The sequence below is a fragment of the Vidua chalybeata genome, chromosome 6, assembly GCF_026979565.1.
Source record: "Vidua chalybeata isolate OUT-0048 chromosome 6, bVidCha1 merged haplotype, whole genome shotgun sequence".
NCBI classification, from domain to species: domain Eukaryota; kingdom Metazoa; phylum Chordata; class Aves; order Passeriformes; family Viduidae; genus Vidua; species Vidua chalybeata.
In genome coordinates, this window is record NC_071535.1 from 1,766,856 (window position 1) to 1,889,687 (window position 122,832).

General features: G+C 48.7%; 5 protein-coding genes across 7 annotated transcripts; 2 read left to right on the forward strand and 3 right to left on the reverse strand.

Moving 5' to 3' along the window:
* Positions 1–71,635: 71,635 nt before the first annotated feature.
* RPS29 (ribosomal protein S29) lies at positions 71,636–72,221 on the reverse strand. The gene is made up of 3 exons (XM_053945617.1): positions 72,078–72,221; positions 71,835–71,934; positions 71,636–71,755 (listed from the first exon to the last, which is right to left on the reverse strand). Exons 1-3 carry the CDS (start codon positions 72,137–72,139, stop codon positions 71,747–71,749), a joined length of 171 nt encoding a protein of 56 aa, XP_053801592.1. The 5' UTR covers positions 72,140–72,221; the 3' UTR covers positions 71,636–71,746.
* A 3,508-nt stretch (positions 72,222–75,729) lies between these two features.
* On the forward strand, positions 75,730–85,148 carry LRR1 (leucine rich repeat protein 1). Of its 2 annotated transcripts, none has more exons than XM_053946335.1 (4): positions 75,730–76,010; positions 76,093–76,191; positions 79,488–80,215; positions 84,274–85,148. In XM_053946335.1, exons 3-4 carry the CDS (start codon positions 79,620–79,622, stop codon positions 84,524–84,526), a joined length of 849 nt encoding a protein of 282 aa, XP_053802310.1. In that variant the 5' UTR covers positions 75,730–76,010; positions 76,093–76,191; positions 79,488–79,619; the 3' UTR covers positions 84,527–85,148. The 2 variants fall into 2 exon arrangements, with proteins under 2 accessions (XP_053802310.1, XP_053802309.1); XM_053946334.1 differs by having other exon boundaries at positions 75,770–76,017.
* Positions 85,149–86,276: 1,128 nt separating this feature from the next.
* Positions 86,277–88,126, forward strand: MGAT2 (alpha-1,6-mannosyl-glycoprotein 2-beta-N-acetylglucosaminyltransferase). Its single transcript, XM_053946820.1, has one exon. It carries the CDS (start codon positions 86,328–86,330, stop codon positions 87,654–87,656), a length of 1,329 nt encoding a protein of 442 aa, XP_053802795.1. The 5' UTR covers positions 86,277–86,327; the 3' UTR covers positions 87,657–88,126.
* A 1,222-nt stretch (positions 88,127–89,348) lies between these two features.
* On the reverse strand, positions 89,349–103,536 carry DNAAF2 (dynein axonemal assembly factor 2). Its single transcript, XM_053946817.1, has 3 exons — positions 101,335–103,536; positions 92,262–92,408; positions 89,349–90,121 (listed from the first exon to the last, which is right to left on the reverse strand). Exons 1-3 carry the CDS (start codon positions 103,396–103,398, stop codon positions 89,633–89,635), a joined length of 2,700 nt encoding a protein of 899 aa, XP_053802792.1. The 5' UTR covers positions 103,399–103,536; the 3' UTR covers positions 89,349–89,632.
* A 1,226-nt stretch (positions 103,537–104,762) lies between these two features.
* On the reverse strand, positions 104,763–120,195 carry POLE2 (DNA polymerase epsilon 2, accessory subunit). 2 transcript variants are annotated; one of them, XM_053946819.1, is made up of 19 exons: positions 120,077–120,195; positions 117,850–117,950; positions 116,890–116,965; positions 115,369–115,446; positions 114,600–114,693; positions 114,181–114,255; positions 113,830–113,913; positions 113,277–113,333; positions 112,848–112,896; positions 111,860–111,932; positions 111,259–111,431; positions 109,614–109,703; positions 109,374–109,428; positions 108,985–109,041; positions 108,810–108,887; positions 108,342–108,450; positions 105,834–106,010; positions 105,670–105,737; positions 104,763–104,924 (listed from the first exon to the last, which is right to left on the reverse strand). In XM_053946819.1, the coding sequence occupies exons 1-19, from the start codon at positions 120,142–120,144 to the stop codon at positions 104,906–104,908; spliced, it is 1,581 nt and encodes a 526-aa protein (XP_053802794.1). In that variant the 5' UTR covers positions 120,145–120,195; the 3' UTR covers positions 104,763–104,905. The 2 variants fall into 2 exon arrangements, with proteins under 2 accessions (XP_053802794.1, XP_053802793.1); XM_053946818.1 differs by having other exon boundaries at positions 108,985–109,044; positions 120,077–120,193.
* Positions 120,196–122,832: the final 2,637 nt, after the last annotated feature.

The window sequence follows — 122,832 nt, forward strand, 5'->3', positions numbered from 1 at the left end:
GGCAGTGGGAGCACAGAGCCACAATTTATTGCCCACTCTGCTTCTCCCACAGCTCAGCCCTGCCTGGCCAGCACCAGCTCAGCCCTGGATCGACAAATCCAAAATTATCAATCAACGCCATCGAGAGACCCACACTTGATTCATTTCCACCACATCAGCTGCGTTTTGTTACCCTTCGAGGCTTGAAACCCAAGTTTTCACAGGATTCCAGGCTGATTTCCACACTAAATCCATCTCATCCCACGGGCGGGGACTCCTTCCACCATCCCAGGTTGCTCAGAGCTCCATCTAAGCTGGTTACAGAAAAAAATCCCAAATTACCACCTTAAAAATGAGGAATCAGAAGATGGGCCCTGATTCTTTTGAAGTGACAGATTTCAAACACACGCTCAAGCTACCAGACATGTGACAAATGGATCAGTGACAGGAGACAGAGCATAAATTCAGTATTTTTTCACCGATAAATTGTTGCTCTTCTATTTCTGTCAAGTCTTAGTTTTCCATTTTAATTCCCTGTGACAAAGCAGCCAAATTTCAACATTCCCTTCCCCCTCCAAAACCCTGCCCACAAAGCTGAACCTCTGCTCTCTGCACAGCTCCAATAAAAATCAGAAATTATTATTAATCCTCCTGTATAAAACTGATGGAAAACTTTATGACCACAACCAGGCCTTGGTTTGGAATGAAACCCCCACACCAAAGATGGAAAATCCAGATTTTATTTTATTTGGAGTCTTGATGGGTTAAATCGGGATACAAAGGTGACGCAGGGTGAGAAAGCAACACAATTATCCACCTTTAAACCCAAAATCCCAAATTATCCCATCCTCTCCCCAAAACACCCTCAAAGCCACAGTGCTGGGGATGTTTTGCTGAGCCTGAGAGCCCCTCAGCTCATGAAATATTCAGTTTACACTGAGGAAACAGGGCCTCCCTGCAGCAAAGAGCAGCCAGAGCCAGCCCAGAACGCTCTCAAACACATCTCTGCTAAGAGAAAGGATGAGTGCCAGCACTGAAGAGCACTCGTGGAGAGCCTGCTGGGAGCAGAGGAGGATGGCAGGGATAATAGAGCAGCCCTGCTGCTGGGGAGCTGCTCAGTTACCACGGCTTTGATGTGGGAGGAAAACAAAGAAATGGGGGGCGCGGGGGGAAAGCAAAAAAAAAAATAAAAAAAAAGGAAAGCACTTTGTATCTCTGCTGGGCTAGTGAAGCCTTCACCAAGCAAGCAGCGTGTGAGAGGATAAAACACTGGAAGGTTGTGATCATGCGGGAAATAAAGGCTGGCACAAAAATCCAGCGTGGAGTGGCAGGAGAGGAGGGGAAGCAGCTCCAGCTGAGCTCCAGAGAGGATTTAGGGAGCTGTGACTCCGGCCAGGAGAGATCTCCTGGTGGAACCCTGGGTGCTGAGAATTTCAGACTTGCTGTGCTCACAGACTCTGACCCCCAAGAGAACGCTGAGGCTGTAGAAAAAGCTTCCAAAATTGAATGATAAAACTAAGATTATAGCTGTGTAGTTTGAATAGAAGGGTGTGATATCACGTGGTGCAAAACTTAGAATTTAAAGTTTTAGAATACAATAGTAGATATAAAGCAAGATAGAAGTTTTAAGGCAGAAGCTGGTCCTTCTTCTTCACCTTCTTCTTCATGGGTTTGGGTGGTTTTGTGTAATTAAGTTTAAAAGTCTACATTACGAGCCACAGGCAGTTAGTTATTAAGTTTAAAATAAAAATAATTTAAGCGTCATCTCTTAGACAGTTTATCTTTAAAAGGCCTTATAGAAAAAGAAAGACAACTCCAATTTTAATTTGTTAAAGTACTGTAGAACTCACAGTTTGTGAAACTGTAATATAGATAAGAACCCAAACAAAAAATACCCTCTGACACCTTTAATCCCAGCCCTAGCAAAAAAAAAAAAAAAAAAAGGCTCCACAATCTCCAAAGCCAAGGGATTTTCTAATCTCACTCTTGGGGACTCAGATCTTCTCCAGCCCAGCAAGGAAGGAAATGGTGAGAGCAGGGAGGGCATTTCTGCCTCCAGACTTATCCCACAGGATGGGCTCCAAATCCCACCTCGGGAAAAGCCGCTCCCCCCTTTCCCAGGTGAACCCACCCAGACGGGCACCTGCAGCCAAACTGTGCAGAGCACCCCTGGAAAAGGGTTGGAATCCAGGCAAATCCCTCAGGCTGCACCCGGCCCATCCCCACGCTGCCTTAGGGTGCTGCTGCCCAAGCCCTGCCCCGGCACACGGAAGCTTTGCCAGCTCTTCTCCAAACAAATCCCTTTTCCCTGCAGAAAAACTCGCTTCGTGGAGGTTCCTAGAAATTTTCCTCCACGTCCTTTCATTATCCATGGAATGGTTTGGGATAGAAGAGAACTTAAATCCCACCCCATTCCACCACCTCCCACTATCCCAGGCTGCTCCAACCTGGCCTTGGACACTTCCAGGGATCCAGGGGCAGCCACAGCTGCTCTGGGAATTCTATCCCAGGGCCTCCCCCAGTGGAAGGTGTCCCTGCAATGGCAGGGAGTGGAGTGGGATGGGATTTAAGGGATGGCTCCCCTGGATTTTGGAGCGCTGCTGGGACAGCAAGCGGCTGAAGCATTTGTATTTTAAGGATTGGGCTGAATTGATGATATCTTAAACTCATAAGGGCAGATTTTAAACTAAACCAGCGGTCTCAGCTTCCTGCACAGCCAACAGCATGAGAGACACACGAGAAAAGACAATTCCTGATGGAGAATCCCAAAACTATCACTGCAGTTGGCTTGGAATGTGACTGAATTAGCAGAATTTTGTGCTGCTGACTCCTCTGTGCTGCAGCCTCCCTTTGTCTCTCTTCTGCTCCCTTTTAATCAAGGACACAAAGGAAGGGAGATCAAATCAGCCTCTTGAATGCTGGGGATGGGAGGCTGGAAACAAACAGGCCCCAAACAATTCCAAACAAAAGGAACCAGGGTCCCCACACAGCAAAGACCCTTCAGAGTGGTCACAGAGACGGGGATGGTGTTGTAGGGTAGAAGCAAAAACCCAATTCAAGGAAAAGCTGAGCAAAGAAAAATAATCCAGGGATTTTGTATTCAACAGGAAGTGCATCACCACCATGGCCTTACCAGGAAGGTGCTGAATAAAATCCTGGGAATTAGAGAATCCCAGAATGGTTTGGGTTGGAAGGGACCTTAAATCCCATCCCATTCCACTCCTCTGTCATGGAACACCTCCCACTGTCCCAGGCTGCTCCAAGTCCCTTAGGCACTGCCAGGGATCCAGGGGCAGCCACAGCTGCTCTGGGAATTCCATCCTAGCCAGGAATTCCTTCCCAATATCCCATCTAAACCTCTCCTCTTTTGGTTTAAAACCATTCTCCTCCTCCTCTCACAAGGAAAAGTCACTCTCCCTCTCTTTTACAAGCCCCCTTTAAACTCTGAAAGGCCACAAAGAGGGACCTTCCCAGAGCCACTGCCTCTCCAGGCTGATGGGAAAATTCCAACAGGGAAAAAGTATTTGGAGAGACTGAAAATCTCCATTAAATTAATTACAGACATCAAAAATCTCCTCTGAGAGCTGCTGCTTTTCCAGACACAGTCTGAGGAGGAAAGCGACCCAGAAACCATCTCCAGGTGTGCTGAGGATGGTGCTGAGCCAGAGGTGGCTCATCCCGTTTTTCCTGTGTTCTCTTGGGATTCAGAAATTAATCATTGACTGCAGCAGCACCAAATGATCCCTTCTCATGGTGACTGCTCCTGGAAGGTCCCTAAAATCCCACCCATATTCCCAGGAAGTCCTGGTGGGGTTTAGCCTTGGAGTCTTGCACATCCTCGGGAAAAGCGGGCACGGTTTGTTTGTCTCTTCGAATCCCAACCCACCTCGAGACAATCTTTGTATTCAAAGCTTTGCTCCCAGCTGGATTTTTTTTTCCCCAATTCTATTATTTGGATCAAGGCAGTCTGTGCTTCTTTAATGTTCCCCCCTCACGCTCGGCTGCTGGCTCCATTAGTTACACCAAGACAAAAATACAACTGCGTGCAGCAGCAGAAATCATTTGATACACTCAAATCCTCGCCCATAAATAAGCTCCCCACACCCAGGTGGGTTTGCTCTGAAGATTTTATCAGGCTCCCTTTGTGGATGTTGGTGAAAGTCAGGAATTGCAGGGCTTGGAGGAGCAAGTTCATTGGTTTTTTTTCCAAAAAAAAAAGCCCCGTGTGTATATCTCTGTGGGGGACTGTGTGAAGCAACAATTTCTTTGGCTGACTAAAATTCCAGTCGGAGTTGACAAAGCTTTGCCTGCTTGTGTGTTTAAACCCACAGCAACCCTGACATTTCATAAGGATTTTGCTCCAGGCATTGGATAATTTCCATTACGATTTCAATATTTAGAGAAACCGAGGCCCCAGAGGTTTCCCTGCTCGGTTACATTGCTCAGAGCACCTCGGAGAAAGTTGATGGGCTGGTACCATCTTTCTTCCTGGGCCAAGCTGGAGCTTGATCTAGCTGCTAAGAAAAATGGTTTTGGAAATGCAACAGCAGTGAAAGGAAAGCCGTGGAAAACCTCCATTGGATAAACTGGGAAGCACGGGGATAAAGGATGAGGAAAAGGCCGAGGTCCTTCTTTGCCTCAGTCTTTAACTGCAAAGTCACTCATTTCCCAGGTAATTGAGCTGGAAAACAGGGATGGGGAGCAGAAGGGAGCCCCTAATCCAAGGGGCAGTGTTCCCGGAGCTGCTGCAGCACTTGGATACACAGAAATTTATGGGAGTGACGGGATCCCCAAAAGGGGTGAGGGAGCTGCTCATGGAGCCACTCTCCATCATCTTCCTGCTGGGAAGGTCCCAGGTGACTGCAGGATCCCAAATGGGACAAGAAGGGCTGGAAGGAGGATTCAGGCGACTCCAGGCCGGTCAACCTGAGCTCCGTGCCATGGAGCAGATCATCCTGGATGCCAGGAAAACCAGGGATCAGTCCCAGCCAGTCTGGGCTGGTCAAAGGCAGGGTCTGCCTGACCATCCTGATCTCCTTCCATGGCAGCAGGACCTGCTCGGTGGATGAGGGAAAAGCTCTGCATGTGACCACCTGGACTTCAAAAAGGATTCCCCACTTGTGGTGGGACTCTTTTTCCCTATAAGACATGAAGGTATGGGGAGATTAAAATGCTCAAATTGTAGCTATTTCCCCAAGCAGCTGCTATTTGTAGAAAGAGCCACGAGAGAACTGCTTTCTTGTAGAGAAGTTTCCATAAATTAACAAGATGGACTTCTCTCCCTAAGTAAACTGAAGAAAGACTGCTCTAGAGGTGGTGAACTGACTGAAATTTTAGGTTTTATTTCTTTACATTGTCAATAGGAAAGAAAAGGTTGTAGAAGAAGTGTCCTAAAGGTTTTGTTCTGATTCTTATTACTCTTTCCTTTAGTTACTGTTAATAAATTTTTCTTTACACCCTTTTAATGTATTGAGCCTACTTTGCCTTTCTCCTAATCCTATCTCACAACAGGAAATAAGTAAATACATTCTAGTGAGTGCACTGGTGATAAGCCAACACTAAACCCACCACACTCATTAGTACATGAACCAGAAAATCTCAAATTAGCAAACCAAAACCACTACACCACTGTTTCCCACAGAATCCTCGGGGAGAAACTGCCTGCTCCTGCCTTGGATGTGTGGAGAAAATACTGGGAAGTGCTGGGGATGGAGTTAAACCCAGCTTGGTCCCTCCCAAGGCTCAGTCCTGGGGCCAGTCCTGTTTTAAGACCGTTACTGATGGTCTGGGCGAGGGGATGGATGCACCCCCAGTTTGATGAACTCCACCTTTAATGTGCCTGGGGAGGAGCTCCCAGCAGCTTTTTTGGGATCCAGAAACTCCTCAAGGCTCAGCTTCCTCCCAGACCTGCCCAGCACCAGCTGCAAGGAGCTCTTTGTCCCAGGGGGTGTCCCTGGCACAGCCTCACTGCCTGCACCAATAAACAGCTCCACAGGGATTTTTCCATGGAAATCTTTGCCACCGGAGCATCTTCTCCTTCCTGCTGTAAAACCACTGAGCTACTGACCTGGACACAACACAAATATTGCACTGAAGGGAATAGGACTGGTTTTATATGGATTTACTCCTCATGGGATCAGCCCCTGGATCCCTTCCAGCTCAGGATATCCCATAATTCAGTGTAGAATAAACAGATTTACCTACAAGTTTTTTCCACCCATGATGGGCTGTTCTCTCTCTGGGGTTGTGTCATTTATTCCCATGGATGTGAAGACAATGAAAGATGGAGCAGCAGGATTAAATAAATATTTAGTGAACAACACTGCTTTTGTAAAGGGAAAGAAGAAAAACAGAGCCAGCCCAACCTTCTGGAACACATCAGTTTTATCTGCCGTGATAAGAGCCACAGGAACCTGCTGAGCATTCAGGCTTTTGGTGACTTATTGTGCTCTGAAAGGTCTGGAAATGGCATTAAACCAACCAGCAGAATAAAAACCGCCCTGGAATAATGGATCAAGGAGTTGTTGTGCAGTTTCCTGTTGGAGGAAAGTCAAACGAGCAGTGGGCAGTTCAGGGACACGCCTGGATCTCAAGAACATCCAAAAAAAAAAAAAAACAAAGGACGTTTTTCACCTGTCATTGATGAAAAGCAAAGACTGGAACAAAACAAGGCTCTAAATAGAAGCTCCAGATGGATCCTGCCTGACAGCATGGAAGAATTTTTATATTCTACCTCATAAATACCAGAAATTTGGATGTTTTCACTCCGGACACCCTCCTGGGCACTCCTTCTCTCCCAGGTCACCTCCCCGGGACAAGTGGCTCCCAGCCTCATCCAGCCTGGCCTTGGACACTTCCAGGGATCCAGGCACAGCCACAGCTGCTCTGGGAAAGCTGTTCCAACACCCCACCACCCTCACAGCCAGAAATTCCCTCCCAGTATCCCACCTGACCCTGCCCTCCGGCAGTCTGAAGCCATTCCCTGTGTCCTGGCACTCCAGGCTCTTGGAAATAGTTTCTCTCCTTGTTCCTTTCAGCTCCTTCAGCTCCTGGAAGGTCACAGTGAGCTCACCCCAAAGCTTCTCTTGAAGGATCCCAATTTTCCCAGCCTTTCCTCACAGCAGAGCTGCTCCAACCCTCGAATCATTGGCTCCCTCTGGAAGAATAAAATCAACAGAAGAAGCATGAAATTGCTCACTGGGAGCCACCCACCCTCTCCTGATCCCAAATCCACGGAGACGCTCCATGGAATCAGCACAACCCAACCCCAGCTCCTGAGGCAGCATCACCCTCAAAAAACCCTGGGCACAAAGTGGCTGTGAATTCAATTTGAAACTCCTCTGGGGGTTTTGGGATTCTGGAAGTGCTTCCAGAAATACGATCCCAAGCTGGAATGAGGCCCAGACGATTTCTGTGGCAGCCACCTTGGCGTGGGGACTCCTGCCTGCCTGAGCCCGAGCACAGATGAGCAGGAACAAAAAAGGTGGGTGCAAAAATCCTGGAATAGGGTGCTGGGTATCAGCAGGAATTAGCACCCAAAAAAAGGCAATAAAGGTTAAAAATGGGGAGCAGCACAGGAAGGCTGGGCCTGTCCACAACATGGGAGAGGCGTCTGTAGGATTGAGGCTGCCGGACGTGCCCAGGGCTCTCACACCAGTAATCCAATTTCCCCAGCACTGGAAGAGGTTTTTATGGAATTCCGTCATCGCTGATTTCCTGCCAATAGCCCCGAGAGATGATCCAAAGGTTTTGCCAACAAAGTGACTTTGAGCATCCCTTGCAGTCGCAGTTCCTGGGAACGAGCCTGGTGTGGAGGTGACCTGGGCTCGGTGTGACTCTTGGGTGTCCTGGGCAAACACAAACCAGGTTCAGCGAGGCACCAGCACCTCCATCCCGGGAAAATATTTCCTTTCTCTTTTCCCAGGAAAATATTTCCTTTCAGTGCCTTTCTCCTGCCTCTTTTAATGTTGGGAACATCCAAGGGTACAGATCCTACAAGTGATGCTATTTATGGAATCCTGGAATGGTTTGGGTTGAAGGGACCTCAAAGTCATCCCGTTCCAAATCTTCTGCCAAGGAATTCCTTCCACAGGACCAGGAGACACCTTCCACCCCACCACACAAGAAAAAGGAAATATCCGTATTCAACAATGAAAAAACAAAGGCAAAGGCTTCTCCACGGGAAAGATCCCAAAAAAGTGGATGTTTGCTGTTCCCTGGGAAGGATTCCTTGGAGCAGATGGGGATGGTGATGTGGTCACACCATGAAGGGACAACCCTGTGGGAATAGGCCACACAATGAGAATTCCCACTTTGGTGGGAAAAACGTGGGAATGCATTTCCTGCATCCCTCAGCTCCAGTTTCAAATCAGGAGGTCACATCTTCCTCAGTGCTCCCAAAATATTTCCAGCAGAACCAGTTCAGCTCAGCTCCTGGGAAGAGGAGACCAAGGCCACACCACCTGTGCTGCTTTTCCATCAGGATTTTAAATCTGAGGAGCAAAAGTGGGGACATTTTCCAGCTGTCACTGTATCCCATTCCCACAGGCACTCAGTGCTTCCACGCTGGGGTAGCTCTGAGCAGGGCCAGGTGGATTTTTCCTTCTCCCCAGTCCTCAGGCTGTCCCAGAATCCCAGGAATTCTCATTAACCCTCAGTGTTGGAACTATTTGGGTGATAAGACTTCCCCAAACCTTATCAGGAATTTGCACAACCAAGGTGAGGATGGTGCTGTCTGAGCTCCTGGTGCCTCACCAAGGTGGGGATGAGAAACTCCATCGTTCCCTACAACCTTGGAAAACGACTTTCCAGAAAAATCCAGGAGACTGAGAGGTGGCTAAAGCCAAGCAGCTCACGAGCCTTTGGACAGAAACTCTGCGTGAGGCACTTGGAGCCCTCCTGGACCTCGGCATCTCCCTGGGAATGGGACATCCCTGGGAGTGGGACAACCTGGGAAAGGGACATCCCTGGGAATAGGACATTCCTGGGAATAGGACATTCCTGGGAGTGAGACAACCTTGGAGTGAGATCCCTGGGAATGGGACATCCCTGGGAGTGGGGCAACCTGGGAATGGGACATTCCTGGGAGTGGGACATCCCTGGGAGTGGGACAACCTGGGAATGGGACATTCCTGAGAGTGGGATATCCCTGGGAGTGAGATCCCTGGGAGTGGGACATCCCTGGGAATGGGACATCTCTGGCAGTGGGACATCTCTGGAAGTGGGACATCTCTGGGAGTGGGACATCCCTGAGAGTGGGACATCCCCGGGAGTGAGATCCCTGGGAATGGGACACCCCTGGGAGTGAGACAACCTGGGAATGGGACATCCCTGGGAATGGGACATCCCTGGGAAGGGGACATTCCTGGGAATGGGACATCCCTGGGAGTGGAAAATCCCTGAGAGTGGGACATCCCTGGGAGTGGGACACCCCTCAGAATGTGACACCCTTCGGAGCTCACCAACCCACAAATTCGTGATTTGGGAGATTTCAGAGAGCCATGCACAAAAGCTGAGATGGGACCTGGGCTGAAACCTCCAGCTGAGAGATTCAAAAGCTCCCGAGGAGGGAATTTTCACCTTTCCGTGACCTCCTTTGTGTCCGTGTGGGAATTGTTCTCAACACCTTCAGCAAGTGCAGCAGGAGCAGTGCCAGGGCTGCAGCTCAGTCACTGCTGTGCTCACGAAAAGCTTCAGTACAATTTACTACAAGTGTTAAATTACTCGATGATTAAGTGCTGCTAAATCCTTCAGGCATAAAGCCATCGATCAAATCTTAGGCTGAGTTTGGTAAGGAGAAGCTCAGCAGGAGGGTCTCCCTTGCCCTTTGCACTCTTCTCCTTTTGTACCCTCAGTCTCTGTGCAAATCAGATTAAATTGATTTTGATCTGATTTTCCTTTGTATGTTTATGTAGCAAAAGAGTGAACCTTGAAATTGAGCTTCGTTAAATTTAAATTACATCTGATTTTGCTGGTGCCTTCGAGGTTTCTTTAAGTGTTAAAGCCACTCCTGAGTGACCCAGCTTCACCACCACAAACGGCACCGCTGCAATTCACACCTGGAAACCTCCACTCGGACAAGGAGGGGGTTGGAGATGAAGATTCCTTGGATAACAGGACCCTTGGATGGGTCGGTGTGAGGCAGAGCTGGGTGGTGTTTGCAGCTCCAGCCGGGCACATAATGCAGTGGAGTGGCACAACCCACTGGCAGCAGCAGGTAACAGGTGCATCCCTTCCTTATCCATGGGATTTCTCTGGAATGCTGCAAACAGGAGGCTGCAGAGAGCCCCGGGAGAATTCCCCCGGGGAATTCGGGTGCTGCCTGCCAGAGATGCCACAGGCAGCACGGGCTGAGCCAGATCTTGGCTGCAGAAACCCCTTCTGACCTCAGCCCGGGGAACTGGGAATTATGAACAGCGGGGATCTGTTCCCCGGTGCCTGAGCGTGCCAAAATTCCCCCAGGAAACAGCCTGGAGGTTCTAAATAAGTCATCAGTCTTAATTAGCATTGCAGATGAAGCTGGGCAGATCTGGTTTCAGGGAGAGCTGGAGGGGCACGAGGGGCTCCGTGGGAGAAGCTCAACCCTTGGGATGGGATGGGATGGGATGGGATGGGATGGGATGGGATGGGATGGGATGGGATGGGATGGGATGAAGGGACTCACCTGAGGGGTACTAGGTGTCTGCTGCTGCTGCAAAAGGATCAGGATCCTCCTCTTGGAACTGAATAAAAATCAAGTTTGAGCCCATAAAATCACCAGGAAGTGTTTGCAGAGGTTTTCTCGCGGTTCTCTCTTTGTGGTGTGTTTTTAAATTAAAGATTTTGGGCTGATTTGGGCAGAAGGGAAGGTGGGATGCGAGCAGGAGGAGCTGCAGCTCTGACCCTGCACAGATCCAACAGCAGAGCACCAAGGCACCTGCCCCAAACCTTAAATTTGATTAAACCCACATCAAATCCAGGGCACCTCATGGGAAGCATCCATGGCAGGGGTGGAATTCCCTAGGGAGGGTGGGTGGCTCCCAGTGAGCAATTTCATGCTCCTTCTGTTGAATTTATTCTTCCAGAGGGAGCCAATGATTCGAGGGTTGGAGCAGCTCTGCTGTGAGGAAAGGCTGGGAAAATTGGGATCCTTCAAGAGAAGCTTTGGGGTGAGCTCACTGTGACCTTCCAGGAGCTGAAGGAGCTGAAAGGAACAAGGAGAGAAACTATTTCCAAGAGCCTGGAGTGCCAGGACACAGGGAATGGCTTCAGACTGCCAGAGAGCAGGGTCAGGTGGGATATTGGGAGGGAATTTCTGGCTGTGAGGGTGGTGGGGTGTTGGAACAGCTTTCCCAGAGCAGCTGTGGCTGTGCCTGGATCCCTGGAAGTGTCCAAGGCCAGGCTGGATGAGGCTGGGAGCCAGTTGTCCCGGGGAGGTGACCTGGGAGAGAAGGAGTGCCCAGGAGGGTGTCCGGAGTGAAAACATCCACATTTCTGGTATTTATGAGGTAGAATATGAAAATCCCTGAGATTCTGCTGGGTTTAAATCTAGGGTGGGAGGCTCCAGGTTTGGGATTCAGTGGAGCAGCTCTGGGTGGTGTCCCCATCCCAGGACATCTGTGAGGGTGTTCCAGCTCTGCCCAGCAGCCCTGGCACAGCCTGCACCAATCCCAGCTTCAGCAGAGGGGATGTGGCGGGATCTGCCCTGAGCAGGAAGGCAGCAAAGCCCAAAGCTCATTAAAGAAAAGCTTAATTGGCATCATCTGCTTTGCACCGGGCTTTGATGGTTTCCAGAAGCTCAAGGGTGGGATCCCATGGAAAGAGGGAGGGTGCCAGTGAAAGGTGTCTGCTCAACACTGATCCTCTCGCAGCTTCTGACAGCAGATTCTGGGATGGAATAGTTGTGATCCTGTGCCCGGAAAGCAAAAAAAAAAAAAAAAGGATTGATCCATAGGGTGAGTGCGGAAAATATTTCAAGTGACCTGGGATAGTGGGAGGTGTCCCTGCCCTGCAGAGGCTGGAACTGGTTGAGCTTTAAAGGGCCCTTCCCACCCAAACCATCCCAGCACCCAGCAGGGTCCCATTCCCAAGGCATTCTTTTACATGAAATTATGGAATCCCAGAATCCCAGAAGGGTTTGGGATGGAAAGAATAATAAATCCCATCCCATTCCAGCCCCTGCTTTGGGCAGGGACACCTCCCACTGTCCCAGGCTGTCCAACCTGGTCTTGGGCACTGCCAGGGATCCAGGGGCAGCCACAGCTGCTCTGGCAATTCCAGCCCAGACAGGAATTCCCAATTCCCAATCTCCCATCCATCCCTGCCCTCTGGCACTGGGAGCCATTCCCTGGCTCCTGTCCCTCCATCCCTTGTCCCCAGTCCCTCTCCAGCTCTCCTGGAGCCCCTCCAGGCCCTGCCAGGGGCTCTGAGGTCACCTCAGAACCTTCTCTTCTCAGGCTGAAGGTGCCTCCACCCCCAGGCTGCAGCTCTGCCAAAGCTTTGTAGGGTGTTTGTTCCCTTTCCACACAGTCCAACAAAACATTCCTTAATTCCCCATTTCCAATGCAGATCGAGCAGCTCCCGATTTCCCTGCTCTGATGTGTTAATTTCTAAAAACCAGACAAATATCTATTTAATTTCAACTCCAGGCTTGGTGGAGAAGTTCTCCAGGAGAACTGAGGAAGGAAGCAGAACACGCCAGGAAGCTTCTGAGGGCCCAAAGGTTGTTTGTTTATCTTTGAACCTCGTGCCAAAATAATAAACCACAATTATCCCCATTTTTCGCATGCAATTTCCAGCCCTGTAAACCCTTTATGTTCGAACACATCAAACTCCTGCTCCCTGCCAATCCCGCCTGTTGCTAAGGAACAAGCAGGCAAAAAAAAAAAAAAAAAAAAAAAAAAAAAAAAAAAACAGAGCTGGGGGGACTTGAAAGTGCTCATTAAAAGGCTTTGTGCATCCCTATCAGGGAAATGCTAATTCGGGAAGGTTGATTGATACCCCCGAGTTATTGAGTTCCAGCCACCAGGAAGCAGCTCTGGCTCACCTTCAGTCGTTGTTGTTAACATCCCCCCCAAAAAATAAAGAAGTTTCTTATTTAAGCAACTGAAACCATTTCAATCCTAAAAAGCACGGGGATTTTTCATGTTCTGCACACCTCGGTTCTGCCCAGCGCCCACGAGGCTCAGGGAATTATTTAAATATGCTTTAAATTCTCGCAGCCACCCGGGGCTGCAGGGCTTTACTTAAATATTTCCAGGCGTGCATTCCTAGGACACCCTTTGGAGCATCCTGCCCAGCTGGTGGGTGCTGAAATCTGCTGATCCCAACAGGAACTTTGTGCCAAGCCCAGGGCTCCCTCCTCCAGGGCTCCCGGTCCCAAAATCTCTATAAAATCAACATCAAAATCCCAGTAAAATCAACGTCAAATCCCTGGAAAATCAACATCAAATTCCCAGTAAAATCAACATCAAATCCTTGTAAAATCAGCACCAAAATCCAGGTAAAATCAACATCAAAATCCCTGGAAAATCAACATCACATCCCTGGAAATACAGCATCAAAGTCCCAGGAAAACCAACATCAAAATCCCTATAAAAGCAACATCAAATCCCTGGAAAATCAACATCAAATCCCTGGAAAATCAACATCAAAATCCCTATAAAATTGACATTAAAATCCTTATAAAATCAACATCAAAATTCCTGTAAAATCAACATCAAAATCCCAGTGAAATCAGCATCATTCAGCCATTATCAATTTTTATTTCAATGCACATCAGTGTCACATTCCAAGGAATAATATTTTGGCCTCTTTGTTAACGCTCTTCCTCCTCTCTTTCAAGCCTGGATCGCAGACTGGGATTGCATTAAATGTAGGGTAAAAATATCCATTAATTGAGGAAAAAATATTTTAAATTAATCACTTTGCACATCAGAGCAGAGAGGTGCAGGGTCATGCTCTCCATGCGCACCTAAGTAAAAGAGAATTTACCCCAACTGCTCATGTAAAGGACAACTTAATTTAATTTAATTTAATTTAATTTCAGTAGCACTCTAAAATGAAGGCGCTACACCAAGTTTCCATGCCCAAATACTCGAGGATTTCTGAGATTTCCTGTCCTTTTCTGCCTCCTTTTGGAACAGGGAGCGACTCTGGCCTTGCCCACTCCCCCCAAAAGTGACAGCAGCAAATCACAGCCAGCCCGAGCCCAATCAGTCATCCCCTCATTAATTAGCAAAGCTAAATTAGGAAGGGAACACTTTGTGGTTTAATCAAAGCTACAACACGGCGATTAATGCGCTGAAAGGTTGGGAAGGGTTGACCCAGATATTAATTCCCAACGGGGCAGGAAGCAAAATTAAACATGGGAGGAGTGGCAGGGCACTTCCCAAAGAGCTCAGGGACATTTTTACACCAATGATGGAAAGGATTTCCCAGCCACGGAGCCAAACATCCCATATTTCACAACCAGGCCCCGACTTTGTCTGCTCTGGGGTTTAAATGAAGCCGTAATTTGACCCAGCTCTCGCTGAAAGCGAAGGATTACAGAGCCATTTATCCAGGTTTTCCCGGGAAGTTCAGTCCATCCAGCAAACCTCAGGCGTCCCTGTGTCCCCTCTGTGGTGGCACAAGCCCTGAACTGTCCCCTAGAGACTGGCACCAGCCACAGCAGCTTTGTCAAGGACATATCCCTGCTTAAGGAGCAGCAAATCAATGACCAAGCCACGTTTCTGCCCTTCCAAGAGGAGTCTCCACTCCGGTTTCCATCCTGGCAGCGCTGTCCAAGGTCCTGGCAGCGCTGTCCAAGGTCCTGGCAGCGCTGTCCAAGGTCCAAACGAAACTGTCCCAGGAGCCCAGTGTCACCTGCAGCACCTGCAGTTCCTGGATGAGTTTAAAGAGGGGGTTGGTTTCTAATGGGGCTTCCTAACAAGGTTTTCATTTCTGTTTGGGATTTTGGGGAAGGGGAAATGAGTTAGGAAATGTTCACGTTGGAAGCGGTCCCTAGATCAGCCCAGATTGCCTTATCTCAGCCTCTTCTAGGGGATATTCCATCATCACAGAATTGCAGAATGGTTTGGAAGGGAATTTAAATCCCATCCCATTCCAGCCTCTGCCATGGCAGGGACACCTCCCACTGTCCCAGTGTCCAACCCCAGTGTCCAACCTGGCCCCAGTGTCCAACCTGGCCTTGGGCACTGCCAGGGATCCAGGGGCAGCCACAGCTGCTCTGGCAATTCCAGCCCAGCCAGGAATTCCCAATTCCCAATCTCCCATCCATCCCTGCCCTCTGGCACTGGGAGCCATTCCCTGTGTCCTGTCCCTCCATCCCTTGTCCCCAGTCCCTCTGCAGCTCTCCTGGATCCCCTTCAGGCCCTGCAAGGGGCTCTGAGCTCTCCCTGGAGCCTTCTCCTCTCCAGGGGAACATTCCCAGCTCTCCCAGCCTGGCTCCATTATTTTGCATCCAGCCAGTGAAGGAAATTTCCAATTCCAACTGGAGCCTGGGAAACCCAACCAGGTGATCCCAAGCTGCAGCCCACCCCACCCAAAATCCCGTGGCAGCGCCCAGGGCAGCACCAAGGGGACAGGGAGGAGCCCAGACAGAGCCTGTTTAAACCGCCGAGGTTTATTAATATTCCTGTTTGTCCTGGATTTTTCCATCCGCAGTCCACAGGAAAGGATTAATATTTACCTTGGTGTAAAGCTGTTTATCCAGCTCTTAACGCCCTGCAAGAGCTCGGCTGAGAGCTCTGCTCCGTGCACATCGATCCAGGCTGTTCTCCACGCACCTGGGGACAGCACTTGGAGAGGGACAGCCCAAAAAATGCTCATCAGAAGCAAATGTGAGCATGCCAGTGCCACCGAGCAAATCCCTCGTTAGCAACAAGCACGGAATTTGGGTTTATTGGAGGTAATTAAACACCAGCAGCAGTTGTGCAGCTCAGGGACACAAAAATCCAGGTAATTAAAGGGTTTGTGGATAAGGAAAAATCAGGGCAAGCAAATGCAGGCAGAGATTAGAACAATTTCCAGATTCCTTAAGTTTCTCAGTGACCCACTTAGGCACAGCTCAGACTTGGGAATTTCCCAGGATGTTTGGGTGTAGGAAGAGAAAAAGGGAGAACTGGGAAGCTCCATTCGGGATTTTTCCACCAAAATTTTGGAATCACTCCTTTTGCAACAGAAGAGTTCAAAAATAACAGATCTGGGGAACTTTCTGGGTTCCCAGGACATAGATACAGCAAGAAACCCACCAGAGATCCTGCACACAACAGAAATTGCCCCAGGGGTGGGAATTTCTTCCCTGGGAACTCAAATATTCCCAAATCATTAATGAGCCAGCACACATCCCCTCGTGATTTTAAAGCTCCCTTAAGGATCCATTTACCATTTTCCTTTCTACAGTGATCCCTGTGATTAATCATTCCCACTTTTTAACCACTGCCAGGTTCAATTTATCCAAGCTCAGCTCCCACCTCCTGGAATGTGCCGTGTCCCTCCTGTCTAAATGAAGGAGTGACATCGTTAGACACCAGGTGACATTAAAATGCCATCAAGGGAACAACCTCACTGATTAAGCCATTGAGTGCAGTGCATTTCTTTTCCAAACTGGGAAAATTTGCGGTTCAGGCTAAGAAAAATAGAGGGACTCATCCAAATTTCCACGGAAAACATTAATAAAATCACATTTAATAACCAATGGCCATCAAGCAACTGCCTCAGAAATGCTGGAGCCCAGTTAATTGTGAGTCCCTCGATGCATCAGCTTAAAAAAATTCATATAAACATAAAATGGGAGCATTTTAAGGAGATTAACGTATTTATTAACCACTTTAACTTCCAGAAAATAAATGTCCTGTCCATTCCCTAGATGCAGCGAGCCCAAATCAAATCCAGAGATTAAAACTGGCTCATGCACAGGGTGCCCAATGGAACGAACCCTCCCAAAACTGAGCAAGCTCAGCTCTCATCGTTATCAGGCATTTTTCTCTCTGGTAAATCCAGAGAGAAATCCAGGCCCAAATCTAAATTCCCTTTGCACTTCCCTCCCTCTGTGAGCTCACTGTGAACGCAGGGATTAAAAATCCCGTTTCAGAAAGAAACACAACAACCAAAAAACCAAAGAGTTTCACCAAAAGGAGATGGGAAAGGATTAAATATCCTGACCCTAAAACTTGCCTTGTAACGCTGTGGGGCAGAGTGATGGGACTGATCCTTGCTCACCCCAGCAACCTCACAAAAATCCTCCCAAATTCCCTATAAACGCAGCTCATGGAGCCTTCCCAGTGTTTTGGGAGCAGCCAGAATTTGCCTGGATTCATGGCACAGGAGAATTCTTTCTCTTGCATGATTGTTTCACTTCAAAACCAAACCCTCTCTAACAGAGCCCATGAAAAAAAAAATGGAAATGGGGATTGGAAATCCAGCAACTGGAAAAGGATGAGACACGTGGGGATTAAGTTATTTTACAACCCTGGAATAAAAGATGGAGAAGGGGCTCAGCTCTTCCTCAAGCCTCCCTGACACTCTTTGAGGAGCAGAAATTCCAGCAGTGACCACCAGCAGCTGTCCATGGGGTGTTTTATCCCCAGTTAAATTGTAAATTAATATTTTTCCCCTTTTACAAAAGGGCAGCCTGCCACAGTCAGCCTTGCTCTGACTATAAAGAAGGCTCAGGAATTCATTCTCTCCCAGTCCAATATAAATTTCACTTTGCCTACTTGAATAGTTAAGTCTCTCTATAGTAAAACTCCAGGAATTTATGGTTTATTTTAAAAGGCCGTGGAGGAGAAGGTGAGGATCCAGAGCTTTATTGAGCTGGCTGCAGCTTTATTTCCCAGCTATTAAGGAGTCATTCATTACCCCCTGCATTATTCTAACACATGGATTTTTCACTAACCTGGCTGCAAAGTCACTCTGCTGCCCAAATTTCAAGAGGAATTCAAGAAAAGAATCCTCCTGCAACCATCCCGAGCAAGGCCTCAGGATTGTGGATAAACTTCTCATCCATGGAAATGTCCAAGGCCAGGGTGGACGGGGCTTGGAATAACTTGGAATAGTGGAAGATGTCCCTGCCCATGGCAGGGAATGGAATGAGAGGATTCCTAAAGTTCCTTCCAACCCAAACCACTCTGTGATTCTCTGATGTTATAACCCTGAAATTCTCCAGAGAATTCCTAAAAACCCATTTCCCAGGGGATGTGGGCACTGGCAGAAGCCGCCCTGGCCTTGCTGGAGAACTGGACGCTCACTGGGCACTCTTATCCTTGGAAAATCCATAGAAAATTAAATGTATTCAGGAGGAAATGGTCTCCAGGCTGCATTAGCAGCTTCCCAAAGTTTCCAGCTCCTCCTCGGAGCAGCAGGATCCGCAGAGGACACGCGGAACGGCGGCGGCTGCTCGGCAGTCGCGAGTGGTTTTCATCGCCGGCGCCATTTATCAGTGTCAGCTTCTTCATCCTCCTGGCAGAAAAATTTCCAGTTCATTAATGGGAATCTGACAGAGTGCAGTGGGGAATGCGCTCTGCTTGTAGGAACAGCACCCACCCCCAGCAGCACCGGCTCTCCGGGGAAAACATTCCCTTTGCTCATAAATTCGGGAACGGACAGAATTCAGAGAGGACAAAAAAAGCAACAGATTTGGAAGGGTGGGAATCACTCTGATTTCTCAGGTTTTCATCTGCAGCATGAATGTTTTTCTCAGTTTTTTGGGTTAAGTGAAAGTTTTGTCCGCTTTTCATCCCAAATCCTCTCAGGTTTATTTTCAAAGGGATCTGTCAGAAATCCCCCCAGCTCTCACTAAAAGCTTCTCTCCAAAAAGAAAGAGCTTTTTATTCCAAAGCTTTTCTCACCATGTCTCAGCAGCCAGGCCACAAGTGCTGCTCTTAGAGGGGCTCCTATAAATCAGGTTTCCCCATGCCTGGAAGTGTCCAGGGTTGGATGGGGTTTGGAGCACCCTGGGATAGTGGAAGGTGTCCCTGCCCATGGCGTGGGGGTGGAATGGGATGGGATTTAAAGTCCCAACCAACCCAAACCATCCTGGAATTCCGTGATTCTATGAAATCCCAGCCTTTACTAATTCAAAACACTCCCAAGCTTTTTTAAACTCTCTCTCAGGAATAAAGGACCACAAAGCCAAAAAAAACATCATTCCAGAGGCCACAGTTCCTGACAGGACACAGAGGGGATGAGCCATGGGACTCCCCACTAACAGCTAAAAATAGAAACCCCAAATCAGAGCCCAGCCATAATTATATAATTAAGGCTATAAAGGGACACTGTGTGGAACCTTAATTACTGCACCATGAGTCAGCCTGGATTTAATCTGAGTTTAAGTGGCTGGAAATTGATAAATCTCATCGTGAACATGCCAGGTGCGTGCCCAACCCTAGGCAGCCCTGAGCTTATGGTTTGGTTCAGCAGGGGGAAAAAAAAGTCAATCATATTTTGTAAGGTGAGTGTTCATCCCATTAAATTTAGTAATAAAGCAAGGACTCAGTAATACTCTCACAGGCTGCTTTCAGGTTGAGCAGTTAATGGATTGTTGGATATTTTTTATGGACAGAGCAGGATCTGCCAGAGCCGTCCAAGATGAATGATTAGAGTCAGTTAAACCCCAAAAAACCCTCAGTAAAACCTCAAAACCCACAAGCCTTTAGGTTAATATGCAATCATCATCATAAAAAACATTGTTTCAGCTGAACCAGCTGTAAATTCCCAATATTTAAAGGCACCCATCATGTTGGGCAATGATTTTCTCATTTGCACATCTCCACCTTAAACTCCCGTGCTGAGCCCCAAATCCTGCAGACACCAGGAGCAAAACCCTCCCTGCCCAGCTGAACTAATGCATTTGTCTCCTGAAATTCGCCATGGAAATAGAACACTGAAGGAAGAGGGAGAGACAGGAAAATTACAGGTTCCCTATGACACTTCCCACAACAGCTCCCTAATCCACCGTGCCGTCCTTTCAGCCCGAGCGCCGCCGAGTCCATTTAGCCAGGATGGGAGCATTAAATCCTTCATTTTCCAGGGAAGCGGCGATAGCATCGAAATCTGGTGTTTGAACAGAACTTTTAAATTATGTACTTGAACTGCTCGATTTGTTTAATCAAGGTCACTGAGTGCCCAGAACTCCGGGCTGGAGCGTTGACGAGGAGGAATTACCGTCAGCGGTGTCCCAAAGCCAGCAGCTGCAGGAAAGTCACGCTTCTCCAAGAGCCTGAAGTGACACTTTAATTACTTGGGCAAATTTGAGCTGCTCAGAGTGTGTGGCTGGTGCTACTCCACGAATTTTGGTGCTGCTACTCCACGAATTTTGTCACTACTGCTCCACGCAGCACGGCTCATCGGCACTCGGCTCCAGCAGCAGGATTTATCCCACAGTCACGGATCCCAGAACCACACAAAGCCACCTTCTCCAGGTCCAGCAGGCTCCAAAGGAAATCTACAACAATTATTATCCCATTTCGACCTGATTTAATCCCGTAATTTCACATCCCGGGTGATCAGAACCACATAGCTCATGCGTGATGCGCTTGCACTTTGTTCCCATTGAATCCCAGATTTTTGGGGTTGGAAGGGACCTTACAGCTCTCAATCCCAAATCCCTGCTGTGGGCAGGGAGCCCTTCTACTAGACCAGGCTCAGAACTCCAAATCCTCTTCCTAGAAACCCTTTTTGGGCAGAAATCTTTGAAGAATATAGCAGAAAATAATACCAATTTTTAAGAGAGAAAGGAAATGGATTCTCCGGAGCTGAATTCAGCTTTGCTCCCAAGCACCCAGGAAAAGCTTTGTTAAGGAATAAACCATGGAAAGCACTTGTGCCTTTGGCATTTCATCCATCACTCATGGGAGAGCAGGGAATCTTTTCCCTGGAAAACCCAGCCCTGAGCTTCCCTCAGAATGGATAAGGAACATTCCCCTCTTAAAAGGTTTCATCTCCAGGCAGGGGTAACGGGGTGACCACAAGTCACAGGTCCAACACGCTGCTCCTGGGGAAACAGAAATGGATTTTTGGACCATTTGGGACTATTAAAAGCCAAAAATAAGAAGGTTAAATAAGTTTAAAAAGAAAAATAATGCGAATTACCTCAGTGTCTGGTCCTTAACAGAGCTGCTGTCATGGTGTTTATTTGCTTTCACGCTTTTAGGGGAAAATCAGGTAAATTAGAGACATGAAGAGGAGGCGACTGGAGAGGCTGAACAGCAGGAAAATTTCTCCCTATGATCCCAAGTTTGATCCCAAGCATTCCAAAACACAGCCCTTGAGTTCTCCCTTCAGCTGACAGGTGGATCTGAAGGTTTAACAGGCAGTGCTCACTGCACACACAGATTCCAGGACACAGGGCAGATATTCCTTGAAGGACATCTTGAAGCAAAAATCAGGAGCAAAAATCCGGCCTGGAATTAACAGAGGCCAGTGTGGATGTCAGATGTGGAGACATGGCTCGGTCACCAAGCAAGGTCACCAAATTTAATTGGTGCACCAGAAGATGTGGCCTCGAAGGAATTTAGGGACCAGCAGCTCTTCTGCTCCAGGTCAATGGATCCTCTTCCACAGGGACATCTTCCCTGGAGGCCGCTGCTTCCAGGCCTTTCCAGGTCACCTCTGCTGTGAGACAGCACCACGGCTGCACCCAGAGCTGGAGCTTGAGGGCAACAAGGACCCCCAATTTTGGTGAGGACTCGTGTCCAGAACTTCAGATCAAGGGGCTTTGGGTGCTGGAATTCTGATGGAGGATAATGGTGGAGTCCCACATCTCCCTCACAAAATCATTGAGGCTGGAAAAGGCTTTTGGGATCATCGAGTCCAAGCTGTGTCTGATTCTCACCTTGTCCCCAGCCCAGAGCTCTGAGTGCCACATCCAGGAATTCCTTGGGCACCTCCAGGGATGGGAACTCTTCACTTCTCTCTGACCTCCCCACACTGATGTGAAGCTTCCCAGTTTTTCCCTCTGTGCCCAAAGCAATACATTTCCAGGGAAAAGGCAGCTGCCGTCCCTTCTGCCAAGTGGAGAAAAATGATCCCATTCCAGCTGCATTAGAGACCAGGACCTCGGAATCATCCTGTAACAGAGGGGCCATTAGCTGAAACAATATAGGTAACAGGGGGTTTATCACATCCCAAACACGGCTCCAAGAGCTCATGAAAGGATTGTAAAGGCAAAATTATTCCATTAATTTAAAACTACGGCTGCCTGACTCTCTCCATAAAGAATCCATGGATCCAGTGCCTGGGGCAAATCAATAATGCTGGGATTTGCCTGCTAACAGAGAAAAAAACTGATATGAAAGTATTAAAATATAAAGATACCCTGGGGGCACTCTCATAGGGGAATTAAGTGCTAAAGACTCTTCCATCCCTGTTTCTGATCTTCTGTCCCTGCCCATCAGCCAGGAGAGGGGTGGAACCATCCCAGAAAACGCCTGGGATCGTTCATGTGGAGCAAGGAATGAGTTCTCAGTCCTGGAAGTGCTCGGACACAGAACATTACCCAAGACTGATGGACAACCATTCCCTGTCCTGAAGGTGTTGATGGCCCCATCTGTCACCTCAGCCTCGTGGACTTCCCTTCTCCGAGCCGACACATCCATAATGGCCCCGTTCCGCTGGAAAAGCCAACCAAGGAATGAGATTTACAGGGATGTTTTCCAGCCGGCAGCACACAGAGCCGCGGCTCAGTCACGGCCAGGGCTGAGGAGCTGCTTCCTCTCCCACCTCCTCTGCCCTGCCCACGCCACCAAAATCCACAAAATCCAAGGGGAATAACGGGAAATGTCTGTGAAATCCCTTTGCGGTCAGCAGGGAATTGTGTAGCCAGGTTTATCCACTCATTCCCACAGTGCAGTTGGGATTTGGGCATCATTAAGGACTTTAATGAGGAATTTGATACATATTTCATTTATTAGAATTTGGAGTCCCGCTGCACTGAGTCATCACTGCAGCAAGCTGCAATTCCCAACAATTCCTGGAGCACCTTTGGAAGGAGCAGCAGAGGTTCATGGCTGATCCAAACCAAGAAACCCAAAAAATTAAAAGTTTTTCCTTAGACACAAGTAGCAGTGAAGGACTGCAGGAGAATTGTGGGATCTGTATCATGAAAAATTTTCTGGAAGCAGAACATCAACCAAGATCAGTCCATGATTTTTTCTGGGACAGGAAAATGAGTCAGGAAAGATCTTTTCCTTCTGTGTTTTTTCCCTGTGTTCTGCACCACACTCTGTATTTTATGTCCAACAATTTCATCAATCCAGCTCAGGAGATTCCTTTCTCTAGAATTACAGGAATTTAGCTCCTGTGGCTGGGTTTTCCCTCCAAATCCTCGAGTTTAGCTGTTTAAGCCAAGGAGTTGTTTATTACTATTATTATTATTATTATTATTATTATTATTATTATTATTATTATTAAACTGCAAAACTTTGGTTAGTGCAAAGTTGGATAATCCCAAGGGAGAAGATGAATTATTAGAGTTAGTTAAACCCCACAACTCGTAGCTGGAAGGGGCCCAAATCCCACAGGTCCCACCCACCCCAAGGCATGGACAAATTTCCAGGATGTATCCCAGCAAACCCACAAGGAGAAGCCTGAGGGAAAAGCTGAGTCTGAGGGCAAACATCAGGCTCGGAGAGAGGAGGAGATTATTTGATTCATCCCTAAATCCTCTCTCATATCCAGAGAGAAAACACCGTCCTGCCAAATTCCAGCAGCTCCCCCGTGCAAAGGCTTTTTCCCACTGGTTTGGGATTGAGCTGTTCATACGTTAAAAATCATCTTTAAATGTAGCACTGGGATCCATTTCCAGGAATATTCCTCAGGAATGAGAGCAGGACCCACAGGCAGCCATTGCAAACACCCAACTTCTGCTTTTCCCTTTTTCCAACCCTGCATCCTCCAGCTGGGACAGAGGAGAGGGCATGAGGATCAGCAATTTGATCCTTGATGTTGTTTTCCTCAGAAGTCTGGGAAACTTTTGTCCAAAAGTTTCCTTAAAAAGCTGTGGAGATCGCCCAGATCAATCTCTCCTGGTGCTGAACCTCGCTGAAACTACCAAGTAACTCCAGAGTTACTCCACCACCCCACAACCAGTTCCACCCTATTTCTTACTCTACCTCTGTGAAAAACAGCAATTAAGACCTGATGGAAATTCCAAATATTCTCACACTTCAGTCTGGATATCACAACCCCATGCCTGACATCTCCAGAATAAGATAAAGAAGGAAAATCTGCCCTGCTGCCCTCCCCAGCCTCATTTTCTTTCAGCATAAATAGGACCTGTTCTCATTTAAAATGGCTTTGGACCTAAAATGTCCATTCTCTCTCCATGTGCCGCAGCCAAAAGCCTCAAACCCACAATTTCCATTCTGATTACATTATCCCCCTTCCTGATTCCCACAGATGGAAAATACCCTGGATTTGCAATTTACCAACTGTCTGCCTGTCTCTGGGAGAAGCCACCAAACCTCCTTGGCAGGGAATGGGGAGGTCACACCTGAGAGCCCTTGAAGCTGAGCCCACAAAAGGAGGAAAACTGCAGAACGGAAGGATTGGATTTGGGAATTCCATCCCTCGAGTGCTGCAGTCCTGTGCAGGTGTCCTGGCTAAGCAGAGCTGAGAAATCAAGGAAAAGAGGCTCAGATGCTTCTGAAGCTGCAGTGAAGAATTCCTTGTCCTGCTGAGCACAGGGGACACTTTGCTAAAAACGAGGGTGTTGGATGTGCTGTCCCAGTCCCAACATTCCTGACCACAGCCAGGAGAGCAGGAAGAAAAGGAAGAGGAGCCCAGGGGAGGTGAGGATTTGTCCTTCCCCCACTTTTCCCTCCACTCTTCCCATGCAGATTTCCCCCTCCTCTCCCTTTTCCCTCTGCCACGGTCCCACAGCACGGAGAACTAATTTAGTGCCACAACAGAAAATGTTATTTATTCATTTCCACTACATCTGTGCTTCTCTTTTATTGAGTTCCTTATTTTTAGTGCTCTCCTGTTTCTCCTCCAGGGCAGGTAGATAATTGTTCTCTATCTCTCTATAATTGCAGCAAATTCTCATTAATCAATACAACACCAGCCAGGAATTTCCTGATGAAATCCTGCTTTAGTTGACACCTGAGCTCCTGAACAACTACAAGACAAACCTAATTATCTCCTTGGCTAAGTGAAACCACACACTTTGTAAATGAAAAGCTCTTTTTCAGCTGAGTCCATTTAAAGGATGGAAACTGGGATGAAAGGCCCAGACAGAGCCCTTTAGACCAGGCTTGATGCTTTTACAGGAAGCAAAGCCTGGCTTAGGAATTTAACATTTTCAAGCTAAAAATTTGCCTGGTTAGGGAGTGTAGGATGAGAAATTTTGTAATTAAGGGTTGCTTGAGCATATTGGCAATTTGCTGGAGTCTTAAATTACTTTCATCCACATGGAAGAGTTGTGTGTGTGAAACTGGAGCTTCTCTGATTCCTTGATCTATTTTGCAGCCCAAAAGCAGAAATTTCCATGTGTGGGAGTTCATGAAAGGAATCTGTAACAATCAGGAACTGTGGTAATCAAGGAATGCTTTAAGCTGGAAGGAAAAATCTTCTCGCTCCACCCTGTGGTCAGGCACAACTTCCACTATCCCAGGTTGGTCCAAGCCCATCCAATATGGCCTTGGACACTTCCAGGAATGGAACATCCACAACTTCTCTGGGTATCCTGTTCCAGTGTCCCACCACCCTCCGAGCCAGGAATTCCTTCCCAATATCCCATCTAACCCTGCTCCCTTTCAGTCTGAAGCCATTCCCCCTTTTCCTGCCACTCCATGCTCTGCAAAGCGTGACGGATAAATCCTGGCACAGATTTGAAAGCATCCTCTGTTGCCCTGATTTTTAAAAGTGTTAAGTTTTCTTTTATAGTTCTTTTGAAAGTTTTTAAGTTCTCATAAAACTTCTTCAGCCTTCTGATCAGTTTACATATTTCTAATGTTGTTCTCACGTGCTGTTCATGTAAACAATGATTGTTTTGCACTCTTCTTTGTGAGAAGAGAGAATTGATGGACTGTTGGTTTGACCAGTGTGGCTGGAGAGGTGGTAATTCCATCCTCCAGTCCACGGTCAGCTCTGGAATTCTATAAATATCAAATGCTCGAATAAAACGCTCTCTTTTTTAACCTTTGAACTTACCAAGCGTTTGTGTACTTACTTCGTGTCCAATAGCGACAATCCTCCCTTTTTATTGCAGGACAGGGGCAGATCAATCCCTCTCTGGAGCACAGTTTCCCACAGATTTTTAAGGATTTCAATAAAAATTGTACCAGCACAGTGTAAGGATCCTTCCCATCCACAGGAGAATCCACACCCGCTGCAGGAGCTCTCCAAGGTACCACGGAGGGCTGAGGACAGGAGCTGCCTGAGGGTCCCACATCCTTCTCCGTGCTCTCAGGAAATGACACAGCACCAACTGGGAAAACACTCCCATAAAAATCAGAGCAGGGCCCCCTCCCCACCCCAGAGCTCTCTCGCTCCACTCCATAAAGAGAAAAGTGCAGAACAGATCAGGACAAAGCAGCAGCTGTCAGCTGTTCCCGAGGCACCGCGATGACAAAAACACTGTTTCGTGTTTTGCAGGAGGGTTTTCCACAACAGAGACGCTGGCTCAGAGCTTTAAAACCTCATCGCGTTACAAGAATTTGTGATCCTGATGCACTCCAGGAGACAGAGGAATAAATAAAACTCTCCAGAGCTTTTCCATGTTAAATCTCTCTCGCTCCTCTCTTACACAGCTATGGAACATCAGAGAGGGAGCATCCTCACACACAGAAAAGGAACTGCACGACCCATTCCTGCTCTTCCTCGTTTTGTTGTGCACCAATATCCTGGGTGGGCAAGAGGGAAGCCCTCACCTGTGGGATATGAACAAACAAACCCTGGTCCTGCCAGAGACAAAAAAATTCCAGGCTCTGGTGCTGGAAAAACAGCCCCAAGGAGGCCGGGTCAGGTTGGGAAGGCAGCTGGAGGACTGAGGTCACAGCAGTTCCTGTGCCAACCACAACTCTTCCAGAAGCTTCAGCTGGGGCCCAGAGAAGCCACAATTCCCACCAAACCCACCCCAGAGGGAGAAGATCCCAACTTGGAAGCAAGGGAAGACCCTCAGTTCCCACAAAGCAGGCGAGGCCAGAAGGGGACAGCGATGGCAGAAGAAATGGAGATACCTGCACAAGGAAACACCTACAAATCAGAGTCCATGAGCAGGTGGGACCCAAAAAAAAAAACATTCCTGAAGACCAGACCCAGATCATTCCAAAGGGAACTCACAGGGAGGTCAGCTTGGGGTCAGCACCCTAGTTCTCACCACAGAATCCTGGAAGGGTTTGTGTTGGAAGGGACTAAAGTTTGTTTTATTCCACTTCCCTGCTGCATTCTGAGATAAGGCACCATTGCAGCTGCTTCCCAGCCCAGTGTCTGCTCTTCCAAGAGCTGATCTTCCACCAGAAACTCTCCAGCAATCACCTGGAATTTGTCTTCTGTGCTCCCCTAATGATTATACTGCAAATCAAGCAGGGATGAAGGAGATGAAAGAGGCCCAAGAAAAAACAAACAAACAAACAAACAAACAAAAAAAAAAAAAAAAAAAAAACCAAAAAAAAAAAAAAAAAAAAAAAAGAAAAAAAAGAAAGAACAATTCTAGGCTCCAGAAAAAACATCCCGGTCATCACAATTCCCATTTTACCTGGATTTGGATGGGATAAGCTGACCTGAGGTCACCAAGAGCCCAGGTGTGTCCTTTCTTTGTGGTCCTGCAGGGCAAAGGAGCATCCTGGCTGCACCCATGGATGGAGCCCAATTCAGCCTCTTCTCCTCAGCTGCATCCAGGATTATCTGTGGCAAGAGGCAAAACAGCAAAATAAGGGAAGTGACACAATTAAGGCTAATTAACTGAGTGGGAAATCCCTTCCCAGCCAATTAGTGCTGAGAGGCAAGGCCTGCACAGTAACGAGGCTGTATTTAGCTGTTCTCAGCTCATCCCACTTCCAGAAACAAGAAGGCAGAGATTGTTTTTCTATTAAAAATAATTGGATAACAAGGGTTGTACCAGCCATGGGGAGCTGAGAGGGGAATTGGACTCACATTCCTCTGGACAACCCCAAAAATGCTTTTTCCACAGGACAAGGACAGAATAGGATTTTCACCCTCCTGACCTGTCCTGTAAAGCTGGAAAAAGCTGGGCAGCCTGGTGGCAAAACATTCCCATCAATCACATCCCTAAAACCTGTGCAAACTCATGTTTAGGGAAAGATTCCCGAACCACAGACATTCCTTCAGACCTTCTGATGGGAGTTCCATCCAACCTGTGAATTTTTGGGCATCTCATCACCACCAACAGCTCAGTGGGATCATCACTTAAAGCCCAAAGTGCTGGCTCAGAATTGCTTGACATTGGTGCCTTCACCACGTTCCTCATCACAGCAGAACGAGCGAGTGCCGGTGTCAAAATATCCGAGTGTCCTGCTGGATAATTCACTCCCAGGGAGAGCTGTGGAATCCATCACAGAAATTACCTCCAAAGGACACTTTCCCCTGAGCAGGGGTGGATAAAGCGGCTGGAAAGAGGGAACAAAGTGTCAGCATCTCACTTGGGGAGGTGAAAGCAGAGCTGACAGCGCTGTGATTTATGGAGAGCGAGGCCTATTTGGGGAGAGAGCTGGAGCTGTGCCAGCAGGGCTGAAATCCTGGGATTCAGCTCTGCTCCTCGGCCAATTGCAATATTTTATAAGTGGAAGAGATAGGCAGTGACCTTCCCCTTCAGAGGCTAAAATTGTTTCTGGGTTGAGGCTTTTAAAAAACAAAAAGGCCGAGATTTGTCCATTTGTTTGGATATAAAGCACCCAAGATCTTATCTCCGGCCTCATAATTCACTGGGAGGAAATTCAGGTGGGAAGATTGAAGAGCACCGAGCTTGCATTCCCAAATACTCACTTCAGAGCCCAGGGTTCACCTTGACCTGGAATATTCACCCAGGATGACGGGAGATTAAACACCAGGCTGCTCCAAACGTGCATCCCCCTTGGATGAGCCTGTTGAATAAAGATATGTTGAATAGTCCCACCTCAGTGATGTATTCCTGAAAATTATTCTTATTATTATCATTATTATTCAGGTTCCAAATTCACTGAGATCTCCTCCAAGCTGTGGCTCTGCCATCAACCTGGAGCTGGTGAGAGCCCAAAAGAGAAATCAGACTTTTCTGGGGTAATCCTGGGGACAAGACTCCCGTGAAGGCATTAAGGTTGTCATTACCTCATGGTTTTGTGCCAGCTTATTGTATTAACCAGATTTTTTCCTTTGGTTTATTGCCAGCTGTGGAATAACCTGGAATAAACCAGTCTTGGACATGGCTGAGGTGAAGCAAAGCACATCAAGCTGTGATTTCGGTCCAATGTGCCCAGGGGAGAACCTCAGGGTGAGGAAGTCACAAATCCCACCCCAGGTTTCTTCCATTCCATTCCATTCCATTCCATTCCATTCCATTCCATTCCATTCTTCCAGATGGAATTCTACCATGGCTGAGCTGGTTCGGGACACGAGGAATGTCTCAGTTCCATGGATTTCACTGGAGGAAACACCTGAGCACCCATGGTTGGGCTCCATCTGCACTGGACTTTGGAAGCTGGAACAAAAACATGATCCTGGCTGGCTCAAGGACGCTTCCCTGCAGGGTTTTCCTGGTAGGAAGGAAGAAAAGGGTTTTTAAGCAGCCTCCTTAGGGGTGGGACTCAAATATCCCATCACTGGATCCTTATGTCTGGCTGCTGTTGGAGAATTCCCAGAATGGATTTTAAATGGATTTAAAAGTGGCTGGGGCAGTGGCAGCTTCAGTCCCAACATCCTCCTGTCCTGGGCGAGCTGCCTGTGGAACATCAGGGTGGAAGAGGTGCAGAGCTTGTTCTGGCTCTGCACAGGAAATTCCTCGTGGATCAGGAGCTCTCAGGGTGGAAGGCAGGATATCGGTGCCGGAGGATGTTTTGTGGGGGAGAAAGAGAGGGATTCACATTCCAATCTCAGGAGTAAAGGCAGGGTCAAAACTGGGTTCTGTGGAACCACAGAAACCAAGGAATCAGCGAATCATGGAATATCCTGGGTGGGAAGGGACTCACCAAGATCATCCAGTCCGACTCCTGACCCAACGTTCCTGGAGCTCTGGCAGCCTCGGGGCCGTGCCCATTCCCTGGGAAGTTGTTCCACTGCCCAGCACCTCCTGGGGGAAGAACTTTCCCTGATATCCAACCAAACCCTCCCCTGGCACAGGATATTCCTGATGAGATGGTGAGGGTGGGGCTCTTCCCTAAATGTGGGATCGAGGAATTTGGGCCATCAGGCAGGAGATGCCTTGAGGCAGATTCCCACGGTGGCCTATCCATGGGGAATTCCTGGGATGCGCTCCAACGTGACAGAGAATCCTCTTAATCCTCTCCACACCCCACCACTCCCCCTTGAGCCCTCGCCCTGGAGGAGGAGGGAAGATCTGTCACCTGAATATTTACAAACCAGGTAGGAAAAAGTATCAGGTTCCGGTCCCTTCATCACTTTGGTGGTGACAAGAGTTAATGGTCCCTGAAGCTTTCCCAGCAAATGTTCCTTGTCGGGCCATTTTCTGCACATCTCCGTGATGGATGGGGAGGAGAAGTCACTTTATGACAAGCCCTGCTCAATTATTTAATAAGGCAGATTCTAATAACTTCAGGAAGTCCCCAGGAGAAATGGAAGAATAAATACACTTTTCCTTTCATTCTCTCAAGAGCTGGAGAGGAAAAATGGATTTGTGGCCTCTTTGTCTGCCTGTCAGCTTTGTTTTGGGGACTTTGCTGCGGTTTTAACTCCCCATTTCTGGCTTTAGGGACAGAGAGTGGAAACAGTAAATGAAAATTAGGGATTTTTTTTTTCTTTCTATTAAAATAGTCAAGAAAAGTTGCTGTTGTAGCCAACAGGAGTAGGCTCAGAAAGTGTGAGGGACTCTTCCTTTCTTTTGGTCTTTCTCTCTTCAAATTATAACTTTTTTGGGGATGATGGTCAGTGCTGAGGGCCTGGGAGTCCCTGAGCACCACAGGACCTGGCAGGCAAAAGCCCTTGTGCTTGTTCCACTATGCAGAACTCCAGAACTGGATTAGGTCTGGAACATTCCAGAGTCTTTTCCCATGAAACCACCAAGTCAAGGGATTTCGGAGGGACCCGGGGGGTTGATTTTTCAGGAGCTGTGCAGCCTTCCACACTGCACCAAAAATTCCCGCTGGTTATGGGAGAAGAAAGGCACCTCTGGGAGTCCCACAGGCCTTTATGCAGCTGCTTAACAGGAGAGCTGTGCATCTGGAATAAAATCCTGGAAAAAAATCCTGGAATGGTTTGGGTTGGAAGGGGCTTAAATCCCATCCCATTCCACCCTGCCGTGGGCAGGGACACCTTCCACTGTCCCCTTGGACACTTCCAGGGATCCAGGGGCAGCCACAGCTTCTCTGGGAATTCTACTCCAGGGCCTCCCCACCGTCACAGGGAAGAATTCCTTCCTGAAATCCCATTTCAACCAAATCTCTGCCACTTTGAAGCCATTCCCCCTTGTCCCATCACTCCCTGCCCTTGTAAATCCCCCAGGAGTGTGGGTCAGCCTTGGGCCAGGGCAATTACAGCAATCAAGAAATCCCATTTGGCTCCCCTTTTTCCTTCCCTTCCCTTCCCACCCCCTTCCCTCTGGAGCAGCATCCCACTGCCAGCAGCAGCCCCCCCCCAGTTCTGCATTGCAAACACACCCCCAGGAAGTGGAGTGAGATTGATGCTGGGCTCAGTCCAACAGCTCCAGAACATCCCTCTCCATCTCCTGGAGGAAACTTGGCACGCCGGGAGCCGGGACCATAAATCTGAGCAGAGCACAAAGTCGCTCGCATTAAGCCAAGGACACCTTCGGCTGCTCCTGCTCCCTGTCCAAGAGCCATTTGCTGCCCAGCCTTCCCCTGCCTGTTCAAAAAAGCAGGAGCTGGGAACGCTAAATGGTTAATCCAGACAGTCTGGGGAAGATCTGTCTCCGCAAATGTTGCACCATCTGCTGCTCTGGGGAAGCTGGAGGAGTGGGTGCTGTATTTTCATAACAATCCGCCCTTCTCCTCTCATTGATTAATAACACAGGGCTGCTTTGTCTTTGTTCTTTTGTGGGTTGTTTTTTTTTTTTTTTTTTTTTTTAATATTTGTATGAAGGCTTTTCAACGTGAAATCCAGTAATTATCTGAAGAGCTGAGTCAATAGGTTTGTTCAGGCAGAGAAATTACCCATTAAACCGAACAGGGAAAAACCCAATGAAAAAAACATCTCTGCACCAGGCCCAAGATGACCAAAATCCTCTTTCTTTTCCCTCTCCAGTCCAATTTTCCCCCACCAGATGCCTTTAAAAGTGAGAAGGATCCCACCACTGAGGAGCTGCTGTGGAAAACAGGCTGAACCATCAGCTCATATCCACCCAAAGTCCTGGAGAGTGGAATTCCACCACCCCAAAGCCCGCAGTGAGCACCAAGCCAACAGGAAACACCGTGAGCCTGCTCCAGGAGGGACAGAAGAGACTTTGCTCCTTCTCACTCCCCCTTTTCCACTCCACAAAATTCCCAGAGCAGCTGCTGCAAAGCCGTGGGGCGTGAAGGGAGCTGGGAACCCCAACCTTGGAGCCTTCTCCTGCAGCTGCCTTCCCATGAAAGCGATGTTTGGGAATGCCAGGCACGGAAAAGCTGCAGAGGGAACGAAGCTCAGATCCCAAAGCAGGAGATGTGGGTGCTCCACCTACTTCCAGTAGTGTCCAGACAACAATGGAATGAAAAATCCTGGATTTGCTTAAATACATTAAAAATAGAAGGGAAAAAAAATGGTTATTCCTGATATTAGCTGAACTGAGAGTGCATCTAAGTAATGTCAACCTGCAGATGCCAACTCCAGCTGCCCTTTAGCTGGCATGGAATGGTTTGGGCTGGAAAAGAGCTTAAATTTCATCCCCTTCCACTGTCCCAGGCTGCTCCAATCCCATCCAGCCTGGCCTTGGACACTGCCAGGGATCCAGGGGCAGCCACAGCTTCTCTGGGAATTCCATCCCAGTCTCTCCTCACCCTCCCAGCCAGGAATTCCATCCCAGTCTTTAATCTAGAGCCACCCTCTTTCAGTGCACAGCCATTCCCTCTTGTGCTATTGACAAATGGCTGTGGGAGAGACAGAGATTGACAGAGGGAACCACAGACACGCCAGTGGCAAAGGTTAAATCCAGCTTTAATTACCATCCCAAGGCCCAGCTCAAAGGAGCTTTTTAGTTCCAGAGCATGAACAGCTCATGAAGAAGGGAAAAAGAGCAGCTGGAAGATGATTTAAGCAGTGCAGTTTATAGTGGTTACAATTAATAGGCAATTTCTTATAAAAGTTCTCTAGAAAATGTCTTTTTTTTTTTCCCTTGCAGGCAGCGTTATTTCACCAAATGGTTCCCGTTTCCTGCTGGAAAAGCAGCTGGAAACGCTTCCCAACTTTTTCAGCACTTGTAGAAGCTGAATTTCACTGGAAGCAGAGTTATTTCCACAGGGAACAAGGGACAGGAAAAGAGGGAACAGCCTCAGGCTGTGCCAGGGGATGCTCAGGTTGGACATCAGCAGGAATTTCCCCATGGAAAGGGTGCTCAGGCCTTGGAAGGGGCTGTCCAGAGAAGTGTCCCCATCCCTGGAAGTGTCCAAGGAATGTGGCACGTGGTGCTCTGGGCTGGGGACGAGGTGGGGATCAGGCACAGCCTGGACTCGCTGCTCCCAAAGGCCTTTTCCAGCCTCGGTGCTCCCATGCTCAGCCCAACCCAAACCATATTTCCCCCCTTTGGATTCAAAGCAGAGGGAGGAATTCCTGACAGAGCAGCAGATCCAGCAGCAGATTTGATCAATAATTTCATTTCCCATAAAATCCCAGAATCACTGGGCTGGAAGAGACCTTCAAGATCATCGAGTCCAACCCAGCTCCAGCCCCTCAACTCAACCCTGGCAGCCAGTGCCACATCCAGGCTTTGTTAAACACACCCAGGGATGGTGACTGCACCACCTCCCCGGGCAGAACATTCCAGAGCTTTATCACTCTTTCCGTGAAAACTTTTTCCTTATATCCAACTTAAATTTCTTTTGGCACAGCTTAAGTCCTCTAAAATACCCTCCCACCTTCCCCAACCACTTCCAGCTTTCCCTCTTTCCCCCAGAGCTTCCTTTCCCTCTTCCCTCCATCCTGCCAAACGTTCCGAGCCCAAAGCGAGCACTAAAAACCCAAATCCAGCAGCGCCGCTCCCCAAATCCTTCAAACCCAAACCCAAACCCCGGCAGTTGGTGCCCAAACGCTTCGGTGGCTTTGCCATTTCCCCAGGAGCTGTCACTGGGGTTTAACTTTGCCATCAGGTAATTAAAGCTGGGCTCTGATTAAAGCCCGGCTCCATCCGCGCCGACGGAGACGGATGTTGGATGCAGTTGGAATTTGACAGCCGAGTGGGATGAGCAAGTGCATCAGGGTGCTAACGATGTTACTTTGCAAATGCTGTTTATTTGCTGTCAGCTCCAAAGCAGGCAGTAAATAACACATTAGAGAATTAAAAAAAAAAAACTAGGGAAAAAAGAAAAAAATTCCAGAAATAACATTATGTTAAAATGGAACCATCAATTATCCCCCCTTTCTTCAGCTTTTTCTCTCTTTCTTTTCCCGTTTTTATTTTATCTTGAAGCATTCACGCAGGGGGGTTTTTTCTTGATTCATTAATTGCCTTTTCTCTGACTCCTCTGTTCTGCCTCAGTGCCCATAAATCAATGTAAAAAAGATAAAATGCTGCTATTATGAAATGAGTGTAAAAAGGTATTGAAATAAATCTCCTTTTGGACACATTTTCTCCCATCTCAGCTGCAAAAACATCTGCTCAAGATGAGATTCAGACCAATTTTTCTATCCCAAAGTGGCCCTGGCCTGTCCCTTGTTCCAAAACCCCCAGAGAGCAGCATCCCATAAATAATTTTCTCCTGGCAGTTTTGAAGGAGCCTGCACCACCCATTTTTTCCAAAATCCCATATTTGATGGATGGTGGTGGCCACAGCTCATGCAGCTGAGCCAGCCCTAAATATTCCCACCAAAAATTTCCTTATTTCAAATCATTTTCCGAGAAAAATGTTTGCTGTTGGAAAGTTTTGTGGGAATTTGGGGGCTTCCACTCAAATTTTCTCTGCCTGAAAAAAGAATTGGTGTTGGACAATGAGCGTTTCCACCCAAGTCTGAATGTTTTCCAAACCCCATCTAATATCAGGAATATTTTATTTAGGCAAAAGCTCTTCAATAACTTCGATGTGCCCAATTCTGAAATTATGTGGTTTGTCCTACAATTTTTTAAGAATTAAATGTATTTCCTAAGGGAAAAAAAAAATTGAATTTTATATAAAGTTGTCTGGTCCTCCTAAAGCAAAGGGGTCTTCATGGATTTAGAATTATTAGGCAATGCAGCTTTAATTGCTTTTTATTTGTTTCAGAAAGGAAATGTTTGGAGCAAAACTTCTTGGAATTGAGTTCTCTGTTCACCATCCAAGTGTGAATTAAATTCCAGCTGATCCCATTCCATTAACCCACCTGAGCTCTGTCCCGTGAGGAATTCTCACTCAGGATTCCTCTCCTGGCTGCAGGAGAGGGCAGAGAGGGACAAATTCCTGCTTTCAGGGCAGAACAAAATCCCAGCTTTGATTAAAAGGTTAAAATATTGTTCTCCTTGCTAAGACCTCCCAGGATTTTCCCTTTTTTTAGCCCTCTGGATGCTGCTGGGATTTGGGGGGATTTTCCCAGCTCTGGCAGCTTCTCCATCCCGGTGTTCCCATCCTGAAGGGAGAGAAAAAAATTGTTTTTAAAAATATTCCTCACTGCAAAGTGTCAGGAGGCACCACCATGGTGGGAAAATGCCAGTCCCAGTGGGATTTTCCCTGGAATTGCAGGGCACAGCTCCCCTGTCCTCTGACTGTCGAGGAGAAAAGGTCAAAGATGTGGAATATTCATCCCAAACCGAATTTGTTTGTAGAGAAAACACATCCCAGGATGTTTCCGACATCACCTGGCAGCTTCTCCGGGATAAAATGATCCCGAGGGAATTTCCTTGCTGTTAATAATGGGGGGAAAAGAGGTCAAAAGGGAAACCCAGCTGCAAATTACCCAGGAGACCACAAAATAAACTTTCCTCGAGTCCCTGTTCCTACAAAAACATCATTGCTGGTGATTTTGGGGGAATCCTGGAGGAGTTAAAGTCCAAGTCTTTGACCTTGTGGGGTAGGAGATGGGAATAGTTCGGCTGCATCAGAATAAATTCTTCCCTCTCATCTCAAGGGTTTTTTTCCTGCTTAGCTAAGGGTCAGTTCCTATTTTAACTTGGATTTTCATTCCAGAAACAGAACTGAGGGGAGTTATGGGCCGGTTCCCATCCCAAAACTCAGGAGTTCCATGCAACAGGCACAAGGCTCAATCCCAAAAAGTCCAAAATCGTTTTCTTGAACCTCTGTTTTTTTAGGAAAAAAGCTGTTTCTTGTGAAATTGTCAACTTTCAGGAATACTCCTTACAACAGCCTTTGGAAACCTCATTTTCCTTCATTTTAACAGCATTTCCAAGTGATGGAGGAATTTATTTTGAAATTAATTTTTGATCCGTAAATGTATCTCAAATTAAGACTCTGCAGTCAACCACAGCTGCTCCTAAAATATCCCTGTATGGATTTATAGGATCAGGGAATCTCCTGAGCTGGAAGGGACCCACAGGGAACATCAAATCCAACTCCTGGCCCTACACAGGACATCCCAACCATCCCACCCTGTGTCATTCCCAACAGGAAATATTTCCATACAAAATAAGGAAGATATTCCAGAAGATAAGTGACTGGTGGGAATTCATCACCCCATTTTTGATTTTATTTTTCCTTTTCTTCTTCCTTTTTTTGGGTTTTGGTTTGGGTTTATTTTGGGGCGGGGGGGGGGAAATGGGGCCTGGGTTTTTAGGTTTTGGGTTTGGGTTTTGTTTGGGTTTTTTTTTTTTTTTGTTTGGTTTTTTTTGTGGGTTTTTTTTTGTTTGTTTGTTTTGTTTTTGTTTTTTTTTTTGTTTTGGTTTGGGTTTTTTTGTTGTTCTTTTGGGGTTTTTTTTTTTGGTGGTTTTTTTGCTTTTTTTTTTCCTGGTGGTTTTTTTGGTTGGTTGGTTGGGTTTTTTTGAATCTCTGACAGCCAAACTTTAGGAAAATTTTAGGAAATCCCCAGCCCAACCCCCCAGGATGGGATCCACCCCATCACCTCTCCATCCTCTTTCTGCCAAGTTGCTGTGACATTCTGCTCATCTTTTCAATGAAATTATGAAAACAGCAATAAAGGCATTGAGGGATCTTTTTTTTTTTTTTTTTTTTTGCCTTCATAGCCATTTCACCTCCCTGAATCCTTAACCAAGTGCAATTCTTCATTCATCAAATTCAGCAGGTGATGCAAAATCTCTGACACGGGTATAATTCCTTATTTTTTCTTGGTGAATTATTTAAAAAAAAAATCTTTGAAGTGTTTGCGGATGCTTTTCTTTTAAATAAGAAAATCCCAACTTTCCTAAGGAAAAATCTCTTTCATGAACTGCTGATCGCTGTGGGCTTTTTATGGACTTGTGCTGATAAAAGGGAGATTCACCCATGATAACAGAGAACTCAAAGTCACATCTCACGTCCCACCTGTTTGGATTTCACCTCCAAAGAGCCCCCAGCCACCTGGGAATGCTCCTTCCCACAATCCTTTAAAAATCCTGGTGAGAATTCCCCATCCTGGGACAAAAATCGGTGCGAGTTCTGCAAACGCTTTGTGTCCCCTGTAGACCATTAATTTCTGTATTTTTAACTTAAAAAGCATCCCCATCATTTGGAGCTCGTTCAGTTCATTAAAATCTCATTTTTCCTTCAAAACTGCCCAAACTTCTCGCAGAGGAGACCTGGATCCTCCTGCCTCCTTCCCATCCCTGAACAGAACTGCAGCAAGGCTGCAAAACCTGATCCTATTCAAGTTGTAAAGCAGTAATTCAGCTTTTTTTTTTTTTTTTTTCCTTGCCTGAGTTGCAGCTAAAAATATGGAAGCAATTGAGAATATTTTCAAATATTCGGAGCAGGGGTTTGAAAACAATATTCATAGATCATCCCTGTGTTCTGCCATGCAGCTCCGTGAGCACTGCCTGGGGAATAGTCCTGATCTATCGGATTTTTGATCAGGAGCTTTTCTGTGTAACAACAGCTGCTTGCATTTATTCATCAAAAGAATCAAAAAAGAGCTCAGGAAGAGTTGATATTTTCTCCCTGGTGACTCCGGACTCCCAAGAACTCCATTGAAATTCCTTTATCTGCGGGCGATAACACCACACATCTTCCACTGCCCCTCTCACCTGCCTGCTCCGGGAGGTGATTAACTCTATGATCACTATAAAAATGTTTTATTTAAGAGATAATTGTAGGCACTGGTATCTCCCATTTCCAAATCTCTTGCTTTATTATCCTTGCTCAAGAAGGTCTTAATATTTAAGTGATTTACTGCTCACTTTGAATGCCAGCCCGGCCATTAGGAGGCACATTTCACCAGGCAATGCCTAATTTTATAGGACATTATTTCTTTATAAACAGAGCCATTACTCTGCAGCATTAATTAAATCTCTTTGCCCATTATGAACTCCATTTGGAAGACAACAACATCACCAACTGCCTGCCCTGATGGATGAGTCTGCAATCCCATTTTTGGCTCCTGCCAAAGCACTTCCCAAGGAGTGGAGCCACCAGGAATGGGGAACATTTGTGCCATGGAGAGCGGTGATTTGTGGGGAGAAAGGAGCTCATGAATAAAACATTTGCACTTCAGCGACCCAGTTTAGCTAAACTGTTTTGCATCAATAACCCAGTCCTAAAAGGCTCTGTTTATTACTGCCAGCCTCCGAGGCTTTGGGAAATGGAATTACATCAGCCCCATTTATAACATTTAATGTTGGGAGCAGACCGCAGCTGTTACATCACTGGAGAGGGGCCTCGCCCACAAACTTCTCCTGGACAGCTGAGATTTGGGGGGTTTTCATGTTTCCACCACAAAGGACATTCAAAAAAAAAAACACAAGAATATTCCAGACACCATTCCTGAATTCCTTCCAGAAGCCTTCAGGGTCCAGCACTCACAATTGAGGCAGATGAGCCCAAAATGCCCTCAGGAAGCAGAGTTTGTGCTCTCCTCAGCATTTCTACACAAGAGACAGAGGGGCCTTGCCCACAAACTTCTCCCGAAGAGAAGTGGCAGCAGAGATTTGGGGTTTTTTTCATGTTTCCACCATAAAGGACATTCAGAACAAACAGAGCCCAAAATGCCCTCAGGAAGCAGATTTCTACACAAGACAGAGAGGCCTTGCCCACAAACTTCTCCTGGACACAAGCATGCAGAGATCTGGGGGATTTTCATGTTTCCACCATAAAGGACATTCAGAAAAAACCCAGAATATTCCAGCCACCATCCCTGAATTCCTTCCAGAAGCCCTCAGGGCACAGCACTCAAAATTCAGGCAGATGAGCCCAAAATGCCCTCAGGAAGCAGAGTTTGTGCTCTCCTCAGGATTTCTACACAATAAAGATCCATTCAGCCTTCCCAGCTCCACCATCACAGAATCCCACAGTGGTTTGGGTTGGGAAACACCTTCAAGCCAATCCCATTCCACCCCTGCCATGGCCAGGGATAATTTTTAATTTTCCCCTATCCCATGTTGCTCCAAGCCCCGTTCAGCCTGGCCTTGGACATTTCCAGGGATCCAGGAGCAGCCACAGCTCCTCTGGGCCTTTGGCACAACCAACCTGTCAAAAGCTGCTTCTTTCTTGCAGTGTGGGAACCCATCCCACAATTTCTGCGCAAGGATCCACCAGTTTCACCCCCAGTATCCAACATCTACAGACTCCCAAGGCTGGAGGAAATCCCAGTCCCTGTCCCAAGCAGTGGAGCTCTGGAGCATCACTCCCTCTTCTGATTTTCACCCCAGGAGTCAGGCTTACAAGACCACCTGCAAAGGGATCAACCCCCAGTTCCCATAACTGATTTTTCTGATTATTTTACTATTTCCATATCTTTTTCCTTAGGTGTGCACAGCCTAATGTCTGATGATGTCTCAGCTCCTCCCTGTATTGCTCCAGAGGCCACGGCAGCAATTCCACAATTTCAGCATTTAGGACATCATGATCTGATGTGTCTTAACCTCCCCATTAAAAAGTTTATGAGGTAAATACTGGTAGATATTAACCAGCAGATGTACCCAGCAATATTCCCTGTATTTAGGGTAGGAAATAACCCTGTTTTCTCAGGTACCAATGTATGGATCTGACTGGAAAATGATTTAATGGTGCCCATTCCAAATGGAAAAGCCAAAAAGCTGCTGAAGGAGAAAAGGCTGTCCCAGCTGGAGGACTGTCCTGGGTTGGAAATGTGGGTGTGTGTTCTGTCACATCTGTCAGAGCTGGGGCAGTTCTCTGCTGCTCTCTGGGCAGTTTTCTTTGTCTCTCCCACAGCCAATCCTCCCTCCAGGAGATCTCTGCTGTTCATGGCCACTGAGTGTCCCTACATGGCTGAGAAAATTCCATCATCCCATGGGGAGAGGCTGTGCCCAGGGGAGGAGCCAAGCATTCCTACCTGGATCCAATCTGAGCCTTTGGGACACCACAGCAGCCTTTGCCCCACTGCATTCCCAGAGGAGCAGCTTTCTGCCCCACTGCATTCCCAGAGGAGCAGCTTTCTGCCCCACTGCATTCCCAGAGGAGCAGCTTTCTGCCCCACTGCATTCCCAGAGGAGCAGCTTTCTGCCCCACTGCATTCCCAGAGGAGCAGCTTTCTGCCCCACTGCATTCCCAGAGGGAGCCCAGGCCCATCTCCAGCAGCCCTGGAGCTCCAGAGGAAAACTCCAGCCTTGTCCAGGATCCTGCTCCAGCAGAAGCACAGCTGGCACTGCAGGAGGGCTGAGCCCCCATGGAATGGCACTGCTGCCACCAGCCTGACCCACAGCCTGCCAGGGCCTGCTCTGACTCTGGCAGGGTTTGTTTTGTATTGCTGCATTGTTTATTTTATTTTTATTTTCTTCCCTAGTAAAGAACTGTTATTCCTGCTCCCATATCTTTGCCTGAGAGCCCCTTAATTTCAAAATTATAATAATTCAGAGGGAGGGGGTTTGCATTTTCTATTTCAGGGGAGGCTCCTGCCTTCCTCAGCAGACACCTGGCTGTTCAAATGGAGACAAGAGCTCTTGGCTGAGCTGCACCAGGGGACTCATCTTGGGGGTTGGATTTATGGAGCACAAACCACGCCAGGAACAGCAGCACGTGTGCCAGACTGGATTTCCATTCGTTGGGAATCCCACAGGCACACAGGGCACCCTCATCCCATGTTCCCAGTTATCCAAGCTGTGCCACACCTCAGTGACACCCGGAGCTCCACAGAGCCCTGGAATAAACACAAAATGGATTAAAACACAAAGGAAGGAGGGCTGGGAGCTGATGTGGCTTCCCAGCTCCCTGCAGGCACCAGGAGAAAGGAGCTGCTGCAGGAAGATGTGCTGGATGCAGAATTTAAAGGAGGAAGCTGAACTTTTCCCTCACTCAGACACAGAAGAGCCATCCCAGCAGCTTCCTCTCCATCCTGATCTCCTCAGCTCCAGGTGCAGGATCCTGGCTGAAGGGGATCCATGCCCAAACCCTCTGAGCACTGCAATGTCCCCAGACCCAGCGGAGCACATTTGGATTCAGCAGGAGAGCTCCTAGAGCACTGCAGGAAGGGAGAGCTCAGGAGGGAGGTGGAAGCTCGGAATAGACATAATTCCATGGGGACATCCATCTTCTGGAGAAGAGAGCAGAGCCAGGCTGCTGCAGAGGCAGGTGGAGCTGCTCCACTGCTCCCTGAGCCTCCCACTCTCCCCACAACTGTTCACACCCACACCAACCACTCCAAATCCCACCAGCATCCCAAATCCCCCTGCAACCCCCTTAGACATAAAAAATACCCCATCAAAACAGCCAGGGCCAGCTTGGATGGGGCTTGGAGCACCCTGGGATGATGGGAGGTGTCCCTGTCCATGGCAGGGGGTGGGATGAGATTGGCTTTAAGGTCTCTTCCAGCCCAAACCAGTCTGAGATTCCATTAACTTAAGTGGAATTAAACAACACTCCCCATTGGGTTGTGGTTTTTTTGAGCTCCCTGCTTACGATGCAAAAAAGCCTTCAAACCCAAAATTGCAGTCCTGTTTCATCAGTTACATAATTACTCTGCTAGCACTAATTAGCAGCTGACTGTAAACATAACTTTTATCCCAGAAGACATTCCCTGTTCGGAGCGCGGCTGAAAATGCAAGTCAGGCCCCGCTCCGGTGCTCCTTCCAATGTGCTTAATAATCCTCAGCACTCGTCTCCCCGTGTTCAGGAGGATTTATAGTGGTAAGGCAAGAGAAAAGCCGAGCAATGTTCCATTGGAAATTAGGAGGAAAAGCAAATGCTGAGGGAAAATATGCTCGGATGGGCAAAAAAAAAAGCGTACCTGGGCCAAAGAGTGACAAATTGCTCCTTTTTAGGAGACCTTTTTAGCAGAGGGAGGCACTGAAGAAATGCCATGTTCTACTCAGCAGAAAAACCAGAGATGGATGCAATTAAATCCCTGAAGGTCTGAGGGAAATGCAGCTGGGAATGGGAGCAAAGAGAGGGATCTGCCTGCAGATAATTAAATGTTCATTTTGGTGCCAGCAGGATCGGAGGCCAGACCTTGAAAAGTGGCAGCTGGTGGGAATGAAGCGAGGTGGGGATGGGGACAGCCTTCCCTAAAAAAAAACAACTCACTCCCAAAAGTCCCTTTCCCTCATTTTCCACGAGGTCCCACATGGAACACAGGATGGGGCAGGAACCTGCAGGAATCTCCCACCACGGAAAAGTGAGGTGGGAACGGCACTGCCAGAGATCCCACAAAAGCCCTGTGGCTTCCCATCTCCAGCCAACACCCCAAGAAGGGCTGAATTCCCAGGAATCACTGTGGATGTGAGGGATAACGTGGAGGAGTCATTTCATCCTGGGAAAAATGTTCCAGGTACCTCATGAAGTCTCAGCAGCGACCAGGCTCGGGGTAATTCCTGCAAACTAAAAAAAGGAGCATCCTTCTAATCAACCATTTCAATCCCAGGTGCACGACCCCAAAATTCCCTGCTGGAATATTCCCTGCCGAGCTCAACATCACTGCAAAGGGTTGATATTATTTGCTACACCAAAAAAAAAAAAAGGCAATTATCCCTTAGCTTAGCATCACCCTCCAGGGAAAAAGGACCCAGAGTGCTGGGAGCTGGGTGATGGCATTGCCTGAAGATCCTGAATTAACCATTCCCAGAGGTCAAACTGAGCAAATTACTTCAGAATCCTTGAAAAAATATGAAGTTAAACCTGCCCACAAACCTTCTGGCTCCAAAGCACGGAAAACAATGTTCAACTTCACCCAAAACGGAGAGGTTTCTTCCTCGTGCAAAATAAAAAGTTTAGGAATAGATCTAATAGCATTGATTTAAGGAAAGAACAATTTAATCAAATTCTGCTGGATTCAGCACAAATTTCCAGGAGAGGCTCCCCAGCCCCTCCCAAGGCACATCTCGGTCCCCTGGATAACAACTCCAGAAGTCAAGCAGTTTTTAAGAACTGCAGTAACTTCCCAGCTTCTCCCAGAGAATCCTTGTCCTGGATTTCACCTCCAAAGTTCATTTCTAGACTGAATTTCATGGGGGTTTAAGCTAATGCCAGTAGAAATTAAGATATTAATGAGAGAGGATTGCCACTGCCAAAGGGGCATTTTCACTGGATTCAGGAAAGCCAGAGGGAAAATCCTTCCTCTACCTGAGTCCAACTTTTGATCCAAAGTGGACTGGAAGGAAATTCCCTGAGGATTAGTCATTAAAAATCACTTTTCTTCCAAAAATGGAGTGCTGGGCACATGGGACCTCCATCCTGCCCTGCTGGAAAGATGAGGTCAAGGAGCTGAACGTGCTGGGACTTTGGATGGGGAGTTCTGAAACCCCAGAAATTCCCAGGGATCCTCACCAGGCTGCTCTGCGGGGAGCTGCGAACCTGGATTTGCAATTTATCCCAGAAATTCCACCCAAAACACCTTCCCACAGCGCTGGGCACGGGGAGCGGATCCTGCACCGGGATTTTCCGTTCCCTGAGCTCCAAGGACAGCGGGAGATGCTTTGAATATCAAAGGGGGTTGGGAGAGGCTGGGATGCTCCAGCCGGAGCACGGGGCTGTTCTCACCCAAATGACGCTGCCGGTGATTAATGAACCAACTCAGCCTCCTCTCCAAGGTACGTGACCACAAGGCAGAGGTCACAAATGAAACATCCTGAAATCCCGGGAAAAAGCGGATTTCTTTCCCCCTCAATGATTCAAGATGTAAAATTCTGCCCGGCAAAGGCGAGCCCGGAGCCAGGTTCTGCTTGGACTAATTATTTGCATCTTCCCCGCTTTGCAAGCCTACAGAGAGAAGCCAGCTCGCCATTTCTCCATCCCGGGGTTTATTTTATTAATGAAAGCACCAGCAGAAGAATGACAAGTCGATTTTAATGATCCCATGCCCTTAATTTCTGCGGTGCACCGCGGATCCGCGGAGCAGCAAACGAACCTTGTGTGTGTGCAGCTTGTACCTACAGGCAGGAGCACTAACGAGCTTGATTTGCTGATCTGCAGATTTGGGAGTTATTTAAATTACTCCACAGCTCTAATTTGTTTCAAGAAAAAAATAAAAACTTAAGGATTTTCCCACCGGTGTTTTTAGCCGACCCCTCACTCCCCTGCAGAAGCAACGGGAGAGGGAATTTAGGAGCAGAAAACGCTGCCAGCAGGGAGCTGGGGGATGAAGATTTCAAATTTCAGGGAAGAATTAATCCCTGGAGCACCTGCACCCAGTCAAAAGCTGGAAAACACAGACCCAGCTGAGCTTCACCATCTGCCAAGGAGAATGCAGCTCCTCCTTCCAAAGCTGCCTCTCCCAGCTCATCCACAGCTTCATATTCCCAATCTTGTTCTCCTCCATCAAATCTCTAAATTTGGATATTTGGAGTGGGCAGCTCCTTCAAACACACAGCTTGAGGTGGAAATCTCAACTTTTTCCCCTCATCATGCATTTATCCTTTCCATTGTGTGGGGGATGTGGGGGGACCCAGAGCCCTGCAGAGCTCTGACAGAATCACAGGAAAAGAAAAATAGGATAAAAAGGATAAAAAGCTCCAGCTTCCCAAACAGGCAGATTCTGTGAGGAGAAAAGTGGTGCCACTTGCAGCAGGAAAACAAAAAAAAACCCAAAAAAAAAAATTTAAAATGCCAACACTGAAGAGAATGCTAACAAATGGGAAGATATTTCCCTTAAACTGTGGTTATATTTTTCTTCTGCTGTGTTTTGTGTTACTCCTTCCTCCAGATTTATTCCCTCCCTCCAAAAAAAGGCCAGAAGTTTTTTATCAAGCAGAAGATGTTTCTCACATCCAAAGCTTTCCTTAGAAAACTTTGCTTTTCAGCCAATGTGAACTAAAAACAGCCAAGGGAGCTCATTTCCCAAGACAACTTCATGTGCTCAGCATGAAGGTCCCAGAGCTCCTCCGTCAGAGTTCTCCTTGGAAAATTCAGTGTTCCAGGCCAAACAGAGGCTGCTCCACCCATCCCAGAAGCACGATCCCACCAGGAGCTCTCCAGGCCGCTGGAGACCCCACAGGATCCAGCATCTTCCACCTTCTCCACCTCCATCCCAATGCTTCTCCCTCCAGCTGAACCCCACAATTTCCCCCTCATCCTCCTCCTTCTCCTCCTGCTGCCGGGTGATCTCCCCAGGGAAGGACAAATCCCTGCCTCAGTCCAGGTGTGGGAACCCAGCACATCCCTCTGGCTGCCCTGGCTGTCTGAGACCCTGGCAGGGGCTCACAGACCTTGGCACCAAGTCAAAACCACCTGTGGCTTCCATTTTAGCCCATGGAAAAAAGCTGCTAACTCTGTGTGAGGAATTACAGCCACAAGGGTTTGAGCAGTGTGGTAGCTGAATTAACACAGGGTGGAAAAGTGGAATTTTGGGGTTTTTAGAATGGGGTTCAGGGGTACAAGATGGAGGGATTTGGGCGTGTCCTGACCTTCTTCTCCTTCTCCTTGCCCTCCATGTCTTGCTGTGCTGGTGACACTTTTCTGTTGGTTTCAGGCACAGACACACTGTCCAACACCAATGACAGACATTGGCACGTTATTGTAACCACAGCACACGGAGTTTTTGGTATAAAATGTGAACACTGCCCTGAGGGCAGACAGAATGCCATGGCCGAGCTGCTGGACAGAGCTCAGCAGGGCAGAGAGAGAATGTTCTAGAGAAGGGAAAATGAACAACCTTGAGAAGCTGATCCTGCGCGTTCAGACTCCTTCTGAAACGAGGGAAGCGAGGACTTTTACACTCTTGGGGTCATCCCAGCACCCAGACCCCGAGATCCAGGTAGGAATTGCAGTGCCTGCTCTGTATCCCCCAGGGGCTGTCACCTCCAAACCATCACTCCCAGCCAGCTCCCACCCAGGGACCCCTGTCCCTTCTTCCTCAACCTCCTCCTGCCTTCAGCCTTGCTCTGAATTCCAGGATCTGTTTCTTTTTCCCAAACATCTCCTGCTGTTTTTTTCCAGAGTCATTGCAGAAGAAGCTGCACCTGCTGCAGAGCCAAGGTTACATTCACACACCAAGAAAAAGTTGCGTTTTGGGCATTCCCAGAAATACCAACCCTGATCCGTGGTCACCAGGGAGGGAAGAAGGGCAGGGATGAGCCTGACCAACACTGAAGGTTTTGGGAAGTGCCTCACGGGAGATGCTGCAGGGCCAAGGTTTGATTCCCAATTCCTTCATTTGGCTGAAATCCAGACAAACCAGAGGGATAAATCCCACTAAAATGTACTTGAACTGGTCTTTGCCCCAGGGGCTACACCCAAAAACAGGCCGTGGGTCACGGGTTTTCACACTTTTATAAGTTTGGTCTATTTGCATTTTGGGGGTTAATCTTCCAATTACAGCTTCAGGTAATGAAGTTACTCCAGGTTTGCAGCCCCCAACTCACTTTTGTTCACATCTCTGGGGGCCTGAGGCAGTGAGGTGTCCTTGACTGCCAGGCCTGGAGAGGAATTGTGCCTGCCCCAAAATGGGGAAGCAGCAGCTCACACTGCGTGTGGAGTTTGGAGTTACACACCAAAGAACTGCAGGATCACAAACGTATGAAAAATATAAAAGCCAAACTCCTAAGGCATCACAGGGAACGGGGTGGAGCTGTGCCAGGGGAGGGTTAGGCTGGATTTTAGGAGCAGGTTCCCCTGGGAAAAGGATCACCACACGCAGAGCACCCGCAGGCTTTAGGCCTGGCCCAAACCACCAGCACATCCTTTGCTCCCGTTTTAAGCCAAGCTCAGCGCTGTCGCCGCTGGGGAAAGGCGAGAAGGCATTTGATTAAATAAATGATGCAATTCCAATTATCCACATTAAACATGACTGCCCTGTGCAGGGAGCAGCAGCAGCGTGTTCCAGGGAAGCTGCTCTGTCAGGCTGGCTGAGCGAGCCAGGCACTGCCAGCATTCCCACGGGGAATGGCAGATGGAGAGAGCTGGAGTGTCCGTCCCCATTAATCCAGCCTGGGCTTTGATCCCCACCTTGCTGCCAGCAACTGGGAGCCCTGTGAGAGAAGGCACGGAGCAGATTGTGTGAGCCTCACACGAGGAATGGCACTGGAACACGGATGGCGAGCGTGGAAAAGCTCCTGGCAGCACTTCCCTCGCTGCTCCGGAGCTGTGACACGCCAGAGGTGGCACTTGGGCAGGGAGGAATGAAAGGGAGAGCAGCTGCAGACACGCTGGCTGTGCTTTGCCCCAAGCAGCAGCTCAGGTGTGAGCAAGAGAAGGTTTTCAGGTGCGTTCAGCTTTGCAGGGAGGCGTGAAATGGACACAGAGCACAAAGTGCTGTGAATTAATGCCTCAGCGTCCTGCAGGGTGAGAAGGGATGGGGAAAAGCTTTCACTGTGCCTTTATGTCGTTCTTTTGTTAGGTTTGTGCTGTTGAGGAGGGAGCCCCAGAGTGGGTTGGGTTGGAGGGACCTTAAAGCTCATCCAGTGCCACCCCTGCCATGGGCAGGGACACCTCCCACTGTCCCAGGCTGCTCCAAACCCATCCAGCCTGGCCTTGGGCACTGCCAGGGATCCAGGGGCAGCCACAGCTGCTCTGGCAATTCCAGCCCAGACAGGAATTCCCAATTCCCAATCTCCCATCCATCCTTGCCCTCTGGCACTGGGAGCCATTTCCTGGGTCCTGTCCCTCCATCCCTTGTCCAAAATCCCTCTCCAGCTCCTCTGCTCGCCCAGCAGTCAAACTGGGTTAAATCTCTGACAAAATTTTGGGCTGCTGCTCTCAGCCCCAGATCAGCCTTTCCCCTGACAGAGCCGCCCCACACTCTGCAGAGGAGTGCTCCAGGGTCAGCTGCCAGCTGCACACTCAGAGCATTCCCATTCCTCCTCAGGAGAAAAGCAGCTGCAAAGATCCTCCTAAATTTGCTTTGAAAAGCATTTGTCAGGTTCCACATTCAGCCAAATCGATGAATCAGATTCCAGCAGAGAAACAGAGTGATGAAGGCAGGCTGATCCTGGCATTTTCCTCCTTGGTGCTCCTTGAGGAGAAGGATTTTTCTTCACAATTTTGTTTGCTTCAGCTTCTTCCTCCATGAGGTGGTGACAGCCCCAGCCAGGGGTGACCCAGGACTTGGGACCATGAGGATTCTTCGAAATCTCCCTTGAACATAAAAATACCTTTCCCAAATAGCACAACTGTGTCCAAAATGACCCCAACACCGTGAGGGAGGAGGATGCCCCAGGGGCATCAATCAGGGACTGCAGTGAGAGAAGGAAAACACCGTCAGGAGTTTCCTGGAGTCAGTGGAGAAGGCTCAGAGGCCCGAATGGACTCGCTCAGCTTTTGCTGCTTTAATGATTTCCTCGTTCTTTTCTTCTACTGGTGATTTCTTCCTCCGGTGGGATTGTTCCTCTTCCTCGATCCAATAATGCCAATATTCCTGAGACTGAGGTCTAATAAATAAGGAAATCCCAGAGTTTGCATCCTACAGTGTGGGATACCCATAGTGCAGCCCGGAACTGCCCAAGGCCAAGCTGGATGGGGCTTGGAGCTACCAGGGACAGTGGAAGGTCTTCAAGGTTCCTTCCAACCCAAACCATTCCATGATTCCCCAACCCTGTGAGTGCCCAGCAGCCTCCAGTGGCTCATTTCTTAGCAATGAATAGCAATAAAATGCCAGCAGCTTCCATTGTCCTGTTTGTTCAGGGCTTTGAGCTCCATCTGCGTCACCGACTGCGGGGTCAGCACGTTGTGTTTGGGGGAAGGGAAATGAGCAGCCTGTCTGGAATTCTTCCCTTTGTCACTTCAGTCTCATCGAGGGCACCTCCTTGCAGATGGAAACGCAGACTGGCAGGAACTGCGAGCTGCCACCGCTACCTTCTGTTCCCTCCCGCTTTGCCAGGACGGATTCTGTCCCCAGACAGGCTGGAATTCATGCCAGTGGCAGACAGTCCCATTGGATTAGGCCTCCCCAGGTTCATTCCAGCAATTTGCAGGAAGATTTGCAGTTTGTTTCCCCGGTGCTCTGGGTCTGTCAGATCCATATAAACCAGCTGGCAGCAGGATGCTGGATTGTTATTTATGTTTTTAATGGGGATATGGGATATTAAGGCTCAGTTTAAACAAGTGCTTTGACAAAAAGATCATCACATTTTCTGCAGGAGATTCCATGGCCCAAATGAGGGGCAGGGGATGAGAACACTCTGCAAAGAAAAGTTCCGTTGAACTCGACTCATCCCAATTTCAGCCCAGAATTCCAAATCCCAGTAATTACCGCTGCCTATTTCCCCATCCTCCAGCACATTGTACAAATGGAAAAATAAATTTCCATCTCCCAGCTCCAAGTGTCCTCACTAATGGCCAAGAAGGAAAATAATGATCACGGCAAGGCAGCAAAACCAAAATTTGGGCAGCACTTCAACGTCGAGGGCAAACAAGGGGAGAATCCAAAACGAGTGGAGAACCCAACTCCATCTTCCAGCCACTGGGCTGAGGGACTCAAGCCCAAAAAAAAAGGGGACAGTAGACAGGGAAGTGTAGCTGGTTGCCATGGAGACAGCAAGATATGAAAGCAGGAGCTGATGGAACCTTTACAGTTATTTAAATGCTTGTTATAACATTATGCAAAAGAGCAGAGGAAAGACAGCGGCGGAGTTAACGTGCTGGGAAGGAAAACAAGAGTTGTGGGATGAGCACGGTAACAATTTAGGAGTCAGAAATAAGGTTTGGTTAAATGGAGCCATTTGGAATAATGAGGTAATTGTGCCCTCGTAAATTAATGGGGAAATTCGTTATGAGGAGCAGAGGAAGGAGGGAGCGGTCACTGAGCCGCAGGGTTGGGGTGAAATCATTTCTTACCAAGAGTCCTCCTCCAGCACCTCATCTTCATCCCCTCAGCCCCAGTTGTCCTCAGGATCCAGGGAAATGGCTCAGGGATGAGACCTGGTCCATCCCAGGGTCTCACCGTGGTCCTTTGGCTTTGCATCATTTCACCATTTCCACCTCCGCTTTTCCTTCCTGCAGCAGCTCTGCTTGGGATGACTTGGGATGAACTGGGTCATACAGAAAGGCCAGGCAGGGATTTGGGGCCTCTGAAACTCAAATTTGGTGCAAGAACTGGAGATTATCTCCCTTGGACAAAAAGGAAGCCAGGAGAGCAATTCAGCACCCACAGCCCCGCCACGTCACCCTGTGCCAAAATGCCCTCAACAAGTGCTCGGCTCCCACCTCTTCTGTAGGGCCTGAAGGATTTGTTATCCTTCTTCCTGTGAGGTAAAAAATGAAAAAGAAAAGGAGAGAGCCTCTTCTTACCCTGCAATTTCCCCAGTCCTGGGGCAGGGCTGCCTGCTCCAGCCAGACCAACGGGAGTCAAGTGGAGTAAATCCCATTCCAGCCACACTCAGGCTTTTGGGCTCAGCTCCTTCCTGGAGCCGTTTGTCAAGTGCTTTTCATCTGAAACATGACTCAGGGATTCAATTACTTTATAAAGTCAATATTTTAGGTCACAGCTTATGCATCAACAAAGACATCTCATGGGATTAGAGCTGAGCGTGGTGGAGCTCTAAGTAATGTTGCCTGCGCTGCTCCAGCTGGAAAAGTCGATAAGATCAGTTTGTTTCCCCCACATTTCACTCTCAGAGGCTGCAAAAATGATTGTTCACTTCTGTAAATTTAAACCAGCGAGAAGGAGAAAATGTTTCTGGCTTCATTATTTCCAGAGAGGTAAAACGGGATTGCTCCGGCAGCTCCTCTCCGTGCGCTTGGCAAAGGCAGCCAAGAGGGGGATGAAAAACAACTCTTTATGCTCAAAAACAATGTTAGCAAGAGACAAATATCAGGATAAGCTGGCCCCAAACACAGCCAGGCTGGAAAATGAGGAAAAAGTCCAGAGGAGCTTTGAAAGGAAGAATAGGAGAGACAGAGGTGTCTGCTGGGTTTTTTGGAATAGCAGAGAGCTGGAGCTTCCCAGCCTCTGCTCCAGTATTCCTCTAAACAGGGCAAATCTAATTATTCAGGGTTTTAATTAAAAGCTTCAGGAGAAAAACAAAAGGTTCCTCTCTCATTTGAGAAGAGGGTTCCTCCTTTCTTATGATGAAGCTTAGCTCAATGCTAAATTAAATATTTCAAACTCTATTTTTCCTCCTGAAATCATCCAAACACTAAATTTAGAGTCTTTCTTTAACAGGGTATCTATTGATCTTTGCCAAGGCCACAGCACTTCCTAAATCTCTGCTGAAGTCAGAAAAGCATCAAGGGGAAAAAAAAAAAAGGATTAAAAGTTTATACAACTAAGATCTCTTTTCCAGAAAAATTTCCAAGGCCAGAAGTGTTTTCAGCAAAGAGCCCCTGCAGAAGCTTCCTGGCCCTGCTGGGGCACAGCAGAGCCCCCAGGGATCTCGAGATGGTCCAGGAGCAAATTCCTTGATCCAAATCCTGGGATGGATTGCCAGGATGCAACAGCAGGACTCACCCATGGCTGTGCAGCAACATTAAAAAGGCTGCAAAACATTTGAAACTAAGTCAGAGGCTCAAACCTCTGCCAAAACCCCCAGGAAGGAGCTCCACGAGCAAACCGAGCCCCAGGAGCTGCTTCCACCCCACAGGAACCAGACCCGATCCCACAGGACTGAGCCCAGGCAGCTGCTTCATCCCAGCAAAGGGAATCGGAGTCCTTGAGGTTGGAAAAACCCTCCAGGACTGAGTCCAACCGTTCCCCAAGGCCACCCCTGCCCCATGTCCCCAAGGGCCACATCCACACAGAGTTCAAATCCCTGCAGGGATGGGGACTCTGATGCCCTAAGCAGGCTGCCCTGGAGCAGAGGCTGGATGGAGTCACAGAATAAAGCAGGGATTTATTCAAAGGATCTCCTCCATGGATCCACCTTGGGCAGCACCAGAGCCCAGCCAGGGCTGCAGCCAAGAGGAACCAAAATGGTCCCAAAATGCACGAGCGCTCCCGGGGGCTCTCACTGGGATCAGCTCTGCTCCATTTGCACCTTGCAGTTCATTGTCCCATTCCAGCTTTAGCCCAGGCACTCCCATCCTGCTTGTTTTTCTCTCTCCAGCCCACGCTGTTTGTGCTCCTGGGCCTGAGCTTTGGATCATTTGTCCTTGGTGCCCAGCTGGAGCAGGAATTGTTTTGTCTCCCTGCTCTGTGCAGAGAGCTCACCATCCCATAATATGGAGCCCAGACCCACACACTAAAGCAGCTCAGAATGTGAAAAATAGGCAAGCCAAAACCTGAGGCATCAACTCCACCACTGCCCTGGGCAACTTTTCCATTAAGAAATGTTCCCATTATCCAATCCAAACCTCCCCTGGCCCAGCCCGAGGCCGTTCCCTCTCCTCCTGTCCCTGTTCCCTGGAGCAGAGCCCGACCCCCCCGGCTGTCCCCTCCTGGCAGGAGCTGTGCAGAGCCACAAGGTCCCCCTGAGCCTCCTTTGCTCCAGGCTCAGCCCCATCCCAGTCTCCCCGTCTCTAGCTGTGCCAAGGGAAATTCAGGTTGGATATCAGGATAAAGTTTTTTACAGAAAGGGTGATAAAGTTCTGGAATGTTCTGCCCGGGGAGGTGGTGCAGTCACCATCCCTGGGTGTGTTTAACAAAGCCTGGATGTGGAACTGGGTGCCAGGGTTGGGTTGTGCTGTTTGGGGCTGGGTTGGACTCAACGATCTTGAAGGTCTCTTCAACCTTGTGATCCTGTGAATTCTGTGAATTCCTGCCCCTTCCCAAACCTTACCGATCCAGCTTTTCTGGATTTTGGCTACCAACCGCCCCTCCTGTCCTGCCTTGGACGTCAGTGAGGAAGAAGAAGAGCGATGAAGGCGCCCTTCAACAAGAACCCGCGGAGCGTGATTAATTTGGGCTCATTAGGAAGGGAAAGCAAGCCTGGCCATTTAGCAGCGCATCAGGATAAGGCACCGCGGGCATTTAATGGGATTTAATGGGATTAGAGCAGCTGCGGGAAGGGCTAAACCCCCCCCCCGGAGCTGGGAATTGCTGTGCAAATCCATAGCACTCACCCAAAACTGCCCCAAACAGCCCAAAATCAGCCCCCGCAAGAAGAGCTGAAAACCCTGAGCCCTTGCAGGGAGGGTTTGGGGCGATTTTAGCAGCTCGTTATCACCAAACGCTCAGGGAAGGCTGCTCAATTAGCAGAAGTTGGGAAAATTGGGATTTCCCACCCCTGCCCCCGCTCTGACACTCTTTACCCATTGATAAGGAGTGATAAAGCTGCGAGAGCTTCCCAGGCATCTTCTGGCAAATGAGCCATAAAATAGGATAGTTTCAGGATTATCCTGAAATGGGAGAAACCTTCCAATTATGCCCGAAGAAAAATTAGTATATCCTAATGCTAATTACAGCATCCGTGGCTTGGATTTGTTTGATGAGGAGCTCACTCGAGTAAAATAAATACCGGCTTTGAAGAGACGGGGAGTGGGAAAAGAGAAGGAAAATGAGAAATGGAAGATGTGGAGTGACCGAAAATCCAGGTGTGAGCACACAGCTGCATCCACCCATCCCACACTTCCAGCTGGGATCAACTGATGCCCTGAGAAGGCTGCCCTGGAGCAGAGGCTGGATGGAGTCACAGAATAAAGCAGGGATTTATTCAAAGGATCTCCTCCATGGATCCACCTTGGGCAGCACCAGAGCCCAGCCAGGGCTGCAGCCAAGAGGAACCAAAATGGTCCCAAAATGCACGAGCGCTTTTCTATGTTTCACATTCTGTGCTGCTTCAGTGTGTGGGTCTGGGCTCCATATTATGGGATGCTGAGCTCTCTGCACAGAGCAGGGAGACAAAACAATTCCTGCTCCAGCTGGGCACCAAGGACAAATGATCCAAAGCTCAGGCCCAGGAGCACAAACAGCGTGGGCTGGAGAGAGAAAAACAAGCAGGATGGGAGTGCCTGGGCTAAAGCTGGAATGGGACAATGAAGTGCAAGGTGCAAATGGAGCAGAGCTGATCCCAGTGAGAGCCCCCGGGAGCGCTCGTGCATTTTGGGACCATTTTGGTTCCTCTTGGCTGCAGCCCTGGCTGGGCTCTGGTGCTGCCCAAGGTGGATCCATGCAGGAGATCCTTTGAATAAATCCCTGCTTTATTCTGTGACTCCATCCAGGGCACCCTTCTCAAGGCATCATCGGTATTTAATAGCAGCTTTAATTCTCATTAAACAAAGGAAATATGTAATAATTCAACTGGTTTTTATAAAATGCCCAGTTCTGGTTTTAGTAACTGTTCAGGAGGAAACCCTGCAGCACATCCCAGACCCAGAACAGAGCCACGCTTGGAATACCTGCATGAACACAGATTAATTAATCATTAATTCATCCCAGAATGTATTCCTGAGACCATTTCCTCCCAGAAAAATCTGGGACAGGTTTGGGAGCCACTTCTGCAATATTTACACGAATTAACCTCAGGCCCTGAAGGGATCTCTGTGTCCAATAATGAAGCAAAATAAATCCCACACCAATGGTTTGGGTTGGAAGAGACCTTAAAACCCATCTCATTCCAATGGGCAGGGACACCTTCCATTATCCCAGGTGCCCAGGCACGAGGCAATTATCCCAAAACCACATTTGGGATATGGGAACAACCTTCAGGCAGCATCTGGGTTAAGAAAACAAAAGGCTCAGCCCCAGAGCCACAGTAAAAAAAACCCTTTATTCCTCCAAGAACATTTCCATCCATGCCCATTTCCAGGAGAACATCCCATCCCCATCTCCAGTGGTGCCTCTTGGAGCAAATTCCATGAACATTTTTTTCCTCCTGGCTGTCAGAACACCCCCCCCCCCCAACCAAAAAAAAAAAAAATTTAAAAATCCCCTTCTGCCAAAGGTTCTGTTTCACCTGACAGCCCTGCCCACAATCGGAGCTGTCCAAACCCAGAAGTGCAAATGGAACCAGCAAGGAACGGTTCCAAAACGGGAAAGGATGAATATTCATTGGAATATTTTGGTTGCATCCCATCTATCTTTGTAACAGACATTTTGCTCCAGCTCTGGCTGGGGCTCTGACGAGTGACAGCAAGAAGAAGCTTAATTAGCATAAAGGGTAATAATTAAGGATGCAAATGCAGTAGATGTCACTCAGCAATTTAACCAGGAGTGGGCAAAGCACCACCAGATCCCTGGCTCAAGGAAAACAACCCCAGGACAAGGATTTGAGGAGGAAAAAAGCAGGGAATGAATGGAGTTTTTTAAACAAGAGGAAAAAAAAACCCAATCCTAGAATTCAAGGAGGTTCAGGACATTGTAAAAACAGGGAATGGGCTGGAATTTATGGGATCTTGCAGCAAAAGAGAGGAAAGAGGGAAAGCAGGAGGAAATAATTTATTAGGAAGGCGTTTTGTGCCATAAAAAAGGGACATCCACAATACATCCATAGGTAAATCCATAGGTAAATCCACAGGGGTAGCCACAAATCCCACACCAGCCTCAAACACTGCCAACATCCCTGAGCTCACTGGGATCGTCCCAACGGGCAGAACAAGGAGCTCAATTCTGCTAAAAAGGGCTCTGAGTTTTCCAGAATATTGGAATGGAAAAATAGTTTGGGTTGGGAGGGACTTTAAAAGGGTTTATTCCAACCCTACAGCCAGGGATAGGGAAAACTCCCACCGGGATGAGGGCATTTTCCATCTCTCCTCTTGATCATTGATGTGGGGACAAACTTAACCTATAAAAACCTCTTAAAATATTAATGACATTGAATTAGGATCACAGGAAACCAGGCTGGAGCTTGATCCCAAGGATCAGTGACCATCCCCAGATTATTTGCTGAAGAAAAAATTCCAAGCCTAAAATAAATAAACAGGTGCAGCATCTGCCAAACCTGGGGAACCACTTTGAAAATCAACCAAAATGTTCCAGTTTCTCTTAAACACCTGCAAAGCCTGGAACTAAAGAGCAGCACCTTTTAAATCCACCCAGCCCTGAAGCCTTGTCCTATAAAAGCGCTTCCCACACCATAAAAGGGCTCCTGTAGGATTTTTGGAAGCCTTTTCCACCCTATTTATCACACCAAAAGTGGCTTTTTGAGAGCACAGATCACTGATTTTGAATGTGGATTGGATTTTATGGCTCGGCTCCCAGGTTAGCACTCAGTGGTGAGCGTTGCAGTGGGACTTCTAAGCACCATTAATTCAGGAGTTCATCATAATCCCATAATATGGAATTAGCAGCATCCAGCTTTTATCCAAGGGCTGCTAAAATATGGATCAGGCAAAGATCTGTGCCTGTGCCCCAGAGCAAAACCCCAAACAGCTTCAGTGGGGTGACCTTGTTTGGGAGTGAGCTGAGAAAGAGGAAGAAAAGTTGGTGGAACAGAGGTGGGAAACGGATTTTTGGTGTTTTCCAGAATTGCTTCTGCGGAGTAAAAAATCAGCTTGGAAAATCATGGGAAATCATGGAATTCCAGGCTGGGTTGGAAGGGACCTTAAAGCTCAGCCAGTTCCACCTTCTACTTCCCAGGCTGCTCCAAGCCCTGTCCAGCCTGGCCTGGGACATTTCCAGGGATCCAGGGGCAGCCACAGCTGCTCTGGGAATTCTATTCCAGGGTCTCCCCACCCTCACAGGGAGGAATTTTTCCCAGTATCCCATCTAAACCTGCTCTCTGTCAGTTTGAATCCATTCCTCCTTGTCCTGTCCCTCCATCCCTATAAATCCTCTCTCTCCATCTTTCCTGGAGCTCCTTCAGGCCATTCCAAAGCTTCACTCCAGGTGAAGATTCCCAACTTTTCCAGCCTTTCCTCCCAGCAGAGCTGCTCCATCCCTCAGATCCTGCTGCTCCAGCAGCTCCACATCCTCCCTGTGCTGGAAGCAGGAAAAGCCAAGGAAAAACCTGGATTCTCCACAGGAAACCTTTCCATGGGAAGCTCCAGCCCCTCACTCATCCCTGGGAAATGCAGGTGCAGCTCCAAACCACACGGATCCAGCAGCAGGGAGGGCTCAGCATCTCCCGGAAAAGTTGGTTCAACTCAGAAAAATCCTCTGCAGCCTTTCCTGGGATCCGTTCTGGAACTTCATCCAGCTGGGAGAAAACCCCCTCCAGTCCGGGTTATTCCCTCAATGCCATTCCAAGAGGGAATCCTCCGGGAATGAAACACTGGCAGGACACGGGATCTTCCAAAAGGCGGGGAATCGCATCCCGTGGCGCTGGGAAGCGTTAACAAACAGCTCCATCTGCTGATTCCTGCCCCCCAAATCCCAACCGCGGCACCCAGAGCGGGTCAGCGTCCCCAGGTGCCGAACCCAGCCGGGGTTTCATCCCTCACAATCCCACGGGATGGGGGAGAACATCGGGAGGGGGAAAAGTGGGAGGTGAAGGCACTTTAATAGGGAAAGGAAAAGCCAAACAATGTTGGAGCCCTGGGTGCTGAGAATGTCAGACTTTCTGTGCTGACAGAGTCTGACCCCCAAGAGAGCTCTGCATTGACCTGAGGCCGTGGAGAAGGTTCCAAAATGGAATGGCAGAACTGGGATTGTGGGGGTGGAGTTTGAACAGAAGTGTGTGATGTCACAGGGTGGGAAACTCAGAGTTTAAGGGTTTAGAATGCAGGAATAGATACAAAGCAAGATGGAGGTTTTAGGGTGGAGGCTGCTCCTTCTTCTCCTCCTTCTCCATGGGTTTGGGTGGTTTTGTGTAATTGGATAAAAAAGTCCTCATTGCAGGCCATGTTGGTGATTGGGTTAAAAGTGAAAATAATTGAGGTGTCATTTCTGAATTGGACAGTTTATCCTTAAAAGGCCTTGTAGAGAGAGAGATGGGGCTCCATTTTTAGTTTGTTGGAGTGAAGTGCTGCAGAACTCAGGGTTTGTGAGACTGTGACAGAGATAAGAACCAACAAACATCTGAGTCCCAACAAGAAATATCATCTCACACATTTAGTCCCGACCCTGGCAAACAGAAGATAAAAACTCAACACAGCGCTGCCCACGTGTGAGGACATCTGTCACCCCCCTGTCATTCCCCCTTTCCCACAAACCAAAATCCCCACACCAGCTTTGGGGAGAAAAGTGACTTTATCCCAGCCCAAGCCACACTTTCTCCACCCTTCACTCCACATTATTTATGCCAAGCCCTATCCAAGACATCCTGATTTATTCCCACCACCCTTCCCGTCCTCGGCTGTAGCATCCTCTCACTCTGTGGATCATCCCAATAAGATGTTTTAAATTCTGGGAACAGAACAAGCATTTCATGAGTAAATTCACATCCGGGGGAGAAGGGGCATTTAAATATTGGATTTTAAAAGAGAGAAATAAAGGAAGAAACTCTTTTTCTGCTGCGGTGGGTGAATTAAATCCCTCCAAACGCTGCCAAAGCATCAAAACCAGCCCTGAACAATCCCAACAATTCCCCACCTGTCTGCTGAGCTGGAACTTTTCAGGGCAGAGCTATTTCCCAGCAAATTGTTGGATATTCCTACTCCAGCAGCAGCAAGAGGGAGTTTGGATGAAATGGCTGCAATCCAAGGAAACGCTGAAATACGGAGAGAACAGCAGCCGGTCCTACAAGAAGGGAAATCAGGATTTAAACCCTTCCCGTGGCAGAACTGTGGGCTGGGTTCATCCAGATATTCCTGCTGTTCTCTGGAGCAGCTGGAGAGGGATGGATAAACCTCACAGGCAGGAAAAGCTGGGATTTTACACACAGGAGAGCAGGAAATGGGGTTTGGAGCCACCTGGGACAGTGGGAGGTGACCCTGTCCAGGTGGGATTTAAGGTCCCTTCCAAGCCAAACCATTCCATGGTTTTGAGGGAATGAAGCATCCCAGGCTCTGTGGAGAGCACAACCTGCAGTGATGCAAAATCCCTGAGTGGGATTTGATCCTGGCCATTTATCCCCAAAAATTCCTGAGGACAAGGAATCCCAAGGAATCCCCCAGTACTGAGGTGGGAGAGCACCAGGTCCCTGCTGGAGGTGTCCATTCCCAAAGGGTGGGAACCAGAAAAACAGAAACTTCCACAAACACTGAAGGGTTTGATCTGTAGCCTTGGAAGAAGCTTGGATTGATGTAAAAATACAATAGACAAACATTAAGCAGAAAAATCATAAAATTATGATAGAGTTTCTGTAGTTATAAGTAAGAATATGCTTTAAATAAATGAGAAACTAAAAAAAGATAGTGAAGGGTTCATGATGTAGGGGTGTGGTTGTTATAGAGCAGCTGAGTTTAGAAATTATAACAAAAGCAAATGTGTGCAAGGGAGACAAAAAACATTGGGAAAAAAAGTATCCACAGTACAGCAGAAGTAAATAAAAGTGATAAGTTAGAAAAAGAAAATAAATTCTGTAACATCTGTTAGTTTAGAAAGTTACATATTACCTTGTAATTACTCTTAAAGTATAACCAAATCCTCCTCTAAAATCTCATGACCTCTGAGAATAATGTTTATCTAAGTAATAAATCGTTCTTAACTTTAAAATAATCCCATCCCTTCATTACTAACAAGGCCAGTAGCACCAAGGAATCCTTGGGAAGGAGCATTCCCCATTTCCTGCTGCCATTTCCATGGCTGAGCTCAGCTTGGAGCTGCAAAACCTTAAAAAAGTCTGGGATTTTCCCCTTTCCTGGCAGCCTTGGAGGTTCTGGGAAGTTTTCCTGCCGGAGAAGGGCTTTGCTCACCTGTTGGAATTTGAACTGTAGGGAATTCTGAGAACTTTGGGGTTGTAAGCTTAAGCTTAGAATTAAACACAAGATTTAATTTCAGACTTTAGGAAAGGCTCCTAAACTGAGGTGTTAGAAGCTAGAATGTGGATTTAAAGTAGAGACACGTTAAATTTAGAGTTTAAGACATAGGAAAAAAATAGAAGTAGTTATAAAGGTAAATAAGAAGTTTGTTAGTTTAGTACTTTAGGTTTGTGTGTCATAACATGATTAGTCAAGAAAACTTACACTGTAGCATGAGTCTATAAGACAAAATACTTAAAGATTGAGTTAAAAATATAAATATTTTTGTTAGTAGTGTTTCATTAATTAATAAATGTTTAAAAGGCCTTGTAACTAGAAATCTTGTGACTTTTTAAAGGATGCTGTGAAGATGTGGGCTGAATTCCCTTTTTTTGTTTACGTAAATATAAGAAAAATAAACTGTATTATGAAAACCAATTTAGAAGTTTTGCCTTTGAAATTCCTCACACTCGCCCTTCACCCTTGGCTGCACAGGAATGTCCTTTAAAGGTCTCTGTCCCCTGCTCAGCCAGCTGTCCCCTCCTGTGCAGAGCCACAAGGTCCCCCCCGAGCCTCCTTTCCTCCAGGCTGAGCCCCTTTCCCAGCTCCCTCAGCCTCTCCCCACGTTTTCCATATGGAAAATATGGATTCCATAAGGAAAGAAGTGGAGATTTGTATAAAAACCTCCTGGAATTCTGGCACCGTGCCGAGTGCAGGCCATGGGAGGTGGGTTTGGCCTCGCTGCTCTGTGCGTGCCCCTCCCAGGGACACCCAGAGATGTCCTGACAACCCAGCTGGGGCTCCACTCACAGCTTGGACTCGATGATCCTGGAGTCTTTTCCACCAAAAACTGTTCTGTGACCTCACCCAGGTGGGTTATTCCTGCTCCCTGCTCAGCCTTTGTGGGGAGTTCTCCCTCAGAACGACAATTCCTGCAGGAATGAGGAATGAGGTGAGGCAGCACAGCTCAGTCCAGGCTGAAAAGCCAGACTTGTGTCCCAACCCATCATTTTTTCATGGTTTTTTACAGAAAAGGTGATAAAGCTCTGGAATGTTCTGCCCGGGGAGGTGGTGCAGTCACCATCCCTGGGTGTGTTTAACAAAGCCTGGGTGTGGCACTGGCTGCCAGGGTTGAGTTGAGGGGCTGGGGCTGGGTTGGACTCGATGATCTCAAAGGTCTCTTCCAGCCCAGTGATCCTGTGAATTCTGTGAATTTTCCAGAGCTGCAGTTCCCAATCCAAGCCCAGCTGACCTTTGGCAGGGCAGGATTGCAGCTGCAGCTCCAGAAATGTCACTGCTGCTCCTCGCGCCGTGCTCCCATCCATTGTAAACGCAGGCGAACCCAGTGGGAAGAAATGCTGATGTCTGCCTCCAGCTCAGGAGGCTGGATGATTTCTTTATTATAACTATGCTATAACACATTCATATACTATTTAAAGGAGATACTAAAACTACAAACCTGCTTTTTTTACTTACTATATTTAACTCACTCACAACTTGTGATATTCTCTTGAGAGTGCAGCCACAGGTGGGTTGGATTGGCCACCAGGCTCAAACAATCCTCACCAGAATCCAACCCAGCAATCACCCCAGGGAAACAATTCTCCAAACACATTCCACATGGGAAAAACAAGGAGCAGAAATAGAAATTGTTTTCTCTTTCTTCTCTCTGTGCTCCTCTATGAAAAATCCTGAGAGAGAGAGAAATGTGCTGCCACACCCATCCATCACTCCCACAGATCCTGGGGGCCACGGGAGCACAGCCCCTCCAAGTGATCCCAGTTATTCCTCATTATTCCCCTTGTTCTGCTTCCCCACCCAGCCCCTCACTCCAGGCTGTCCTTTCCCTGTCCCTGCTTTAGGCCTGGAATTAATTAGGCAGGACCCAGCCCAGTGGCTCGGAGAGCGGCTTAGAGCAGCTTTAATTTTGATTAATATCTCCTCCCGCCTTTAAAACCATCTAGGCACGACTCCCTGCCCAGCCAGGCTTGTTAAAATCATAAATCAATCCATTCCCCTCCCTCCAGACGCTCCAAGACCTTTCCAGTTGCAGCCATCCAGCTCCTGCTGCCACGGACTTTTATTTACTGGGTTTGCTCTGCCTCTGCAGAAAGGAAAATCCACTCATCAAAGACCAGAAAAAAGCCTGGAATTTGGATTTATTTTAAAGGAATTCAAGTTACCTGGTGAGGGCAGGACACTTTGGACAGCTTTATCCAGGCTAGGAGCAAAAAAAAGTCACCCCAGGATTCGTTTCCTGAGATTTTGCCCATCCTTGGAATGTGCCTGGGAGGAAAAACACACAGCTGGACATGTGCTCATCTATTTATCTGGTACAAGTTCCTTCAGTTTTAATCACCAGCCAGTTCAAGTCCTCAAAATCCCATTTCAGAGCCCCAAACCAGCCCCTTTTATCCCTTCCTGATGCTCAGAGCCCTTCCCATCCCAACCCCAGCCCATCCACTCAGCCCTGGGGGAGAAAAACCCCCAGGAAATTACTGTTCTTTTGATATTTTTGGTCTTTTATTCCCTTTTCTGGCACTCAAGGAACAGATTTGGGGTTTGGACCTCACAGTAGAAGCCAGGCTGGGGTTTGGGGAAAGGGGGAATCCCAGTTTGGCCACACTGCAGGAGCTCTGTGGGGTTTTGGGACCTGCAGTGCCCCCAAAAGGAGAGGGGGACACCCTTTTAGGGCAGAAATCCCCACGTGGGAGAGTCCCACCATCTCTCTGAAGTCTGTTTGGAAAGCTGGCACTGGCAGGGATGAGCTAAACCCGCTGCTCTGTAATCAGAGATTCAAGGGCTGGTTGTCAGTTCTTCACTCCTCACCCCAAAACCTGAGTTTCCAGCCAAACTTTGATCAGTTCTCAGACAGAAAATGGATTTTTTGGTGTGTTTTGTGTGGATATTCACACTCTGAGCAGGCCCTTAGGGAAGGGAGGCATCACTCCATCCTTTTCACCACCCTTCCCACTACTTTTGTCCCAGTATTTTTGGGACAACCCATCTGCAAACAAAACTGATCCCTTAAAATGCTTTTCCCCCTCAGCTGCAAAGAGGTAAATTGGAAATTTATAAATGTTCAATTCCAAAGGCACACCAGGGCTGGTGTGGGGACAGCAGGGAATGTGGCCAAGCTCTGGGACAGAATGGAATCAGGGAATTCCAGGCTGGCTGGGGCTGGAAGGGATTTTAAATCCCTTTAAATCCCATTTCACCCCAGCCCTGCCATGGCAGGGACACTTCCCCTATCCCAAACTGGCCTTGGACACTTTTGGGGATGAGGAACAGCAGTGCCATCCCCTCCCCATTCCAACCACTCAAATCCAACCCAAACAACCCCAAAAATCCAGAAATCTCCCACACCCACCCCAAATCCACCACGAGCTCTGTGAGTGATGCACAGCCAGCCCTGCTAAGATTTCCCTGAGAACACCCAGACTTGTGGGCCCCACTTGATCCCACAAATCTTTTTGAGCCCAAATTCCAGCAGGGGAGAACGGAGCTGGGCGTGGGTTTTGTGCCAAGCCCGGGAATCACAGCAGTTTTTCAGCTCCTGGGAGCACTCTGGTGCTCCAGACACGGAGCCATAAACTCAGGACAGAATTCCAGAGGGATTCCTGCTCTCCCAAGCCACAGAGAATTTCTTTTCTGGGGTTTGGATGGTGTTTACCAGCCCCAAAGCTGTGATGAATGGTGCCTGCACACACTCTCTAAAATATTCTCCGTGTTCTCAGAGCTCAAAAAAAAAAAAAAAAACAGTTAAATCAAGTAAAAAAAAAAGAAAAACATCTCCCCTCACCAAAACAAAACAAAAAAAAAAAAAAAGCCAACAAAAAAAAAAAAAAAAAACATACACATAAAAAAAAAGACAAAAAAAGAAAAAAAAATAAAAGAAAAAAAGTAGTCCCGGGCAAAGCTAAGCCCCAGGCAGGGCTGGCTCTGGGGTTTTGCCTGCTTTTCCCATTTTTTCATGCGAGTGAAGGAGAAGCAAAATGCAATTAAGCCATCAGAAGGCTCTGCAGGCGTGGGAGGATGCCAGGTGCTTGGTTAGGGAGGGATTTCTGCAGCACAGGTGAGATCCCAGCTGAAATCCTCCCGTTTTCCAATGAAATCCCAGCTCTGCAGAGCCACCACAGGAGGAGGATGGAGAGGAGCAAGGAGATGGTGCTGGATAAGCAAAACCCCCTCTGCAAAGCAGGAAGCTTTAAGCAGAAGCAGGATTCCAGCTTTTATGGGATGAAATCCAAGAAATCCCAGGTTTTGGCATGGATTTCCCCTCACAGAGCTCACCTACAAACCCCTTGTGCTGAGGGAAGCATCCCACCAGTGGGTCTGGAGCTGGGTTGATTCACCAGCACAAGCAGGAGCTGCCAGAAGAGCAACAAGGGCCCCTCATTCCCAGAATTTTTAATTTTAAGAGGATGAGAAGCCTCTTCCAATCTCATGCCGGAAGAAAATGACACATATCCCAAATTCCCACTTTATAATTCGATTTATTCCTTTAGCACAGTCCTTTGCTAAACTTTCCCCATCCCAGTGCTGGAAAAATCCAGAGGGAGCAGCTCAGCAGGGCTGTGGGATGAAGCTGGAGCTGCTCCGAGGGAGAGGAGGGGCAGCTTCAGCCTCTCCAGAGATGCCAGATCCCAACAGGAGGGGACAGCCGGGAGAATCCGGGCTCTGCTCCCAGGGAACAGGGACAGGAGCAGAGGGAACTGTGGCAACACATTCTTCTCTCTCTCAGGGGTTTTTCATAGAGGAGCACAGAGAGAAGAAAGAGAAAACAATTTCTATTCCTGCTCCTTGGTTTTTCCCATGTGGAATGTGCTTGGAGAATTGTTTCCCTGGGGTGATTGCTGGGTTGGATTCTGGTGAGGATTGTTTGGGGCTGGTGGCCAATCCAACCCAACCCAACCCAACCCAATCCAATCCAACCAATCCAATCCAATCCAATCCACCTGTGGCTGCACTCTCAGAGAGGGCCACGAGTTGGGAGTTAGATATGGCAGTTAGAAAAGCGGGCTTGTAGTTTTAGTATCTCCTTTAAATAGTAAATTAATGTATTATAGTGATTTATTAAAGAAATATGGATATTGATCTAGTACCAATATCCAGCTGTGACAGACAAAAACTCTCTAACAGTTTTAAAGTTAGAAAGTGTATGTTTATTGCGACGCTGGGCAGCGTGCGGGACAGCTCCCAAATACACACCCCGCCTTTCCAATGATTACAGAGTCCTTTTATCCACACCAGAATTGAATACCCAAAATACAAATACATATTCATAATTTTGGTACATCCCATTCCTCGCTTCCTATGCTAATCATTCCCAAAGCTATTGAGCATGCGTAGTTTGTTCCTTGAAATGGGTCGGTGGTCCCTTTCATGGGGAGGGGTCCCAAAATGAGGAAGTAAATGAAGTCTTCCTCATTCTGACCTTTCTACCTTTTCAATGCAAATATGACAAATGAACCTTGGTAGAACTCCCATTCCCTGTCTTCAATTGGTTTCAGAACAGAGGAGGCCCACAATTGTCTCATGTTCCTAAAAGCTGTTTGTCAGTTTCTATATTCCTCGTTATAAACCCAGCTAATTAAACATTGTGTTGACAATCAATTATTAGTTAACTACTAACTCTTAACTTCATCAAGGCCTACTCATTCATTTACTTTAATTAACTCTAGTAAGGCTTATCACTAAGTAAAATCTTAGCTCCTCTAAAATCTCTAAATCTCTTAAAGTTTATGTTTCAATAGCCTAGTTATAATAAAGAAATCATTCAGCCTTCTGAACTGGAGTCAGACATCAGCATTTCTTCCCACCAACTTCTCCTGCATTTACAATAGGGAACGGCCTCAGGCTGGCCCAGGGGAGGCTCAGGGTGGATTTTGGGAACATTTATCCCTGGAAAGGTTTGTCCAGCCCTGACACAGCTGCCCAGGGCAGGGGGGAGTCCCCAGCTGAGGCAGAGTCCAACCATGCCCAGCAGTGCCAAGGCCATCCCTGCTCCGTGTCCCCAAGTGCCACATCCACAGGGACTTAAATCCCTCCAGGAATGGGGACTCCAGCACTGCCTGGTCATCCCAGAATGGGTTGGGTTGGAAGGGATCCTAAATCCCACCCCATTCCACCCCTGCCATGGCAGGGACGCCTCCCACTGTCCCAGGCTGCTCCAGCCTGGCCTTGGGCACTGCCAGGGATCCAGGGGCAGCCACAGCTGCTCTGGCAATTCCAGCCCAACTCCTCTCCACCCTCCCAGCCAGGAATTCCTTCCCAGTATCTCACTTAAACCAACTCTCTCTGAGATTTAAGGTATAAATACACAGAGGCTCAAGCTGGAATGATAATTCCACCATTATCCATTGCTGATGCCTGGAAAACCACGGAAATCCTGCGAAAGGGGGAGACACCAGTTTGATTTTTAAGTTTGTTGAAAGCAGTTTCACCACTAAACAAGTAAACATTTATAACTGAATAAATACTTTTTCACTTTAGTCAAGGAGCATTCACTGGCTGTTGGCATAAATATTCAGTTATGGAAATTATTGGATGGAAATAGATTTTTCCATGCCATAAATAAACATTGTCTGCAAGGAACACACTCCCAACAAGAGGCGTGAATTAGAGCCACTGGTGCCTCATGCCAGCCCTTGGGAATGTTTTATTTAGAAGCACTTCAGCTCACCACACAGCCTGATCCCATCTGCCTGGATTTTCCTGGGTGTTTATCCCACCAGATTGTTAAAAACTTGGAGCAGAATCATGGAACCATGGAGTTGGAAAAAAATTTTGGGATCATCCAGTCCCAGCTGTTCCTGATCCCCACCTTGTCCCCAGCTCAGAGCTCTGAGTGCCACCTCCAGGAATTCCTTGGGAACCTCCAGGGATGGGCACTGCAAACCTCCCTGGGCAGTTCTAAGGTCTGAGCGCCCTTTCCGTGGGGAAATTTTTCCTGGAAAATTCTCCTGCTCAGCATGTGCCACACCCTGTGCCTGGGGGCTCACCCAGCGCTGGCATGGGGAAAGTTTAGCAGAGGACAGGAAAATCCAATTATAAAGTGGGAATTGGGGATAATGTGAGCATCACTGCAGTTCCAGAGAAGTGCTGGGAATCAGCAGGGAGAAATCCATGGGATTTCCCCAAATCCATGGGAGTTGCCCAAGTCTCTGGTGCTGGATGCAGGAGCAACACTTCCCTCGAGCTCAGCACAGCTTTTGGCCCCACAAAGTGATGCCCAAATGTCCCCAAGTGAGTTTGACTCTCCTAAAATGAATTTATGGATAAAAGCCCTCAGGTCAGGAATACTTGTGGTCCCAGCGAGGATGAGGAGAGCTCAACAGGGGCTGGTGAAGAAGCAGGAGAAAATCGGGGATAAGCTGAGCAGGGATAAAGAGTACCTGTCTGGTTTGGGTGGGATTTTAAACTTTTTGCCCAAAATGACAGCATGTGCAGAAAGAGGAAGGAAAAAGGAAAAGGGAAAGGGGAAAGGGAAAGGGGGAAAGGGAAAGGGGAAAGGGAAAGGGGAAAGGGAAAGGGAAAGGGAAAAGGGAAAGGGAAAAGGGAAAGGGAAAAGGGAAAGGGAAAAGGGAAAGGGAAAAGGGAAAGGGAAAAGGGAAAGGGAAAGGGAAAAAGGAAAGGAAAAAGGAAAGGAAGCAACTGGAATTTTGCTTCCAGTGTTAACACAGACTCAAGCGGGAGCGAGGAGAGCTCGGCTCTGCCCCAGTCCTGCTGTCCAGGAGCAAGGATACAAAATACTGGGATTTTTCAAACGAAAGCAAGGACAGGGAATCCACAGGACAAATTTCTGCACGCCCCAGCTGCTGGAGGGAGGCTGGGACTCACGGACACAGCACGGAGAAGGAATCGCAGGCTGACGGTGCCATCTAGCTGCTGCTCCTGGAGCGGGAATGCTGCGCTGGCCCGGCACTGGGAGCCATCCCCTGTGTCCTGTCCCTCCATCCCTTGTCCCCAGTCCCTCTCCAGCTCTCCTGGAGCCCCTTCAGGCCCTGCAAAGGGGCTCTGAGCTCTCCCTGGAACATTCCCAGCTCTCCCAGCCTGGCTCCAGCCCTCGCTCTCCCGTTTCCTTCAGGACAGGACTCATGGTGAGAGCACACCTCATGCTGTGCCCAGCTCTGGCCTCACAGTTTGGGAAGGACCTTGGGACGCTCGAGCGCGTCCAGAGGGGGCAACGAGGCTGGAGAGGGGCTGGAAACACAAACCCGAGGCTGGAGAGGGGCTGGGAACACAAACCCGAGGCTGGAGAGGGGCTGGGAACACAAACCCGAGGCTGGAGAGGGGCTGGGAACACAAACCCGAGGCTGGAGAGGGGCTGGGAACACAAACCCGAGGCTGGAGAGGGGCTGGGAACACAAACCCGAGGCTGGAGAGGGGCTGGGAACACAAACCCTGCGAGGAACGGCTGAGGGAGCTGGGGGTGCTCAGCCTGGAGAAAAGGAGGCTCAGGGGTGAGCTCAGCACTCTGCACAGCTCCTGAAAGGTGCCTGTGCTCAGCTGGGGCTGGGCTCTTTCTCCAGGAACTGACAGAACCAGAGCACACAAGGGGCTGCAGAACCGAGCTGCACCAAGGGAAATTCAGGTTGGATATCAGGAAAAAGGTTTTTTACAGAAAAGATGATAAAGTTCTGGAATGTTCTGCCCGGGGAGGTGGTGCAGTCACCATCCCTGGGTGTGTTTAACAAAGCCTGGATGTGGCACTGGCTGCCAGGGTTGAGTTCAGCTGTTGGGGAATGGGTTGGACTCAATGATCTTCGAAGTCTCTTCCAGCCTTGTGGCTCTGTGAGTTTTCCCTGCTGTTCCTTTATCACCGAGGTACTTTAGAAGCATTTTTGTCACCTGTGATGGCCCTGGCCACATTTAATTCCCTCAGCGCTTTATCCTTCCCAATTCCTGTGTGCTTGGATAAATTCCCTGTATCCTCTCAGGCTGCCTGGCCCCGCTCCCACCCTTTGGAGGTTTCCTTCCTTTCCATGGTTGGGTTTGTCCCTTTCCCCCAGAGTGGCTCTGGAATGCTGGACAGCCCTAAAATCAGCATCACCCCAAGCATCACCTGCAGCCTCCAAACCACCCCAGGTGGAGCTGGATCCCTGCAGGAACTGGGGAATGTCACACTGGGAGGATCAGTCTCACAGCTGGGGAAGGGAATTCCTGATCCAGGAGATCAGGATCCACTTGGGAGAAGGAGAAGAGCCCCAAGATCACCCCCAGGCTGGTCCCATAAACCCAGGAGGATTCCCAGCAGGGATGGGACTGCTTTCCTACAGAGCACTCCCAGCTTTTCCAGCCTCGGGATGAGCTCAGAAGCCAAAGTTTTCCCCAAAACGTCTGAAATTCCTCCCAGAGCCTGTGACAAGCACAGATTTTATCTGGTGCATAATCCAATGCAATTTAGTGGGGTTTCAGCACTGCAAATCCCCTAAAAACGCAATTCCAGCAGTTGGAAGCTCCTCTCTCCCAAAGCATCACTATCTTTTCCTTGGCTCCGAGCAGGACATTTTATTTCCCCTACAGGAAACCATTTATTAGTTGTTTATTATTAATGCAGAGTCCTTGAAGTGGATTTTGATGTCACCTGTTCTTTAGGGGAATCAGCAGCTCTTTATAAATCACTTTGCATCCAAGTTAAGTTCCAGCTTCACATCCATGAACCTCCAGAGAGTGGAGCCACCAGAAACAAAATGCAATTTCCATACCGAGCTCAGGAAATTCAAGGTTTTGGCACCTCATCTCCGTTGTATATTGGGCAATAAATTGGGCTGAGGCAGCAATGAGGTAAAAGGGAATCACAGCTTGTCCTACACCACTTTCTCCCCAGGCTTAAAAGATGGGAGCAACAAAACAAGGAAAAGGCACTTTTGTAATTTTACAAAATTAGGTGCCAACAGAGGTATTTGAATGTTTGCAAGGTAATTTAAACAAAGTATTTTAGCTTTGGTTTCAATAGGGATTTGCATTGCAATTACCATCCCCAATTATTTTTTCTAATTTTTGTTTTCCATGAGGAAAAAAAAAAAGTTCTGGCAGAAATTTGGGGCACAGATCCTCAGGGCAGCAGAGGGAAAATTATCCCAAATCCCTTTTGCCATCAGGAAGGAGCTTTGCTCAGGAAAAAAGGGACAAATAGCCACAATTCCTGGCTTGAACAGCTCTTAGAATCCAAAACATCCCAATCCTGCTGCCATTTCCTTGGCTCTCAGTGGTACCCGGCATGGGAGCATCCTCCTGTGTCCAACGTGTTGGGAAAAACATGGATTTCCCATTGGGAAATTTCCCATTTCCCACTGGGAAGTGCCTCAAGCACCTCTGAGGGACAGCAGGGGGAAGGTGGACACAGCAGTGGGAGCTGCACAGACCCTCCCAGCACCTTGTGCATCCTCACTGATCTTGTGTTTCACACAGCAGTTAAAACCCCCCCTAGAAATTCAGTATTTTGGTTCAAAAGGCAGTGAGGGTTTTCAGAACCACACTGAAGCCAAACAAACACATCCCACAGGATTCCCCTCCCTGTGTACATCAACAAAAATGGGGGGGGGGGAAGCCCAAAATCACCACCAGAGCAACTGAAATTTTAAATTTTTTAGCGTAGAAACTTCACACTGAGGAGTTTTCTGTAAGAACCAGGATTTAACCATTTCTGACTCAAAATTCAAGGCCCAACCTCCTGGTGAGGAAAGCCAACCCCTCCCCAGGGCTCCTTGATGATGCCAAATCCTCATCCCTGACACGGAAGGAGCTGTCCCTGACCATCCAGTGCCCCGTGTCCCTGCCCAGGCCAGGGGACTGGAATGGGCTGGGCCTCACGGGCCCTTCCAGCCCAAACCATTCCAAATCCTGTGACATTCCCACAGCCCTTCAGCTTTGGCTATGGGCACGCCTGGGTTTGCTCCCATTCCCTCCTCACCACCTCATCTCATTGATGAGATAGCCAGAGGGACATAACAAAGGCTCCTGGGCATTCCCAAAGGATCTGCAGAGCATTTACCTGTGGCCAGTCCCCTCACAGCAATGGCACTGAAGAGCAGAAGAGCATCCACCAGACACTTGGATTGCCCTTTAAAGGAAACCTAATTCCAGACCTCTGGCACACTTAAGTGTCTTTAACTCACTCGCTTCAGAGCAGCTCTGGCTGCCCCAGGCCAGGCTGGACAGGGCTTGGAGCAGCACGAGGTGGTAGAAGTTTGGGAAGCCGAGCACAGCAGGGCAGCCCCCACACTCCGGGCGCAGCCCCGCACAGAGACCCCCCCAGAGCCGCTAAAACCTGCACAGAAGGGAAACACGCACGGATCAGCTGGGTTAGGAGACCATTTATTAGGTAAGGCTGAGCCGAGACGCTGCGGATGTGTCAGGGAGGCTCTGGGACGCCCCGGGAGCTCCTGGCTGTCACCTCATCCTCCCGGCGCTCAGTCCAGCTGCAAGAGAGCGAGAGACACGAGGGGAGTCAGCGGGAACCGGCACCCCCGAGCCCCCTCCCGCAGCCGCGGGGCTCACCTTGATGAAGCCGATGTCCTTGGCGTACTGGCGGAAGCACTGCCGGCACATGTTGAGCCCGTACTTGCGGATGAGGCCGTGGCGGTTGGAGCACACGCGGCTGTGAGGGGAACAGAGAGAGGCGCGTGAGGGCGGGGAATGGCGCCGGGGAGGATGGGGGGTGTGAATGTGAGGGGAAGGGGAAGCGAGGCAGGGCGGTGAGACGGCAGCCACGACCCGGGGAGAGCAAGGGGCAGCACTGACCAAGAGCGGGAGCCCTGCCCGAACTTCCTGGGGTGGCTCCAGTAGAGCTGCTGGTGGCCCATGGCTGCGCGGTGCCGAGAGAAAGATGGCGGCGGCCGCCTGCCCTTATACCCCCTCACGGCGCCTCCCGGCGTGCGCCGCGCGACACGCCCGTGACGTCACCACCGCGGGGTGGGGGGGCGTCCCCGCTTTCCTCCCCACCTTTCTCTCCGTGACGTCACGCGGCGGGGCGGGGCCGCTGCGCCCGCCCCGTGACGTCAGCGCTGCAGCAGCTCGTAGCGGCGGCGGAGCGGGCTGCGAGCGCCGGGCGCGGTGGCGCGCGCCTGTAGTCCCAGCTGCCGGGGAGGCTGAGCCCGACGGATCGCTTGAGCCCAGGAGTTCTGGGCTGCCGTGCGCTGTGCCGAGCGGGCGTCCAAGCTAAGGCCGCCATCAATATGGTGACCCGCGGGGAGCCGCGGGACACCAGGTTGACTAAGGAGGGGTGAACCGGCCCAGGTCGGAGACGGAGCAGGTCAAAGCTCCCGTGGCGGTCAGTAGCGGGATCGCGCCTGTGAATAGCCACGCCAGCGTAGCCTGGGCAATACAGAGACACGCGGGTTCCCCTTTTGCCACCGCCACCACCGCAGCCTGCCCCCCCGAGCCCCAGAACGCTTCTTTTCACCCCAAAACACTCACGCAAACACCGCCTCCTACTGGCACTGCTCGCAAACAACCCCGCAACGCTCCATTACAACACTCCCTCACACAACCAAATCTCAAACACTAATCGCGCCCTTAATTAATCCAAATGCACCAACACTCAGCAAACCTCCCCGAGTTTGTTTTTTTTTCCTCCCAATGCCGCTTCATGTGCTCAAAGCCGCCTCACGGCGCCGACACCAAGCCTGACCTAAGCCTTCCTGCCTCTTACCGAGCATCAGCTGCTGCTGTCGCACCCACCTGCCCTCGGCTCCTCTGTGTCCCCTCAGAGCTCCCGTGTCCTCTCACACCCCGTGTCCCCTCAGCTCCTCTGTGTCCCCTCACCTCCTCTGTGTCCCCTCAGAGCTCCCGTGTCCCCTCAACTCCTCTCTCCCCTCAACTCGTGTGTCCCCTCACCTCCCGTGTCCCCTCAGAGCTTCCGTGTCCCCTCACCTCCTCTGTCCCCTCAGCTCCTCTGTGTCCCCTCACCTCCTGTGTCCCCTCACCTCCTCTGTCCCCTCAGCTCCTCTGTGTCCCCTCACCTCCTGTGTCCCCTCACCTCCTCTGTCCCCTCAGCTCCTCTGTGTCCCCTCACACCCCACCATCCCTTCACCTCCTCCATGTCCCCTCCCTCACACCTGCTGTCCCCTCCATGTCCTTACACAGAATTCTCGGGCCCTTCCTCTGCTCCCTCTTGCTCCTCCTCGCACCATTCTCCCCTCTAACCCCTCTTTTCAACGCCAACATGTCACCATGTCTCTTGTGCTTTACTTGATGTTTGTGAAAAACGCCAATCACCTGGTTTTTAAAGTTTTTAAAGCTTAATAATAATAAAAATAGTAATACAATTAGAGGAATAAAAATTTAGAGTTAGGACAATTACAAGACAATAAAAAGCAAACAGTTACGGACGTCCGGATGCTCTCGGGCACTTAAGCCACGACAAGCATGCCTTGTGAACAAAGGAATCACCTTAAAAGCAATAGCTTGTTGCATATACAAAACACTTCATGATTATGCATATATTTTATTTAAAACAAGAAATTCGTCTGGTACTTCTCAAAAAGTTTCTGTTAATTCCCAGGCGCCTTTGAGTCTCAGTCAGGCTTGAAGAAGTTCCTTTCTGTTGATAAGGAAAGCCACAAATTCCTCTCCTCTGGAAAATTTAGGGGTTTCTGTAAATTGTTATCTTTGTGCGAAGAATTCCTTGATTGTCTCATCTCTTTCTTGAGCTAGTTAAAAAGTATCTTACATAGCATAGTTTCTATTTTAACAATGTGTTATAACCTAAAAATACATTCAACACACTACTTGAGAGCATTAATACAGCATAACTTTCCAACATTACACATATAATATTCATTGTATCTATTGCGAAAAGCCAATCATAAAATATGCATTTTTCACAATGTTCATGGAAAACTTTATATTTTATGTCGTGCTTGGACGTGACTGTGTATTAGGTAGGCGGGAACTGGGGATTAGATGGGCGGATTTATGTAAACTTCAGTGTACAAATAATTTTCCTTTTTATTCCCTGGTGTGCTTGATTTGTGGACAATTTCCACCTTGCACCCTGCACAGAATAAACAATGTCTCCTTTCTAAACCTGTTGGTGTTTAGAGTCCCTAAGATTCAGCAACACCCTCAGCTCCTGTGTCCTCTCTCAACTCCCCGTGTCCCATCACCCCCCGTGTCCTCTCACACTCCATATCCCCTCACGCCCCGTGTCCCCTCACATCCCCATGTCCCCTCACATCCCCATGTCCCCTCACACTCCATGTCCCCTCACATCCCCATGTCCCCTCACGCCCCGTCTCTCCCCTCACGCCCCATGTCCCCTCACATCCCCATGTCCCCTCACACTCCGTGTCCCCTCACGCCCCGTGTCTCCTCACACTCCATGTCCCCTCACACTCCATGTCCCCTCACACTCCGTGTCCCCTCACGCCCTGTGTCCCTTCACACTCCATTTCCCCTCACACTCCATGTCCCCTCACGCCCTGTGTCCCCTCACGCCCTGTGTCCCCTCACGCCCCGTGTCCCCTCACGCCCTATGTCCCCTCACACTCCATGTCCCCTCACGCCCCGTGTCCCCTCACATCCCCGTGTCCCCTCACATCCATGTCCCCTCATACTCCATGTCCCCTCACACTCCATGTCCCCTCACGCCCCGTGTCCCCTCACATCCATGTCCCCTCACACTCCATGTCCCCTCACACTCCATGTCCCCTCACATCCCATGTCCCCTCACGCCCTGTGCCCCTCACGCTCCATGTCCCCTCACATCCCCATGTCCCCTCACACTCCGTGTCCCCTCACATCCCCATGTCCCCTCACATCCCATGTCTACTCATACCTCGTGTCCCCTCACGCCCTATGTCCCCTCACAACTCGTGTCCCCTCACACTCCATGTCCCCTCACACTCCATGTCCCCTCACGCCCCGTGTCCCCTCACACTCCATGTCCCCTCACACCCCATGTCCCCTCACGCCCTGTGTCCCCTCACACTCCATGTCCCCTCACACCCCATGTCCCCTCACGCCCTGTGTCCCCTCACACTCCATGTCCCCTCACACCCCATGTCCCCTCACGCCCTGTGTCCCCTCACACTCCATGTCCCCTCACAACTCGTGTCCCCTCACACTCCATGTCCCCTCACGCCCCGTGTCCCCTCACGCCCCGCCGCTGCCGCCGCCTCTCTCTCCCTCTCCCCCCGGGCTGTCCCAGCCGCCTCCAGCAGGAGGTGCCCGCTGCCCGCCCCGGGCGGCCGGCGCTGCGCTGAGGGCCCGCGCTCGGGCTGTCCGTGCTGCCTGTGCGGCCGCTGCCGCCGGTACCACCGGAGCCGCCGCCCTCCCTTCCCGCCCCGCGATCCCGCTCTCCGGGCGGCCCCACGCCCTTCAGCGGGCGGCGGGCGGGACGGAGCAGCGCGGCGGGCTGGCCCCGCGGCGGGCAGGCAGCACAGCGGGCGCCTGTGCGCGCACAGCGCGGGAGGCCCCCGGCGGCGCCGCCCGCCGTGCGCGGGCCGGGGCCGGTGCCGGGACCGGGATCGGGATCAGGACCGGGACCGGGACCGGGACCGGGATGCGGCTGCAGTGCGAGGTGGAGGTGCTCAGCCGGCTCCTGCCCACCTGCGGGCTGCGGGGCCGCGGCCGCGCGGCGCGGGCGCTGCTGTCGCTCGGGCGCCCTCCCGGCGCTGCCGGTGCCGGGATTTACCTCATGGTGTGCACGGCGCGGGACCGCGGCGGGGCTCGGTACAAGGTGGGGACGGCGGCGGGGGCCGGGACGCGGCGGGGGTGTGCCCCGGGGCCGCCGCTGAGCCCGCTGTGCCCGCAGGTGCAGCAGAACGTGGAGCGGCTCTTCACGCGCTTCGTGGAGGAGGGCAAGGCCACGGTGCGGCTGCGGGAGCCCGCGGTGGATCTGTGCCTCAGCAAGGTGGGACCGGCACCGGGAACAGCGGCACAGCCGCGGCAAGGCGGGAAGGGACCTTAAATCCCACGGCATCCCACCCCTGCCGTGGCCGGGACACCTTCCACCGTCCCAGGCTGCCCCAAGCCCCAGTGTCCAGCCTGGCCTTGGGCACTGCCAGGGATCCAGGGGCAGCCACAGCTGCTCTGGGAATTCCATTCCAGGGTCTCCCCACCCTCCCAGCCAGGAATTCCTTCCCAGTATCCCATCTCTCCCGGCCCTCTGGCAGTGGGAAGCCATTCCCTCTTTTCTGAGCTGTGTTCTAACTCTTCTGCTTCAGAAGTCCATTTTCATGCTTTGCTTCACAGCTTCTTTAGAAAAAAACTTTTTTCAGCTCTCTGATGCAGTGTTGGTCTTTGGCCTTATACTCTATGAAATTATTGTTCCTTACAGTTTTTTCCATGGAAAAGAAATTGAGAACCCTCTTGTTTTCATGGACAAAACCATCACTGTGCTCACCGTGGTTTTCAAAGCACACGCAGAGCAGGGCACGGGCACCATCCCACCTTGTTTCAAATACCTCTGTATTTATTCACAGTTCCCAGAGGATTTGTAAAGTGTTTTTAACGGCGTTAAACTTACCAGAAGAATCACGTATTATCACTAAATTCTCATGTCCTTTTCTTCTTTGCCTGTTACAGGAATCTTTTGTAGCTCCATAGGAGAGAAAAACGGGACAGGTTTTCTAAAAGTTCTTGCCTAAAACTTTATAGTCAGGCTGTGTAAATAAATGCAAATAATGGTGATTGCTGGTTTAGAAAATCCTTTTTCCTTTCTGTTACCTGAACCTGAGGAAAGCAGACTTAATTTTATGAACCTGTTAAAGGGTTAAATAGGAAGGGAGGACACCAAACCCAGGTTTTTTTTTCTTGTTAGAAGCCAATGTGCTCTGTATTTTGCAAAAAATAAGGCTTTTGTATTAGATTCAGAATAACTTCTGCTCCCTTTACTCTGAATTTTTCTGCTGAAGAGTGAGAAACCAAAAAGTTTATCTCAAAATATTACAGGTTCCTCTTAAGTTCTCCAACTCCTGAACCCAAATTTATGATGTTTCATCCCTTTTCCCTAGTTTTCTGCCAGATTTTTATGATTTCATCACAGAAAAGCTCCTTAACTCTCAAAGATGAGCAAAAACTTTGTGGAAAAGAGATTTCCAAACACTGGAGATGGGAATATTGGCTATGTGAAATCCCCCTGCTTGTGCTGTGCTGGATTTGCTGCACTCAGCCAGCTCAGGAGTGGAGCTGGGAAACCTCAGTGCAGAGCTTTCACCCCTGGAGCAGAAATAACAAATCCTGGCTGTTCTCTGGGGCTTTATTTCCCTTCAGCAGGTCCGAGCCTGCTTCCCTGGATCCACCTCAGCTCCGATTTCCTCGGAGCTCTGACACTTGGGAGGCATCAACACAACTTAAATTCCTTTCCCAACATTGTCCTTGTGGCTGAGACTTCGGGCTTGGGGCAGGAAATTTCATCCTGAGCTCTTCCAAGGAATTATTTGCCTGCTTTTTTTTTTTTTTTTTTTTTTTCTCCCAGGGTTTCTCAACAAGAGGTTTGGAGATCTTACATGGCCCTTAGGGAGGTCTGGTGGAGGGAATTGTGCTTTGTGAGCAAAGAAATCTTGCCTGTCACATCATTCTGGTGTGCAGTATTGATTTCACTTGGTCCTTACAGACATGGAGCACTTTTTGGACTTAATTCCCATTTGAGTTATCTTGGAAATGCCACAAATCTGCCTGGAATGAGGGGAAATTCTGTAGCTAAATGTGTGTGTTAGACTGGCTGAGATAATGAGGGTTGGTGGTCTTAGAATCCCGGGCTGGTTTGGGATAGAAGGGACCTTAAATCCCATCCCATCCACCCCTTGCACTGTCCCAGGCTGCTCCAAGCCCCATCCAGCCTGGCCTGGGACATTTCCAGGGATCCGGGGGCAGCCCCAGCTGCTCTGGATAACCTTGGATACAAAGGTGTTTGTTGTGCATCTTCCCCACCTCTGGAAGGTGTCACAGCAGGACTTGTGCTTGGAATGCTTAAGGAAAATGATCATTTTAGTTTACAGATGCAGTCAGTTAAGTTTGACCTTTAATGTCTTTATTTCTCCCACATTTCCATCCAGGATTATCTCCAGTATCTTTGTTTTCTTGTGCTGGGTGCTTAAAGCACATTGTGTGCTCTAGCTCTGAACCCTCTCAAATTTGGTCTAAACAAACACATTTAGGAGCAAAATGTGTCCCTGGGCTTGGGCAGGTGACATCTGGGAACGCAAGGACAACCTCTGGGCTCTCAGAACTCCAAGTTAATTATTTTCTTTTCCTTCTATGGTTGCAATGTGGTTTTCATTTTAGAATTCACTTTTTTAGCTCAGTGCCTGTCAGCTGCACATCAGCTCTTGCAGAGACTTGCTGGAAAATCTAGAAGATACATACTTGGTCACAAATGTTCACAGAAGTGAATCAAGTCGGTGCAACAGATGCATCAGAGCTTTCTGGGTCTTTATTTAAAATACAGATCACTTGATACTCTGATATTGAGAGTCAGTGGGAGCCTTCAGTGGCTTCCCACTGCCAGAGGGCAGGGATGGATGGGAGATTGGGAATTGGGAATTCCTGGCTGGGCTGGAATTCCCAGAGCAGCTGTGGCTGCCCCTGGATCCCTGGCAGTGCCCTGGGCCAGGTTGGGCACTGGGGCTGGAGCAGCCTGGGACAGTGGGAGGTGTCCCTGCCCATGGGCAGGGAGTTGACGAGGATGGGATTTAGGATCCCTTCCAACCCAAACAGTCCTGGGATTCTACTGGCAAAATATTGTATCCCAACTGAAGCATTAATTGGTCTTTGCAAAGAATTTGCCTCTTGTCTGCTGCTGGCACAGCCAGAGCTGCGTGTGGTCACTTCACCGTCCTCGAAGCTTCACCTTCCTTTTGCTGAATTCAACCCCAGCTTCCATCCTTTTCTTTCCTAGAAACTTCCAGGAATTATTGCCTCAGAGCTCTGATTTCCCCATGTGTGTTTGTAACAGTCCTTTATCCTGGTGGATTTTAGGGAGCTCCCAGTGCATCAGGGCTTTTTCCTGTACTTCATTTCCAGCTGTGGATTCGGTGCTTTGTTCCTTCCCTGGGTGCTGCAGCACAGTTTGACCGGGATTGTTCCTAACAGAGCTGTTCCCCCTCCCATCCCACTGCCCTGCTGAGTGGCACACACAAAACAGCTCAGAGAGTGTTAGTAACCAGGATAATGAACTTTTAACTCCAGCCTTGTGTTCCCCCGCAGGCAAATGTGATCAATTTAAAGACTTTCCTTTCAGCCGTGAGACTGGCTCACCAAGGCAACGACACCGGAGTCCTCCCTCTCTCACCTCTGGTCCCAGCAAAGAACTCCGACGTGGAGAAACCCAAAACCAAAATGATCATCACTTCCAGGAGGGATTATCCCCTCACCAAGAGCTTCCCTTTCTCCCTGGAGCACCTGCAGACCTCGTACTGCAAGCTGGCCAGGATCGACAGCAGGGTGCTGTGCCTGAAGAAGCTGCGCAAGCTGGACCTGAGCCACAACCACATCAAGCAGCTGCCGGCCACGCTGGGCGACCTGGTGTGCCTGCAGGAGCTCGACCTGCACGACAACCACCTGGAGGCCTTCAGCGGGGCCCTGTGCAGCTCCGGCCTGCAGAAATCCCTGCAGCTGCTGGACCTGAGCCAGAACCAGATCCAGGCGCTGCCCATCGAGTTCTGCCAGCTGCGGGGCCTGGTGCAGCTGCGGCTGGACGACAACGCCCTGCTGCGCCTGCCCTGCCGCATCGGGCAGCTGAGCCGCCTGCGCTTCCTGTCGGCCGCGCGCAACAAGCTGCCCTTCCTGCCCTGCGACTTCAGGAAACTCTCCCTGGAGAACCTGGATCTCTTCGGGAATCCTTTTGAGCAGCCCAACCCGCTGGTTCCCAACATCCAGCTGAAGATCCCCTTGACTCTGCTGGAGTGCGCTGCCAGGGCCACCGTCAATCACAGGTAAGGGCGGTGAGGGCACACCTGGCACTGCTCCTTCACACCTGCCCTCCCTCCCCTGTGTCGTGGTTTGACATGGAAGTGAATTTTTTCCAAGAAGTTGAGTCAAACCAATCAGTAGTCAAGTTTAAATATTAGCACCTAAAGTGACCACTAAAAGTATAAACACGCCTCTGAGAACACAGGGGGTTAAAAGCAAAAACTCCCAAGAGAACTCTCTCTCCCCCCCTGCCCAGCCTTCGGCTGGGTGGGGGAGGGGAAGCCACGCAGCCTTGTCCAGGTAGGCCGAGGAGGCTGAGAGTCTAGAACCCAGCCAACTCCTGTAGACAAAAAAGTAGAGAGAAGTAGAGACACCCTTGCCCCCCCCCAAAAAAGAAAAAGACAAAAAGCCTGGCGGCACCTAGAAATCTGCAGGCAGAGGAGAAAGAGAAGGGGGGGGAATGCCCAGCGTGGGAGGCGGAACACCAGACTGAAATATCAGCCGTCCAAGGAGTCTGAACTTTTAACCCTTTCCAGAAAATAAAAGCTTTTTAAAAGTATTACTCCTCCTTAATTTATAGTAAAAAAAAAATAATCCAGAACCTAAGATATTAAAAGAAGAAATATTTAAGTAAGAAAAAATGATGAAGTAGCTTTTAGCTAGACTTTTCTTATTAACCATAGACTAAACCAAAATCTCCTGCAATAGAGACTACATTTTAAAGAGATGCAGTGGTGACCCAGGGAGACCTGTTTCAGCTTCAAACAGTACAAAAATAGCAAGAAACGAAGAGAGCTAAAGAGAGAATAGTAATACCCTCTGTCTTCGAGAAGAAGATGAGTCCTGTTTTTAGACCCCTCGGCCCCAAGAGAAAATAGGGGGGACTGTAATCCCAGGATAAGAAACTAAACTGCTGTATCTTTAAGTCCGTAGCAAAACATCCTTAAAAGAACCTATGAGCAATCTATCCATGCACAGTAGTAAAAACACTGTGACATAAAAAAAAGAGTGTCACACTAGCAAATTTTTTCCAGGCAGTTGCCATGTGTGACAAAGAAACACAGAGAAGCAACTGTGTTTCCTGGAGAGTCTATAGTGCAAGAGAGACTTCTCTCTCCCTTAATAGTTTAAATATAGATTACCTGAAAAGTAGTAATTTAATCAAGAATCCTAAGTAATGTTTCATAGCTAAGTGTTTTTAGAATTAAGAAGAGGAGGGGTAGTCTAAAAAGTCTTCATCCTAAATTTAGTTTATGTGTTTTCTGTATTAGTAGTAGTTTAATAAAGTTTTTTTCCTTTGCTATTAAGCTTAAACCTACTCTACTCTATTCCTAGTAACATCTCACAGCATTTATTTAAAGAAAGTACATTTTCATGAGGACACTGGCATTGCGCCAGTGTCCAACCATGACACCCTGGTTCCTTCCTTTCCCCTCAGTGCCTGTTTTCTCACCTATTAACTTCGTAAGATTAAAATTCTTTTGAATTCTCCTTGTCAAGTCATCAGGATAAGGCAGGGAATTGGTGCCTTTGGAAGCATTTAAGGAAAGGCAGAGATTGAAGTGTTTTCATCCACCAAAGGGGGATGAACAGAATATTTTTGGCCAACTTTGGGAAAGGAGAATCAATTCTACAACCCTGAGGCACTTCTTCTGCAGGCTTTCCCCTGCCATAGGTTTTCCTTAAGCTCCTCATATCCCTTGGTGGTGGAGTGAGGGTGTTCTGACTTATTCAGAGAAGCCCAGCTCTGAGGTAATTTAAAAAATATGATTTCACCAAGTAAACACCACCCTCCCAGGCTGCTGTTTGTTATCAGCTCCCTCCTCTTCCCCCACACCACTTCCACCCCTGATCCTTCAGGACACTCCAGGTAGCAGCAGCTGCTGCTCCCACCCTGCTCTGGGTGGGAAGGGAGCACAAAGACAGAAATTTGGCAGAGAAAGGGAGGAGAGAGAGGCTGGAAGTGTCCCTCATCTTCATCCTGTGCCCGTTCCTGCCTTGAGGGTGGGCAGTGCCCCATGAACCCGGGGTAATTGTGCAGAAGTTTGCACCAAAGGCATCCACGGGCACACCCTGAAGGGAGCTGAGCCACCACATGTTCTGGGCCAAATCACCTGCTGCTGACCTCGCTGATTTTATAATTAAACCCCACGTGTCTCCTTTCCCAACTTTATATAAATTGCAGTGGGTTTGATGTAAATATTAAGGCTTCTTTCTACCTCTAAAAACCCCTCAGCACTGGTCAGATTTCAGTTACTGTAAAAACCTTGAGAAAGGGATGAAACAGAAGGAGAAGGTGCAAAAGTAATGTTTGGAAACCTGTCTTCATTCTGGGAAAGCACCAGAGTTCTTGATTATGCTTTTCCCAGAAAAAAAGGGTGTTCTGAAATTAAGGTGGTGAAAAAAAAACCCAGAAGAATCTTAGCTGTGTGAGTGATGGTGTGTGGAAAGACTTGGGAATGTGTAGGTGGAGGCAGGATGTGAGTCAGTGGGATCTGTGCTGAGTTTGGGGTGCCAGCTGGGCACTTCACACTTCAGCCACCTGACAGAATTCCTCTGGGGAATTATTTCTTTTGTACCCCAAGCTCGACACTGCTCCGCTGTAAGTTCCAAAAGGAGCAATTCCCCTTCCCAACTCTGGATGTCATTGCTGACACGGTGGATGGAGAGAGCTGTGGAGCAGGAGAACTTTTCATTTCGTGCCTGCAGGGCAGTGCTGCTGCAAAAGGCTCGGTTTATCTCCTCCTTTCTCCGAGTTGTTTTTTAACACTGCTGCTCCTCGGTGTAAGAGGGAGGAGTAAATCGTGGGTGCTGTGTCAGGCCAGGGTGAGACACAGAGAATGTGAGGGAAGAACAGAACATGCTCAGTTGTCTCATTATTCTTAATCTTCCTTTAATTCTCTAATTCTCATTACTCTTAATCTTTCTAATTCCCTAACTGGCTGTGGCCCAGGCTGCCAGGATTGCTGTGAGCTCCCTGTTGGAGTGTCTCCCAGAGTTCATGTCCTTAGGGACTGCCTTGGGAAGTGGCATTTCATTCCTAAAAATCTCAGGAATTGGCATTTCAGTCCTAAAATGGGAAATTTCATTCCTAACATCTCAGGAAGTGGCATCTCAGTCCCAAATCTCTGGTTTTCCCTGTCTGTGTGATGCCTGGAGAGGCTCCCTGGAGCAGAGGCTGGACAGAGTTAAAGGACTAAAGCAGGGATTTATTAAAAGCCCTCCCAGGACACACCTTGGGCAGTGCAGAAGCCTGGCCATGGATCAAGATGGACTCAGAGTCACAAGTTTTCACACTTTTATAAGCTTTGGTCCCTTTCCACCCTGGGGTTCAGTGCCCAATCCCAGCTCCAGGTGCTGCAGTCCCACCCTGCCAGGCTGCTCTCCTCCATTCCCTGCTGGTTGCACTTTTGGGGCTGGAGCTGCAGCGCTGTCCTTGGTTCTGGGCTGGAGAAGGATTGCTGTGTGTGCCTGGGCTGTGAGGAGAGCTGCTGGCCCTGTGTGTGCAGTTCAGAGTCACACACCAGAGCAGTGCAGAGCCTGGCAAACATGAGAGCTCAAAGTGAAGGCATCATGTGCCCGGGAATGGCTGGTGCCTGTGTCCTGTCCCTGCCTTTGAGTGATGTGACATTGACATCCTCTGGACAGAGAGACACAATTCTGTCTCTCACGAGAAGCACAGAGAGAAGAGAAAACAATCTTTATCTCTGCCCCTTTGTTTTCCCCGTGTGGAATGTGGTGTGGGGATTATTTACCTGCAGTGATTGCAGGGTTGGATCCTGGTGAAGGTTGTTTGGGGTCAGTGCCCAGTGGGATCCAGCTGTGTTGGACTCTCAGCAGAGTCACGAGTTTGTAGTTAGTTAGATGGGTAAGTAAGAAGTGAGTATGTAGAACAGAATGGTGTCTCTTTAAATAGTATATTAATGTACTATAGTATAGTTTAATAAAGCTATCCTTCAGCCTTCTGACCTGGAGCCTGACATCAGCATTTCTTCCCTGAGCCGGGGTTCGCCGCACCTTTTCTACAGAGTGACGCAGAGAACTCTGTGCTGAACTCACCCTCTCTCCTCTCGTCCCACAGAATCCCTTACGGCTGCCACCTCCTCCCTTCCCACCTCTGTAAGGACCTGGAAGTGGCCAAAACGTGCCGCTGTGGGAGCGCCTGCCTGAGCAGCTTCATCCAGATCACGGTGACCATGAACCTGCACCACGTGGCCCACACCGTGGTGCTCGTGGACAACATGGGGGGCACGGAGGCTCCTGTCCTCTGCTACTTCTGCTCCCTGCACTGCTACTCCCAGTTCCTGGACAGGCACCTCCAGAGCAACGGGTGACACGGGCCAAGCCCTGCCTCACCCTCACGGGGTGTGTGGGGATGGAGGAGCCTGCAGGCGCCCGCCGCTCGTCACCCGCCGTGTCACCTGCGGAGACAAATCCCTCCGGGAGTGAGGGGACACGGCCTGGCCTGGCTCTTCTCCCCCTCTGGAATCTCCTCTGCTTGGAACACAAAGCAATGTTGAGCTGGAGAGAACCTTCCTTAGGACGTGTTTCCCTTCTCCTGTGACCGGGGCGTGCTCGGGGCTTTCTGTGCTTTGCGGGGTGAGCGGGGCTCCCAAATTCCAAGGGAATTTATCCCAGACTTACCCGCGTGAGCTCCGCCAGGGCCAGGACTGCACTCCACTCTTCCCAGGGGAGGAGAAACCACATCCAGACCGGTTATGCAATCCCAGGTGCTTCTTTTTTTAAAGGTTCTGTTACAACATTCCCCCTCGGAGCAGGGACCAGCATTGCTGGGTTTTTACCAGAGCAAACGTTTGGTTTTGGGGTTTCTCTCTTTGTGATACCAGAAATGTCTTTTTTCTAAATACGTGCCTCAAACTTTGTTTCTTAATCCTCCTGTTTTAACGATTCTTGAATTTGTTTCACTGTGTTGACTTATTAAATTTTGAAACCTTCTGTGGACGTGTGCTCTGTGTTTTGTCTGAGGGGTTTTCCATCCAGTGTATTCCAGGAATTAACTGCTGGTATTTTTCTGGGGAAGACACCAAAATGTTGAGCGTATCCACAAATTCTTTTATTTCCTGTCTTGTCAGCTGCTCCCTGACTGGGAGATGGGAACAGCAGGGAACAAATACTTGAGATTCTAGAATTCATTAATCTGATTTTTTTTAAATTCTTACCATTCAAGAAGGGGTTCATAATGCTAATCTTTCAAATCTAGAATTATTTTATTTTGAGAAGTTTATAGGGATCCCATTCCCTGGAACGTGTGATGGCTTGGAGCACACAGAAGTGGCACTGAGTGCCAGCTGGGGGAGGTTTAGTTTGGATTTTGGGAAAATTTCTTCATGGAAAGGGGGGTTTGGCACAGGGCACTGATGGAGTCCCCATCCCTGCAGCGATCTAGGACGGTTTTATTATCTTGTTCTTGCGATTCTGGAATTATTTTACTCTTACATTAATGTTGAAAACTTTGGAGTCATTTTATACTTGCGATTAATTAATCTGAATTTTTTAATTCTTACCATTCAAGAAGGGGTTCATAATCGTAATCTTTCAAATCTAGAATTATTTTATTTTATTCTGTCAATCTTAGAATTTTTTTCTTTCCATCTTAGAATGATTTTATTTTCCAATCCTACAATAATTTTACCTTCTTCCTGCATTTCTAGAATGATTTCTCACCTTATTTGTGTCATTGCAGAATGCTTTTTAACGTGCTGTTTTTCAACACTTATTTTTTATGTTACTCCCGCGGATCCCGGCTGCTTTCCGTGTGTTTTCCATGCATTCCCAGAGTTATTTTCCCTTTTTTTTTTCCCCAGTCCCGAAGGACTTCGCGGATTTCCCGCCCTCCCCCCTCACGCCTTGTCCCCGCCCTCTCTCGGCGCCGCCCAATCAGAGCGCGGTGCGGCGGCGGCGGCTGCGCGGCCCCCCGGCGCGGCGGAAGCGCCGCGGAGTTGATTGACGGCTCCCCCGACCAATGGCGGCGCCGCGGCCGCCGCAGCGGCGGCCAATGGGGAGCGGCGACGTGTGCGCGCGGGGCGGCGGCGGCGCGCGCGCGCTGGCAGCGGGAGCGGCGGCGGCGGCGGCGGCGGCGGGAGCGGCGGAGCGGGGCCGCCGCCGCCGGGGACGATGCGGCTGCGCGTCTACAAGCGCAAGGTGCTGCTGCTGGCGCTGGCGCTGGCGCTCTGCGCCCTGGCGCTCTGGGGCACCGGCGGCGGCGGGCGGCGGCGGCAGCAGCTGCAGCAGCAGCAGCAGCGGGGCGGTCCCGGTAGCACCGGGGAGCCGCCGCGGGTCAGCGAGCCCCCGCCGCCGGTAGCGCGCCGCCCCTCCGCCAACGCGTCGGTCGCCGTGGCGGCGGAGGTGCTGTCCGAGAACGCGACGCTGAGTTACCGCTCGCTCGTGTACCGCCTGAACTTCGACCAGCCGGTGCGGAACGCCGGGCGCTTCCCGGCGCGGCCCGACGTGGTGCTCGTGGTGCAGGTGCACGACCGCGCCGAGCACCTGCGGCTGCTGCTCGAGTCGCTGCGGCGGGCGGCGGGCGTGGAGAACGTGCTGCTGGTGCTGAGCCACGACCTGTGGGCCGAGGAGCTGAACCGGCTGGCGGCCCGCGTGGACTTCTGCCCGGTGCTGCAGGTGTTCTTCCCGTTCAGCATCCAGCTGTACCCGCGCGAGTTCCCGGGCCACGACCCCCGCGACTGCCCCCGCGACGTGGGCAAGGCGGCGGCGCTGCGGCTGGGCTGCATCAACGCCGAGTTCCCCGACTCGTTCGGGCACTACCGCGAGGCGCGCTTCGCGCAGACCAAGCACCACTGGTGGTGGAAGCTGCACTTCGTGTGGGAGCGCGTGCGGGCGCTGCGGGAGCACGCGGGGCCCGTGCTCTTCCTGGAGGAGGATCACTACCTGGCGCCCGACTTCTACCACGTCCTCAAGCAGCTCTGGGCGCTGCGCCAGCGCGAGTGCCCCGAGTGCCAGCTCGTGTCGCTGGGCACCTACAGCCCCGTGCGGGGCGGCTTCGCCGGCCGCGCCGACAAGGTGGAGATGAAGACGTGGAAGTCCACGGAGCACAACATGGGCATGGCCTTCGGCAGAGACACCTACCAGAAGCTCATCGAGTGCACGGACGCCTTCTGCACCTACGATGACTACAACTGGGACTGGACTCTGCAGCACTTGACTGTCTCTTGTCTTCCAAAGTTCTGGAAAGTGCTGGTTCCCGAAATCCCCAGGATTTTTCACACGGGGGACTGTGGCATGCACCACAAGAAATCCTGCAGACCGTCCACCCAGAGTGCCAAAATCGATTCTCTCTTGAACAGCAACCAACAGTACCTGTTTCCCGAGGCGATGAGTGTCAGTAAAAGGTACTCCATGGCTCCCCTGTCCCCTCACGTCAAGAACGGAGGGTGGGGAGACATCAGGGACCACGAACTCTGTAAGAGCTACCGCAGACTCCAGTGAGGATCCTCCTCGCAGCGCCTTTTCTCCTTGAGTTGTTCCATTGTGTCTTTTCCAGGCACACACGTGTATAAACAGCATTTATGAGTTGGTTTCTGCTTTAATATGAATAAACATTCTTGTTAAAGGTGTCCCAAAATAGTAATCTCTCATGTTTGGCAACCACGTTTTGGAAACGGGTGACGCGCTGCAGCCCCTACGCAAAAAGTGACCTGCTGCTGTGTTTGCTGGGAGGAGGAGGAGGAGGAGGAGAACACTTTTAAGTGCATCTTTTTTGGTGCTTCAAAGCTCTGGTGGTGCCTGGGGTCCCACCCGGGGTCATTTCACGCCCGATCCCCAAGTCCCGGTTCGGTTGCGCTGTGTCGATGAATATATGAAGGAAAAAAAAAATAAATTTCATTGTTTTTACTACGATGTAGATAAATATATGATTTTTTTAGTTCTGCCAAAATAAAAATTCCATTGTTTTGTAAGCCTAGAGAAGTTCTTGATTGTCAGCAAAAAGATGATGTCACCTTGTGTTCCTAAAAAGTCAGGAGGGGAAGGAGGGGGGAGTTCCTCTTTAATCCCAAGGGCTGGACATGTGCCATCACTCCTTCTAGCAGTGTGCATTTAACTTCATTAAGTTTTTAATGATACTTCTTAATTGAGGCAGAAAAGAGTAGCAAATTGGTGGCACAACACCTCTTTTGTTTGGAATTTTTTTTTAAAAAGTTGTTTCAAGTTAGCTGTGTGAAAACTGCTGCCGTGTGGTGGGAAGGGGCTGAGCTGGGGCCACGGAGCCACCTGTGAATGCTCCAGCAGCTTTAGTGCCACTCCTGTGTGAGCTCAGCTGTGGCAGAAGCACCTCAGCAGCTTTTGTAGAACACAGAAGTATGTCCAAGAAAGAAAACGCTGCTTTTTCTTTTCCCAGGGGTTATTTAAGCACAATTTTGCAAGGTAATTGCTCCGTGTTCTGTTCCACTGGGTTGGGGCTGGTGCTGGAGCTGTGCTGGTGCCTCACCCTCAGAGGCCTCTCCCAAACAAGCTGACGGGGTTAAGCTGAGCCCAGCAAAGCTCCGGCAGGATGTGCCACCAGGCAGGGTAGGGCAGGTGGTTTGGGCAGCTGTGGCTCCTGCTGAACTCTGAAACCACACACCCAGACTGGTGTTTCACAGAGAAATGTGACAGCAGTGCCAGAGCAGCCCTGAAAAGAGGCAAAATTAACTCTCCTCTAAAACACCTCTCAAACAAAAGCAAGTTGGTTCAGCAGCAGTGAGAAAGGGGAACAGGAAGTTTATTATTAGATGTGTTCTCTTGGTTATTCTGCTTTAGGGAGGTGAGAAACGCTGAAACTCGAGGGAAACTGAGAAAAATAAATCTAATCTGGATAAAGAGAATCCATTTCACCAATTGTAAATACTTCAGAGCAGACATGCACCCAGAGGATGTTCTTGTGCAATGGGGGATAGCTGGGTGCTGCAGATCTGAAGCACAGCACTAGGATGGAATACAGGGTATAAATGTTGATTATTTCTAGGAGACTAATTAGAACTTCTCCGGGTAATTAGAAATTTCATTTGATTGCTAAGAATCACTGTTAGTCTAATCCTGCAGTTATCACAAAATGAAAGGTTTGGAAAATGATGACTACTGCTCAATTCCCGAGGGAGCCATTAGACTAAGGATATATACAAATAATCCCTGAAACGTGGGAAGAGAATAAAAAAATTTATGTAAACAATAAGATACATTTTTTTTCCGGGAGCTCAGAGACACCTCCAACTGCAACTTTTCTTGTAAGTCAAATTATTGCCATAGATTTGATTAGAAAATAGTTAAGCTGTTAAAAACAGAAAGTTTTGGTGTTGCACCAGTTTTAGTGGGAACCCATGGCCTCCATGTCATCCACCAGCACATGGAGCTGCATCAAACAACAGAAGGAAATCCTAAAACAGAGCAAGCATCAAACAAGAGACGGAAATCCTAAAACAATGCAACTAATCCAGCTCGTAGAGCAGGGAGCTGTGGAACGCCACGGGGCAGCGCGTTCGGTGGTCGCGGAGGATCCGCACGCTGCCGTCCTCGGGGTTCACCTCCCGCAGGACTGGGGAGCCTGCCCTGCTGCCCAGCCCTAGGGCTGCCTCCTCCTCATCCCCACCCCCCTGGAGTTTTCCTGGTTTTCCAGAGCCTGGGGCCGGGGCTGTGTCTCCTGCTGCAGCAGCACTTTCTAAATCGGGCTCCGTTCTCCCAGATCCGCCAGGAATCGCTGAACTGGTGGCAGGAGGTTCGTGCTGCAAACAATGGTGTGAAGCACAGCCTGCTTTTCCTATTGTTCCAGCTGTGGGAGCTGGGCTGGATCCTGCAGCACCTCCCTCAGCTGCAGGACACTTTGTTTCTGCCTTTGTTTCGGGGTAGTTGCTGTCGGTCTTTCCAGCGAGGGTTCCCCCTGAGCTGCCGAGTGTTCCTCGTCCATCACGTTCCTGTGGCTGTCAAGGAAATAAATGAATTATTTTATAGCTGGAACAAACTGTGCACACAAAGACAGGAGGGATTTGTTCTCCAACAGCTCAGCTCCACTGGGATAGTGGAAAGTGTCCCTGCCTGTGGCAGGGGGTTGGAAGCAGACGATCCTTAAGGTTCCAGATCACGTTGTGATTCCATGATTCTCCTTCTAGAAGCCAAGTGAGCGGGTGCTGAGGTTTTCCTGCTCTTGTCTGGTGTGTGGGAATGAGGGGCAGGGAGGTCCTGCTGCTTCCCCAGGGTTTCCTGCTTTCCTTTCCAGCAGCAGCCACTTTCCTTCCACACCCAGCCTGATTCCCAAATCCCCAAATCCCAGTGGTCACAGAATCAGCCAGGGGATCTCAACTCTTGTTGCAAGGTTGGAACCTTGTGATTAGGGAAATTCCTGGCCCATGGGGCTAATCTGGGAGTTGCAGTTTGCCTCGGGAGAGGAAGAATTTGGAGAGGTGCTGTCCAAACAGCAGTTCCTCCCTGTCACCATTACTGGGAGTTTTGGCAAAAACCAGCTGGTAATTCATAGGTGCCTGTCAGTGGAGAGCCAGGATCAGGTAGGATCCATCCAAGAGCAGCTGGATTCATGGATTCAGAGACAAGAGTCTCTCTCACACCCCCAAACCACAGGGAACTGGGGAAACACCAGTCAGTCCTTTCCAAACTGGCCAATTCTCCCACATGAACACGATCGTGGAATGCCCCGAGTTGGAAGGGACCCTCAAGAACCATCAGCTCAGAGTTGGAGGTTTGTATAAATGGGATGGGACTGCTGGGATATGTTTTTGACTTTTATTGTGGTATTAGTCTTATTACATGGTTGAGATAACTGAAAGATGGTAATAGTTTATATCTTGTTAGTAGTAAAGATTTTTCTGTTACAGAGCATTTTGAAAACTTTCTAGCCAATAGCATACTAAACATATTTTTCTACAATATTAAAATTTATCTTAGCCAAATCTAAAACTCAAACTATTATTTCATATCCTTACTTACTATACTGTTATAACTTTTCTACTTTCAAACTTTACAACTACAACTAACTTTAAATTCTCTACTCTTTCTGTTTTAAAAACCTACTTTCACAACTTTCTAAAAACCTTCTTACCTTTCCTATATTTCCCACAAACTCCAACTCCTGGCCTCACACAGGAGCAGGAATGGGATGATTTAAGGTATCTCAGTTGTTCTAAGATCCCAAAAGGGACTCATCTGCTCTCCAACATTTAGAATTTCATTTTTTTGTGTCCAGCCCACAGCAGCTGTGAGAGTTAAGCTGGATCCACTATCTTTGGGAAACTCCTCGGGCCTCCAGCCCAGTTCCAGAGGTCATGTGCTTCCTCTGAACTTGCCTTCCAACAAACCAGCTACACATTAACCCCAGCTGCAGCCCCCGGTCCGTGGCCACAGCAGGGACCTGCTTGTTCCTGCTTTTTATATTCCCTTTAAGAAAAGTTTCATCTGAAGTTTGGATGCAGTGCCTACCCAGAAATCCCAGTGAACGTGGGGGCTTTACCTCACATTTTCCTCCTTACAAAATGAACATTTTGATTTCTTCATCTGTCCATTTATTTTGCCAAGGGAGGACAGTTTAATCCCGTGGCAGCTCCCAGAAACAGCCTGGCTTGTTCTACACAGAAGAAGGAGAGCCTGAACGAGGCCTCAAACTACAAGGATTGAATTTGAGACCAGTGTTTAAGATTAATAGCCTCATGTTTAATTATCTACACAACAGGAACCCACCAAGTATTCCAATACATGGATTGAATAAAGATGAGGTAGGATTCTTCCCAGACAAAACCCTCTAGGATTTCTCTACCTGTACAAGGCTGAGTGGGTGAGCTATTCCTGCAAGGAAAAAGCACTTTTTTAAATGACTGGATCACAGTTCTGCACCTTCCAAATTAAATAGAGGAGGTTTCAATCCTTTGGTCACATGAAATGGCACAAACACAAGTTTTACTCCTGAAAACTGACATTTACACTTGCAAATAACCCCAGTCCTGGGTTCTCCCTGCTTCCTCAGGACAAAACAGGAACAAAGCTGTTTCAGTGGGAGTTGATAGGATCTTGCTGAAGAACATAAATCAGCCTGTGCTGCTCCTGGATCCTTACCTCCACCCTGATTTGAATTCTGTCCTCAGTAACATCCAGCACTTCAATTAATGGCTGGCTTTCCAGTGCTGATTGGGAGCAAGGGGAAGGGCAGAAAGCAGTGCCTAGAAATCCATCAACGTTCTCCTCACTGACAAACAATCTTTCCTAAAGAAAAAGAGAGAAAACAGCAGGTTATGTTCTTTTTGTGCTACACTTCAGGGCTACTGGGGCTAAGAACTCACTGCAAAGAAAGCCAGGACAGCAATTCCCAAGTTTCACAGCACACTCAAGTCTTGACAGAAAAATTCTAAGCCAGACATTCAAAAAATGAGGTGAAATGAATTAAAACCAGTGCTCAGCTAATTTTGCTTGAAAGTACAAATCTTCATCGTATCAAATATAAAGGAAATATTTTTTCTCTCTTTGGATGGCTGGCTAATTCATTGATGTAGACTCTCTCTGAAAAATGATTTGTACCAACCTCGTTCCACCATCCTCACCTGTCTTAGCACCAGGAAGGTGTTAGACTGTTGTGGGTTTGTCTGCTGGCTGTCTGTAGGAAACACAAACACCTCCTTGGAGAGGCACTGCAGGATCTTCACTCCAAGATCAGATCTGGAACACTCAGGGCTGGATCCATTTCACACCCAGCCACTGAGGCTGCTCTGATCTCCAAGCAGACAAGCCAGTTGGAAAAAAAAAACAACAACAAAAAAAAAAGGAGAGATATCCACAGGCAGAGACACAGCCTGGGGTGTGTTTCCTGGCTGTTCATAAACAGCCTGAAACATGTTGCTATGGGTTTAGAGATTTAAATCAGTTACAGGTAGTTATAGGTAATTAAAGGTCCTAAAATATATCCTGGAGGGGCTGTTTCACAGGAACTGCAGAGCATTCCCTGTCCTTGTGTTATTCACACATCATCTGTGTAGGCTGAGGGGAAGGACAGACAAAATAAAAATGGTCTGACCTGAAGGAGTAGTTTAGGTTCTGGGAATTACCTTCCTTATTTAATTGGAAATAACAGGGACAAGTTGCAAACCTTCCACATTAAGTCACGCTTTTAAATTTCTCGGTCCAGTTCAACCTTCCTGTCAATCCAATGAAAGTTAAATTCAATTATCACTGACATCTTGCAGACCAAGAAGCAAAAAGGCAATTCTGCACATTTTTGGCCCCCTGTGGATGGAGCCTTATGCACAGCCAGATGTCACATTGTGTCTGAGTTACAAAATTTAACTGTCATCTTGAAAAAAAAAAAAAAAAAAAAAAAACAGGATTGGAAAAATAAGCCAGAGTCCTATTTTTTCCACTAGTTAAATTAGAAATCACAATATGGAAAGTCATAACATACATACTGTTGGTTTTCCAAAGCAGAGGATTGGATTCATTTTCTATCCAGAAAGATTACAATCCAGGCAAAGAGCCAGCACTGGATGCTGGGATGGTTTGGGGAGAGATTAAAGTGCAGCAGAGCTGCCCTGACTGAAAACCCTCTCAGAACATCCCTTCTTCTTGCATTTCTGCATGCAAAGCCTAAAATTCTTATTCCCTCGTGCTGCATCCTCTCCTGCCTGCCAGAGAGGGATCTGCCAGAGCTTTAGGCTGTGGAAATACTCTGCAGAGTTCAGGAGAAGGTGTCAGAGTACAGAATAAGGCAGGGGCTGCAGACACAAAACCTGTGCAGCACCCAAACTCCCACAAGCTCCCGAACTCGATCCATGGGCAGCTCAGAGAAGAATTCCCAGCTCTGCCTTGCTTGGCCCACAGAGCACAGAGAGCTCAGTCTCCCCCACAGGGGATTTGGGATTTTGGTGCCCTGCCTGTACTCCCAAGGAGAGCAAAGCACAACCCTCCTCACCCAGCTGAAAAATCAAAGTCAGGGAATCACGGCATGGTTTGGTTGGAGGGGACCTTGCAGCTCATCTCATTCCAACCTCCTGCCATGGGATATATTTCAGGACCTTTAATTACCTTCCACTAGACCAGGTTGCACCAAGTCCCATCCTACTTTTCCTCTATAAAATGAGGAAAATAATCTCTTTTCCCTCTGAATCTGCCTCTGGCACCTGTGGCTGTGTGAGGGACAGCCTCTCCTCCTCAGCGCCATCAGGACTTCGCAATTTGGCAACAAATGCCCTGAATCTTTCTGGAGAATTTCTTCCTGATTAAAAGCAAAAGAATTTGTTTTCTTCACAGAAAATACAGTTAAAAAAAAGAAAAACTGAATAGGAGTTCTATTATCAGGGAAAGGTTCTTCCCCAGAGGGTGCTGGCACTGCCCAGGCTCCCCAGGGAATGGGCATGGCCCCGAGGCTGCCAGAGCTCCAGGAGCTGCCAGGGATGCCCAGGGTGGGATTGCTGGGGGGTCTGGGCAGGGCCTGGAGCTGGATCCCATGATCCCTGTGGATCCCTTCCAGCTCAGAATACTCCATAATTCTCTGATTAATCAGTGCTTTAAATGAGGATGAAAAGTAACCGCTTGTGCTGTTGCTCCCTTAATTCTGACTCGCTGCCCAAACCAATTTTACCAAGTTTCATCCCAGCCCAACACTGAATTCCCAGAAGTATTTACCATTTTATCCCATCCCTACCCCGTGGCCTGCCATAAATCATGGACCTGGGGTGTGTTTGTTGTCAATAAGGTGATTATCATTAGCCTGTTCCACCAGGCACTGTAACTCAGACTTTGCATTCACAGGGAGCACACATCGAGGCATTTATATTACTGCAGATGTTATCAGAGCACAGACCTTGGAAAAAAAATGATTCAGGAATTTATTCTAAAGCCTGGTCTGCCTTCCAAGCCAGAGCAAACAGAGGACAACCATCTGCAACTGATTTCAATGACCCTGTAAAATAATTCTTCAATTTATGCTGTTTATTTTCTGGTATTTATGATGCTCTCTTAGCAACTTTGAATTTAATTTGTTTTTCCCTGCACACACTGTCATCTGCTGTTTGGTACACATTCATTTTTCCCCGTGACTAAACTGAGACCAAATTAACATAAATGTTAGCAGGGATGACTTTGGTTTCTGGAACACTTCATCATTCAAACCTGTCCTTGTGTCTCACGGCACCGAGAGCGCAGAGCCGCTCCCCTCACGGCTGCCCTCAGCACTCAAATGGGTTTATTCTGCTTTAATTTATCCAAATTGAAGACAGTTTCCATCCAGAGTTACCTCCCACGCAGCCTGCAAGTTTGAAAAGCAGGACAGATTTCAGGCTTAAATTATTTTGGTGGCTCCTGTAACGAGAGGATCAGGGAATCTCAGAATGGTTTGGGTTGGGAGGGGATTTAAATCCCATCCAGTTCCATCCACTATCCCAGGCTGCTCCCAACCCCATCCAAACTGGCCTTGGACAATTCCAGGGATGGGGCAGCCACAACCTCTCTCGTCCAAACCCAACAACTGATGCCAACATGGAAAAGGCATTCCTGGATTTCCTGACCTCTGCATTTGTGGGATCCCAGTGCAAACCAGCTCTGAGAGCTGAGAATTTGAAGCTCAAAGTTTCGGTACCTGTAGTGAAATGAAAACTTTTCCAAGATGCTCATGACTGCAAAGATGAAACAGCTCCAAAGCAGCTTTGATGAGCTGCATCAGTAGGTTAATAATGTTTCCTGACATAACTGTTTTGTGTATCACGGTATTCCCAAAATGCAGCTACCAATTAAAGACTATTCAGAAATTAGTTTGTTTTATAGCAGAAGCAAACTAATTATGGTCCTTAATGTAGCTTGGGAAAGGGATTACTTTGAAAAATGTGAAATAATAAGTTTGTTGTGTTCTCCTTCTTTGTCCTTCTCTGACCTCCCAAAAAACTTGCCAAGAGTCTTGAAATGCTGAGCACAGAATTAACTGAACCAAAAATAAACTGCTGGAGGATTACATTCAACAGCTCCAGTTTCCAGCAGCATCTTCTTAGAAGTAACCCCTGACTATTACAATAAGTCTTTATAGCAGCTTGGAAATTGAAAATTTTAAGTCCAAATAGTTCATAAATGAGAGGAAAAGAGCTCTCCAGGATGGATTTCTCCATGAAAGGCGGCAAAGGTTTAAAACATCCATGTCTGACATGTCCCAACACGGCTCTCAAGGGTTCATGCTCGGCTGACTCACCAACCAAGGAAAACTTTTATCCACAAGAGCCCTAATTCTGAGCTCAGCGAGGACAACAGCCCAGCATGGCCCACGGGGGCACTTCCAGCCCTTGGCCTTCTCCACATGGTCCCAGTGCCAGGAGCAACAGAACTCTGCCACCTCCAGCTGCACACAAGTGATGTAGGAAAATGCAGATGGGATATTGGGACTTGGGAATTCTTGGCTGGGAGGGAGGTGAGGCCCTGGCACAGGGTGCTCAGAGAAGCTGTGGCTGCCCCTGGATCCCTGGAAGTGTCCAAGGGCAGGCTGGGTCAGCCCAGATCACCTTACCAGGTCCCAGCCTCTTCTAGGGGGCACCTAATCATCCCAGAATCCCAGAATGGTTTGGATTGGAAGGGACCTTAAATCCCATCCAGTGCCACCCCAGGGACACCTCCCACTGTCCCAGGCTGCTCCAGCCCCAGTGTCCAACCTGGCCTTGGGCACTGCCAGGGATCCAGGGGCAGCCACAGCTGCTCTGGCAATTCCAGCCCAGCCAGGAATTCCCAATTCCCAATCTCCCATCCATCCCTGCCCTCTGGCACTGGGAGCCATTCCCTGGGTCCTGTCCCTCCATCCCTTGTCCCCAGTCCCTCTCCAGCTCTCCTGGAGCCCCTTCAGGCCCTGCAAGGGGCTCTGAGCTCTCCCTGGAGCCTTCCCTTCTCCAGGTGAACATTCCCAGCTCTCCCAGCCTGGCTCCAGCCCTTGAAGCAGCTTCATGGCCTCTCTGGACTTGCTCCAACAGCTCCACTTTTTTTTTTTACCAGCTGCTTTCTGAAGGAAAAAGCACCAGGAGCTTCCAAAGGGTCTCCTTCACAAGGCACCGGTGGCTGTGCCAAGCAGAAAAATCACACCCATGTAGAACATCCTGCATGGAGGCCTCAACACTCCCAGAAAAGTTAAACAAAACTTCCCTATCTCTGAGCAATTCCCATTTGGATCCCTCACACACAGTGTAACTCAGACCCAGCTCCAACCATGAACTCCTCAGGAATGTTCAATATAATCTTTTTCAGCCTGTAAATGTGGGGGAAAAAAAAAAAAAAAAAAAAAAAAAAAAAGCAATGCAAAGGAAAGCAGAGGAAATACTTCCTCTGTTTTCCTCTGCTCCCTGCTGTTCTCTGGAGCCCCGTGGGGGTTTACGTGAGTTAAATCCCAATATTCTCCAGAAGATCTGACGGGGTCTTTTAGGAAAGGGATGGGCTGGCTGCAATTCCCTGCCCAGCGAGGGGTACCCAGGGGGAACTGACCAGAGGAATGAGCACACATCCTCTGAACAAACCACTGCAGGCCTCTGAGAAGGGCAGGAAGGGTGTGGATCAGCCTAGAAGGTAATTCCTGCATGAACCAGTCTTTTTCTAATCCCATGAAAATGAGCAGACACGACCCCAAAACTGCAGAATTAATTCCCTGCCAAATGTGTTTCACATGCTCCAAGAACTGAGCCCCCAAGTCTCAGCAGCTCAATACACCCCCAGAAAACTGCTTCTTATTTCTGTTAGGAATCGAGCATTTAACCCCAGGAGGCCAAACATTCCAAGACATTCCAAGTGCTTTCCAAAGGCATAATTTCCATAATTGCCCAGCTCCAGCACTACCATAAACCAGGACACACTGGGACATGTTCTCAGAAACCCTGCCTGGCAGGCTTACAAATTGTATTAATGGTTATTTAACTCCCAACCGTTCTTCCTTCATCATTTACTCCCCAGGCTGTGTTGTCTGGAAATGAAGGGGAACTCTCTGATGCAGGAGTTTCCCAGGCCTGAATTCCCAGGATTTAAGCAAAAGGTGTAGAAGGTTACAGAGGGTGAACTGCAATGAAGAGTAATGGGGAGAGCACAGCCCATGGCTGGTATTTCGAGGCAAAGAGCAGAGATTTTGGCAGTGGGGAAATCAGGCAGCTTCCTCAGGTCATGAGATTATTCCCTGGAAAAACAGGGCCTGGAGCAGGCCCTGCAGAAGGATCAGCACTGTGGTCTCTGGTGCAGTGACTGAGCACCAGAGCAGTGACAAAAGATGGCTTTTAAACCCCTGAAATATGTGACCCTAAACCCACAACATTCGAAGTTATGGAATCTTTATTTTTATAGGATTTCTGGTCACCATAACAAGTCACAGAATCAAGAGGATGGAAAAGACCTCCAAGATCATCATGTCCAACAGCAGTGTGGACATTCTGGTTTGGCCAAGGAGTGAAACTCCTCACAGTTAAAGTCCAGGGAGGAGCAGGACACTGTAAAGATTTCCTGAAAAGAGGCACTTGCTGGAGTGGGAATTCCAACTGCTCAGCATCTATGGAAACTGAGCTCTAAATCTTCCAGCTCAGGGATTCAGCCACTGCTGACTACAAAAGGAGAAGCAACTCTTGAAGTTCTGTTTCAAGCATGGCATTCTAAGGATGAGCCCAACTCATTCTTCTACCAGCATGTGGATCAGAGCAGCTTCCAAGAAGGAATTGGCACTTAATGGGAATGATTTGGGCAGGCAGCCTCAGAGGGCACTGAACAGCCACCGTGGCATGGGGCACCGAGGAAGGACAGACTCTGAACTAAGCCAGGGAGGAATCTGCTCCATGGAACTCCACAGCAACCCTCGGCCTCCAGCAGCAATCAACTTCCCAGAATGAAGCAGAGCAGGAATTCCATAGCTGTTAAAAACATTGGACAAGGCTTGGAGCAGCCTGGGATAGGGAAAGGTGTCCCTGTCCGTGGAACTGGTTGAGTTTTAAGATCTCTCCCAACACAAACCATTCCATGATTCACTTTTGCCAGGCACCATCCTCTGGCAACGCTGCTGTGCGAGAGGAGATGACCAACAAGCAGATTGGGAGGTGCGGGATAAAATTCCTGCTCCAGGATAAAATTCCTGCTCACCTCAGCCCCAAAAGCTCCCTTTAGGCATTGACGCTGCTCTGCACTCTGCAGTGACTGATGTGATTCATTACGGGTCTCAGTGCAAGAACCACAGCTCTGATTTCTAGAATGAGACTCAAGGCAGAAAAACCCCCAAGGTGGCATCAGACAAATTGAAGGAATCAACATAAGAAGAAGAAAAGCGACCAGGAACAAATGGTTAATGGCCAGAAGGCAGCAAGTAATAGTGGCTCTAATTAAATATTCACTTTTCTCCCTTCAATCTGAGTGAGTGCAGCTCTCAGGCACTTTGGGGAAATAGCACAGATTAAAAAAAGAAAGCAAACAGGACAAATTACTTCAGTTTATTTCTCCTGCTTCAATTTGCAGACCCAGTGTCCGAAAGGACTGGAGGCCAGGAGAATCTCTTGGAGTCTGCTGTGAATGAATGGCCAGGAAGCTGATGACTAATGCCCAATCTCTTTCTCCTACTCCACCCAAAACATTTTGCAATATATAATAAAATCAGCTCATTCAAGGGGTTTTTGTAACTCACAAAGCCAAAAATCTCATTACTGGGTGGCCTTTTAAAACCTTTCAATCACAAAATGTTCCTCCAATTGCCATAACAAATCCATATACCAAACTTCCAACCATTAGTGCAGCCACCACCACATTCACCACTAAACCATGTTCTCAAGTGCCACATCCACAGGTTTTTCTGAGCATTCCCAGGGATGGGGGCACCACCAGTGCCCTGGGCAGCCTCAGTACCTGCACAGAAAACAGGCAGGAGTTTACACAGTGGCTTTTTTGACGTGGCAGCAGCAGGCAGTGCCAGATCACAGCAGTGAACAGCAGCACTGAGTGTTCTGTGGCCCCACTCGCACAGACTTGCAGGCTCCTGCCCCGGTAAAAGCAAAGGAAATGCTCTGCAAACAGCTCGGCGTGGGTGGTTCCCCATAAATTCATCATCTTTGATACTTCCCCGAAATGATCAGCTCCTCCTTCACAGGAATTGCTGCTGTAAAAGGTGTGCGGCCGCTAAATGGGAAATTCAGCATGGTTTCAGCTGCACAAACACTAATTGGATAAATATCTTTCAAAATCATGCACAAGTCATTTCCAGTTGTAGGGATGGAGCAATTAAGCTGCTCCAAGCCAAGTCTATCCCAGTGGATATGCTTGAAGCCTGCCAGCTTCCTGGACTTGCAATCCCACTGCACGTGATCCAAACTGCAGAGGATTTTATTGCTCTCAACTCCAGCCAAACTCCAAATCCCATGGCTAGAAGGTTGCACAAGAACTGTGCAGCTTTAATCCCTGCTCATGAGAAACTGTCTGCAAGTCTGAGCTCACAGAGGAACGTGGCTCTCCACAAAACTTGTGTGAGTGCTTCTGGACAAAGAGTGTCACAAGGTGGCATCCCTTTGGGGACACTGGATGCAGCTACCCCACTTTCTCCCACCACAGGAGCATCACTGCCCAAAAACCCATAAAACTAGAAAATACTAAGTTAGAATCATATTCAGACAGAGTAGGTGAGGCTTTACCCCAGCAAACTGGGACAGCTCATTGCTGCTGCTTGCTGTTCTGCTCTGGTTGAACTAATGGGGGTTCCTGTGGCTGTAAATGGGAATTCTGTCCCAAAACAGAAACAGGGACACTCCCCCTACACTTCACGACGGTGTATGCACACGTGTGTAAAAGCCTGGTGTATCATAAAGAGCTTTCTTTGTGTGAACGGGCTGCACTCTATAGGGCTTTAAAAGTGAACACGAAGGACATAGAGGACATAGGCACTGCTTTCATTCATCACCAGAATTTCCCTTAGAAAAAAAATTGTATGGGAGGCAGAAGTCATTCCAATTCCAAGGATGAAGGCGGCAGCTCCACGGTGTGACCTTGGCGCTGCTCGTACAAGACTCGCACAAATCAGGTCACGGCACTGACATCCGGGAGCAGCTCTCCGAGGAAGCAGCAACTTCAAACTCCCCCTCACACCTCCCTGAGCCACCACTCAGCAAACAGCAGCCACACCCAGCAGCGGCACCTCGGGCAGGTGACACCCCAACCGTGCCACCGTTACCTGCAGAGCGGAGGGGTGGAGGCCGAAGCTGAACTTGTCCCAGAGCCCGGTGCTGCCGGGGGCCTTGGCGAGCCCCACCGCGGCGTTGTGGGCAGAGACGCTGACGCTGCTCTCGGGGGACAGCAGCGCGGCTGGGAAGCGCAGGAACAGGGCGAAGGCAGCGGTGTCGGTGCAGAAGCGGAGGCTGTAGTGGTGCGTGCCCACATCCCCGCGGAGGCTCTGGGGCCGGATGCCGGGCACGAGCAGGAGCAGCGTGAGGGACGCCTCGTCCTGCCGGGCACGGAAGGGAGGGCACGTGGCCGTCTCGCTGGGGTGGCCCTCGGAGGCCTGCGGAGGGGTGTCCCCGGTGGGCATGGCTGGCTCGGGGCTGGCGATGGGGGAGGCGGCACCGGAGCAGGGCAGTGCCGGGTCCGGGGGCTCGCTGGGTGGTTCTGCGGGTGGATCAGCGGCGGGTTCGGTGAAGGGTTCAGAGCGGGGGTCCGTGGTTGGACCAGCGGGGCGTTCAGAGCTTGGATCAGTGGCCGGTTCAGCGGGGGGCTCAGAGCTTGGATCAGTGGCCGGTTCAGCGAGGGGCTCAGAGCTTAGATCAGTGGCCGGTTCAGCGAGGGGCTCAGAGCTTGGATCAGTGGCCGGTTCAGCGAGGGGCTCAGGAGGGGAGTCAGCAAAGGGTTCAGAGGTTGGATCAATGTGGGGTTCACCCGAGGGGTCAGTGAGGGGATCAGCAGGTGGATCACAGAGTGGTTCTACGGGGGGTTCAGCGAGGGGCTCGGCAGACGGACCAGCGGGAGAATCACAAAGTGGGTCAGCCGGGGGTTCGGCGAGTGGATCACCGGGCTCCCCGCCGCCACACGTGCTCCGGGCCGCGCCGCCAGGCCCGAGTTCCGGGGGAGGAGCCGCTCCGCCGCCCGCCTCTGCCGGCCCTGCCTCCGCCGGCCCCTCGGCAGCGGGCTCGGCCCCCTCCAGCCGCTCCCCCGCCGGCGGTTCCCGCGGGCCGGGCGGCAGCACCACGGGCAGCGTGACCTGCAGCTGCCGCTGGGCCCGGTTGAAAGCGGCCCGCCCGCCGCTCTCGTCCACGTCGTAGGGGAGGCGGAGGCGCAGGTGGTAGGCGGGACACTGCGAGTCCAGCCGCAGCTCCCGCCCGCGGATCTCCAGCTCCGCCTGCTCGGCAGAGCGCAGCAGCGGCAGCTCCACCGTCACCACCAGCTCCCGCGGCACCGGGCTGGGCGCCGAGTCGCGGCAGTGCCGGTAGTCCTGCAGGTCCACGTAGGAGCGGTGGCGGATGCTCCAGCGCGGCGTGGTGGGGCCGGAGGGCGGCGGGGCCGCGGCGGGCGAGGAGCCCCCGGCGGCGGGCGGCGGGGCAGCGGCGGGCGGGAAGGGGAAGGGCGGCAGCGGGGACTCGCCGTCGTCGGGCGGCTTCGGGGCGCCGCCGGGCAGCGGGGAGCGGATGACGGGCGCCTGCGGGACGCCCTTGTAGGAGACTCCTCGCAGGACGGCGGCGTTGTTGCGGTCCAGCCGCACCCCGCAGTGGCTCTCCACGGCCTCCAGCGCCGTGTCGCGGAGCAGGCGGCGGAAGCGGGCGCTGCGGGCGGCCAGGCGCAGCGCGGCGGGGTGGAACACCACGTCGTACAGGAGGCGGCGGCGGCCGGCGGGGCGCAGCTCCTCGCGGCCCGGGGCCACGCTGTAGGGCAGCTCCCAGCGCTGCCCGCCGCGCTCGGCGCGGGCCCGCGGCTCCCCCATCAGCGCGTTGCTGCAGACATTGATGTAGCAGCGGCGGGAGCCGTCCTGGCTGGTCCGCAGCACGAAGCCCGGCGTCGGGTGCACGAAGCGCACCTCCACGCCGCGCTCCCGCTCCAGCGCCGCCACCTCCTCCTCGTACAGCCGGCGCTGCTCGGGGTCGGTGAGCTCGGCCGCGTACTCCGCGAACAGCGCGCGGAACCGCTCGTCGCGGAAGGCGCGCTGGAGCCGCTCCGCCTCCTCGGCGCTGAGGTCCAGGTCGTGCAGCCGCCCCGCGCCCGCCATGGCCCCGGCACGGCCCGGCCCGGCCCCGCACGCTGCTGTGGGCATGCCGAGCAAGATGGCGGCCGTTGCTGTGGGGACGGTAAACAAGATGGCGGCGCTGGCGCGGCTGTTGCTATGGAGACGGCAAACAGCATGGCGGGCTGCCCCTCAGGGCCGAGGCCTCTCCTTGCCGGCCTCGCCTTTCCCCTCCCCTCAGCGGCTTCCAGCCAGCACGCCTGGCATCAGCAGGGCTGGTTTTCCACCGTCATCTCTTCATCATTCAGCAAAGTGTATGTTCCCTCCCCGTGCCACAGCTCCGAGCTCCACTGCCATCCCCTCACAGGACACTTTTAAATCCGCAGCAGACCCAGCTTCCCTCCCAGCCCTGCTGTCCCCTCAGAGCCCGTATCCCACTTTCCCTCCTCGTTCCTGCTGTGGAAAACGAGGTTCACTTTCCTGATAAAAATTAAGTAAAGGACAGTAGGACACAAAACTAAAGCAAAGGTAACAGCTGGGTGCTTGGCATTCAGCCAAGAGCACACCTATTTCAGAGACATCCTTTCTATAGCTTTTCTATTGCATCAGCCTACTGCATATTCAGAACCAATTATGCATATTTAAACTTTCCCCCGAACTAGTTTACATGTTCTACGAACTGTTTAGCATTGGGTGCACCTTTTTAGAGCTGTGGTTTCTCATCATCACCTCAGTCTGTACTTTTTGCAGACATAGGTGTTGACAGTAGTAGGGGTTTTCATCACAAGTTCACTGGGTGCTATCCCAACTAAGTAGGCAGTTTAATTATCACAAACATAACTATATCAGCTATCTCACTACTCTAAGTTTAGTTAATAGCAGAAATAAAAACTGTGGAGCAAAGTTACTTGAACATTATACATACAGAATCCAATTCTCTTAGTATTTGTGAAAAGCCAGTATTATAAAATGTATTTATACCAGTGCCAGCAGAGCAGCACCTGGTGTGGCACTTTGGGGTACCCTGCTCTGCCCTCCATGCCCACAAACACCCGGAGCAGGTTTTGGTTCACTTTCACTCTTTTCCCACTTCCCTCCATCAGGATTTCCTCCTCCCAGCCTTCTCCAGAAGTTTCTAAAGGATCATGTCCTTGCTTTTACCTCTCCTTGTCCTGTCTGCATAGCACCACCTTCAAATAGCTGCTGCCATTATAAAACACCTCACAGATCTTCCCTGGGTGTTTCCAAGACAAATTAAAATCCTACCCCCATTTCCAGGCTCCTTTGCAGATAACCAGCTATCCAAGTTCTCCTTATCTTTAATTCTTTTTTTTTTTTTTTTAAAGATGCTCCTTTCGTTTGATACAGCTGGTTCCTCCACTTAACTTTTTTTTTTATGCTTTGCCAATTATTTTTCACTCTGACTTTACAATTTATCTAAACTGACACCAGTGTGTTTTCCTGTGAAAGTTTATTTGTGTACAAAACAAATCAGTTTTGAAAAAGTCCATAATACATCACAAAACTTAGGCATGTAAAAAAAAAAATACAGTTGGCTTCCCATGGGTTCACTGCCTTTTTTCAGTGCCACAGAAATTCAGAGTCCTTGAAGCTTGCTGAAAATACCAAAGAAAAACAGTATTTAAAAGGTATATTTTAAAAATAGTTCATAATGCTCTTTTCTATTTTTTTTATCTAGGAAAGACTTGATAATGTTTTCAACTGTTTAAAGACCTAAAGTATCTCATGGTGTGAGACTTTTTATATTCAAGAAGAAGTTAAATAGGCTGACCCATTATTAATTCCCTGAGAAGGTTTCTCCAACAAAAAGAGGATAATTTTTTGCATTTCTTAATGGGTTATATCATCATTATTTTAAACAGGTAAATTTTCATCAATTTTAAGCCCTTTGATATGTTTTAATACTTTTTTGGTGTTGCAACTGGCTTTTTTCCAGTCAGTGGAATGAAAAAGTGCAGATTTAAAAATATATGAAATCAAAGCCTGAAAGTGGCTTCTGGGCTTGATGATTATCACAAAATGAAGCACAAATTGTTCCTAAATGTAATTAATTTATGTAACAACCATCATCCCCAGAAACAAATCTGCTTTTTTAAGTCTCTATCATTGAAAATCAGGCAGTGCAGTCATCTCCTTTTACTTTTGGACTGTGCTTCCCATCAGTGATATTTGGAATTTCTAAATTTATTGCTTTAGTTCTGGCCATTTGGATTTGTTACACTGCCTAAGTATGAAGTGTAAGTTAAGCTGTTGGATCATTCAAATATTAGACGTTTTCTACGCTTTTTATCTTATTTTTATGATAATCAGGAACTCAGCACATAAGAAAAACCTATTTACCTGTCTTCAACTGTCTTGTTGGAGGGGTAAAACACCTTGAAGGAAAATCCACTTCTGGGAAACGAACCCTGTGAAGGAAAAGGGGGGGAAATCCCCATTTGTGTGAGGCAAATCCCAGTGCAGGGAGTGAGGAAGGTGGGGCTGGAGTGCTGGGGGGCTCTTACAGGGTTGATGCAGAGGCAGTCGCTGCTGGTGACAGTGAAGGGGTCGTGTTTGTCAGCGGTGACCAGCAGGTCTGGCAGGGGATAAACCCTCAGGGAATAATCGTAGGCCCAGAACACGGGGCTGACGTACAGCGGCAGCGGGCTCAGGTGCCCCTGGGATAAAATGGTCTTCACAAACTGCAACAACAACAACAAAAAAAACACAAACACTTGGTTTGAAGCATTTAACCCCTGGGATAAAATGGTCTTCACAAACTGCAACAACAACAACAAAAAAAAAACCACAAACACTTGGTTTGAAGCATTTAACCCCTGGGATAAAATGGTCTTCACAAACTGCAACAACAACAAAAAAAAACCCACATACATTTGGTTTGAAGCATTTAACCCCTGGGATAAAATGGTCTTCAGAAACTGCAAAAAAAAACCAAAAAAAAACGAAAAACCACCACCACCAACAACAAAAAAAACCACCCACAAACACTTGGTTTGAAGCATTTAACCCCTGGGATAAAATGGTCTTCAGAAACTGCAAAAAAAAAAAACAAAAAAAAAAAACCAAAAACTAACACCACCAACAACAAAACATCCACAAACACTTGGTTTGAAGCATTTAACCCCTGGGATAAAACAGTCTTCAGAAACTGCAAAAAAAAAACCCCACTGATGTCCTGAGAAGGCTGCCCTGGAGCAGAGGCTGGATGGAGTCACAGAATAAAGCAGGGATTTATTCAAAGGATCTCCTCCATGGATCCACCTTGGGCAGCACCAGAGCCCAGCCAGGGCTGCAGCCAAGAGGAACCAAAATGGTCCCAAAATGCACGAGCGCTCCCGGGGGCTCTCACTGGGATCAGCTCTGCTCCATTTGCACCTTGCAGTTCATTGTCCCATTCCAGCTTTAGCCCAGGCACTCCCATCCTGCTTGTTTTTCTCTCTCCAGCCCACGCTGTTTGTGCTCCTGGGCCTGAGATTTGGATCATTTGTCCTTGGTGCCCAGCTGGAGCAGGAATTGTTTTGTCTCCCTGCTCTGTGCAGAGAGCTCAGCATCCCATAATATGGAGCCCAGACCAACACACTAAAGCAACACAGAATGGGAAAATAGAAAAGCTAAACCTGAGGCATCACCATAAACACTGGTTTTAACCATCTGAAGCATTTATCCCCTAGGATAAAATGGTCTTTAAAACTGCAAAAAATCCCCCACAAATACTTGGTTTGAAACGTTTGCTCCAAGCTCGGTTCATCCCTGCACGTCTCAGTGTGTTTTAATAAAGCTTTTTGAACCTGGAAATGTTTGGGGTTTTTTTTCTATCTCATTCCTTCTGATTATTAATGATTTCTAGAGTAAACAGTGACTCCCCTCCAGCACTGAGCTGCTCTTTCCTTTCTTCACTTGTGGGGGTTTAATACACAAAGGCTTTTTTAAAGCACATCAGCCAGGATTTGAAGATGTCACAATGATTTCATCAGACTCTCCAGGAGAATCTACTTACCTGCTCTTCCAGCCCAGAAAGTGCCAACACTGCCACAACTCCCATTTTTTGGTTTTTATTTTCCTTATTGCTTTCCAGTTAGACTCACACTTCAAAAGTCTTCCCTGAACTGAAGAAATAATTTGATTCCCAGGTGATTTTCCTTTCTCTGTGACAAAATTTCCCTCTTTCTCATTTTTTTTCTCTGATGGCTGAATTAAAATAGGCAAAAAAGGCTGAGGAAAAGTGGAGTATGCAAAAAACAACCTGCAGAAAATGCTGCAATTCTACATTTCCTTCCTGGAGAGCCCTGGATGAGGACAGGGAAGTGTCAGGAATGCAAATGTGCCCACAAAACCAAGGTACCTCGGTGTCCACGGGGTGTTCACAGAGACTCTGAGCTAAAACAACTTTCTGAGGCACACAAACACAAGAACTCCTGTAAAATAAATAAAACCAGACTCCATCCATCACTGCAATGAGCCAGGACTACCTGGATTGTTCTCATCCAATTATTTCAGTAAATCCCATCAGCTCCTGCTGTGGAGTCATTAAGTGGAACCACAACCCAGAGAACACTGCTGATGTGTGAGAAGCAGAATTTCAATTTCAAGTGAGGAGACAAAGCAAGCAGATGAATTTTGGAGGAAGTGACCTGCTGCTTTACTGCAAATGGCACTGGGTAACCAATCAAATCCTTAAAAAATGGTAATTTGCATTAAAATTTGCCTCTGTGAATCAGTGTTTCTTGGCAGGACATTGATGGTTGTTTGCTGCTCTGAAGTTCTGTGTTCAAGGGCAGCTCCAGTGTGACAGAATGACTCAATCCCACCTTAAAGTATCATGGTTTGAGTTATTTTGCTGTCAAAATGTAAAGAAAAATAAGAATACTAAATGTCTAAATCCTTCTTACAACCCCTCTGGGTTACTCATGCAATGTGGCACGAGCATGATGATCAGAGTCCCCAAAATCCAGCCCTGCTGATCAATAAAATCAAAAACTCTTGGCAAAAAGTGCTGAACTCCACTCACTCACATGGTTGGGAATGTCCATGGTGCTGTTTGGGAAACGGACACAGTTCCTGCACATTTTGTTGACCAAATCTTCCCGAAAAATAATGATTTCTTGGGTGCAGTATTGAACCCTGAGTGGGAAACAGCAGTGAAAGTAATTAAGGTTAACCTAAAAATGAGGAAGATGCATTAGGAAGTTGATCTCCCTCTAATACAGACAATTGAATGAAAATAATACTTTCCCTTATGATGCTTTTGAGCAGGATTTTTATAATCAATATCAGATTTTTTAGCACTACTTCCTTTCTTCACTGATTTTTTTATGTCTTACTGTATTTAAAACTAGTTACATTTCATGCAAGTGAAGAATTCTATTAATTTGAAAAATTTAAGGCAAATTTTCCCCAAAATCTGTAGGCTTCGAAAATGGTATTTGCACATAATTTAGCTTTTAAAAATTTTTTTTAAAAATTAGCAGTTACATGGTTACCTGCAGGGATTTGTGGTGAAAACTGAAAATGGCACCAGCTGTCTGAATTCCTGAGTGATAGTTTCAGCCAAGGGGGGTCTAAAATAAATAGCAGAGGTATCAACAAAGACTCTTACCATCTTTAACTCAAATTTCACTCAAAATTCCAAGGTTTGAGGAAATGAAGCAAACTGACCTTGGTAAAATAGAACCAGGCCCAGGATCTTCAGGACCAGGGACAAACACAAATCGACTACTGCAAAAAAAAAAAAAAAAAAATTAACAAATCTCTTTTATATAAACTGATCCTAAAAACTGGGTCTGATGTTCTGAATTCAGAGAGCAGGAGCCAGGAAAGTATCCCAGGGAGAGACCTTGGCTCCCTCATTAGCAGTTTCCATGCCCGAGCCATTTTAGATAAAATCAAACTTACCCTGCTCCCAAACAAACCTGCAGGCCTGTTACAAAACCAGCTTTTTATCTGATCACAGCTGGCTCACAGGACAGAGAAAACAGGGTAACTCTCAGCTTCTTCAAGTAATTAAAGGCTTCACAAAATACACAGATTTCCCCCTTGCTCTGTACCTTTTATGGATGCTGGGATATTCACATATAATATCTGCCAGAGCCTTCAAAGAACCTGGAGTCAGGGAAAAACAGGACACAACCCCTGGTTAGAAATAAACACACCTTGGGTGAATCCCCCCTCTGCTGCAGTGCACTTACAAAAAAAAAAAAAAGGTTTATTTTCTGCTGTCTTTATCTGTTTGCCATCATTATTTTAATTCAGTGCACATGTCTGGCTGTTTACAAAGCCCTCCCTACCTTTCAGGGACTGGATTTGATTTTTGCCATATGGTGCAGATGAAAAATTTCCACAGAAGAAAAAGCAGGTGGGAGGTGCAGAGGAATAACCTGGGAAAAGAGAGGATCTGTGAGTGTTTCCATTGACTCCAGCACCTTCCAGCACTCAGCCCATTCCAGGAAAAGCAGGAACTGAAACAGCACTTCAAGCTCTGCTGCTATTAATACACCTGACTGATTTTCTTTATCCAGGCTGTTTTTAGCTCAAAAAGGTGATGGCAATGTACAAATGTCCTTTTGAGGGAACCCTCTGGCATTTACAGGCTGAGTTCCAGCAGTGTTTGTGTGCATCCAACTCCTGACCCAGTCAGAGAATTATACCAAGTGCAATTATAATAAATAATGCCATTTAAAAATGTATTATTGCCTTCAAGAGGAAAACAGCAAGCAGGCAGCACTGGATTGCTATTAACCTCCCTGATCATTCCAATTTAAGGGCTCTCCCAGCATCCAATTCCCCCTTTGGCATTATAAAGCAACAGTAACTGGAATTGCCTGAGCAGTTTGAGGATCTGATGAGTGCTCACAACCTCACCCATTAACTGCTTCAAAGCAAAGGGGGGAAAAAAGAAACCTGATTCCCATCCCTGAAATAAAAATAGAAACAGCTACTCAGGCATTCATCTCACATCCCAGTTACTCTCCATTTTCCTGACACACAGAATCACAGTTGGATTTACTTCACTGGTTTTCAAAGGGGCTGGTAAACAGAACAGGATTGCTTATCCCAGAGAAATGGCTCATCAGTATTTTTCCTTGCTCTCCCCCACAGCTGCTCATTTAGTCTATAATTAAGAAGGTTATCACTCGCCTGTTAAAGTCTCAAAATAGCAAATGCAAGGTCTGCACCTCTGCCAGGTGAGTTCAGCACACAAACCTCACTGACCAAAGTCCCTTTCTGCCCTCAGCACCTGCAAGCCTGGGTCAAGCCCAGCTTGCCCACAGGATTTGCCAGCTCTGATCCAGACACTGAACTGGTTTTGTAACTTCTGCATGACTCTGCTCATTTGTGTCCAGTTCCCTTTTGGTGAGGAGCAGTTTCCCACCCTGAATTCTGGGTGTTTTTAGACCAGTCACTCTCTCACACTTCCATTCTGCCCGAGGCAGGAGGGACAAGCTGTTCCCAAACTGCTGCAATGCAAAGGAGCAATTCATAAATGCTTGTTTTCCCCAGTGCTGCCCACATTGCTGATCCCAGAATCCTGGAATGAGCTGGGCTGAAAGGGACCTTAAAGCTCATCCCATTCCACCCCCTGCCATGGCAGGGACACCTCCCACTGTCCCAGGCTGCTCCAAACCCATCCAGCCTGGCCTTGGGCACTTCAGGGATGCAGGAGCAGCCACAGCTTCTCTGGGAATTCCATCCCAGCCCCTGCCCACCCTCCCAGCCAGGAATTCCTTCCCAATATCCCATCTGGCAGTGGGTTCATCTCCCTGAACTAAGGAATTAGTCTTTAAGCTAAGCCCAGGAAGAACTTTCAGGAGCCAGGGAAACATTCTTATCACAGCCCAGAAAATGGCTACTGGTCAAAACACTACTTGTACGAAGAATTTATGGAAAGAAATCATGCAAACAAGCTTTAGAGTGAAAGGAATTCTCACCTACCCGAAAACATCATGTGAAGCTTTTCCAGCACTTCTGCTTGGTCCAGCCACACATCAGACACAAACACAAACATGGCATCTTCATTCTCTTCCTCCAGCTGCTTCAGCTTTGCAGAAGCCTTTACTGATGATGAGGAAGGCCCTCCAAAGAAGTTTATATTCCCATAGAAGGCTCTGCATCATTCAAATGCTCCAGTTAGGATCCCAGAATGGTTTGGGTTCACAGGGACTTTAAAGCTCATCCTATTCCAGCCCCTGCCAAGGGCAGGGACACCTTCCACTGTCCCAGGGATCCATTCTCTCAACAACAAGGAATTTATTATTCCCATGGAACAGTTACCTGGCTTTGCATTTGAGAAGGGTTTACATCCCAATTTCCATTAGTATGCAGAGCCCAAAGGCCTTTGGAAAGGTTTTTCTGCCAACACTACAGTGCCTGTAAGTCCCAGAATTGCTTCCTTAAAATGGTATTTATTTTAAAGCATTTGGGGAGGAGGAAGAATAACATACTTGAATGTCAGAGAAATTACAAAACAACAATGATCTTACTTAGAAACCCATAGGAAAACATGGAGTGAGGCTGCCAAAAGTCACTTTTGTACCTCGTGGTAGCAGAAGGCTCAGTGGGCGGAAATCCAAAAGCGTTCACATGAAAAACTTCATCTTCATACCAACCTAGGAGGTTTTGGAAGAGCAAAATAACCCTTCAGTTTTTCTAACAGCATCATGTCCCAGACATTAGTCAGAGAGTTGGCAGCCGTGCTGCACTGCCAGCCCCAGCCTCCATCAATCCCTCTCTTGTGGCAGCTCCACAGAACCAGAGCACGCGACGGTCTGGGTGGGAAAAGGGCTGAGCAAGAAATCAACTTTTTTTAAACCCCAGCCACTTCTGTGAATGGATTTGCTGCACAGCCACATGAACAACCCCCTCAAGCCACTGAGGGGGAATGCAGGGGAACAGGAATGATTTTGCTGGCCCTGTCCTGGAAGGGTCCCCATCCAAGTGCTCCTTGTCTCAAATCCCACTGTTGAGAACAGAAGGCACAGGGTGATATTTATTTATCCCCACTCTCATTTCTGCTCCCAACTTGTTCTTACAAGCATAAAACACACCAGAAAACAGACTGAGACCATGGATCTTGCACAGAGGAACATTCCACATACAGAAATAGCCCTTTTTCTTTTTTTTTTTTTTTGCTAAAGCAAAGCTCCAAAACTGCAAGCTCTTACATCATCCTAATGAGAAGCCTCATTAAAAAGCTTTGCCAGCACAGAGCAGCATGTTCAGATCATTAAATCATTCCTTTGGTTATTCCAGGCTGTCTTCCTAATCCAGTCATAACTTCTCCAAGCATGCTGGGGCCAATCCTCAAAGCTGCTCCAGACCCTCACATGCCCCAACACCCCCAAATTCCTCCTCTCTGCCTCCAGAGTCCACGAGGTCCCAGCAAAAGCTGAAGGCCAAAAACCTCAGTCCCAGACTCACTGATGGTCACCAAAATGAGACTTCTCTGCTCAGCCACATCTGGCAGCCACAGCTTGAACAGAATAATTTATTACAAGCCAAAAAATAAACCCAGTCTGCTTTACCTTCTGCCAGCACAAAGGAGGACTCAGTGTATAACCCGCTGTGGAACTGGTGCAGGAAGGTTAAGGAATGCATTTTTCTCAGATTCAAAGTAGGTTTTTGAACCAAAATTTGCTTTCCAGCTGGTGTAATAGATTTGGACAGCACTGAAAGTTCACAGGCTGCCTGAAGAGCCTGGAAATTCCCTGGTACCTGAGCAGGTAAGTCCAGAGAGAGCCCAGGAACGGGAACAGGCTCTGCTTCCATGGGGAGGGAAAGTGACCACGTCTGAGGGAAAGGCAGGAGCCAAGGAATTGCAAACAAAGGAGGAAGACAGAGCTGCAGCTCTCAATATGTAATTTTTAATGGTCAGCATTGATTTACTGCTCAATTTAAAATCCTGCAGGTCTACAGGAAATTCCTCCAGCTCTTCCATCACAGCAAAAGGATATTGCTTTACTAAGGTCTAGCTGCACCACTCCTGTGGGATCTTCTAGGAAAAATTTCCCCTACAAAACAGGATTCATTAATAAAGCAAAATATACCAAACACACAAGTGCTTCAATCAGAAGCATCTATCAGTCAGCATTTAGAAATAATTTGGCTGGGTTTAATGTTTTAAGCTGGCAAGAACTGAAAATAATGTCATTTATAGTAAATGTATCTCAGCAGCTTCCCTGGGAGCTGCTGCAGTTGGGATTGCTGGTGTTTCCCTCCCTAAAATCACAATCCAGGGTATTGGCAAGTCCAAACTCAGCCACTGGAAGCTCCAGCCTCTCAAGAAGGGACATGCCAAAAAATCCTAACTGCTTCTGGTTGCTGACATAAAAATTTTATAGTGGGAAGACAAAGAAAGACATTTTCCACACACACTGGCATTGAATGCTTGTGGAAAAGTCTCTTAGAACGGGTCAGGTGTGAGATATTTAAGTTTGCTCATTTTTTCAATGTATTATAGCACTGAATGAGCAGTGATCAGAGACTCCACAACAAAAAGGAACTCACCTCCTTGAGCTGAGTGATCATCCCAAGCACAATCACTTCTCCCACTTTAGCTGGATTGCCCAAGAGAGTTTCTACTGTCCTTAGCTGGGATCAAAGACAAAGAATCCCATCAGAATCAAATCAAACTCTCCAAACTCAAACTCTCTTGCTTGCTTTTTCCCAAGCAAGACAAAGCCCCACACAGGCCATGGCTGTACATGAACACACAGATGAGCCAGAGGATACAGGCTCATTACCAAAATCAGAGCCTTATTTCTGAATGTGGCTTAGGAGATTCCCAAGAGTGGCTGCTAACTTAAAGAACTGCTGTGATTATTTGGATTAAAACTGGAAAGAACTCCATTTTTTTACCTGGAATTTGCTCTTGCCATCATCAGGATGAGCATCAACTGGTGAAGGAGTGAACAGCTCATGTCTGTGAGTCCTCTGCACAAACCAAAATTGAAGGGATTCAGTTTAAAAATAAACGAGCACTGCCAAAAAGCCAGTTTGCTACAAGCACTATGCAAAACACTTCAGAAAGTTCTTACTCTACTTCATCCAGTAACTTTTAATAATTCAGTCCTTTTGACAAGAATTTACTTCCAAGAAACAGATGATCAGTAACACCGGAAAATAAAACTAAGCCTAAAAAAACGTGTCATGAAAGCATCTGTAGGGCTGCTAAAAGGAGTTATTTGTGACAAGCTGGAAGGCAGAGAGTTCATGAGGCAGAGAGCACGATGTATTTTTGGAAGGAGAAGTGGGATCCATCCCTGTGGACTCCTGACCTGCTGGAGGATGGAGTAGCGCTCCCGGAACAGCTCTGCCTTGTCCCTGGCAGTCCCAAATAAACTCGGCCTAGGCAGGTCAGTCATGGACAGGCTGCAAGGAATCAACACAGTCACCATTTAGAAAAGGGATACTCCCCACATAAAAATGATTTCTTGACCTAAAAGCTCTGGGAGGCTGCAAAAGCTGCACCGTGATTTCGGTAATTCCTGCTCAGGATCCTGTGTTTCTGCCATTTCTGCATCCATTTCATTCCCCTCTAACTCACAGGCCTTGAGATTTATCCTTCCACCCAAAGAGATCTCTGCAGAAATCCATTTTAAAAAAAGCAGTTATGCCTTTAAGCAGTTGTGAACAAAAGCATTATTCCTCCAGTTTCTCACCAGCTGCTCCTAATTTTTCTTTTTTACCATTTGGAGCTCTCCTTAGAAACCCCCCAGGGCTTCAGGGAGCTGCAAGATACAGACTAAGAAATAAATACAGGCAACAGACAGATCAAATTTATTAAAAAAAATAAATTTAAACAGCCCAATGTGAGGAAAAAAAATAACCCCAAACCACCTTTAGTGATGTATGTCCTTAGCCTTACTGTCTTTTTTATTCATTAGGTGGCATAAACTTGGTTTATGGTCTTAAACATTTATTACTTTTCTCACTCAGGCTTCAGCTGAACAGACCCAAGAGGGAAAGATTAAAACCAGACTTATCTTACAGAGGCTTTGTTCTTAAAACAGGAAGTGCCTGAAACTTAAAATATGGGGGACTTACGGCAGGAACTTCTTTCTTTCTGAATTATAAATGTAACGTGGAATGTCAAAGGCTCCAATAATGTTGAAAACGTTTTCTCTGAAATAAGAACAGTTACAGCATTAACTGAATGTCACCTTCCAACCAAAACCATTCTGTGGTTGCATGAAGTGCATGAAACAAATTAACAAATATGCTGGCTAAAATGACATTTGTTTTGTTCACTATCATCACCACTTCTCTTTCTATCTTCTAGTCTATTTTCTCCTGCATCTTTTAGTTAAATAATTAAAAAGACTTGTCCCTCTGATCTGTAGAGCTTTTCCCTTCAGGACTCAGCACTGAGAATCTGTACATATGGAATTTCTCTTCACTTCTGGAGCAAAAAAAACCCTTACATTAAGCATAAAAAAGCACCACGAAGAAAAGTCACACTCAAACCATCTGCATCATAAAGATTCCAAGGCAAGGAGCAAAGTTAAACCCAAATTTTCTCCATCCTGAGAGGCTGTGGGATGACAGGATCTAATTGACATGCCCAGCAAACCATCTCTTTTCATGCTCTGCATCACGATGGGAACACGAAAAGAAACACATCCATCAGGATCACAAAGGTCTCAGAAACTCCAGTAATTGCTCCACACTTTGCTATCACAGAAGGGAAATCAATCAGGGCTTCAAAAAACTAAACAGAAAAGCAGGAGCAAGCACCCCTGAGGAAAACTTTTCCAAAGTGCTTTCAGAAAAGAAAGGAACAAAAGCAACTTGAGATAACTTTAATGTAGAGCAAAGCAAATAAAGCATGGCCAGAAGTGTTGGTTAATATTCCACCTGCAGCACACCCAACACACAACCCCAGCAGCTGAACTCCAGAATTCCAGATTCTATTCAGGGCCCCCTGGAGGCCCAGCCATGAGAACAAACACTCCAAGGAGCAACCTGGTGATGCCTTGTGCAGGCTGCCCTGGAGCAGAGGCTGGATGGAGTCACAGAATAAAGCAGGGATTTATTAAAGGATCTCCTGCATGGATCCACCTTGGGCAGCACCAGAGCCCAGCCAGGGCTGCAGCCAAGAGGAACCAAAATGGTCCCAAAATGCACGAGCGCTCCCGGGGGCTCTCACTGGGATCAGCTCTGCTCCATTTGCACCTTGCAGTTCATTGTCCCATTCCAGCTTTAGCCCAGGCACTCCCATCCTGCTTGTTTTTCTCTCTCCAGCCCACGCTGTTTGTGCTCTTGGGCCTGAGCTTTGGATCATTTGTCCTTGGTGCCCAGCTGGAGCAGGAATTGTTTTGTCTCCCTGCTCTGTGCAGAGAGCTCACCATCCCATAATATGGAGCTCAGAACTGCACACTAAAGCAGCACAGAATGTGAAAAATAGAAAAGCTAAACCTGAGGCATCACTGGAGCAAAGGCAGCAGCAGGAAGGCAAAAGCACAGAGCAATGGCTGCAGACAATGCCTGGCACTCATTTCCCCAGGAGGAAGAAGGAAATGACAGCAGCTCCCAGAAGTTCCCATGAAATTTATAATGTCACCCTACATGGCCTCATCCGGGGCCCGGCTGCATTCCTGGACTGCTGCTTCCACCAAGGGCTGCTCAATCATGTTGGATGACACTGGAAAGAAAAATCCCAAGGATTAAACCTGCAGCAAGGAAGGAAGTGGGTGTCCAATATTTCATATTAAATGGCTGAGTCTCCTTGCTGGAATAAACACAAACAATTCATGTTTTCTGTAATGACACACAGATGGATGACTTAATATTGCCACCAAAAGGACACATTCCTAGGGAAAAAATACCCTGTGCCCACCCTGAATTCCCCAGACATGGAGAACAAGACAATTATAGTTTATGCAGAGCTGCCAAATATATCACAAATGTGTTAAGAGCTGAGCTTTCACATTCTGGTGGTTAATTTGGTTCCAGAACATTATCACAAGGATTGCTGCCTTAAGTATTCCAACACAGTTCTGGAGATGGGCACATTGTTGTTTTCATGGATTTAAACTGATAATTGAAATGTGAAGGCCTCCCCATGCTAACATGTAAGACTTCCTTCAAAATATTCCATCAAAATATTCCTTCAGAATATTCCTTCAGAACATTCCATCCATCCCTGCCCTCTGGCAGTGGGAAGCCATTCCCTGTGTCCTGTCCCTCCATGTGTAAATAGTCTGTCTCCACTTTTTATATTTAAAATTACAGTTTCAGATACAAAGATGTCCAGACAAACTTTTAGTAACTGTCACTGAAAAATGCTACCACTCTTGGAAAACTCAGGATATTCTGCACTGCCAGCTCTTTAAATGGCACAAATGTCCTCTGCTGACATTGCAAACCTCAGTGTTTAACCAAAATAACAGGCCAAAAAATACATTTATCTCAATCAACACTTGACACTACAATGACACCTCAGTGGCTCTGCTGTAACTGTCTTTGTCTTGATGACATCAGAAATGCCAGGAAAACTGGCTCAAGAAAAATAAATTGTTCACTTACAAGGCTGTTTTTCAACTGCATCGATGACATTTTCAATTATATCGTCAAGTTCTCCCTCACTGGTGGACTGGAAAGCTTCAGTGAGATACTTCAGGGCATCCCTAATCCCAGAGGAGAAAGCACAAAAAGCAATTAATATTCAATAGTTGACACAAACTGTGCTGATTTTGGCAGGTGTGCACATCATCACCACGTGGCTTGTGGTTAAAAAGCAGAAATAATTAGTTCTGCATAATAGCATGTGGGTTTAAGTCAAAGAAAAAAAAAATCATTGGGATTGAAAATATCAGGGAAAAGATGTGGAGAACCTCAGCTTCAAATAAAAAATTCCATGTTGGAAGGGAATTCTGAAGAGCCTGTGGTCCAACCTTCTACTGAAAGCAGGGCTTGGGTTATGCTGTCCAGGGCCCTGTGGAGCCAAGCCTTGAGAACTTCCAGTGAGGGAGATTCCAGCACTTCTCTACTCCATCAACTTCAAAGTTTAATTACTATTACACTGAAGATTTAAATGTCTCTTGCCCTGTCACTGTGCATCCTTGACAACACTTCTCACTTTTAGGAAGACTGGGATTAGCTCCTCATGAATCTTCCCTTCTTGAGGCTAAATAAACCCAAATCCTTCACATCCTCTCCATGCCACATCCTCTGACCCTCTAATTACAGAATCCCAGAATGATTTGGCTTGGAAGAGACCTTAAATCCCATCCCATTCCAACCCCCTGCCATGGCAGGGACACCTCCCACTGTCCCAGGCTGCTCCCAGCCCCAGTGTCCAACCTGGCCTTGGGCACTTCCAGGGATCCAGGGGCAGCCACTGCAAATCTGGGAATTCCATCCCAGTATCTGGGAATTCTCTGGGAATTCCCAGTTCCCAATCTCCCATCCATCCCTGCCCTCTGGCAGTGGGAGCCATTCCCTGGGTCCTGTCCCTCCATCCCTTGTCCCCAGTCCCTCTCCAGCTCTCCTGGAGCCCCTTCAGGCCCTGCAAGGGGCTCTGAGCTCTCCCTGGATTCTTCTCCTCTCCAGGGGAACATTCCCAGCTCTCCCAGCCTGGCTCCAGAGCAGAGGGGCTCCAGCCCTGGGAGCAGTGGCCTCTCTGGACTCACTCCAGCAGCTCCACATCTCTCATTTTGGACTCCAAATCCAGGTGCAGCCCTGAAGCTGGGATGCCACCAGAGCAGAGCTTCCAGCTCTTCCTGCTTCCCCCACGGCCTCCAGCCCAGGACCACCCCAACAGCTCCCACAGGACCTGCTCCAGTTTACCAAGATATTTGAAATACAAGTTATTTTCATTCTCAGTAACACAAGATTTAGAAATCCGGTTTTCCCCTCAACCTTAGACGAGAGTCTCGCATTAAAGATAACAATTTTCTTATTCATGTCATCTGTTGGCCAACCAAACTGGCATTTTGGTGATCAGCCTGCCCTTCAAAATGTCTCAGCTCATGGAACTGTGGTGTCAGGAGTTCTGGACTTGTGCTCCTCTCTAATGAAAGTATCAGGGCACTGTCCAAAAGAATCACATCCCAACCACGACAGAAAGAGAATTTAATTGATATTAACACAAACAAGAAAGGGAAAGTAAGAGCGATGGGAGACCCAGTCTCTTATAAATCATGACACCTTCCACTGCAAGCAGGAATCCCTTTTCATTGACCTTGGCATCTCTAAATAACACAACCCATTATATTTGGAAATACACCATTCCTGTCTTTGGAAATGCCATCTCTTCCTCTAGCAAAGAATGCTGAGCACAAGACTGGCAAGTGGAACTCAGATCCCAGAATTATCAGGGTCAGAGGCAGACAAAAAAAAACTCAACCAAACAGCCGGCACCAGCGTCAGGGAGGGCTCCAAGGGGAGACCATGGGCAGCTTTTGGTGGCACCCAGGGTCATGAGAGGGAGGGATGGACGGACAGAAGGATGGAAGGAAGGGGCCAGCAGCAGCAGGACAGGCGAAAGATGGCTCTGGAGGAGCCTCCAGAGGCCTCGATGCGGGGGAAGGAGGAAGAGGTGGGAAAGGCAGCCCCACATCCCGAGGAGGCGCCGCGGGGGATGCGGAGCGGCCCCGGCCCCATCCCGCACCGGCGCTCCCCGGGCCCGAGGCCCGCCCGGGGCCGATCCCCGCGGGCAGAGCGGGACCGGAGCAGGGTCCGGGATCGGAGCAGGGTCCGGGATCGGAGCAGGGTCCGGGACCGGAGCAGGGTCGGGCCCGGCGCTACTCACGGGCGCAGGACGAGCCCCCGCAGGCGGAACGCGGAGCTGAGGCGGCGCCGCAGCCGCTCCGGCTCCATGGCGGCGAAGGCGCCAAACGCGCCCGGGCCGCCCCCTCAGGCCGGGCCGGCCCCGCCGCGGGAGGAGCCCGGCACGGCCCCGCTCGGCCCGCTGGGGACAGCGCCGGGGCGGGAGCCGGCTTGGGGCAGCGAGTGTCCCCTGAGCTGGCTCTGCTGGGCTCCGCCAGGCCTGAGGGCAGCTCCGCGCCCCTCCTGACAGGAGACATTGAGGGGCTGGAGCCTGTCCAGGGAAGGGAACGGAGCTGGGAAGGGGCTGGGGAATTCCTGAGGGAGCTGGGAAGGGGCTGGGGAATTCCTGAGGGAGCTGGGAAGGGGCTGAGCCTGGAGCAAAGGAGGCTCAGGGGGGACCTTGTGGCTCTGCACAGCTCCTGCCAGGAGGGGACAGCCGGGGGGGTCGGGCTCTGCTCCAGGGAACAGGGACAGGAGGGCCTCAGGCTGGGCCAGGGCAGGCTCAGGGTGGGCAGCAGCAGGAATTTCCCCATGGAAAGCGTTGTCCAGCCCTGGCACAGGCTCCCAGAGCAGTCCCCATCCTTGGAAAGATTTAAACACCGTGTGGATGTGGCATATGGGGACATAGGGCAGTGGTGGCCTTGGCAGACTCCACCTTCACAGAGGGCTTTTCCTACCTAAACAATTCCCTGATTCCATAAAACACTTGCTGTGACTGACACAAGTTACCCAGTACAATTAACCACGGTATCACTTTGTTCCTCTGCAGGCATTGTAGCTCACAATATTTCTCCCTCCCCTTTCCCTGTCGGCCCAGCACAGGTTCCTCTGCATCTCCCATACTCGAGTAGATCTCTCGATCTACTCTCACTAGAATTTCCAATCTCTCACTTCAGATTTTCTTGCCACAAAACGTCCATCAAATACATCTGACCGTGAATTGGTCCTGTGAGCACAGGACGCTCTCCAGGGCTCTTTTTACATAATCACAGCATCCCAGAATGGTTTGGATGGGAAGAGACCTTAAAAACTCATCTCATCCCACCCCCTGCCACCATTGCAGGGACACTTTCCACTATCCCAGGCTGCTCCAAGCCTCATCCAACCTGGCCTTGGACACTTCCAGGAATCCAGGGACAGCCACAGTTCCAGGATTGTGGAGTAGCTGCCTTCTCTCCAGATGGAAAACACCTGACATTTCATTCAAACACTCATCCCCATCTCTCAACAGTACAGCTTGATTCCACAGAAGGCTCACAAAGCAACTCTTGAAAGAGTTTGATCTAAAGACTGCAGGGATTTAAAGACAGACAGAAAATGTCAGCTATTTTCTATAGCCCATTCTCAACTGCGTAATTTATAATTGCTCCTCGTCGGGGAGTGAGCTCATGGGTGAAGCTGCTGCTACTCTCTTCAGACAAAGAGCTGCCATCTGACAGGTCTCAGCTATTTTGGCAGGAAATATGATTCATTTTTTGTCACAGGCATGCAGCTAGGTACAAATTATAAGCCAAATTCTTATATAAGTACCTTCATTTGCTCAAATTACTGCTTATTCTCCTTCTAAGAAAACCTGATCCTGCCATTCAGCTCCTGTCTCGCCACATGAAGGAAGGTGCACCTTGGAGAAGGGATGTGTCCCTCGTCCAAAAATAGTTTTCTCTAAAGCTATGACCAACCAGGGAACGTAAAGCAAACTCCTACAGCATCCTGCTGGATTTGGGGGCTCTCTTAGCTTGCCTGGAGCCTCCCACCAGAGATATAAAAGTATTCCAGCGTGAGTTGCAGCCTTGTGTTTCACTGAGCCACCTGCAGCTCTGCAAGCCATGCCCAGATCTTTGTCTCTGTCACCTCGTGTGGCTTTGCTGGACATCTCAGCAGCTGGAGAGTGACTGGAGAGAGCCCAGTGCTCCAGGATGAGCCAGTGCGGATCCATGGAATTGTTTTGTTACACTGACAAACAGCTCATTTCCAGGTCTGCCACTGCTCCACTGGCAAAATCCCATCTCCTGAGACAGCACATTGCAGCTCTACCTGACCTCAAGATCTATAGATAGAGTTTGTCTGCTTCCCATGGCTTTTTTTTACCTCTTCCAAATGCTGACTCCTGCATTTTAACCACCACCCCAATGCACCATCAGTACCTTGCCTCATTTTGAGTTCAGGACAGGTGCTGATCTCTGTGTCACCACTGAGAGAATACCTGGGGCTGTGCCAGGGGAGGTTTGGGTTGGATCTCAGGGAAAGGTTCTTCCCCCAGAGGGTGCTGGCACAGCCCAGGCTCCCCAGGGAATGGATGGTGACATTCCCGAGGCTGCCAGAGCTCCAGGAGCTGCCAGGGATGCCCAGGGTGGGATTGCTGGGGGGTCTGGGCAGGGACAGGAGCTGGACTGGATGATCCCTGTGGGTCTCTTCTAATTCAGGAGAACCTGTGCTTAACATTACCAGTTTATCAATGTGAATAATTAACATCTTCCCTCCTAGATTCACCAGAGGATCCTACTGTCACAAGAAAATCTTGACAATTTTGTGGTGCCCTTTTATAAGATGCTAAAGTGCACATTTCTCCCAAGTTCTACTCTGCTATTTCTGAAGAGCTGTACCTGTTTTATTTTGAATTCCATTAATTCCAGCCGGACACACAGTTCAGCTGGAATTGACTCAGTTGTTGATAAAACAGAGTAAGAACTGGAACTGTCCAACTGTTTAATTAATATCTGCTACTATTTCACAGCTGCT

Bases quoted from the DNA above. Each gene is read 5' to 3' on its own strand.
- LRR1 (XM_053946334.1), top strand. From the start codon at position 75,841: ATGCGGCTGCAGTGCGAGGTGGAGGTGCTCAGCCGGCTCCTGCCCACC. The intron at 76,018-76,092 runs GTGGGGACGGCG...CTGTGCCCGCAG, and splicing joins GCGGCGGGGCTCGGTACAAG to GTGCAGCAGAACGTGGAGCG. The intron at 76,192-79,487 runs GTGGGACCGGCA...GTTCCCCCGCAG, and splicing joins TGGATCTGTGCCTCAGCAAG to GCAAATGTGATCAATTTAAA.
- RPS29 (XM_053945617.1), bottom strand. From the start codon at position 72,139: ATGGGCCACCAGCAGCTCTACTGGAGCCACCCCAGGAAGTTCGGGCAG. The intron at 71,935-72,077 runs GTCAGTGCTGCC...TTCCCCTCACAG, and splicing joins GGGCAGGGCTCCCGCTCTTG to CCGCGTGTGCTCCAACCGCC.
- POLE2 (XM_053946818.1), bottom strand. From the start codon at position 120,144: ATGGAGCCGGAGCGGCTGCGGCGCCGCCTCAGCTCCGCGTTCCGCCTG. The intron at 113,334-113,829 runs GTGAGTTCCTTT...CCTGTTTTGTAG, and splicing joins TGATCACTCAGCTCAAGGAG to GGGAAATTTTTCCTAGAAGA. The intron at 106,011-108,341 runs GTGAGTGAGTGG...TTGTTGTTGCAG, and splicing joins CCATGGACATTCCCAACCAT to TTTGTGAAGACCATTTTATC.
- DNAAF2 (XM_053946817.1), bottom strand. From the start codon at position 103,398: ATGCCCACAGCAGCGTGCGGGGCCGGGCCGGGCCGTGCCGGGGCCATG. The intron at 92,409-101,334 runs GTAACGGTGGCA...CTTTTTCTTTAG, and splicing joins TCCACCCCTCCGCTCTGCAG to GAAAGATTGTTTGTCAGTGA. The intron at 90,122-92,261 runs GTAAGGATCCAG...TTTCCTTGACAG, and splicing joins GAATTCAAATCAGGGTGGAG to CCACAGGAACGTGATGGACG.
- MGAT2 (XM_053946820.1), top strand. From the start codon at position 86,328: ATGCGGCTGCGCGTCTACAAGCGCAAGGTGCTGCTGCTGGCGCTGGCG.